General features: G+C 39.3%; 1 protein-coding gene across 2 annotated transcripts; it reads right to left on the reverse strand.

Moving 5' to 3' along the window:
* Nucleotides 1–46,822: 46,822 nt before the first annotated feature.
* Atp6v1h (ATPase H+ transporting V1 subunit H) lies at nt 46,823–118,194 on the reverse strand. 2 transcript variants are annotated; one of them, XM_052175996.1, is made up of 14 exons: nt 118,002–118,194; nt 116,680–116,827; nt 112,460–112,562; nt 108,037–108,126; nt 105,676–105,789; nt 102,494–102,598; nt 99,696–99,749; nt 87,570–87,667; nt 81,695–81,887; nt 73,154–73,332; nt 70,400–70,525; nt 60,668–60,769; nt 55,455–55,568; nt 46,823–47,164 (listed from the first exon to the last, which is right to left on the reverse strand). In XM_052175996.1, exons 2-14 carry the CDS (start codon nt 116,790–116,792, stop codon nt 47,104–47,106), a joined length of 1,452 nt encoding a protein of 483 aa, XP_052031956.1. In that variant the 5' UTR covers nt 116,793–116,827; nt 118,002–118,194; the 3' UTR covers nt 46,823–47,103. The 2 variants fall into 2 exon arrangements, with proteins under 2 accessions (XP_052031956.1, XP_052031957.1); XM_052175997.1 differs by lacking the exon at nt 118,002–118,194 and adding an exon at nt 117,647–117,860.
* Between the last annotated feature and the right edge of the window lie 4,404 nt (nt 118,195–122,598).

Consider the following 122,598-nt stretch of genomic DNA (forward strand, 5'->3'; position numbering starts at 1 on the left):
GATTGCTGGCAGTATGTATTAAGATCCCTTAAAACAATTGGATCTAGAGTGCCATTAGGTGGCCATTTGGAATTATTGTCTAACTTATATTGAGTCCAGACCTTACTGCAGAGGTGTATTAGTTTTGACCACCTCAAATTGGGTGTTAGTTTCAGAGAATTGAGATTTTCCAGAAGACATCCCAGTGAGGTGCCTGGAGGTACAGCTGAAGACAATTTATTGCCCATCGGGTGGGTGGGAAGAAAAAAAAAGATATATTTCAGCATCCTGAAAGAAATTAGCAATGCAATGTAGCTAGGCGAAAGGACCTAGGCCGTCACGAAGGCCTTTAGGAGATGAAACGTTCTCAGAATGTCAGAGGAAGTGCCCCACCTGTGCCAGGACTTTGTCGGCAGCTGTAAAAGCTAAGGGGGGATTTTAGGGTCACTTCCTAGTGGGGGTACACCCAGGGGCTTAAATGTACTATCACAAATGTTAGCTGGAAAGCTAGCGTGTGGGTTGGGCCTAAGAGGCAAATCTTAGCAATAGAAAAGGTTGGCCAGATCCCTTCTGGGGCTAAGATTCCGTCCAGCTAACTGAAGTGCCTTACAGATAAGCCGATGCGTGTTTTAAAGATGTGCAATCAGATAGCCGGGAGTGTGGAACTGTTTGGTCATGTGGCCCAGAGACAACCCACGTGGCAAGCTGTAGCACACAGCTCACGTGATGAAGCCCGTGAGTCTCAGGCTGCAAAGTCCACTAGCAGTGGTGATGATGGCGGCGGTGGCGTAGCAGAAGCAGTGGCGGGGGCAGCAGTAGTAGTGGTAATGGCGGTGGGTATCTGCAGTCCTGTCCATAGCAGCTTCAGGCAGAATCTCCTGGCTGAGCTCGCCAAAATGCTGGTTTTTCCACGCAGGTCATCTGCCTATGCCGCAGCACAACACTTACTACACTATATTACATCCATAATTCTTTCAAATAACAATATGAAAGTGTCCTAAACCCGTGTATAGATCATATAAATCACATTAACACAGGAATCTTTTGATTAAAAAAATTTCAAGTTTATTCTAGAAAACTCTCCCCCACTCCACCCACACACACACAATGTCAAGGGGAAAAGAATATTAAGTGTTAAAATAAATTATAAATACCAACAATTAAGCCAGTATGTACCTAAGTGGAGGCATACGGTACATTCATGTGCTTGTTTTGTGTTTTTTCTAAATATTTGAGAAATATAGCAAAACAAAGAATAATATTGCATCACAGCACCTCAGCACATACATCAGAAAGACTAATGAAATATCTAGACTAGATCTCAACTACTGGACACTGAAGGACCCTCCACAGCAGCCCAGTCACCGCTTGGAGGCCAAAGACCTGTGGACATTGTTGTTGGAAGTCACTGTTGTATTTATTCAGGGAGACATGGGGACTGAAGTGGTAGGGCACAGATGCCACCTTTTAGGCCACCTGGGGAGAGAGGACAAGTATATTTTCACAATTACCAAAATATCTCCAGAACCAGTAGCAATGAAAGAGCTATGGTAACCAAACCTAGCTGCAAAACACATTAACAAGGATATAAGGCTACATAGGTGGCCTAGAAGGACTGTGAGCTCTTTCTACTTAGACTTCTTTAAGTCCCTTACCTTCAACACAAGCATGACCTTCCTTCTGCATGTGAGCCATGTCTGGTACTCCCCAGGCGAGCTTGCCCTTCTTCCATTTTGGAGACTCAGCTGCAGCACTTGCTGACCCCCCCCACCCCGGCCCCCCAGGGTGGGTCCAGACCACACAAGGGCGCCCTTTTCTTTCTTCATGTTTCAGGCTCCTTTAGGTGGACCCAGACAGTGAGAATGTGTAAAATCAGCCTGCTGTGGCTAATCCTGGGCTTGTATTTCGAGGCTAATTCCACTCCTGGGATGGGCTGCCTATGAGATGTGAACCAAGTATACAAGTGCCTTGTGAACCTTTTCCCCACCTTAACTTTTCAAATAAAGGCTGGAGTCAATGACTGGGCAGGAGGAAGGAGGAGGAGCTGAGAGTTGGAGAGAGGGGAAAAGAATCGACAGGGGGCCGGGGAAGTGGGAGGAGCTATGGAGGATCACTGGAGAGGCTGGAGAGAAGCTCCTGGCCTGTTGAAACCCCAAGTTATATGGGATAATATAGATGGGAATAGAGTAGTGTAGTGGGAGATCTGCCCAATCTAGGCTTGTAGCTTGCATTGTTACTGATTGTGTTGAGATTTCTTTTACCGGGTGATTGGGTTGGAAAAATATAGCAACATCTGCCCACAAAGGCAGGGGTACAAGAGAAGGCCTCTGCAGAAGCAGCTAGCCATGAATCGGAGCCCATGGAGCTGTGATTGATTCTCAGCAGCTGTGGTGTTGTGAACATGCTGCAGGCTGTCCACCAGGCTTGTTGGTTTGATTCCCGTGTATCCCTCTGCTGTTCCCATGAGTGTCGTGTAGCTTGTCTCCCCTTCTGCTTCTCTCTGTGGATTACTGCTTGAACTTTTTCTGCCTTTCTCTCAGTGGATCTCTTGTGTCTCCTCTTCTTATATGAGTCTCACTGCCTACCACTTTCAGCTAAGTCTCACAAACCAGTGTCTGGGAGGAAAGTGCTGATTAAGCTGTGATTCTCAACTGCACGCATCCCTGACGTGGTAGTTCTGTTTGTGGGCTGTCAGGCTTCAACCAGGATCCATCTAGAGGAGCCAGTACATGGGGTCACTGGGTCACTGGGTCACTGGGCAGCAATGGCATTGTCTCAGCACAGTCTTACAAGGCCACTCTTAGGCACTGCAGGGTGGTCTTCACATCTCTTGTTTAAAGCCATCTCATGGAGTCCTGCTTAAAGTCTACTTCTGAAATAATTTCACCAAAAAAAAAAAAAAACCTCAGGAGAAGCATCACTGCCCACACGGTTTGACTGACAGCATGAGACATACAGCTTTGTCTCACCTTTATATGTCCAAAGATGACGTAAACATTTTAGCACCTAAATAGAAACATTTCAAATGACAAAAACAAAATCATAATAAATGTTTAAGAAGAAAGCAGAGACATTAAATTAAAACTTTTTCTATTTTATTCCAAAGATAGATTCGAGCCCCAAACTGAAAAATCATAAAAAACTGATACACGCTCCAAGCAATGAGCTTTCTAAGCAGAACTGTTTACAATAAATAATATGCCTGCCACTGCTGTGTGTCAGCGAGAAGATATGGCTCCTGTCACAGTGCAGGGGATAGCCACAGTACCCACGGCTTCTAAAAGTTTCAGTCTACTTGCAATCTCTTAAGACATGCTAACTTTAATTCTTCCAAATCTAGAGTCTAAGCATTGTTAGAATGTTTAATCATCTTTCCAACTCTGCATCCATGTCCTCTGATGTATCTCCCTCCTCTTTCCTAAATTTTCACTAGGCCTATCCTTACCTAGATCTAGTATGACAACATTAATTAAAATTTTCACCTTTGAGACTCAGCTGGACCTACATGTGAACACACACGCTTGTTTCTGCTGCTCTAAAACTCCTCTTGGAAAACTTGAAAGAGTCCAGTAGACACATAACAATAAGCACAAAAACAAAGACTGCAGAAGTGTTTGCACATGCTATCAGCCCAAGAGTTCATGGGCAACAGTGGCAGACAGGTTTCCTTCTGCTTTTCCACTCTGTTAGGAGTCTGAAAAAAAGGAGGTGGAATTTTAAATCTCAGCACTCGAGATCAGTGGCAATCCCAGTTCTTGAGAGCTGAAGGGATGAGCTGTGGAGATGGATTGCCCTGTGACACAGCCAGTCCGAGGTGTGGGAGGGAGGCCTGGCCCTCACGCTTCTGCCACCACTGTTCTCTCTCTCTTTTCTTTTTTCCAATATTGGGTATCGAACCTAGGGCCTTGTTTCTGCTAGACAAGTGCTCTGCCACTGAGCTACATCCCCAGCACTGTCACTACTGTTACTGTGGGAGTTAGATCTACATTCTTGATTTCATTTACGTCTTGTCATTTCTGGTCTTGGCCTGAAGTTGTTTCACTATTCCTCCCTGTTACTCCTAGAGGCTCCCAGGTTCTAGTTCATCGTGCTAATGATGGATTTAATAATTAAGTATGCACCCTAAACCCCCTGCAGTTTACTTTGTTGTAATGTTATTCCAGTTCAGGTAAAACGTAAGACAGTGGTCACTCTTTTTTGTTATTTTTTACTTTTTTTAATTGGATATTTTATTGATTTATATCTCAAATGTTATCCCCTTTCCCGGTTACCACTCTGCAAGCCCCCAATCCTATCCCCCCCTTACCCTACTTCTATGAAGATGCTCCCCCACCCACCTGTCCACTCCCCCCTTACCACCCGAGCTTTCCTTTACACTGGGGTATCAAGCTTTCACAGGACCAAGGGCCTCCCCTCCCACTGATGTCAGATAAGGCCCCTTCAGCTCCTTCAGTCCTTCCCCTAACTCCTCCACTGGGATCCCTGTGCTCAGTCTGATGGTTGGCTGTGAGCATCTGCATCTGTATTGGTCAGGATCTGGCAGAGCCTCTCAGGAGACATCTATATTAGACTCCTGTCATCAAGTACTTTTTGGCATCAGCAATAGTGTCTCAGTTTGGTGCCTGCATGTGGGATGAATCCTCAGGTAGGGCAGTCTCTGGATGGCCTTTCCTTTAGTCTCTGCTCCACTCTTTGTCTCTGTATTTCCTTTAAACAGGAGAAATTCTGGGTTAAAATTTTGGAGATGGGTGAGTGGCCCTATCCATCAACAGGGATAGGGGGCATGCCTAATTTCTGGATATGGTCTCACTAGGTTCTCCCTCCCCTTTGTGGGGTATTTCAGCTAATGTCATCCCTGTGCAGTCCTGGAAGGCTCTTGCTTTTCTGACATCTGGGACTTTCTGGTTGCTATGCCCAGTTCCCCATCCCCCATTGCTACACACCTCTGTTCAATTTCCTGACCCTCTGTATATCGCCTCCATCTCCTGCCATACCTGATTCTTCCCTTCTCTTTCCTGTCCCCTCCTTTCTTCCTCCCAAGTCCCCCCTACACTCTCTTTTGCTTGATTATGTTGATTTCCTCCACCACCTCCCATGGAAAGTTTTGTAAGTGGGTTGGTGTTCCATTCCTCCACTGGGCAGTCCTGCCTGACTGCTGGAGGTGGTCTTTTCAGCTTCCATATCCCCACTGCTGGACATTTCAGCTAAGGTCACCCAAAATGAGTCCTGGGAGCCTCTCATATCCAATGTCTCTGGGACTTTCTAGTGGTTTTTCACTCCCAGACTCCCATTCACCACCCTCTGCAGCTACATATTTCCATTCCTTCTACTGGCCCTCCTGGCTTCTGCCATACCTGATGCTGCCCTCCATTTTCCCCTCCCCTCTCCCTCTCAGATCCCTCCTTCTCTCCTTCTTCCATGATTATTTTGTTTCCTCTTCTCAATGGGATTGAAGCATCCTCACTTGGGCCTTCCTTCTTGTTTAACTTCTTAGGGTCTGTAGGGTGTATCATAGGTATTCTGTGCTTTTTGGCTAATATCCACTTATGAGTATATCCCATGTATGTCCTTTTGGGCCCTTTTGGATAACTTTTGGGTTACCTCACTCATGATGATATTTTCTAGTTCCAGCCATTTGCCTATAAAATTCATGTTGTCCCTGATTTTAATAGCTGAACAGTATTCCAATGTGTAAATGAACCACATTTTCTTTATCTATTCTTCAGTTGAGGGCCAGCTGTCTGGATTGCTTCCAGTTTGTGGATATTATGAATAAGGCTTCTATGAACATAGTGGAGCACATATCCTTGTGATATGGTGGAGCATCTTTTGGGTATATTCTCAGGAGCAGTATGGCTGGGTCTTCATGTAGCACTAGTTCCATTTTTCTGAGGAATGGCCAGAGTAGTTGTACAAGTTTGCAATCCCACCAGTAACAGGAGTGTCCCGCCTTTCTCTACATCCTTGACAGTTTGTGCTATCACTTGAGTTTTTTTATCTTAGCCATTCTGACTGATATAGAATCTCATGATGGTTTTGATTTGCATTTCCCTGATGACTAAGAACGCTTAGTGCTTCTCAGCCATTCAAAAGTCCTCTGTTGAGAAGTCTCTGTTTAGCTCTGTACTCCATTTTTTAATTGGGTTATTTGGTGTTTTAGAGACTAACTTCTTGAGTTCTTTATATATTTTGCATATTAGCCCTCTATCAGATGTAGGGTAAATGAAGACTTTTCCCAATCTATAGGTTGCTGTTTTGTCCTATTGACAGTGTCCTTTACCTTACAAAATCTTTCTAGTTTTAAGAGGCCCTATTTATCAATTGTAATCTTAGAGCCTGAGCCATTGGTGTTCTGTTCAGGAAAGTTTTCTCCAGTGCCAATGAATTCTCAGCTATTTCTCACTGTCTCTTCTATTAGATTCAGTGTACGTGGTTTATGTTGAGGTCCTTGATCTACTTGGACTTGACCTTTGTACAAGGTGATAAATATATATCAATTTCTATTATTCTACAAGCAGACTGCCAGTTAGACCAGCAACATTGCTTGGAAAGTTGAAGATACTTTCTTTTTTCTACTGTATAGTTTTGGCTTCTTTGTCAAAGATCAAATGTGCATAGGTGTGCTGGTTTATTTCTGGATCTTTAATTCTATTCCATTGATGGACCTGTCTCTGTACGAATACCATGTAATTTTATCACTATTGCCTTAGATAAGGAATGGGGATTCCTACAGAAGGACTTTTGTTGTTCAGAATTGTTTTGCTATCCTGGGTTTTTTGTTTTTTCATATGAAGTTGAGAATTGCTATTTCAATGTCAGTAAAAAATTATGTTGAAATTTTAATGGAAATTACATTAAATCTGTAAATTGCTTTTCGTAAGATGGCCATTTTTACTAATTAATTCTACCAACAATGAGCATGGGAGCTCTTTCCATCTTCTGAAGTCTTTAATTTCTTTCTTCGGGGACTTGAAGTTCTTTCACTTGCTGAGTTAGAATTACACCAATATATTTTATATTATTTGTGGTTATTGTGAAGGGTGTTGTTTCCCTAATTTCTTTCTCATCCCATTTATCATTTATATAAAGGAAGGGTACTGATTTGTTTGAGTTAATTCTGTTTGCAGCCATTTTGCTGAAGTTGTTTTTCAGCTATTGGAGTTCTCTCCAAGTTTGGGGGTCACTTTATTCTTACTCTTAATGAATCTCTTCTCCAAGTTTTCAGGAGAAGCCTCGCCTTTTCTTTAGGCTTTGTTACCTCAAAGCCTTTCTTCTAATAAACCTAATTTCTGATGGGTTATTATGTGACAACTTACTTTCACTGAATATCCAAACCGTGGGTCTTTTTCTCTTTTTTCTATAACAACTTGACATCTAATTTAAGAATCTTATGAGAAAACAAAGCCATAGACTGTCCCCCCCCTCCTCTATCTTTGTATCATGCTACAAATATATTAGTTCTACAAGTTACCTTGTTGCAATTAAGTGCTCCTTGGACACTGATTCAGCCAAGAGACTGGACATTCCTTCTTCCTCAGAGTAGAGGCATGATTGTAAAGTACAACAGTTTGAACAGTTATTGCTTCCAACCAAGAAGGGATTTTTCTCCTCACTGTATGTGATAGGGTGCAGTAAAAAAACATGAACAAGACCACTCCATTATTAGGGGAAAGGTTTTTATTATGAACAAGGGAGAGAAAATGCCCAAAAGCATCTGGAAGAGTCGAAGACAGGAAAAAAAAAAAGTAGATTGGAAATGGCCAGAGCTAGGAAATTGTGAGAGTCAGAGAGAATCATGGAGGTAGCTATCTCCATCTTACTGTAAGGGATAGATAGAGATGGGTTCTATGGAGGATAAGTAGCTGGGAGGGAAGCAAGGACTAAGTACTTGTGAATAGGAACTGTGGGAGCCTGGAGGCCTGCATGGACTGTGATCTGCTGAAAGGGGTCCCTGCATATCCCATATGTGCCTTCTACCAGAGATAAGAGAAATGATTCTTTTGAGCAGATGGAAATCATTTTCACAAGTTCCTGAGGGATGCTGACATTGATCTAACTGCCAGAAATCTTCCTATAGATCAGCTTGAACTCATTTCTGGGTATACACTGCCTGAGACCTAACATTCACTTTTATCCTGTTTTTGAAAGAATAATCAACATTCTTTGAAGTGCCGGAAAACAATGTGTACCTGTTATAATATTTGCATACAATGTTAAGAAACACAAAAGGATTCAGAGCTCTTTCATTTTTCCAACTGACTTTGCCTGAGGCAGCTGGTTCAGAAGTTAAAGAAGACCTCTTAATCAGAACAGAACATCCTATGCAGCAAAATAAGAGAAATTTCAAACTGAAAAGATTAGGTCACAGAGTTCAAGCAACTTTGCCACCTACTAATAGTGATTTCAAATTTTAGTCTCAGATATTCTCCATTACCAAAAGCAAATAATGAGAACAGAGAAAATTTTAAGTAATTTTCACACAGATCAAAAGCATTAATAATTGGCACTATGCTTTCCAATTTTTGACAGCTGGAGGTTATAAAATTATTGAGATTTTAATTATATGAGAGTTAACACCAATAACTCAGAAGCAGATAAATAGGAAGAAGAGGAGATGATTCTAAGTGGAGACCCTCTGTAATCTGATATTCATGATGTCCAGGTACCGTGTGGGGGTGGAAAGACAGCTGCAGGTATCCTTTAACATACGAAAGCCTATGTTAAAAAAAAGTCTTGGCCCCAGCAGGGCCAAGGAAGGAAGCAAGACTGATTTCACTTTACCTCTTGTGTAAATGTTTATCTCTTAAACTTTAAATTCCAAAGTTGTCTTTCTGGAAAATAACTGTGAATGCTTGCTCAGGGAAATGTCATTATAAGTGATGGGTGACATTTTAAAAACTGGCTTGTCTTGAGTTTCCTGTCAGACTTTAGAGAATCTATTATGCTATCAACAGGAAACAATAAAATGCCTACATTCTTGTCTGTATGTGGAGTATGTGTACAAAGGCCAGACGTTGACTTAAAGCATCTTCCTGTTGAGTGAAATATTAAAAAAGTAAAATCGGCCTGTTCCACGTTTGTGCCTCTGCCCTGGCAGCCTGGTCAGCCATACGTTGGCGGGCAATGACTGACCTGTTTTTATCTCATGGAGATTCTGACTCTGAACTCCACAATCTCCCCACCCAGATCATTAGGTTCCCACTGGCAAGTCGATACCATGCCAATCCCTTGTTTCCAATCCCCTATAGCCTTCGGACAAACCCATGTTTGGCCATTGAAACTTTCTCTCTTAACCCAGACAAGCCATTGCATGAAGGAAAATGCAACACGAACTTAGTTCATAAACGATGGTAACTCAATCTCTGGGTGCAACAACTAAAACCTAATCTTGAAAGCCTTATTAAAATCTGATCCCAGCTACATCTCAACACTCTGCTGTCCTTGTTCCAAAGAAGACTAACTCTCTCCTGTTTCCTCTCCCCTTAGGTCCAACCTGGAAGTCCCGCCTACTTGTACAGTGATTGGCTCCTTTATTCATTAGGGTGCTGTTCACAAGAACAGCACCAAGCCCATCTACAATATCCACCTCTATCACTGTACATCTTATTTTTACATCGTTTTATTATAATGACCTCTAGCTTATTTTTAAGGCGGGGTCTCCCTACTCAACATGAGGCTCACTGCTTCATCTAGGTAGCCAACAAGTTCAGAAACCAACAACTCCCCTTGTCATCCCTACCTTGCTCCCAAAGCTCCTGGAATTACATAGGCCAGGTAGTGTACTGTTTCTGCATAGATGTTGGAGACAGAAATTCAAGCCCTTCTGCACAGAAAATACTTTACCCACTCAACTATCTGTTTAGCCTTCAAATACTAAATTCTATACTTGTTTTTTTTTAATCCAGTAGAGACTGGTGGTCAGAAACACAAAAGGATTACTCTCCTAGTAAGGAAGGCATGCAGCACCTAATCCAGAGCAAAATGATGGATTATGCCCAATTATTTGAAAAATCTCATGAAATACTAGGTTGCAAGGAGACGGGAGAGTTAGGTTCTGATTAGAGCCCAACTATAAAGCAGGAATTTTAAAATGCAGTTGTAAAAGCCAGAAATTGGAAAGCTCAGGGGGCAAAACAGTGTCTTCTGGATATAACCAGACTGTTACACTCATGATCTCACAGCACCTGTGGATGTCTGCACAAAACCAAGCCAATCAACCTTCTAGCACTGATGAGGTCACACAAGTCCCTACCTGTAGTTGAGCAGCTAGTGGCACTAGATGATTGTCACTACAGGAAAGACAGTTTTGATTAAGATGTAGCCCAGGTAAGATTAACCATACTCCAGTATATAGCTCCGCATTATGTATATATGGGTAGTATTAATTGGATTGTTTTTTGTGGTTGCTTGTGTCTTGAAGAGATTGCCTGCCAAGATGGAGGAGAGTCACATGATTGCTATTTAAGTGGTTGCTATTTAGGTACTTAAATAGCTATATATATATATATATATATACACACATATATATTTAAACAATTTAGCACCATATGAATGAAAAAATAAATAAGGAAGGAAAAGAAATGGAACATGACTGCTCCTAAGTATAGTGAAGGAAAAGTTTATTAAAGATAGGTAGGAAAATGGAGCTAGAGAACATCATACTAAGTGAGGTAACCCAGACTCAAAAGGTGAATCATGGTATGCACTCAGTAATACGTGGATATTAACCTAGAAAACTGGAATACCCAAAACATAATCCACACATCAAATGAAGTACAAGAAGAAAGTAGGAGTGGCCCCTTGTTCTGGAAAGACTCAGTGAAGCAGTATTTGGCAAAACCAGAAGGGGGAAGTGGGAAGGGGTAGGTGGGAGGACAGGGGGAGAGAAGGGGGCTTACGGAATTTCGGGGAGTGGGGGCTAGAAAAGGGGAAATCATTTGAAATGTAAATAAAAAATTATATCGAATAATAAAAAAAATAGGTAGGAAAACATAGACAGAGGGAGACACATCTGTGAGAATTCAGATTGGACATGAGCAGGAGCTGTGTCATATTGGGAGAAGGGGAAAATAGAGAAGAGAAACAGGGGAACCAAGTGCAGCAGCTAGGAGGACCAAAGGTACAAAGAAAACGTAACCAAAATGGTTGGATTATACAGACAAAGGCACCGCAGCCCCTGGGCTAGAGTTCCGGGTTGGGGGGAGCGGGGTGTCTTAGTCAGGGTTTCGATTTCTGCATAAAACATCATGACCAAGAAATAAGTTGGGGAGGAAAGGATTTATTCAGTTTACACTTTCACATTGCTGTTCATCACCAAAGGAAGTCAGGACTGGAACTTAAGCAGGTCAGGAAGCAGGAGCTGATGCAGAGGCCATGGAGGGATGTTACTTACTGGCTTGCTTCCCCTAACTTACTCAGCTTGCTTTCTTACAGAACCAGCCCAGGAATGGCACTACCCACAGTGAGCCACAATAATCTTTGATCTTTGATCACTAATTGAGAAAATGTCTTATAGCTGGATTTCATGGAGTTATTTCCTCAAGGGAGGCTGGCTCCTTTCTCTGTGATAACTCCAGCTTGTGTCAAGTTGACACACAAACCAACCAGTACACAGGGTGTGCCAGCCAGAAGGTCCCTGTAGCAGGTAGGACTGAGGGATCCCAGGAGAGCATGGTGGCTGGGTCCTCTTTGATATGTTAAATAAGACCCTCAGCAATTTGTTCCAGGTTTGGAACTTTGCAAATATGATCAAAATATATTGTCTTCATATATCAAATTTTAATCTCAATTTACAAACAAAAGAAAAATGTCTCGCCACAGGAAGGTCAGTGGTTGGATTGTCATATGTTTATGGTTTACTCAACAGAGGTCAGCCTCAGGCATTCAACCTGTTTTATGATTCTCAAAGACTTGAGCTAACCAAAATATCAGGTGCCTGTTTCTCCTGGCTAGATGCATATTCATGAAATGTCTTGGAAACATAGACATGAATCTACTGCTCCACAGGAACTGATAGAATTAAACATTCTTGCTTGGGAGGTAAGAAGCTGCTAAGTTCAATGTTAGTTACTTCAAATAGACTCTCCAAAAAGAACCAGAAATAACCAGTTTAAATTAGATGAAACTACTCAGACTCTACTTATATAATGCTAAATTATTATCCAGGAAGCATAGTTTTTGCAAAAGTTTTACTTTTATTTATGTGTATCTGTGTACAGCGCCAATCTGGTGGTTGTGACATCCTGAAAAAAATGCTAGGACCCTAACTTGGTTCCTCTGGAAAAAAATGTCAAGTTCTCTTAACTGCTGAGCTATCCTCTCCCCAGGGGAGTTCAAGTCTATCATTCCTGAACTTGCGATGAAGCATACCATATCATGATCTACAATTGTATGTGTGGGAACATGCCCCTGTACATGTAATGACAAGTCTCTAGAACAAGAGTATGTGGTAATACAATATTTATGAAAACATCTCTTACTTTCTAAGAGATTAGAACTTTTCCTGGACCCCACAGCCAGAGTTAATCATATACCTGAGATTGCTATCCTACTGTGTACTTAAGATGTTTGTTTAACCTTCCTTTAACATAACAATATAACAATCAAGCTTGCTTTCCTTGGATTTCCAGTGTAATCAGCCTTTACAAAACTAAGCTAGTGCATAACTGTGATCTTAAATTACTCTTCTACGCCACTGATCTGATTATTAATTGTAAAATTTATAAGCACAGTGAAGACATAAAGAAGTTTAAGATGCAGATAAGGAGAACCTTAGGATTGTCACAGTTCATAAATGAGACAAGGAAGTTTTACTAGGATAGACTCATAGTTACCATTAATGAATCAGTGTCACATTAAAGGATTAAGTCACTGACTTCAACTGATCCCAGCTGATTCAGATAACATAGTTTGCTATCCAGTATTCATAAGTGCCGCTTTCACTGGGATAAACACAACTTATACAAAACAAACATTACTGAATTGTTTCATTTTCAGTGAAATAACCATAGTATTAGACAGAATTTGCTCTGCTACTCAAGTACCTAATTAGGTAAACAAGCATACACTAAGTGCAGTGCACCCAAATTTAATTGAAATGGAAAAATAAAAATGTAAAGGTTAGAAGAAGGGAAAAAGTGCCTTTAGAGTTAATCTTGATTTTTAGGTCAGTTTGAGCATATAGAACAATACCTCTAGCACAGAGGTGTTGGTTCTCAGTTACAGTTCAAATGATCTCTACCAGGGCAACTAGCACGGATTTCTAATTCAGAACTCTAGGCTGTGAAGAATGAAACTAAAACTTGTGACAAACAGAAGCTTCACGCATAGAGCCTCACCAACATAGCTGCCTAAGAACAACACCAGTAGGCATGCTAAAATGGATGGAGAAAGTGTTGTGATCATAAAGAGAGAAAGGTTTAGAGAATATGGTCTACAGCGGTGTGGGGTGCCCCAGCGGGCCCTTGCTGAGGCATCCCCTCCTCCGAAGGACCAGACACACACCAGCATAGTATAGGATAGAGTTTATTTAAGGCAGGGGATGGGAGCTAATGGGATAGTGGAGGCAGAGAAAGGCAGAGAGAAGGAGAGAGTAGAGGAGGCCGGCCATGACCACATGGAGGGGGGGGAGGGGAGGAGAGCCCAGGAGGGACAGAGAGAAGCAGAGAGTCAGAGAGGTGAGAGTAAGAGGGAGCAAGAGAGTAAGAGAAGTAAAGAGGGAGGAGGGGCCGAGCAGCCCTTTAGAGTAGGCCAGGCCTACCTGGCTGCTGCCAAGTAATGGTGGGCTGGAGCTTGGACAGAATCCTAACAGAAAGATGAAGAGGCCTCAACTCATCAGGCAACGAAGGAATGCTGACTGAGACTAGATCTTCTTCAAGGAAGAGCAGACCAGTTAGTTATTCACTACCATACAATCATCCCTGAAAACAAACATGCAATAGCACTGTACAGACTGAGCATAATATATATACATGTGATTATAATTAATGAAAAATAAACCATGAATTTGAAAGACAGCAGAGAGTAATTATTTGGACGAATTTGGAGGGAGAAAAGGGAACAAATTATAATCTCAAAAAAAGCACAAAAATCCCAAAGCCCTGGGACAAAGAATCTGCATGTTCTGATATCCCAAAGCCTGGAGTCATCATCAGAGACATTGTGTGTTTAAAAACCCTCGTAAATGCAATAACATGAAAACTGATCTATTGCCATATAGAACTGGATACTGCTGTGAAAACCTAAGTTATTTTAATAATTTTAAGGTTTTAAACATATTGATTTGATGAGAATACTGGCATTCTAGCAAATAGAGAGAGATCCCTTTAAGATAAATCATGAATGACACAAACATACAGGACCTCAGTGTTGAAAATGGGAAAAAAATGATTCTTAAGCAGGAGGTACTAATGAAGAAGACAAAACTTAGTTATAAATCTATGTATTAGGCACAGCAATGTTCTCAACTTTTAGCATGTTATCATTCCTTCAAGGCTCTGCTGAACAGTTACCTAGCAACAGACAGGTAGGCCTGATGATATAAAAAGGGCTGTTTGGTCTCTTTGCTCTCTCTGATCTCACTCCTCTCTCTCTCTCTCTCTCTCTCTCTCTCTCTCTCTCTCTTCCCCTCCCCCACCCCAGTTTCTATTTCCTTCTCAACCCCCTTTACCATGTCCCCAAGTAAACTTCATTCTATGCCTGGTACCTCAGTGGGGAGGGATGCCTCAGTATGGGCTCGCTGAGGTACCACCTCCCACTGCACCATACGGCACTTTACACAACATAGCGTCAACAACACAACTCACTGAGGGGAAAAGATGAATTTAAAAAAAATTATGCATTCTACTGGTGAGATCCAGTGATCCCTGGTGAGAATAAAAACTGGAAGGTTGGGTCTGGAGAGAAGGCTCAGAGGTTAAGAGCACCAACTGTTGTTCCAAAGGTCCTGATTTCAATCCCCAGAAACCACATGGTGGCTCACAACCATCTGTAACAGGATCTGATGCCCTCTTCTGGAGTGTCTGAAGACAGATGCAGTGTACTCATATACATAAAATAAATAAAATATTTAAAAAACTGAAAGGTTCAGAGCTGGTAATGGTGAGGCACATGATTTTCCTTGATTTTGAAGGCAACCTTACCTATACAGAAATTCACAGGTCAGCCAGAACTACATAAACAACCTGCATAAACATTACTGAATTGTTTCATTTTCAACTACATTTCAAAGTACATAAACTACCCTGTCTCAAAAAAGAAAAAAGTTTCAAATTTTAGAGGGAAGAATGTGTGTCTGAGACATATATATGCATCTAGAGACTTAACTCCAGAAACAAAGGAGAAGGGCAAAATAAAATAGCTACTCACAAAGTGTTTTAGTACATTTGTACTAAAAATTAAAGATGAAAACATAGGAAACCAATGAAAAAACACTAATCTAAAGATAGGTTGTTTTAATTGCGTATAGCAAGGGAGTCTTTCTGGATATAGGATGTTAAAAGCACATACTACAATGCATTGGAAAATATAAAAGAGATGAATCATTTTTTCATTATGTACCACTTACTAAACTTAAATCAAAATCAGATAAAACAGTTTATTTTTTCAATAAACTAAAGTTTTTATTCTATAGAGCATCTGTATAAATTACATAAATATTATCTCCACTAGTATTCTTAGCTATGTGTCATCTTTTCAAAATTCTTTGCTCAAAAAAAGCAAATCAGCTATCTAGTTTGCCTTTCTTTAAGTTAGTGAATAGTTCATCTGTTTAAAATTCATTTCTCATAATTGTTCATTTATGTCCTCTTTCCATGTTTCTATTGGCTTTCTGAAAAATCCATCGTTCAGTATTTAAATATGCTTCCATGTTTCTACTTTGAGGCCGATGACCAAAAGGAGTATCAAAAAGGACTAAAGTAGTGAGCAGTGATGTATGGTCTTATCCATGTCCCTACTAAAATTAATATAAAGATTTAGGTGAGGTCAAATGTCTCTTCTCCTATATCACCTAACCATGTAACTAGGTTATGAGACATGCTAGGGCAAACATGTTGCTCACTAAGTAGATCACTAAGAACATGTGACATATGTAAAATTAACCTCTGCAATTACATGTAATATACTATCATTGTAAATGTCGATCTTGTTGGCACCAATTCTTTTTTTTTTTTATTGGATATATTCTTTACTTAATTTTCAAATGTTTCGTAGTTTCCCCCCTTCCTGGATAGCCCCTATCCCATCCTGCCTCCCCCTCCTTCTATGAGGGTGTTCTGCCCACCCCACTCCCACCTCCCCACCCTCAATGCCCCTACATGGGGCATCTATCGAGCCTTCATAGGACCAAGGACCTCTCCTCCCATTGATGCCTGACAAGGCCATCCTCTGCTACATATGCAGCTGAAGTCATGTGTATCCCTTGGTTGATGGCATAGTCACTGGGAGCTCTGGGGGGTTTGGTTCGTTTTTCCTATGAGGTTGCAAACTCCTTCAGCTCCTATAGTCCTTTCTCTAACTCCTCCATTGGCTGTGAGCATCTGCCCCTGTATTTGTAAGGCTCTGTCAGAGCCTCTCAGGAGACAGCCATATTAGGCCCCTTTCAGCAAGCATTTCTTGGCATCCACAATAGTGTCGGGGTTTGTTGGCTGTATATGTGGTGAATCCCCAGGTGGGGCAATCTCTGGATGGCGTTTCCTTAAGTCTCTGCTGTTCACTTTATCTACATATTTGCTCCTGTGAGTATTTTGTTCCCCTTCTCAGAAGGCCAGAATCACCTACACATTGGTCTTCCTTCTTGAGCTTCATGTGGTTTGTAAATTATATCTTGGGTAATCAGAGCTTTTGGGTTAATATCCACTTTTCAGTGAGTGCATACCATGTGTGTTCCTATGTGACTGGATTATCTCACTCAAGATGACACCCTCTAGTTCCATCCATTTGCCTAAGAATTTCATGAATTCATCACTCTTAATAGCTGAATAGCTATTGTGCTATTGGAGCTATAGCTCCATTGTGTATATATACCACATTTTCTGTATCCATTCCTTTGTTGAAGGACATCTGGGTTCTTTCCAGCTTCTGGCTATTATAAATAGGTCTGCTGATATTCTCTTCAGTGATTGAGAAGGTAGGTACAACCAGGAGCACAGGGAACACAGGAGTGGCAGAGCAGCTGGGACAGGGTCCGTCCAGCTCCACCTGCACCCAGGAGCTGGGCAGTCCCACACCAGTCTGGGCCAGGGGAGAGCCGGTCACCCAGGGGTGCTGAGACAGGCTTGAAGACACACAGGAGGGACAAGCTCTAGCCAGAAACAGCAGGACCAACTAACACCAGAGATAACACAGATGGCGAGAAGCAAATGTAGGGACATTACCAACAGAAATCAATGCAACACTGCACCATCCGAACCCAATTATCCCAAAACAGCAAGTCCTGGATACCACAACACACTGGAAAAGCAAGATTTGGATTTAAAATCACAGATCATGATGCTGATAGAGGGCTTCAGGAAGGACCTACATAATTCCCTTAAAGAAATACAAAAGAACACAGGTAAACATATAGAAGCCCTTAAAGAATTACAGATAAGCACAACCAAACAGGTGAAAGAATTGAACAAAACCACCCAGGATCTAAAATTCCCTGATTTTAGTGGGATTGCTTCAAGCTTCTGTCCATTTAGTTTGATGTTGACTACTGGTTTGCTGCATATTGCTTTTACTATGTTTAGGTATGAGCCTTGAATTCCTGATCTTTCCAAGACTTAACATGAAGGGATGCTGAATATAGTCAAATGCTTTTTCAGCTTCTAATGAGTTCATTATGTGGTTTTTTTCTTTGAGTTTGATTATGTAGTGGATTATGTTGATGTATTTCCATATATATATAAAGAACCATCCCTGGAATGAAGCCTACTTGATTTTGGTGAATGATTGTTTTGATGTGTTCTTGGATTCAGTTGGCAAGAATTTTATTGAGTATTTTTGAATCAATGTTTATAAGGGAAATTGTTCTGAAGTTCTCTTTCTTTGTAGGTTTAGATATATGTGTAATTGTGGCTTCATAGAATGGATTGGGTAATGTTCTGTTTGTTTCTATTTTGTGGAATAATTGGAAGAGTATTGGTATTAGGCCTTCTTTGGAGGTCTGATAGAATTTTCCACTAAATCCATCTGGTCCTGAGCCTTTTTTTTTTTTTTTTTTTTTTTTTTTTTTTTTTTTTTGGTTAAGAGACTATTAATGACAGCTTCTAATTCTTCAGGGGTTATGAGAGTGTTTAGGTGCTTCATCTGATCATGTTTTAACTTTGACTCCTGATATGTGTCTAGAAAATTATTCATTTCATCAAGGTTTTCCAATTTTGTTCAGTATAGGCTTTTGTAGTAAGATCTGAAGATTTTTTGAATTTCCACAGTTTCCATTGTTATGTCTTCCTTTTCATTTCTTATTAATTTGGGTAGTGCCTCTGTGCTCCCTGGTTAGTCTGGCTAAGGGTTTGTCTATCTTGTTGATTTTGTCAAAAAAAACCAGCTCCTGGTTTTGTTGATTCTTTGTATGTTTTTCTTTGTTTGTTTGTTTCTATTTGGTTGATTTCAGCCCTGAGTTTGATTGTTTCCTGCCATCTACTCCTCTTGGGTGTATTTGCTTCTTTTTGTTCTAGAGCTTTCAGGTGTGCTGTTAAGTGGCTAGTGTATGCTCACTCCACTTTCTATTTGGAGGCACTTAAAGCTATGAGTTTTCCTCTTAGTACTGCTTTCATCGTGTCCCATAAATTTGGGTATGTTGTGCCTTCATTTTCATTAAATTCTAAAAAGTCTTTGATTTCTTTCCTTATTTCTTTTTTGACCAAGTTATCATTGAGTAGGTATTTGTTCAGCTTCCATGTGTATGTGTGCTTTCCGTTGTTTTTGTTGTTATTGAAGACCAGCCTTAGTCCATGGTGATCTGATAAGGTGCATGGGATTATTTCAATTTTCTTGTATCTGTTGAGGCCTGTTTTGTGACCAAGTATATGGTCAGTTTTGGAGACAGTACCGTGGAGTGCTACTTATAAGTGGCTGCCAGATGAGGGGCTTGGCAGAATGGGTAGCCTGATTTCTAATACCATAGAGAAAGTGTCAATGGAAGAAAGGATGAATATTCTGTTTCAGGATGTCAGTAAAAAGTTTATTACAGCTGCTGCCACTGTATCCACACCACTCCCACTTTGCTCCCAGAGGGAATTTTCTATTTCTTCTCCTCCTCTTCCATCTTCTTATACTCAGTCACAAAAAAAGGTTGGGAGAATGGCTGAGCAATTGGAAAAGTTGCAAATGGGTATAGAGGGATCTGAGAAAGAAAAATGGCTGAAATGAGAAAACCAGAAGGGTCATTCTATCCTCTCATGTTTTAAAGGGTTGCACAATTGGCTGTGCAGCTGGAAAGGTTGCTAGCAGAGGGAGAAGTGCTTGGAAAGCAAATAGTGCCAGAAAAGGGAGAACAAAAGGACTCAGAGCCTGTGATTGAGAGCAGAAGTTTCCTGAAGGATGAAAAGGGGAAGTAAACTTGGCTAGAAGGCAAACCAGGGCCCTGGCAGGCACCACATACTTTTGAAATCAGGTGTGTAGCCAGGGGTGGGAAGGTGGAGGTGGGGGCGTCCAGGGAGACAGGTTCAAAGAAAAGCTGAAAGAGCCTGCTTTGAGAGAAGGAATCAATCTTGAACCAACTGTTTCATGCCAAGAAGTGTTAGTGAATCCCAAAAGACCACCAAGGAACCCATTCCAATGCAGTCACACTAGGGTCTCTTCATTCAAGCTCAAGCTTAGGCCACACCACCAACTCAGAACAGGAGGGTACAGTCCAGAGGAGAATTTTAAGCTGATATTTATAGAGGCAAGAAGGAGATTATCTAGCCTGGTACACGTCTGATTGGGGGGCCATTATGGCCTTTAACATAATTGGCTGGTGCTGAGAGCCAAACTACTCTGCTTTCCTCTTAATTGGTGGTTGTTAGGAAGTGAAGTATCAGTAGCAGGCTTGTAGCCTGGAGGTGCAGATTTGTTGGGGAGTGTCTTAGTCAGAGTTTTTATTCCTGCACAAATATCATGACCAAGAAGCAAGTTGGGGATGAAAGGGTTTTTTGAGCTTACACTTCCAAGTTGCAGTTCATCACTAAAGGAAGTCAGGACTGGAACTCAAGCAGGTCAGGAAACAGGAGCTGATGCAAAGGCCATGGAGGGATGTTTCTTACTGGCTTGCTTCCCCTGGCTTGCTCAGCCTGCGCTTTTTTTTTTAAATTTATTTATATATTTATTTACATTTCAAATGATTTCCCCTTTTCTGGACCCCCACTCCCCGAAAGTCCCATCAGTCCCCTTCCCTCCCCCTGTTCTCCCACCCAACCCTTCCCACTTCCCTGTTCTGATTTTGCTTTATACTGCTTCACTGAGTCTTTTCAGAACAAGGGGCCACTCCTCCGTTCTACTTGTACCTCATTTGATGTGTGGATTATGTTTTGGGTATTCCAGTTTTCTAGGTTAATATCCACTTATTAGTGAGTGCATACCATGATTCACCTTTTGAGTCTGGGTTACCTCACTTAGTATGATGTTCTCTAGCTCCATCCATTTGCCTAAGAATTTCATGAATTCATTGTTTCTAATGGCTGAATAGTACTCCATTGTGTAGATATACCACATTTTTTGCATCCACTCTTCTGTTGAGGGATACCTGGGTTCTTTCCAGCATCTGGCAATTATAAATAGGGCTGCTATGAACATAGTAGAGCATGTATCCTTATTACATGGTGGGGAATCCTCTGGGTATATGCCCAGGAGTGGTATAGCAGGATCTTCTGGAAGTGAGGTGCCCAGTTTTCGGAGGAACTGCCAGACTGCTTTCCAGAGTGGTTGTACCAATTTGCAACCCCACCAGCAGTGGAGGAGTGTTCACTCTTATAGAACCTAAGAGCACCAGCCCAAAGGTAGTACCACCCACTAGGGGCCCTCCCGACTTGATCACTAATTGAGAAAATGCACCACAGCTGGATCTCATGGAAGCACTTCCCCAACTGAAGCTCCTTTCTCTGTGATAACTCCAGCCTGTGTCAAGTTGACACACAAAACTAGCCAGTACAATTGACCCCTTGTCAACTTGACACACAAACACATCACTATTAAGCCTCGACCTTTACTTTCTTATTCATCCCCAAGATCTAAATTACTTTAAAAGTCCCAGTCTTTACATATTAAAAGTTCAATTACCTTAAAATGTCCAATATCTTTAAAATTCAAAGTCTTTTAAAAATTCAAAGTCTTTTAACTGTGGGCTTCACTAAAATACTTTCTTCCTTCAAGAGGGAAACATATCAGGGCACAGTCACAACCAAAAGCAAAACTCAAACTCCAATAGTTTAATGTCTGGGATCCAACTCACAATCTTCAGGGCTCTTTCAAGGGTATGGGTCACTTCTCCAGCTCTGCCCTTTGTAGCACACAGCTTGTCTTCTAGGCTCCAGCTGCCCATACTCCACTGCTGCTGCTGTTCTTGGTGGTCATCTCATGGCACTGGCATCTCCAAAACACTGCTGACTTCTACTGTAATTAGGCTTCACCAATAGCTTCTCACAGGCTCTCTTCATGGTGACAAGCCTCTGCTCCTATGCATGACCCCTTCAAGTCCTGGGCCATCAATTGCAACTGAGGCTGCACCTTCACCAATGGCCTTCCGTGGCCTCTCACTGTGCCAAGAGCCTTAGATGCTCTTCATGACCCCTTCATGCCTTCAACACCAGTACCATATGGATGACTCTTACACAGTACCAAGTCCAGCCACAGCACAAAATACAACTGTGGCTATCTCTGGAACACACTCTGTGCTCTCAGAAAACACTTCCAAGAAGATTTCATCTCAGTGATGCTGGTCTCTTCTTAATCGCTAATTTCTTAGCTCCAGCTAACCAGCATCAATAGTCCCAGTAACACAAAGGTTTGCTTTAGTGGTTCTGGTACCTTGTTACTCACAGCTGATTCTTCAACCCCAGCTAACCAAAACCACAGAATCTTCACAATCAAAACATGGTCACTCTAAGAGTCTTTAATCGTCCCTCTGAAATTTCACAAGCCAGGCCTCCATCTTTTGCACTGTTCCTAACATTGTCTTCCAAGCTCCTACAGAACTTTCCACAGAGCTCTTAATATTCTAATGGCTTTTGTAGCTCAAAGTTCCAAAGTCCATCTACAGTCCTCCCCAAAACATGGTCAGGTTGTCACAGGAATACCCCACTCCTGGTACCAATTTGTCTTAGTCAGGGTTTCTATTCCTGCACAAACATCATGACCAAGAAGCAAGTTGGGGAGGAAAGGGTTTTTTGAGCTTACACTTCCACGTTGCAGTTCATCACTAAAGGAAGTCAGGACTGGAACTCAAGCAGGTCAGGAAGCAGGAGCTGATGCAGAGGCCATGGAGGGATGTTTCTTACTGGCTTGCTTCCCCTGGCTTGCCCAGCTTGCTCTCTTATAGAACCCAAGAACACCAGCCCAGGGATGGCACCACCCATAAGGGGCCTTCCCCCCTTGATCACTAATTGAGAAAATGCCCCACAGCTAGATCTCATGGAGGCACTTCCCCAACTGAAGCTTCTTTCTCTGTGATAACTCCAGCCTGTGTCAAGTTGACACACAAAACTAGCCAGTACAGGGAGTAATGTGGAAAATGGTGCTAAGTGCCAGTTTGTTAGTTAACTCAACTTCAACCTTAGGTCACATTATCTAAAATGGAGTCTAAACCCAAAAGATCTGGTCTCTCAACTGTACTGCCCAAGGGGCAGCCTGAGATTACAAGGTTTCCACCATTAACATTCCCATTACTTGCAGAAGGTATTTTAGTTGCATTGAATTCACCATAAACAAAGAAATTCTGTCCAGGCTGCTAAAAGCCTCAGACGTTAAAATGTACAGTGCAATACCCGTGAGAAAATGTCTAGTGTGTTAACAATGAGAAATCCAGTACTTTCTGCGAGAAATGTGAACAAGCCCTTTCTGACTGAAAAGGGTTTTCAAAAAGAATACCTAGGCTCCCCAGGGTTTGCAGGTGCTGTGCCAAGAGATATTATTGGATCAGTGGTTTTAGAGGGACGTCCAAGGAAATTTCTTGCCAACAGGAAATAAAAGAGGGGGCCCAGATTGAGGTAAAAGTAACTTTTATTCACCAGATGTAATTCTCATCTCAGAGGCTTCCAGCTTCCATCTACTATCCTAGGCCTAGTTCTGGATGCTTCTAGCCTCCATATAATCTTGTCTAGGCCTAAAATGTTTTCAGCCTCTGAGAGTGTTGAATAATCTCACCCCTTCCTGGTCTTTCTGATCTCTGGCTTGCTGGTCAAGTCAGCTGTCCCAGCTCAAACTCCTCTGTAAGCAGATTGATTAAATCTGGCTCCTCTCAGATTCTCCTGAATTATTCTGCTTGGCCTCATACTAACAAACTTTCTCAATATGGTTCTAAACTTCTGGCTCCTTCTCCTTCTCTAGCTTATTGTCCTTACCTGTGTCTCACTTGTTCTCTCCCTCTCTCTCTGCAACCTGTCTCTGTACAACAGTTCGAGTAAAACTGCCCTCTCTCCTTTTCTGCATTGCTTTCTCTTAAGTCAACTCTTTCCTATTTGTTCTTGTGAGAATTGGGCATATCCTATTCTGTCAGCTCTTTCTCTGATACGTCACTTTGTCTGCCACTCAATCAGATATCACTTTTAAACATGGGTACATCCTTCTACAAACTAACTTTACCTTTATTGTTTGGAATTAAAGATGTATACTAAGGACATGTTTGTATTCCATTCAGAGGGATTACAGGTGTGCTAAGGCTGAGCCACATGACAACTAGAAACAGGATTTTCCAGTAAACAACCCAATCTCAAGGTTCACAGTATGATCAAACATTCTGCAACAGCTTGAGTATACGAAACAAAAAATACAAACAATTTCAGACAAGAACAGACAAGAATCACTAGGTTATAGAAAAAGCTACTGATCCAAAAAGCATGTGTTTCATTATAATGTCTGGTTTTTTTTTTTACATTTTTTTCTTTATTGATATATTTTTTTATTTACATTTCAAATGATTTCCCCTTTCCTGGGTCCCCACTCCCCGCAAGTCCCATAAGCCCTCTTCGCTCCCCCTGTTCCTCCATCTACCACTTCCCACTTCCCTGTTCTGGTATTCCCCTATACTGTTGCATTGAGTCTTTCCAGAACCAGGGGCCACTCCTCCATTCTTTTTGGACATCATTTAATATGTGGATTATGTCTTGAGTATTCAAAGTTTCTAGGCTAATATCCACTTATCAGTGAGTGCATACCATGACTGATCTTTTGAGACTGTGTTACCTCACTTACTATGATGTTCTCCAGCTCCATCCATTTGTCTAAGAATTTCATGAATTCATTGTTTCTAATGGCTGAATAGTGCTCCATTGTGTAAATATACCACATTTTTTGTATCCATTCCTCCATTGAGGGACACCTGGGTTCTTTCCAGCTTCTGGCTACTACAAATAGGGCTGCTATGAACAAAGTGCAGCATGTGTCCTTATTACATGCTGAAGAATTCTCTGGATATATGCCCAGGAGTGGTATAGCAGGGTCCTCAGGAAGTGTCATGACCAGTTTTCTGAGGAACCGCCAGACTGATTTCCAAAGTGGTTGTACCATCTTGCAATCCCACCAGCAGTGGAAGAGTGTTCCTCTTTCTCCACATCCTCACCAACACCTGCTGTCTCCTGAGTTTTTGACCTTAGTCATTCTGACTGCTGTTAGGTGAAATCTCAAGATTGTTTTGATTTGCATTTCCCTAATGATTAATGATGTTGAACATTTCTTAAGGTGTTTCTCAGCCCTCAGAAGTTCTTCATGTGAAAATTCTTTGTTTAGCTCCATACCCCACTTTTTAATTGGGTTATTTGGTTCTCTGGGTTCGACCTTCTTGAGTTCTTTGTATATATTAGATATTAGCCCTCTGTCAGATTTAGGGTTGGTGAAGATCCTTTCCCAATCTGTTGGTTGACGTTTTGTCCTTTTGACAGTGTCCTTTACCTTACAGAAACTTTGTAGTTTTATGAGGTCCCATTTGTCAATTCTTGATCTTAGAGCGTAAGCTATTGGTGTTCTTTTCAGGAACTTTTGCACTGTGCCCATGTCCTCAAGGGTCTTCCCCAGTTTCTTTTCTATTAGTTTCAGTGTGTCAGGTTTTATGTGGAGGTCCTTGATCCATTTGGAGTTGAGCTTGGTACAAGGAGATAAGAATGGATCGATTCACATTCTTCTGCATGCTGACCTCCAATTGAACCAGCACCATTTGTTAAAAAGACTATCTTTTTTCCACTGGATGCTTTCAGCTCCATTGTCGAAGATCAAGTGACCATAGGTGTGTTGATTCATTTCTGGGTCTTCAATCCTATTCCATTGATCTGCTTGCCTGACATTGTACCAATACCATAAAGTTTTTATCATATTGCTCTGTAGTAAAGTTTGAGGTCTGGGATACTGAATCCCCCTGAAGTTCTTTTACTGTTGAGAATAGTTTTAGCTATCCTGTGTTTTTTGTTATTCCAGATGAATTTGAGAATTGCTCTTTCTAGCTCTATGAAGAACTGGATTTTTATGGGGATAGCATTGAATCTGTAGATTGCCTTTGGCAAAATGGCCATTTTAACTATATTAATCCTGCCAATCCATGAACATGGAAGATTTTTGCATTTTCTGAGATCTTCTTCAATTTCCTTCTTCAGAGATCTGAAGTTCTTGTCATATAGGCCTTTCACTTGTTTGGTTAGAGTCACCCCAAAATACTTTATGTTGTTTGTGGCTATTGTGAAGGGTGTCATTTCCCTAATTTCTTTCTCAGTCTGCTTATCCTTTGAGTATATAAAGGCTACTGATTTGCTTGCATTGATTTTGTAGCCAGCCACTTTGCTGAAGTTGTTTATCAGCTGTAGGAGTTCTCTATTAGAGTTTTTGGGGTCACTTAAGTATACTATCATATCATCTGCAAATAGTGATACTTTGACTTCTTCCTTTCCAATTTATATCCATTTGACCTCCTTATGTTGTCTAATTGCTCTAGCTAGAATTTCAAGAACTATATTGAAAATATATGGAGAGAGAGGGCAGCTTTGTCTAGTCCCTGATTTTAGTGGGATTGCTTCAAGTTTCTCTCCATTTAGTTTGATGTTGGCTACCGGTTTGCTGTATATTGCTTTTACTATGTTTAGATATGGGCCTTGAATTCCTGTCCTTTCCAAGACTTTTAGCATGAAAGGGTGCTAAACTTTGTCAAATGCTTTTTCAGCATCTAATTAAATGATCATGTGGTTTTTTTTCTTTGAGTTTGTTTATGTAGTGGATAGCATTTATGGATTTCCTTATATTGAACCATCCCCTGCATCCCTGGGATGAAGCCTACTTGATCATGGTGGATGATCGTTTTGATGTGTTCTTGGATTCAGTGGGCAAGAATTTTATTGAGAATTTTTGCATCGATATTCATAAGGGAAATTGGCCTGAAATTCTATTTCTTAGTTGGATCTTTGTGTGGTTTTGGTATCAGCATAATAGTGGCTTCATAGAAGGAGTTGGGTAGTGTTCCTTCTGTTTCTATTTGGTGGAATAGTTTGAAGAGTATTGGTGTTAAGTCTTCTTTGAAGGTCTGATAGAATTCTGCACTGAAACCATCTGGTCCTGTGCCTTTTTTGGTCGGAAGGCTATCTATGACCCCTTCTATTTCTTTAGGGGTTATGGTTCTGTTTAGATAGTCTATTTGATCCTGGTTTAATTTTGGTAATTGGTATCTGTCTAAGAAAATGCCCATTTCCTCCAGATTCTCCAGTTGTGTTGAGTACAGGTTTTTGTAGTAGGATCTGATGATTTTTTGAATTTCCTCAGTTTCTGTTGTAATATCTCCCTTTTCATTTCTAATTTTGTTAATTTGGATACTTTCTCTGTGCCCTTTGGTTAGTCTGGCTAAGGGTTTATCTGTCTTGTTGATTTTTTCAAAGAACCAGCTTTTGGTTTTGTTGATTCTTTGTATGGTTCTCTTGGTTTCTACTTGATTGATTTCACTCCTGAGTTTGATGATTTCCTGTCTTCTTCTCCTCCTGGGTGAATTAGCTTCTTTTTGTTCCAGGGCTTTCAATTGTTCCGTTAATCTTCTAGTGTATGCTCTCTCGAATTTCTTTTTGGAGGCACTCAAAGCTATGAGTTTTCCTCATTGTGTCCCATAGATTTGTGTATGTTGTGCCTTCATTTTTGTTAAATTCTAACAAATCTTTGATTTCTTTATTTCTTCCTTGACCAAGGTATCATTGAGTAGAGAGAGTATTGTTGAGTTTCCATGTGTATATGGGCTTTCTATTGTTTTTATTGTTATAAAAGACCACTTTTACTCCATAGTGATCTGATAGGAGGCATGGGATTATTTCAATCTTCTTATATTTGTTGAGGTCTTCTTGTGACTTACTACATGATCGATTTTGGAGAAGGTACCATGAGGTGCTGAGAAAAGGGTATATTTTTTTGCTCTGGGATGAAAAGTTTTATATATATATGTTAAATCCAATTGGTCCAAAGCTTCAATTTCACTGTCTCCCTGTTTAGTTTCTGTTTTCCTGATCGGTCCATTGATGAGAGTGGAGTATTGTAGTCACCCACAATTATTGTGTTAGGTGCAATGTGTGCTTTGAGCTTTAGTAAAGTTTCTTTTATGAATGAGGGTGCCCTTGTATTTGGAGCATAGATGTTCAAGATTGAGAGTTCTTCTTGTTGGATTTTTCCTTTGACCAGCAAGAAGTGACCTTCCATGTCTCTTTTCATGACATTAGGTTGAAAGTCAATTTTATCTGAAATTAGAATGGCAACTCCACCAAACAAGTGAAAGATCTATATGACAAGAACTTCAGGTCTCTGAAGAAAGAAATCGAAGAAGACCTCAGAAAATGGAAAAATCTGCCATGCTCGTGGATCGGCAGGATTAATATAGTTAAAATGGCCATCTTGCCAAAAGCAATCTATTCAATGCAATCCCCATCAAAATCCCAACTCAGTTCTTCACAGAGTTAGAAAAAGCAATTTTCAAATTCATCTGGAATAACAAAAAACCCAGGATAGCTAAAACTCTTCTCAACAACAAAAGAAATTCTGGGGGAATCAGTATCCCTGACTTCAAGCAATACTACAGAACAATAGTATTAAAAACTGCATGGTATTGGTACAATGAGAGACAAGTAGACCAATGGAATAGAATTGAAGATCCATAAATGAATCCACACACCTATGGTCACGTGATCTTCAACAAGGAGCCAAAAACATCCAGTGGAAAAAAGATAGCCTTTTCAACAAATGGTGCTGGTTCAATTGGACGTCAGCATGCAGAAGAATGTGAATTGATCCATTCTTATCTCCATGTACTAAACTTCACTCCAAGTGGATCAAGGGCCTCCATGTAAAACCAGACACACTGAAACTAATAGAAAAGAAACTGGGGAAGACCCTAGAGGACATATGCACAGGGGAAAAGTTCCTGAACAGATCACCAATAGCTTATGCTCTAAGATCAAAAATTGACAAATGGGACCTCATAAAATTACAAAGTTTCTGTAAGGCAAAGGACACTGTTAAAAGGACAAAATGGCAATCATCAAATTAGGAAAGGATATTCACCAACTCTACATCTGATAGAGGGCTAATATCCAATATATACAAAGAACTCAAGAAGTTAGACCCCAGAGAACCAAATAACCCTATTAAAAAAATGGAGTACAGATCTAAACAAAGAATTTTCACCTGAAGAAATTCGGATGGCCGAGAGGCACCTTAAGAAGTGTTCAACATCATTAGTCATTAGGGAAATGCAAATCAAAACAACCCTGAGATTTCACCTTACACCAGTCAGAATGGCTAAGGTCAAAAACTCAGGAGACAGCAGGTGTTGGTGAGGATGTGGAGAAAGAGGAACACTCCTCCACTGCTGGTGGGGCTGTAAGATGGTACAACCACTTTGGAAATCAGTCTGGCAGTTCCTCAGAAAACTGGACATGACACTTCTGGAGGACCCTGCTATACCTCTCCTGGGCATATACCCAAAGGATTCCCCGGCATGCAATAAAGACACATGCTCCATTATGTTCATAACAGCCTTATTTATAATAGCCATAAGATGGAAAGAACCGAGATGCCCCTCAAAGGAGGAATGGATACAGAAAATGTGGTATATTTACACAATGGAATACTACTCAGCAATTAGAAACAATGAATTCACAGAATTTTTAGGCAAATGGTTTGATCCGGAAAATATCATCCTAAGTGAGGTAACCCAGTCACAAAAGAATATACATGGAATGCAATCTCTGATAAGTGGATATTAATTAGCCCAGAAGCCCTGAATACCCAAGGCACAAATCGCATAACAAATGACTCCCATGAAGAAGTATGGAGAAGGTCCTGATCCTGGAAAGGATTGATCTAGCATTGGAGGGGAATATAAGGACAGAAAAAAAGGAGGGAGGTGATTGGATGGAGAGAAGGTTTATGGGATATATGGGGAGGGGAGATCCAGGAAAGGAGAAATCATTTGGAATGTAAACAAAGAATATAGAAAATAAAAATATTAAAAAAAAAAAAAAGAACGGCAACTCCACCTTGTTTCCTGGGACCATTTGCTTGTAGAATTGTCTTCCAGCCTTTTACTCTAAGGTAGTTCTTGTCTTTGACACTGAGGTGTGTTTCCTGTATGCAGAAAAATGTAGGGTCCTGTTTATGTAACCAGTCTGTTCGTCTATGTCTTTTTATTGGGGAATTGAGTCCATTGATGTTAAGAGATATTAAGGAGTAGTGGTTATTGCTTCCTATCATTTTTGATTTTAATTTTATACGTGTGGTTATCTTCTTTTGGGTTTGATGAAAGAAGCTTAATATCCTGCTTTTTCCAGGGTATAGTTTCCCTCATTGTAATGGTGTTTTCCCCCTATTATCCTTTGTAGGGCTGGGTTTGTGGAAAGATATTGTGTAAATTTGGTTTTGTCATGGAATATCTTGGTTTCTCCATCTATAGTAATTGAGAGTTTCGCTGGGTATAGTGGTCTTGGCTGGCATTTGTGTTCTCTTAGAGTCTGCATGAGCTCCGCCCAGGATCTTCTAGCTTTCATGGTCTCTGGTGAGAAGTTTGGTGTAATTCTGATAGGCCTTCCTTTATATTTTACTTGCCCTTTTTCTCTTACTGCCCTAAGTATTCTCTCTTTGTTTAGTACATTTGGGGTTTTGATTATTATGTGACAGGAGGTATTTCTGTTCTTGTCCAGTCTGTTTGGAGTTCTGTAGGCTTCTTGTATATTCATGGGCATCTCTCTCTTTAGGTTAGGGAAGTTTTCTTCCATAATTTTGTTGAAGATATTTGCTGGCCCTTTAAGTTGTACATCATCACTCTCATCAATGCCTATAATCCTTAGATTTGGCTTTCTCATTGTGTCCTGAATTTCCTGGATGTTTTGGGTTACAAGCTTTTTGCATTTTGCATTTTCTTTAACTGTTGAGTCCATGGTTTCAATGGTATCTTCGGCATCTGAGATTCTTTCTTCTATCTCTTGTATTCTGTTGTTGATATTTGCGTCTATGGTCCCTGATTTCTTCCCAAGGTTTTCTATATCCAAAGTTGTCTCCCTTTGTGCTTTCTTAGTTATATCTACTTCTGTTTTTAGATCCTGGAAGTTTTTGCTCAGTTCTATCATTTGCTTGTTTGTGTTTTCCTCTAATTCTTTAAGAGATTTTTGTGTTTCCTCTTTCATGACTTCTGCCTGTTGATCAAACTTCTCCTGTATTTTTTTAAGTGATTTTTGCATTTCCTCCTTATTGGCTACTAACTTCTGACCCATATTCTCCTGAATTTCTTTAAGTCATTTTTGTGTTTCCCTTGTAAGGGTTTCTAGATTTTGATCATTTTTCTCCTGAATTTCTTTAAGAGATTTATTTATGTCCTTCATGTGTTCCTCTATCAGCATCCTTACCAGTGCTTTTAAATCGAACTCTTGTTTTTCTGGTGTGTTGGGGTATCCAGGTCTTGCTATTGTTGGAGAATTGGGCTCAGATGCTGCCATAATGCCTTGGTTTCTGTTAGTAACGTTCCTACATTTGCCTTTAGCCATCTAGTTCTCCCTGGTGTTAGATGGTCTTATTGTCACTGGCTGGTCCTCCAACCTACTGTGGATCTTTAAGGTTATTTCTGCAACACTGGATGACTGGGTTTCCTCTGGCACAGATTACTGATATGCTGCCTTCCTCTTTTGTGTTTTGGGCCCTGCTCAGTCTTGCCTCAAGCAATGTTATACTTAGGTTGTCAAGGTCAACCAGGTGTTCTCTGACTGCTCTGTTATGGAGCGAAGATCTTGTGGTGGGGGTCATTCCCTCTGTTGGTTCTCACATAGGACACAGGTCCCATGACGGACCGGCTTGCAGATGAACAAGCTTAACAACCTATGTGCTAAGTTCCTGAGTGCAGGCAGACCCCTGGAGATTTGCACCCCTAGAGATCTAAAGCTCAGGGTGATCCGTACCTAGTGATGCTTTTCTGTCCTGGCAGGGAGCAACTATGGCCTCAGGGAATCTCTTCCTCTGCTGCTCTCTGGGCAGGACACAGGTCCCACGCCCAGCGGGCTGATGGACAAACCACCTATGTGCTCAGTTCTTTGGCGCAGGCAGACCCCTGGTGGTTTGCACCACCTGAGTTCTAAAGCTCAGGGTGATACAGTACCTCATGACCCTTTTCGGTCCCAGCAGGGAGCGACTAGGGCCATGGGGCTTCTCTCCTTCTGCTGCTCTCTGGGCAGGATACAGGCCCCATGCCCAGCAGACTAACAGACAAACCGCCTATGTGCTCAGTTCTTTGACGGGGGCAAACCCCTGGCGGTTTGCACCACCAGCGATCTAAAGCTCAGGTTGATACAGTACCTAGTGACCCTTTTCTGTCCTGGCAGGGAGCGACTATGGCCGCGGGGCTTCTCTCCTTCTGCTGCTCTCTGCACAGGACACAGGCCCCATGCCCAGTGGGCTGGCAAACAAACCGTCTATGTGTTCAGTTCTTTGGCGCAGGCAGACCCCTGGCAGTTTGCACCAGCAGAGATTTAAAGCTCAGGGTGATACAATACCTAGTGACCCTTTTCTGTCGCTGCAGGCAGCGAATATGGCTGCAGGGCTTCTCTCCTTCTGATAATGTCTGTTTATAATTGCTCACTGAACACAGTACAATTAATGGCATAAAACAGAAAGGGGAAATGTAGTGAGAATTTTTGTTTTTTTAAAAAATCCATTTATGTGAATATGTTTTTGTTTTAAGCTCAGGTGTGGGGTATTGGTCTGCTTCAGAGTGTCTACAGCAGCTAACTATGATATTGAAGAGGTCAGCTCAGAAACTTTGGAAAATGCCACCAGAACTCTCCCCTCCTAAAAGAGAAAGGTCATAAAGAACATATGCACCCCTCTCCTATGGAAGGGAGGGGCTAATTACAGGGAGGAGGGACCGACCACTGGCCACCTGCAGGTAGGGGAGGCCCAGACACATCAAGCTTTAGGGAGCTTTAATGAACAATCAGTTTAAAAGTCACTGTTCTGACAATCACATTGTGCCTAATGGCTGCTGCTTTGAGGACTATATAAAGGCTCGCTGGACAGGCTGTGCAGGGTCATTCTCTCTCTTCATGTGCAGGGTGACCCCAACATGTTGGAACAATAAGTCCCTCTTGCTTTTTGCGTTGATTCCCAACTCCACATTGTTCACTCAGGGGGTCCTTGGTAAGCTAAGGCTCACCATAATCTTACAATATGACTCATGGTTTGGCACAGGCATGATACTGACAATTAAAGATAAATTTATGTTCAGGATTCTAGGGATGAGAGACCAAATTGGGGAGGCGGGGTTCAAACTCCATCTTAGAAAACCTGACTTAAGTTGAAACTCAAACTAACAAGCCTGTATCTAGCTCCAGTTTCCAGGTTATCCCCAACAAATCCTGAGCCTAGCTCCAGTTTCCAGGCTACCCATAACAAGACCTGTGTCTCCAGGTTATTCTCCTCCAACAGATCCAGCTACTAGCACTGGTTACCCAGAATAATCCCCAACAAAACTGCACTTCCAGGTTACAAGGCTGCCCCTGTCTAACAACTAACAGTTAGGAGGAAAACTAAGTTAAGGTTATGGTTTGGCTTCCAGCACCAGCCATTTATGTTAAAGACCACAGTAACACCCCAATTAGATACTAGAAACACTCATCCTCCACTTGTCCTTTCTTATAAAACCTTGTCCAAATGAGTGTTTGGGGCTTTTATCCAGCAGAACCATCCTGTGGGTTGGCAGGTGAGTTAGACCCCAGGTTCGAGCTTGTGAATAAAGACCCTGGTATGATTGCATTGTATCAGCTCCTGATTGGTCTTTTGGGTTACACAAACACTTCCTTGGTACTAAAGTGACTCTTGAGGGTGTATGAAAAGACTAGAGCCCTGAGAGAGAAGAGGCAGTAGAAGGGATTAGGGTGGTGAAGGGTGGTAGACAAAAGAACCCAATAAAGTAGCCAAAAACCACAGTTGCAAGTCCAGGACCAGATAGTTCTAACACAGAATTCTAACAGGTTTTCAAAGAAGACTTAATGCCAATACTCAAATTATTTTACAAAACAGACACAGAAGAAAATTTTCCAAATTTATTTTATAAGTTTACAGTTACCCTGATACCTAAATCACATAAATACCTAAAAAATATTACAGACCAATTTCCCTTATAACATAGACATAAAAATACTCACTAAAATACTGGCAACCTGAATCCAAGAACACATAAAAAAATATGAAGGCTTCATCCCTGAGATGAAGGGATGATTCAATATATGAAAATCAATAAATGTAATCCACCATATAAATAAAATGACAAAAATCATGTGATAATCTTATTAGATGCAGAAAGGATTTTGACAAAATCAACATCCCTTCATGATAAAAATCATAAAGAGATTAGAAAGATAAGGGACATATCTAAACATAATAAAGCCAGTTTACAGCAAGCCCATACATAGCTAACATCAAGTTAAATGGAGAAAAACTCAAAACAATTCCTCTAAGATCAGAAATAAGACAAGGTTGTCCACTTTCTCCACGTCTACTCAATATACTACTTGAAGTCTTAACTAGAGCAGTGAGTAAAGAAAATCAATAGAATACAAATTTAAAAAGAAGTCAAAGTATCTTTATTTGCAGATGATAATTAGTATACATAAATGATCCTAAAAATTTCACTGAGGAACACCTACAGCTTACAGACATTTCCAGCAAAGTGGCTAAATACAAAATTAGTTCATGAAAAGAAAAAAGAAAAAAAATGCCCCCACCATTTACAAATGGCAAATGGACTGATGTAGAAACCAGGGAAATGTCATCTTTTACAATAACCTCAATAATATAAAATATTATGGGGTAACTCTAAGCAAACAAGTGAAAGACTTATATGATGAAAACTTCAAATCTTTCAAGAAATAAACTGAACAAGATATCAGAAGATGGGATGATCTCCCATGTTTGTGAATTGGTAAGATTAAACATAATAAAAATAGCCAACCTGCCAAAAGCAATCTATAGATCCAATATAATATTCAACAAAATTCTAACATAATTCTTCATTGATCTTAAAATGACAATTCTCAACTTAATATGGAAATACAAAACAACCAGGAGAGCTAAAAAACAATCTTGCATAATAAAAGAATCACATCACCATTCCTGATCTTAAGTTATATAAAACTATAGCAATACAAATTTTGGTATTGGCAAAAAACAGGCATATTGATCAATGAAATAGAACTGGCAGAGCAGATGTAAATTCACACTCCTATGGACACATGATTTTTGATAAAGAAGCCAGAAGTATACACTGGATAAAAAAAGCATCTTCAACAAATGGATCTGGCAAAACTGGCTAAATGTAGAAGAATGAAAATAGAGCCATACTTATTGCCCTGCACAAAATCAATTCCAAATGGGTCAAAGACCTCAACATTGAAAAAAACTCTGAACAGAACATCATTACCATTTGACACTAAGACAAATTAATAGGGCTTCCAGTTCCCACCTGTGTCAGGAGCTCTGGATCCAAGCCCACACAGTTCACACCCCAGTAACTGGACTCCCCAGGATATTTTGACACATCCACAATCACAGGCTCATAGGATGAACACATTCCAGTCAGAGAAAGGAAGGCCAGATAATACCAGAGATAACCAAATGACAAGAGGCAAGCATAAGAACATAAGCAACAGAAACCAATTTGACTTTGCAACATCAGAACCCAGTTCTCCCACCACAGCAAGTCCTGAATATCCCAACACACCAATAAAGCAAGATTCATACCTAAATTCTCATTTCATGAAGCTTATAGAAGACTTTAAAGAGGACATAAAAAGCTCCCTTAAAGAAACAGGAGAACACAAGCAAACAAGTAGAAGCCCTTAGAGAGGAAACACATAAATCTCTTAAAGAAATACAGGGGAATACAATCAAACAGGTGAAGGAATTGAACAAAACCACCCAGGATCTAAAAATGGAAATAGAAACATTAAAGAAAACACAAAGGAAGACATCCCTAAAGATGAAAAACCTAGGAAAGAGAACAGGAGTCACAGATGCAAGCATCACCAACAGACTACACAAGATGGTAGAGATAATCTCAGCAGTAGAAGATACCATAGAAAACATCAACACAACAGTCAAGGAAAATACAAATGGCAAAAAGCTCCTATCTCAAAACATTCAAGAAACCCAGGACACAAGGAGAGAGCTGATCTCTGAGCAGCACTTTCATTTCTGGGCACAGAGGTGAGATCTCTACTTACTTTCCAATAACTGTCCAGAGGGGAATGGCTAATAGCAGACAGGGCATAAGATCAGTGGAGCAGCTGGGACAGGATCCTTCTGCTTGCTATCTACATCCCCCAGGAGTCAGGCAGCTCCACAGCCCTCTGTGCACTGCCTGCCAGGAGAGAGCTGATCTCCCAGGAGTGCTGACACAGGCTTACAGACCCACAGGAGGGACAGCAAGAGACAGCAAGACCAACTAATACCAGAGATAACCAGATTGTGAGGAGCCGCCCGTTGCTCCTGCAAACTCCATTACAAGATGGCGTTTGCATCCAGCTAAAATGTATCATTAACCGGCGAACAAATCAGTGCGCGTGCCTGAAGTGATTTAACGTCCTTCGGTCTCTGCCTACCTCGTGGCATAATATGGGCTGATGAGCTGCAACCAATTAGGAAGTGCCACGTCCTAGGCGGGCTTACCAGCCTATATAAGGGACGGGTTTTCAGACCGTTGGAGTCTCCGCTTTGTAAGCTTATGCTCTCCCTCTCAAGATGCATTAAAGCTTTCTACAGAAGGATCTTGAGTGTGCCGCGTCGTTTTGCTGGCGAGACGGTAGCGCGGGACACCAGATGACAAAGGTAAGTGCAAGAGCCCTACCAATAGATATAGATGCTACAGTCCTGCATTGAGAGGGGAACAGGAAGATCGTGGGAGATGGAGGCAGAGGGGTACCTGGGAGGGAGAGAGGAGGAGGAAAAAAGAGGGGAAATATCAGGAACTGGAGATGTGAGAGGGGTACAGAGGGTCAGGAAATCAAACAAAAATATGAAGCAGGTGGGATGAGGAGCTGGGGATAGCCACTGGATGGTCCCAGACACCAGGGAAATGTGAGGCTCTCAGGACCCAGTGGGAATGATTTTAGCTGAAATGCACAGAGAAGGGAGAGATAGAGCCTGCTGAGACTACCTCCAGTAGACAGGTATGGCCTCTGGTGGGGGGATGGGGCCACCCACCCATCTCAAAGTTTTTAACCCAGAAATGTTCCTGTCCAAAGGAAGAACAGGGACAAAAAATGGAACAGAGACTGAAGGAAGGGTCACCCAAGGACTGCCCCACCTGGGGATCCATCATGTCTGTAGACACCAAATCCAACACTGTTACAGTGGTCAAAAGGCACTCACTGACAGGAACTTAGTGTGGTGGATTCCTTGGGAGGTCCTTCTGGCAACTGACCAATGTAGTGGGTGATTCAAGCCAACCATCAGACTGAGGGAACCTGGTGGAGGAACTGGTGAAGAACTGGAGGAGTAGAGGGGGATTGCAACCCCACTGGAAGAACAATATAGGCTGGCCTGACCACCCAGTTCCCCAATCTACACCATCAACCAAGGAGTGTACCTGGAGGAATCCATGGCTCCAGATACTTATGTAGCAGAGGATGGCCTTGCCTGAGAGCAATGGAAGGGGAGGCCCTAGTTTCTGGGGAGGTTTGATGCCCCAGCATAATGGGATGCTGGAATAGTGATGGGGCAGCAGAGTATGGGTGGGTGGGGGACCTTCATAGAGGCAAAGGAGAGGGGGAGGGCAGAAAAAGGGGGGTTGGTGGAGGGGTAACTGGGAAATGGGAATATCATTTAAGATATAAACGAATGGAATGATTAATAAATAAAATACATTTTAAAAAGAACAAAAGAATAAAATACATTTTAAAAAGAATAAAAGGATGAAAAGGACCTCATGAAACTAAAAAGCTTCTGTATGACAAAAGACTGTGGTTGTTTGAATATGTTTGGTCTAGGGAGTGGCACTATTACAAAGTGTTACCTTGTTAAAGTGGGTGTGGTCTTGTTGGAAGAAGTATCACTGTGGAGGTGGGCTTGAAGACCCTTCACCTAGCCACTCAGCAACCAGTCTTCTGTTTGTCTTCAGAACAAAATGTAGAACTCTCAGCTCCTGCTGCATCAGGCCTGCCTGGATGCTGCCACGTTCTCACCTGGATGATAATGGACTGAACCTCTGAACCTGTAAGCCAGCCCCAATTAAATGTTGTCCTTGATAAGAGTTACCTTGGTCATGGCGTTTGTTCAGAGCAGTAAAACCCTAATTAAGACAAACACTACCATTTGGATAAAGCAGCAGCCTACAGAAATGGGAAAAAGTTTTTACCCATGCCACATCTGATAGTAAAATAATATCTAAAATATATAAAGAATGTTTATAACTAAATAATCCAATTAAAAAGTACGGTACAGATCTAAACAGAATTCTCTATAGAGGAAACTCAAATGGCAGAGAGACTTTTATGTTCCTTAGCCACCAGAGAAATGAAAATCAAAACTACTTTGAGGTTTCATCTTATACCTGTCAGAATGCCTAAGATCAATAACACAAGTGACAGCTCCTGCTGGCAAAGATGCAGAATAAGGGGAAAACTCCTTTATTGTTAGTAGGAGTAAAGACCTGTATAGTCTCTATGGAAATCAGTATAGTGGATCAGAAAGTAAGAATTCAGTCTACCTCATGATCTAGGTATACTTCTCTTGGGCATATACCTAAAGGAGGCTCCATCAGACACAGACACTTGCTCAACCATGTTCTTTGCTACTCTATTGATAACAGCCAGAAAATTGGAAACAAGATCTGTGCTCCAGTAACTGTGTAGAGGGGCAGAATGGTAGGCAGGGATCACCAGAGTAGACGATCACCTGGGACACACCCTGCCAGGACTCCTTCTGCACCCAGGAGCTCTGCAGTGCCACACACTGGCCAGCCAGCTGGGTACCTACCCTTCTGGGGGTCATCTGTCCTGTAGGGAGGTGATTGGAGGGAGTCCCTCACTTAGAGGTGAGACACCCATCTTTACTTCAACAATTGGTAGGCAGGTGTTGGGTATCTGTGAGCTTAGCTCAACGCCCCCTGCTGAGCTGTTTGCACAGGAAACATCCTGCAGCTTAATTTGATTCCTGTTTCCCTCCCCCCAGTGTGCTAGGGACCTCCCAGGTGCCTGACCTATGGCTATAATTGTTTTTTCCTGTTGTTCTTCCTGGCCTCTAGTATATATTGCTGGCCCCTCAGTAAAGCTCTAACATTCTCCTTACTGAATGACCCGAGTCTATGTCTTCTGTTAATCCCCCAGGCCTACGCCCAATACTTGGTACTGTGGCAGCAAAGGCACTGTCAGGCAGGGATCACCAGAGTAGAGGATCACTTGGGGCACGCCCTGCCAGGACTCCATCTGCACCCAGGAGCTCAACAACAACACAACCAGCCAGCTGGGCACCTACCCTGCCTGGAGTCATCTGCCCTGCGGGGAGGCAGGTAGAGGGAGTCCTGCACTTGGAGGTGAGTTCCCCCCCCCCAACATCTGTGCTCCTGTATCTGTGTAGAGGGGCAGAATAGTAGGCAGGGATCACTACAGTAGAGGATTGCTTGGGACACACGCCACCAGGACTCCACCTGCACCCAGAAACTCAGCAGCACCACAGCAATTTGTGCCAGGGGAAAGCAGGTCACCCAGGGTTGCTAAGATAGGCCTGCAGACACACAGGAGGGGCAAGCACCAGCCAGTGACAGCAGGACCAACTAACACCAGAGATAACCAGATGGCAAAAGACAAACATAGGAACATTGCTAACAGAAATCAAGGCAATGTGGCACCATCCGAACCGAATTCTCCCACAATAGCAAGTCCTGGATACCCCAACACACCAGAAAAGCAAGATTTGGATTTAAAATCACAGGTCATGATGTTGTTGGAGGGCTTTAAGAAGGACATAAATAACTACCTTAAAGAAATACAGGAGAACACAAGTAAATAGGGAGAAGCCCTTGAAGAACTAAGGGAAAACACAACAAAACAGGTGAAGGAATAGAACAAAGCTATCCAGGATCTAAAGATGGAGGTAGAAAAAATAAATCACAAAGGGAAACAACTCAAGACATAGAAAACCTAAGAAAAAAGTCAGGAGTCATGGACTTAAGCATCAACAACAGAATACAAGAGATAGAAGAGAGAATCTCAGATGCAGAAGATACCATAGAGAACATTGATACAACAATCAAAGAAAATGAAAAATGCAAAAAGATCCTGACCCAAAATATCCAGGAAATTCAGGACAAAATGAGAAGACCAAACCTAAGGATTATAGGTATAGAAGAGAGTGAAGATTTCCAACTTAAAGGGCCAGTAAATGTCTTCAACAAAATTATAGAAGAAAACTTCCCTAACCTAAAGAAAGAGATGCCCATGAACATCCAAGAAGCCTACAGAACTCCAAATAGATTGGACCAGAAAAGGAATTCCTCCCATTACATAATAATTAAAACACCAAATAAACTAAACATAGAGAGTACTAAAAGCAGTACGGGAAAAAGGTCAAGTAACATATAAAGGTAGACCTATCAGAATTACACCGAACTTCTCACCAGAGACAATGAAAGCCAGAAGAGCCTGGGCAGATGTCATACAGACCCTAAGGAAAACAAATGCCAACCCATACTGCTATATGTAGCAAATCTCTCAATTACCACAGATGGAGAAACCAAGGTATTTCATAATAAAAACAAATTTACACAGTATCTTTCCACAAATCCAGCCCTTCAAAGGATAATGAATGGAAAACACCAACAAAAGGAGGGAAACTACACACTAGAAAAAGCAAGAAATTAATCTCTTTTCAACAAACCCAAAAGAAGATAACCACACAAACATAAAAATTGAATCAAAAATAGCAGGAAGCAACAATCACTATTCCTTCATATCTCTTAACATCAATGGACTCAATTCCCCAATAAAAAGACAGACTAAGAGATTGGATAAGTAAACAAGACCCAACATTTTGTTGCATACAGGAAACGCATCTCAGTGTCAAAGACAAAAACTACCTATGACTAAAAGGCTGGAAAATAGTTTTCCAAGCAAATGTTCCCAGGAAATAAGCTGAGGTAGGCATTCTAATATCCAATAAAATACACTTTCAACCAAAATTCATCAAAAAAGACAGAGAAGGACACTTTACTCATCAAAGGAAAAATCTACCAGCAAGAACTCTCAATTCTGAACATCTATGCTCCAAATACAAGGGCACCCTCATTTGTAAAGAAAAGTTTACTAAAGCTTAAAGCACACATCGCACCCCACACAATAACTGTGGGTGACTTCAACACCCCACTCTCCTCAATAGACAGATCAGAGAAACACAAACTAAACAGAGACACAGTGAAACTAATAGAAGTTTAGGACCAAATGGATTTAAGAGATATCTGTAGAACATTTTATCCTAAGTCAAAAGAATATACTTTCTTCTCAGCACCTCACTTCTCCAAAATAGACCATATATCTGATCATAAACAGACCTAAACAGATATAAGAAGATTGAACTAATCCCATGCCTCCTATCAGATCACTATGGAGTTAAGGGTCATTTTCAATAGCAACAAAAACAACAGAAAGCCCACATACACGTGGAAGCTGAAAAATGCTCTACTCAACGATGTCTTGGTCAAGGAAGAAATAAGAAAAGAACTCAAAACTTTTTTAGAATTTTATGAAAACAAAGGCACAACATACCCAAATTTATTGGACACAATGAAAGCAGTGCTAAGAGGAAAACTCTGCTCTGAGTGCCTCCAAAAAAGAAACTGGAGAGAGCATACACTAGCAGCTTAACAGCACACCAGAAAGCTTTAGAACAGAAAGAAGCTAATACACCCAAGAGAAGTAGAAGACAGGAAATCATCAAACTCAGGGCTGAAATCAACCAAGTAGAAACAAAAAGAACTATACAAAGAATCAACAAAACCTGGAGCTGGTTCTTAGAGAAAATCAACAAGATAGACAAACCTTTAGCTAGATTAACGAGAGGGCACAGAGACATTATCCAAATTAACAAAATCAGAAATGAAAAGGGAGAAATAACAACAGAAACTGAGGAAATTAAAAATTATCATGCCCTACTACAAAGGCCTATACTCAACACAACTGGAAAATCTGGAGGAAATGGACAACTTTCTAGACAGGTACTAAATACCAAAGTTTAATCACGTTCAATTAGACCATCTAGCGGTCCCATAACCCCTAAAGAAATAGAACTGGTCATTGACAGTCTCCCAAACAAAAAAAGCACAGGACCAGATGGTTTTAGTGCAGAATTCTATCAGACCTTCAAAGAAGACCAAACACACCAATATTCTCCAAACTATTCTACAAAATAGAAACAGAAGGAACACTACCCAACTTGTTCTACAAAGCCACAATTATGCTGAAAATCACACAAAGATGCGACAAAGAGAACTTTAGACTAATTTCCCTTATGAATACCAATGCAAAAATACTCAACAAAATTCTTGCCAACCAAATCCAAGAACACATCAAAACAATCATTCACCATGATCAAGTAGGTTTCATCCCAGGGATGCAGGGATGGTTCAATATATGGAAACCCATCAATGTAATCCACTACACATAAACAAACTCAAAGAAAAAAACCGCATGGTCATTTCATTAAATGCTGAAAAAGCATTTGACAAAATTCATCATTCTTTCATGTTAAAGGTCTTGGAAAGAACAAGAATTCAAGGCCCATACCTAAACATAATAAAAACAATATACAGCAAACCAGTAGCCAACATCAAACTAAATGGAGAGAAACTTGAAGCAATCCCACTAAAATCAGGGAATACACAAGGCTGCCCTCTCTCTCCATATTTATTCAATATAGTACTTGAAGTTCTAGCTAGAACAATTAGACAACAAAAGGGAGTCAGAGGGATACAAATTAGAAAGTAGAAGACAAACTATCACTATTTGCAGATGATTTGATAGTATACTTAAGCAACCCAAAAAACTCCACCAGAGAACCCCTACAGTTGATAAACAACTACAGCATTGTGGCTGGTTACAAAATCAACTCAAGCAAATCAGTAGCCTTCCTATACTCAAAGGATAAACATGCTGAGAAAGAAATTAGGGAAATGACACCCTTCACAATAGTCACAAACAATATAAAGTATCTTGGTGTGACTCTAACCAAACAAGTGAAAGATCTGTATGACAGAAACTTCAAGTCTTTGAAGAAAGAAATCCAAGAAGACCTCAGAAGATGGAAAAATCTTCCATGCTCTTGGATTGGCAGGATTAATGTAGTAAAAATGGCCATCTTGACAAGAGCAATACACAGATTCAATGCAATCCCCATCAAAATCCCAACTCAATTAATTCTTCATAGAGTTAGAAAGAGCAATTCTCAAATTCATCTGGAATAACAAAAAACCCAGGATAGCTAAAACTATCCTCAACAGTAAAAGAACTTCTAAGGGAATCAGTATCCCCAACCTCAAGCAATAGTGTTAAAAGATAGCCTTTTCAACAAATGGTGCTGGTTCAACTGGAGGTCAGCATGCAGAAGAATGCAAATCGATCCATTCTTTTCTCTTGTACTAAGCTCAAGTACAAGTGGATCAAGAACCTCCACATAAAACCAGACATACTGCAACTAATAGAAAAGAAACTGGGAAGAGCCTTGAGCACATGGGCACAGGGGAAATTTTCCTCAATAGAATACCAATAGCTTATGCTCTAAGATCAAGCTGACAATGGGACGTCATAAAATTACAAAGTTTCTGTAAGGCAAAGGACACTGTCAAAAGGACAAAACGGCAACCAACAAATTGGGAAAAGATCATTACCAACCCTGCATCCAACAGAGGGCTAATATCCAAGATATACTAAGAACTCAAGAAGGTAGACTCCAGAGAGCCAAATAGCCCTATTAAAAAATGGAATACAGAGCTAAACAAAGAATTTTCAACTGAGCAATATCGAATGGCTGAGAAACACCTAAAGAAATGTTCAACATCCTTAGTCATCAGGGAAATGTAAATCAAAGCAACCCTGAGATTTCACCACACAGTAGTCAGAATGGCTAAGATCAAAAACTGAGGAGAAAACAGGTGCTGGCAAGGATGTGGAGAAAGAGGAACACTCCTCCACTGCTGGTGGGGTTGTAAGCTGGTACAACCATTCTGGAAATCAGTCTGACAGTTCCTCAGAAAATTGGGCGTGATACTACTGGAAGACCCCAATATACCACTCCTAGGCATATACCCAGAGGATTCCCCAGCATGTAATAAGGATACATGCTCCACTATGTTCATAGCAGACTTATTTATAATAGCTAGAAGCTGTAAAGAACCCAGATATCCCTCAACAAAGAAACAGATACAAAAAAAAAAAAAAATGTGGTATATATGCACAATGGAATACTTACTACTCAGCTATTAAAAACAATGAATTCATGAAATTCTTAGGCAAGTGGGTAGAACTGGAGAATGTCATCCTGCATGAGGGGACCCAATCACAAAAGAACACACATGCTATGTACATATATTAACAGATATTAACAGATAACAGATAAACAGATATTAGCCCAGAAACTCAGAATACCCAAGAAACAATTCACATATCAAATGATGCCCAAGAAGAAGGAAGGAGAGCCCCCTGGTCCTGGAAAGGCACAGTGCAGCAGTGTAGGGGAATACCAGGACAGGGAAGTGGGAAGGGGTTGACTGGGGAAGGGGATGGGGGGTGGGAGGGGGAAGAAGGCTTATAGGACTTTCGGGAAGTGGGGATCCAGGAAAGGGGAAATCATTAGAAATGTAAATAAAGAATATATTGAATAAAAAAATAAAATAAAAGAGAAAAAATTTGGAAACAAGTAATTATCCCTCAACAGAATCAAAAAACAATGCAGTACATTTACACATTCGAGTATTATTCAGCTGTTAAAGAAAAAAATGGTATGAAATTTACAGAGAAACTGGTATATTTAGAAAAAATAAATCATCCCGAGTATGGTAACCCAGACCCAGAAAGATATGATATATATTCACATTACCCAGTAAGCAAATAATAACCAAGCACAAAACAGACCCAGAGAGGTTAGGTACAGAGGAAGGGTCTGGGACAAATTATATACCTCACTGCAAGGTGAAAATAATTTATGGATAGATTAGGGGCAGAGGAAACTGGGAGAACTGGAGGTTGGGGGAGGGGAACAGGTAGAATGGAGGGATATTTCCCAGGTGCTATGGAAACTGAAGGCAGTGATCCTAATGAAAATCTTCAAAAACTCAGGAGACAGAGTCCTAGCTGGCTGTCTCTTATCACAAAAGAAAGTTTCCAATTGTGTAAATAACACAATTTAGTTATTGGCCAAAGGGTACCATGGAAATCCAAATACAATCCAGGCTGTTGTCAAGATAACAGTTTGTTTTCCACAAACTGACAGCAAGGTCCCATTGCTTAAGACTACACTCATACAACTCATTGAATATGAAGAAGTCAATCTGATGCCTACATAGAACTTTCATCTCTTTGTTCCAGTGTCTTTGATACGGGAAAGTACTCAGCAGGCTGCCAAGAGAAACTTAAGTCTACAGCTCTGATCTACTATGCTGTCCAGCTTACAGAATATGCCAGGGTAATGGTGGCAAAAAGCTTGTGTGTAATCAACCAACATTTAATTTGGCTTAAGGCACACAGATGGAACTCATTCCCAACACTGCTTGGATGTCAACTATAGTCCAGAGACCTAGGGTAAAACCAACTACTACTACCAAAAGAAAAGCATGCTAAACCGACTCCTAATGATATTCTATTCAGCTATCCTCATGTATCATCATGTATACAGCCACCATCAATGAAGCTTCCTCCTGCAGCAGACGGATACAAGCACAAAGATCACAACTAGACATTACAAAGGGAGTGAGAGATAGAACACTCAGCCCTAAATGAGATATCTCCATCAAATCCCTACCCTCAGAGCTCAGACAATCCTGAGGAAGAGATGGCAGAAAGAGTGTAAGACTCAGAGGGGACAGACGACACCAGGAGAACAAGGGTTTCTAATCAACTGAGTACAGATCATATAAACTCAGAGACCAAAGCAGCATAAGGCCTGCACGTGTCTGCACCAGGCCCTTCGTGTATATATTACAGCTTTCAGTTTTAGTGTTTTTATGGGGGTCCCAAGTGGTCGAATAAGTGGTCTCTGAGCTTTTTGATTCCTTTGGGGCTCTTTTCCTTCTTTTAGTTTGCCTTGTCCAACTTTAGTGTGATGTTTCTGTTTTAAATTATTAAATTTAAGTTTCATAAAAAATAGATCTTTTTAAAATCTAAAAGAAATAAAATATACAAAGTCTAACAAAATTCATTCAAGATTTAGATTTTTTTAATTCCATAGACATTCATTTATAACAGACTGCATATACCATGATAATGCCATAAAAATCACAATGGTACAAAATGTCCTAAACACAGCAGTGTTGTCAATGTCTTGATACTGGAGCACTTGGTCTTGCTCACCTGTGTGGTGCTGCTGAAAATGAGAGTGAAGTGCTGACTCATAGTAGTGTAAGAATACAACACAGAACTATGTACAGTGGACTATACTGGGTAGTGGTAATAAACAACAATGGTGTCTATTTACTTACTTTTTTTACTATATTAAGGTGTACTCCTACTTATCAAAAAAAGTTTACTGTGAAATAGTCTCCCATATTTTGCCATATTTTGCCAGCAGCAGCCTTATCCACCTTTTACTGTCTTCAATGCATCAAGAGACTAAATCAAGAGCAGGTTTATGTACCTATATTCTGTAATGTTTGCAAAGTGACTCAATTGCCCCAAAAATATATTTCTAAGGACATCCCTATTATTAAGTAATGTGATGTCTTGAAGGTATAGAATGTGTGTGTGTACATATCTGTGTCCATATGAGTGAAAAAGCAAGAGAAACAGAGAAACAGAGAAACAGAGAGAGAGAGAGAGAGAGAGAGAGAGAGAGAGAGAGAGAGAGCAGTAATCATTTCAAAACATTTACTTCCCATCATCACCTGGGAACAGTTCTCCCGATTTTTATTTGAAATAGTGCAATAAATGATGTTTATTCAAATCCACATTAGGAATAAGCAAAATTTAAGAGCATGTTTGGAGTGAGAATCCTTTAATTATATTCATTTCCAGAGAACAATAAATACAAAAACATAAAGAATATAAGTAACAGTAATATTTCTCTAAATACAGACACCTACTTTTATACAACTTAACAAGCAAACACTTTTATTCCCCCAGGAATTACCATTGGTAAAAGCTATACAACAGAAAAAGAAGTAACCATTAAATTAAAAACTATTTGCTTTTGACCCTAAAGACTGAGATTCTCACTCCAGTGGTCCATCGGAGGTGCAGAAAGGCTGAAGAGGTCAGCTCAGCTCCGAGCAGCAGCAGTCTGAGGCTGCTCTGACTGTAGCTGTTTACCAAGATATTCCCTAGACAACAAGAACATGGCAAATTAGGATTTCAATACAGAGAATCGCTGTCAAGACTCAAAACTTATTAATAAAATAATCTCTAGAAACTACACATTTCCAACTTTCAAAAGCTCCAGTGCTGCAAGAATGCTGTCTATTTCTACACACAAACCAGTCATGGCCCACGAGATGGTAGGTCTTCATGCAGTGCCATTTGGGGAGTTGACTTCCCTGTTTACATGAAGGACTTACTAAAACATCTGCAGTCTTGAGTTTAGCAACCAACTTATGATTCAAACGGGTTTCTTTATACCATGGAAAACATATTTCTTAGTGTTAAAAAATGTATGCATGTATAGCCTGGGGCAAACACAAGGCAATGAAAATAAATCACTGACAATAACAGCAAAATTCAGGTCTCTAACCGGAGCTACTCTTGTGGCCCACAAAGACCATAGTATTGCATGCATAGCTATCACAGAAGCTAAGGAGTTTTCTCATTCTACATATGGAGTAAATGACTTAAAGTGATGGTCTCAAACTGTCTAGATCCTTCAGGAAATAAAACTGACAGCAGGTTAGAGGTAACAGTCCTATAATCACAGCACTCAGTAGGCAGAGGCAGGAAGATTGTGAGTTCAAAACCAGCTTAAATTACATAGTCAAGTACGAGTTTTAGGTTACATGTGAGAAAAGAAATAAAACCTGTCCCTACAATATGCGTCTCTTTAGCTTAAAGTCACATATAGGACCCACTGAGACAGAGGGAATGGGTATGTTCTTTACTCTTCCTGCCCCCTCTTCCCACCCCATGAATTGCCCAAACTTTTTTTCACAATAAGGAAAAGAAACTATTTTTAAAGACTTCTAAATTGTCATTCCCTCCAGGAAAAAAGAAAAGAGCTTTAGTTTGGAATCAGGAAATGTGTTTGCACTTGAGCCCCTTCCTACTACATCATTCTGAGACTGGAGGGCACATCTTCCTGCAATGACTAACTAACACAGACATTGTGTGGGAGGCACATGGCCCGACAAGGAAGCAGCATACCCAAGATCAAGGACATCTTCCCCACCTCCTACTGCATCAATTAGTCACTCAACCACTCCTTGGGTGAGCACCACCAGGAAACAATCTTTGGGTGTCACCAAAAAAGTGCTTTATTACCATTTTTCCCCCAATTTAATGTTCTTAAAATTGACTTTGAATGTTAAAGCATGTATTATTCTTGCGGTCTGAGGAACTACTCTGACATATATATATATATATATATATATATATATATATATACACACACACACACACACACACAATGAGGTTTATTATTTCCAACAAAAGGTAGTTAGTCATGCACTACTACTAATAAAGACAGAGTCACAGGAATGACTTTGAAAGAGCTTATGCTGAGGTCTTCATGACCCCAAATGTCAATGGAATCTACACAGTCCTAAAATCAGGTCAGAGGGAAAGTACATGCCCTGAGAGCCCAGTGGGAGTCTATTGTGATTGGTACACACAAGGGACCATGTCACAAAAAGTGAATAGCCTTTCATTTATTTGCTCAAAGGTCTTCTCTGGTTGATACAAAACATTCTTTTTAGTGGGAATTTGATCACTTTGGGAGTGATACCTTTCTGAGTGCTCAATAATTCTCTCAAGTGACCTTTTGTTTGCTTTTGATCTCTTTAGAGCTTAGCAACTGATTTGACGTGATATGAAAAAAGGGTGCTACTGCAGCAGAAGTCGCTGGAAAATTCTGTAACACAGCCAGGTAGTTGTCTAGCAATGGCAGAAACAACTAAGGAAAGCAGAAGTAAAAAGAAGGCAAGAGATGATGAAAGTTGACGCTAAAGAGCAAAAGACAAAAAATGAAAAACTCTGGAAGTTGGTAAAGTTCTAGAGAGCTGCTGGGCATTACAAGTCAAGGATTTCAGACTATGGCCCAGGAGCTGTAACACTAGTCATTGTCAGGGGATAGGGACTCCCACTTCCTTGACCTGCACAAGAGTTTAACACCACCATGGTTCCCACAACCCAATTCAAACCTGCAAAGCTGAGTGTCACATGTTGCTATTTACAGCTATTTTTGGTTGTCACCAACTGCTGCCAGAAACCAAGGGTAACAAGAGCTTGTTCTCACCTGCACCCTATGCCCATATGGAGAGAGTAAAGGACCCCAGCTAGTTTATAACAAAGTTAACAGAGTACTAAAGTACAGCAAAGTACATTAGCTTGGTGAAATTTTGCCCCAGGTTCACCATGCCCTTTTTCTGTTATCTCCTTGAACACAGGGTTAAGCTCCAGTCTACTTACTGGTGCCCTTTTAATAACTGAACCATGCACTTTTCCTTTCTCAGCTTGCTTTTCATTAAAATGCTCTTCATGAGACATAACCAAAGAACAAAGATTCTGCTTAGCATTTTTAAGACTTTGTCAGTGCAATTAATCGGAGTCTCTTCACCTTAGCCTCAGCCAGACTCTTCAGACAAGGGAAAAAAAGCAGCCACATTCTTCACCAAAATACCACTAGAACAGTCTCTCTGTCACTTATTAAAATTTTTCACCTTTGAAACCATTAGAGCCAGGCTTCCTTAGCTCAAATCACCCCCAGAAATGTCTTCCATAATCCTACTAGGATGGCTCATTAAGCCTCACTTAAAACATTCCATAGCTTTCCAAATCCAAAATCCCCAAATCCACATTCTTCCTAACAAAATCATGGTGAGGCCTATTACATCAATACCCCACTCCTGGTATCAACTTCTGTCTTAGAGTTTTACGGCTCTTACGAGACACCATGACCAAGACAAGTCTTATAAAAACAGCATTTAATTGGAGCTGGCTTACATGTTCAGAGCTTCAGTTCATTATCATCAAGGCAGAAGCATGGCAGTATCCAAGCAGGCATGGTGTAGGAGCAGTCAGAGTTCTACATCTTCATCTGAAGGCAGCTATAAGACTGGCTTCCAGAGATCTAGGATGAGGGTCTTAAAGGCTATGGCCACAATGATACACTTCCTCTAAAAAGGTCATACCTCCTAATAGTGCCACTCCCTGGGCTACCATATTCAAACCACCATGAATGACTTGACTTGACTTTGATACCATCTCTAACATGCTGCAATCATGATTGCCAAGGGCCCTGGTCTGGGTCACCAGCAGCATTCATGCTTCCACGGACCTCCCTTTCATGTTTTTTCTGCTTCGGTTTAACACTACTCACCTCAAAAAATCTTTCTTCAAATATACTTTTTCAAACTAATACCATGGTACTAGTTTTACTCCAAATTTCAAGTTTACTGCTCTTCCTGTGTAATACTGTCCTAGTTGGTTTGCCAACTTGGCACAAGCCAGACTTATCTAAGGAACAATTGAGAAAGTGCCTCTATAAGACTGACCTATGCACAAGTCTGTAGGGGAATTTTCTTGAGTAATGATTGATATGGGAGGGCGGGCCCAGCCCAGCCCAGCCCAGCCCAGCCCAGCCCAGCCCAATGTGGGTGGTACCTCCCTTGGGCAGGTAGTCCTGAGTTGTGTAAGAAAGCGGCAAGTCACAGAGAACAACAATCAGTAAGCAGCCTTCCTCCTGGCCTCTGGTTTAGTTCCTGCCTTCAGATTCCTTCCCTGACTTCCCTCAATCATGGAGTATAAATGACCTGAGATTTATAAGATAAAATAAACCATTTTTTCCCAAAGTTGCTTTTAGTCATGTTGTTTTATCACAGCAATAGAAAACCTGACTAAAATAGAAGTTGGCACAAGAGTTAGGGTACCACTATGACAGACTTGACCATGCTGTTTGGGAGGATAGTTGAAAGATGTTGAAATTATGAGTGCCCCTCACCATAAAAACCATTAACTGAGTATTCAGAGCTTAATGAACTGTTGTGAGAATTTGGGATTTGAGAGCCATGCAGATGATGGAGCTTATGAAGTTTTGGGGGAGTCTGATAGTTGTGGGGCTGTCCAACATTTTGAAATAAATTGTGGCTCTGGTCAGCTGGGGCTGAAAATTCGGCTGTAATTAACAAGAAGTCACAACCAAGCCTTTATCTGGTTAGTTAGTGCTTAAGTTCAGCTGTGATTAAGAACAGGTAAGCACCAATGTGGCAAAAACTTTTGAGAAGTGTTTCCCCAAGGTCAACACACAGAAACTATGGTCCAGAAGTGGCCAACAGTGCACTTTATCTGAGGAGCTAAACTGCATATAAAGTACTCATGGAGAGCAGCTGAAGCTTTGATACGGTGAGAAAGCCAAGAAAAACTACTAATAAAGGTCCACTGAAGTAGAAGCCCAGGACCAAAGACTTCATGGAGAGAGGATGAGGCGTGGTACCATGTGACAGAATGAGAGTCTCTGAAGAGAGCCCAGAAGAGGATACTGGTTGAAGTACAGCCCAGTTGCAGTGAAGACCCCAGTGGAAACACCAGCTCTATAGGATGATCACCAAAAATAGCAGCAGCTATGGAGTGTAATGGAGCCAACCTAAGCCTACTAGACACATTATGTGTACTATATACAATACAGCCAGTGAGGGAGAGCAGCTCAAGTCTTTTGTAACCCAAAAAGATCATGAGTCCAAGAAGTGTGATACTGAGCTTTTACAGTTTTGGACTATGCCCCAATTCTTGCTTCTTGAAAGTATGTAACTATTTATTTTACAGAATCCAGTTAAGAAACTGGATATTTTAGAGGTAAATTTTAAGTTTTATAATGTTTTCAAATGCCAATATGTGACCCTGTGGATAAACAAGAAAAGAAAGATTACAGTTAATTACTGATAAGCTAGAGTGTTGAGTTGACAAGGGATGGATTGTTCTGGCTAAGCAGCTTGTGTTCTCATGCTAATTATGTTACCCAAAAAACAGCTTGCAGTGTTCTGCAAGTAAAACTAAAGGAAGCCTGTCCCCAGTTAGTTTCTGGCTGGTCAATAAAGTTACCAGTGGCCAATGGCTGGGCAGGAAGATAGAGGCGGGACTCCCAGGAAGGGAAAGGAGGAGGAAGAAGGGATTCTGCCATGAAAATGGCATAGGAGACAGACCTGGACAGTCGGAAAGGTGCAGGAAGGACAGACATGTAGGTGCAGGGGGATAGCAGCCTCAGGAGGGCTGCCCAGCAGGGTCCAGGGTTTGCAAAGGAAACATATAGATTTAGTAAATATTAACTCGGGAATATCAGAGGGGAGTGAGTGTTAGCCACATGGAGTTAGGGAGTGGCCCAACCATTGAGCTGTTTAAGGTATTTAAAATATAAGGCTGTATATGTCTGCCTTTCTTAAGGGAATCCAGAACACTGAGGAGGTAGAGAGAAGTGCACACCAGACAGGAAGTTTAGCACGGATTAATATACTACCACAGCACAAGCCAGTAAGCAGCATTACTTCATGGCTTCCATTTCACTTCTGCTTTCAAGTTTCTCCCTTGAGTTCCATCTTTAAGTTCCCTCATGATGGACTATAACTAAGCTGAAATAACCCTTTTTCTCCGAGTTGGTTTTGGCCATGGTCTTATCACAGCAACAGACACCCTAACTAAGACAAATACCCAATCTTCTATCTGACCTTTACATGTTTTTATTTTTATCTAATAGTTGTATTAACCTTTTGTAGATTACACATTCCTCTTAGAAAATATGAGAAAAAGCATGGCTCCTTTCCTCCTTGCAGACAATTTCAGGAAATGCATCCCCACACCTCCCAGGTAATAATTTCGCTCTATACAGTCAATTTTACTGCCACCAGGTTTTCAGGTCTCACTTTACTAGTTCCTAATTTTGTTCTCAACTTCAAACCTGCATGTCTACCTCTACAATTTCTCATTGCATGTAAACCAAGTTTAGTATGTCTCCAGAAATGAACACAATTGATACTCAAATTCTATTCTTCATACAAATTCCTACAATAGTAATGCAACACCTAACTCCAAATCAGAATTGTCATTCTGGATTTGGGTCACTCACCAGCCAATCCATTCAACAATCAACTTCAGTTACTTTTTACTTCTCTCTCTTAAACCTTTACTTCTCTCTCTCCAATTAGTATTTTATCTTCTGTCTGTCATCACCGTTACTGTTCAGGCATAATACAAGCATCTCTTGATCACTCCAGCTGATTTCCAATTTTACGCCATGTCAGACAGGTGACACTGGAGTGCAGACTTCTTTGCATGGCAGTCTTTTATGTAAAGTTCTCAGGAAAAAGTGCCAAGAAAGGCTCCCCACCACACCATTCTTACCTCTTCCCACCTTCCCTTCTGTTTCCCCTGAAAACATCCCCTCTAGAAAGGAGGGGGAGGAGACACATGATGGTAAACAAGCCCTGTATGGAAAAGCAGAAACTTCCAAGATTCTTGAAGGCCCCTCCCTAGTTTCTAAGAAGTAACCAACTGCAGGAAGAGATTCTAACCTGCCCACCCTTTTGAGGAAACCTGGAACCTATCCAGATGCTTGGAAGTTCTGCAGAGCTCTAGGGATGCAGCTTTCATCAGTCACCATGTTACAGTGGACATCTGCTGATACAACAGCTTGAGTCATCTCCGTTCCTAGAAAGTAGTCCCTCAGCCATATTCCTGTTAAATACTACCCCTGTTGTGCTTAGTTTTTATTTCTACTTGACACAAGCCAGTGTCATCTGAGAGAGGAGGGCATCTCAGTTGAGAAAACTCCTCCATGAAATCAGGTGTAATTGAAAGCTCACTGTCGGTGGTGCCACCTCTAGGACAGTTGGCCTACGTTCTTTAAGAAAGCAAGTTGAGCTAACTATGAGGAGGAAGCCAGTAAGTCTCCAAGTTCCTGCCCTGACATCCTTCTATGAGGAATAGTGATGTGGAAGCTTAAGTCAAACAAACCTTCTCCTTCCCAAGATGCATTTTGCCATGGTGTTTCATCACAGCAAAAGAAACCCTAAGACAAACTTTCTCCCACCGAAAAAAAAAAAAAAAAAAAAAAAAAACAAAACAAAAAAAAAACCTCACTAGTTTACCAAGGTAGACACCATCATTGCTTGATCTAATCATAGGTTCAGTTTCTGGAGTGAGTGGACCCCTTTGCAGGAGAGATACACTGTTACAACGTTTGATTTTAAAACTGCTATTAGTATTATTGTTGTTATAATTATTATTTAAATGGAATGTTTAATTAATACTAATTAATAAATAATTAATATTATTAATTATTTAAATGGCATATGTCTAAAACATAATTTCCAACAGTTCCTGAAATGGTCCTAAACATATACATCAGCCATTTTGTTTATGTATTTATGTAATATAGTAATCTCAGCACTGATGCTTATAAAACCAAAAACTCATCAATTCTGAAAATGCTGAACAATCTTCATTCCCCACAGTACCAAATATTCAGCCTTAATATTTGCAAGATGGTACAACCACTCTGGAAATCAGTCTGGCAGTTCTTCAGAAAATTCTACATAGTACATTTATGCAGTGAAATACTACTCAGTTATTAAAACCAATGACTTCATGAAATTCTTAGGCAAATGGATGGAATTAGAAAATATCATCCTGAGTGAGGTAACCCAGTCACAAAAGAACACACATGGTATGCACTCACTGATAAATGGATATTAGCCCAGAAGTTTGGAATACCCAAGATACAATTCACAGACCACATGAAGCTCAAGCAGAGGATGGCCTTGTTGGTCATCAAAGGGAGGGAGGAGAAAGTCCTGAGAAGGCTGGATGCCCCAGTGTAAGGGAATGCCAGGACAGGGAAGGGGGAGGGAGGTGCTGGTGAGTAGTGGGAGGGGAGTACTAAACAGGGTGGTTTGGGAGGGGAAACCAGGAAATGGGATAACATTTGAAATATAAAGAAAATATCTAATAAAAAATAAAAAGCAAAAGGACAGAAAAAAAGTATGACTCTGGTTACTTCAAAAGCAAAACACTGTCATTAAGGAAGCATGACCATGGAATTTGAGTAAAGTAACAAGCTTCCAGTGTCTTCCTGTGAACTGGTAGGATGCAGTCTGGTAAACTTTACACACCTTGCAGGCCAGGAGAGGCATCTGAAGTCCAGCCCTGTCCACACAACTCCAAGGAGTCTACATTTGTTTTGTCACACAGGTCTATTCAGGTACAGTTGAAGTAATTTTTGGTATTGGAAATCTGTACCATTCCTAAGACCATTAATGCAGCTCATTTCTTCAAAATTAAGTCTTTGCTCTATATTAGCAATATGTGTGTAGACTTTTTTTTTTTTTGTTAAATCACTGATAACTCACTGAAGTATTTATTTCCTCATAGGATAAGCATGTAAAAGTTCACAGAGCAATGTGATATACTAAGACATACCAGTTGTGCACCATGAGTTTCTGAACAGCCAGAAGGGCATTGTAGCGGACCTGTTGGTCTTCATGGTGCATGTGGTTCATCACCAGCTGCTTGCCGCCGAGCTGCTCAATAACCCTGCACAACACAAAAGACTTGCAGCTGTCACATCTTTTAAATTGATACAGGTTACAAGTGAAAAATTCAAATACCAAATGCCCAAAGGATTTCTAAACAAAAGTTACAAGTAACTGAAGTAAGCATTACATCTTACATCACTCTAAATGAATTACAGACTGGTGGCTGAATGAGAATAGACTACACAGATTCATGAATCCACAGCTGATGAAACTATCTGGGAAAGATAGGTTTCCCAAGGGAAACTATCACTAGGGGATAGGATCAAGGTTTCGGGAGACTTGTGTCATTCCTACCATGCTCTCTGCCTCCAGTCCTGAACAGAAAGGAGAAAGCACAATGCAAACACTGAGTGCCTACAATGTCAGCCACTGTAATTTGACATGTTAGTCAGACATATCACATTTATCAGGTAACTTACAGTAACTGCCAAATACAGAGTGTATAAATCCATTACAGTATCGTTGGTGATGATCCAAAGATAACACAGCCCATGTTCTTTGGTGTGGCCATCTCTGCTGCTTGGCTAATAATGGCAGGGGCTGTTCCTGCTCAATCCTCTCTCCGCTCTGTCATCAGAACAATCTTTGCAAAACCCTGAATATCATTTTCCCCATTTAAAGTTCAGTGACTCGGCTCTTTAACAGAGGTACCAAAATCCTTAACATTGCCTTATCAAATACTTTGAGCTCCTATTTGGCTTCAGAGAAAAGGGCCTTATACCCCTATCCCGTGGTCTTGCTCTGGGCCCTGGGCTCATAACCAATGGGAAGTACTATTACTCTGGCCTGAAACCGGCTTACCGGATACATGCATTTTCTCCAAGTGTCATAGCCTCTTGAACTTGGAAACCTACACAGCACTTCAGCACCATACTCATGAGCCATTTTAAACAGCAAAATTAAAAAAGAAAGAAAGAGTGAAAGAAAGAAAGAAAGAAAGAAAGAAAGAAAGAAAGAAAGAAAGAAAGAAAGAAAGAAAGAAAGAAAGGAAGGAAGGAAGGAAGGAAGGAAGGAAGGAAGGAAGGAAGGAAGGAAGGAAGGAAGGAAAGAAAAGAAAAGAAATGAAAAAAAGGAAAAAAAGGAGACAGAAGATCTAAGCATGGCAACAAACAGACCATGTAAATAGCACTTGTTTGTGGTAGAGAACACATGAAGGCAGAACTCAGTCTTGTTCTACCCCAGCTGGGAATGTGTCCATCATGGATTCAATGTTTTCCATGGCTTTACACACGTTCATGAATTACTGCAGAAGTGACATATTTATATGAACCTTAAAATGATGCAATTTTAGTGAGTAAGCAAATTGACTAGTTTGGCATCCATGAACAACGAAAATCAGCAATATACTTCAGAGAGCTGTCATATTACATTGTAAGTATAATGAGCATATGAGGAGGTACTGTGCTAACCTCCGAAGTAGAAGAAAGCACTTCATGTAGGGTTCTGTGAAGAGCTCAGAGCCCAGGACAAAACCAACACTCAGCAGAGTGCCCATTACTTAACATACTTCACTATTATTCACTATGTGTGATAAAAATCATAAAGGATAATTAAATGTATGTATAATTTAATATAATTGTAATGTTTGATGTATTGCAAACAGCAAGCTTTAACAGTGTTTATTTTAAATGTAACAATGGATTCCTAAACTATGCTAAATATAAGTTAAAGACATAAGATGCTATGCTTTCCTTCCTACAAGATTAAAAAGAAACAGTAGCACTTCCTGATGCTGCTGAAAGAAGATCATGAAAATCAAATTCTCACATACTAGTGGCTGAGAGTCTGAATTCATCTGTGTCATAATAATGTTTTTAAAACCTCATAAATATATACTTTATCTCCTTTTGTCTACTTCAGGAGATGGCAGAAAGTAATCAAAATGTACACCAGTCCATTCTGTTTTCATAACAGTGAAAACTCAGAAGCCAAGCAAATGTCAGCTTAACAAAAAAAAAAAAAGTAAAGTGAAAGAAAGTGACAAAGTGTGAGCTATGACGTGGCCAGTTTCCAAAGGACAGAGAGACAATCTGAGAAGTCACTGTCTGTGACTGTGGTGCTAAAGGCCCTGCCTCTCTTCATACTTTCTACAATTAGCATCTGTAATGGTCAGAACTTTAATTTTTAGGTTTGCTATATAAAAAGTGTGTGCCACTATAAAAATAATTGATTTGCATGTGCTATGCTAAGCTTTGCATACGGAAGACCCATGTACCTGATGTAAAAATTTTTATTGTAAGAGAGCAAGCATGACTTCTCTGGGTAACTCTCTCCAGACTGATTATGCCCTGCTGAATGCTGAATGCTGAATACTTTTCCTCAACAGATAATCATTTTCAGAAGAAAGAACACAATCAGGTCATCACTGTTATAAAGTTATAAAGAAATATAACAAAGACTTGGACATTAGTGTTTTAGTTTCAGACAGTATATAGTGATTTATCAGCTTTCAAAAAATAATTTTATACACCCATCAGTATTTCTACTCACAACTTACAGAAACTTGAGTCTGATTTAGCAGCCAAAGAACTGACAGAAAGGCAGGAGCAGTTTGGATGCTGGAGAAGCATCTTTGAAAGCTGTCAGGATTAAACTACTACTTCAGACAGCCATGATGGCAAGTGCTGCTCTAGTTCCTGCCCAGACCTGACCTGCTTCTGTTTCCTTCCGCACCCACTCCTATGGAAGACTTAAGCAGGAACATCAACATCCCTGATAAGCTCATCATGGGAGCGAGCAGACCTAAGATTATGGATTCAGGAAAGGGAGCACTGCCATCTTGACCAACTACAGTGACGGTACAAAATATATGCTTTTGAAAGTGATTTCTTCAACTAGATGAGTTTTGGTACTGAATTGTTTTTTTTAAAAACAGTAAAACTAAAAGTTCATTATGGCATTCCATGTTTTGCAGCTACACTAGCCCCTTGTAAAGAGCTTTAAAGGGTGTTCAAATTGCCGGTGCACTGTTGTATTTAATGGATAATACTAATTATGTAAGATATAAGTAGAGGACTAGTTATGTCCAGCAATTAATGCTATGTGGATGAAGGGATTCCTAGTATTGAAACTGTCACAAGTATAAATATGACCAACCTACTATTTGAAATTACTGAGGACATTTTGTAGGGGGTGAGTGCTAGAGATGGAAACCTTATATGTGAGGCACATGCTCTGTCACTAAACCCCATAGTCCAATGACAATTATTAAATTTGTAATATGGAAGTAGAACTGTCTGTTATGTTTTCTATCAGAATTCACAAAACAGACTACTGATTCAAAAGTGTACCTTCTAACCACAAAAGCAACTATGAAAATAACATATAAAATACCAAGAATACTAAGAAAACAAGGCCCTCTAAATCAACATGATCATAGATCATATAAACTCACACAGACTAAGGCACAATGCACATGACCTACATGGGTCCACATCAGGTGCTTTGTGTATATATTATGGCTTAGTTTTTCTTTTATAGGATTCCTAAGTGTGCCAATGAGTGGGTTTCTGTTTCTGCACATTCTCTTGGGTTCTTTTTCTTCTGTTTGCTTGTTTTATCCAATTGCAACGTGTTAGTTTTTGTTTTATCTTACTACATTTTATTATTATCTCTTAGCAGCCTGTTAGTTTTCTAATAGGAGAAAGGGAGTGGATATGGATGGAAGGGAAGGTGTAGAGCAACTGGGAGGAAGAGAGAGAGGAAATTATAATCAGGACATTACATGAGAAAAAAATCTATTTTCAATAAAAGGAAAAAATAAAAATCAAACAAACGAACATCTAAAACAGAAATAAACAGCAATCCAGATTGGCCCCTGTTAGAAAACAGTGAATGCTGTTTGAAGGTTGGAAGGTATAAAACTGGACTTTTCCAATCAAGACATGCAAATGACTCCCTCTCTCTCTCCTTCCCTTGATTTCTTCTGAATTTGATCCCTCAAAAGTTCAAGGTTTTTGCTGAGATTCTTTTCACTGAACCAGAAGAAAATGTCCACTACTTGGTTTTTGGCTATCTAATAAACGAGGCAACTATTTTTTGATAATGATTATTAAATGAATCCTGGCATTTTATGAAGGCATATCTTAGCAGCTGTGATTACCTTAATAAGTTTAGCCCATCATCCAAATATTATCATCAAATGTGAGATACCAAAGCAATTTTCTAAAATCGTAGTGAAATGGATATAACATGAAAGATTATTCTGCATCTTAGAAGATAATTTGCAAGAAAAAGAATGAGAACAACAAAAAAGGAGGCGGGGCTGCATTGGACATAAGGAAATGCTTGTATTTCTGAATACAAACAGAAAGCTAGACAACTTTCTGCTGGCGTTCTACACCAAGGGACATCCCATGTTTCTGCTTCTGTTGGGAACATACTAGTCAACTGAGTGCCTAATAAGGTACTCAAAGTCTTCAGACTCTGCTTTGCCAAATAAACATATCTTTGTTTTGTTCTCGGTATATCTAAGTACATTTAATTATATAACCACACCTCAATATTTTGAAATGCATGATTATATTACTATGCATTTACTATAACTTTTTCTTACACACTCTGTATTTAATTCTATAGTTTATAATTGCAGTCAATAACAACCTCTCATCCATGTCCATACCTATGAGTAGTGTTCACAAAGTGGCTATGGAAAAAGTTTGCAAACAAAGGAAATTTTTAGTGAGAAACTTCTAATAATCTCTATTGACAATTACACAAAAGTATTAATGCAAGTGTATTTATATTTTTATAGTACTCATTTTAACTGAGTTCATTTTCTTAATTAGTTTCTCTGCTGAATTATTTTTAATTGGTAAAGAACAGCCAGGTGGTGGTGGTACACGCCTGTAATCCCAGCACTCTGGGAGGCAGAGGCAGGCAGATTTCTGAGTTCAAGGCCAGCCTGTTCTACAGAGTGAGCTGCAGGACAGCCAGGGCTATACAGAGAAACCCTGTCTCAGAAAAAACCAAAAATCCTAAAAAAAAAAAAGAAAAGAAAGAAAGAAAGAAAGAAAAGAAAAAGAAAAAGAAAAAGAACATTACTTTGGATTGTTTCAAGAAACCAAAATGAAACATAGCTTTGTCTTTGTCTTTTACCGTTTGCCCCGGGGATAATGCCGGACATATTCTCCAACATCATGAGCAGCAACAGCTAAGACTTGTGGATCATCTGATACCTCCAGAAGTTTTGTCAAGATTCTGAAATAAATTTAATCAAGACATATGAAACTGTTTATTTTTCTACAGGATAAAATTAATATAGGTATAATATAAACATCTTACTCAAAGCAGAACTTTCTAAGGATTTCACCATTATACCCATTTTAGCACTGTTCAAACCTTTGTATGTATATACAGGCTACCCCAAGCTTTATAAGCAGTTACATTTCTATACAATTGCAAAAACATAACCTAAGACTAGATTAAGTCACAGGTCTAGGAGAAAACCTATTACTATTATTCTGCTAAAGATATATGGCAATAAAATGACTCCTGATGAAAGGATAGAAAATAATACAGCCTAACTCTAATGACCTCAAGAAGTCAGAAGTTTAAACCGCTATCTCACTTTGTTAGAAACTAGGTAAAAGGTCACATTCCAGAGCCCGCCCTTGGTTTAGAGCTAGCAGAAAGGCCTTGAATAGGTGATCCTGGCCCCACAAGGTAACTGGAAATGGGCTAAGCTTATCTTGCTTCTGTAAATTGCTTACGCCATTATCCCTTTGCAGGAGGAGTTCACACAGCTATAGACATTCAAGAAAATAAACTGATTGGCCTAAAAACTAAGGAGTGGTACAAATCATTTGGCTCGCATTTCGTAGGCTCTCCATGCTAAGAAATGATTGGTTTGAGATTCACGGGCTTTGTCGTAAACTTATAAAAGCTGTCGCGATTGGCTCGCATTTAAGGGCTCTCCATGCTAAGAAATGATTGGTTTGTGATTCGGGCTTTGTCGTAAACTTATAAAAGCAGTCACAATTCAGCACTCGTGATCCACAGTCCTCTAACCCTGCATGGTGTACAGCTGTGGAACCCAAAATTCTGGAATAAAGAAATCCTCATGTTATTGTATCAAGACTGTTTCTAGCGAGTGATTTGGGTGTCGCCTTCCGGGGCATGGGGTGCTGGGGAACCCTCGGTTTTGGGGGGGTCTTACACTGATAGCATAATACTATACTCATAAGTCAGTGCCTTGCTCAACTCACATCAGAGAAGCTTCTCTTAGCAGTAGATAGAAATACATAGAGATCCATAACTGCACAATGTATAGAGTGAGAGACTTTGGAGCACTAAATCCTAAGTGTATTCATCAAACACTTTTCATCAAGGCTCAAGGATCTATGAGTAGGAGACAGAAACACTAAGAGAAACAGAGGTGATGTATGACTCCAAGGAAAACAGCATCTTCCTGATACAGCAGGACAGATATACATATGAGATCAGAGACTGTAGCAACACACGTAAGATCCGCACAGATTCAAACCAGACAAGATGCCTTCAATGAGAGTTGGGAACTAATCAAAAAGCTATTTGTAATTAATGTCTGCTGGCAGAGGGAAAAATTTACTTCCAACATGTTTTAGGTCACGGTCTGATTTTATCACAGGGATAGAAACTTAACTAAGACAGACATAGTCATAGACACACACACACATTTTTTTTAAAAGTCATCTAACTTTTCTAAGATACTCAAGAATTACTGTCCCTTAAAAATTGCTACTTAAAGGAGTAGCAATTGCAACTTAAAGGAGGGCTCAAGAGATGACTCAATGGAAGAGGTGGCCCTCCCCTGAAAAAAAAATACAACAGTTGGTTGTCCAATGACAATCAGCTCTACAAATAAACCTGCAAGTAACATTATAAGGACTGAAGAGACTATATTTAGGACTATTTATCTATATGCATATGCATGAATAGCAACTTAGAAAAAAAGAAGCTATAGAATTTGAAGGAGAGCAGGGAGGAATAGTGGGGAGATTTAGAGGAAGGAGTAGGGGATGTAATTCTACCATAAGCTCAAAAGCAAGTGCATTTCTTTGGAGATGGCTCAGTGGTTGAGAGCACTTAACTGCTTTTGCCGAGGACTGAGGTTTAGTTCCAAGCACCACTCACACAGTGGCTCACAACTGTCTGGACCTCTTAAGTTCAGGGGATCTGACACCTACCCTTCACAGGCTTCTGCGTGCACATGGCTAAACATGTAGGCACACGTAGCACACAAATATAAAGATGAAATTAATATTAAATAGAAAACAATTAAAGCCATTTAGTTTGTTAACATATGATCACAAAATATGAGCCTTCTAAAATGATTTACTAGGTTTACTAGGAAGCAACTTAAGTCACACTATCTTTGCTTATGTTACCATAATAAAAGATTAAGTTTTCTAAATTTTTCTGTCACTCTAAACTGGATGTAATGCTCCATCTCTATAATCCTATCACTGGAAGGAAGAAGCCAAGACTAGGAATCCAAGAGTTCTAAGTCAAAAAATAAAAATAATCCCAAATATGTTCAAATCTACAAAAGCTGCTTAGTTTCTAAATCCCATTTATCTGCTATTTGCTAATACTTGCTGCAGTGGCCCCAGTAAAACCTGTAAAACAAAATTTTACAGGCTGAGGTGAGAAATGTCTCCTGGGATTTTGCAGAACACCTCTATTTAGAAGCCAAAAAATCTCACTTGACAATTTACTATACTTCTGAAATTCTCCTCCTTCCTAGTACCCTGAACTAAGAAAAACCAAGCAAATTAAGATGTAAAAGAATCCATCTTGTAGCCAAAAAATTCTGCAACGCTTTTCTCCAATCGTTTATGTAATTACATTTACCTCCCAACAGAATATATATATGTAGTATGGCTCCAAATATGGTAGAAAAAAGCATTTTTAGCAGGCAGTAAAATTTTCCAGGAATCCTAAAATCCCAGGTTCCTTTTGTTATTTGACTCTCTAAGTCCTAGCTGAACAGGTGGGTGTTGGACAAATTAGAAAGAATTTACATTTGAGTTGGTGCAAAGCTCAAAGCTACCTCCCCCATCCCAGAGGTCAGGCTTTCGGTCTTTTGCATCTGAATTGGATACCTCAGGGACATCAGCAGACAAGCTAATCCTGTTCCACCTTTAACTCTTGACCTCTTGTTAAGCAGACAGGTAGTCTCTACCCAGGCTCACCAGAATAGAAAGATCCAGGGTCTGTTAAAGACACTTGCAGACCCCACCTAGGGAATCTTTAGCCAAACAACATTCTTAACTTATCTAGGTGTGATAGGCCTCAAAGGAAGCTTGTGAGGAACTGCTTTTGTTTTGCAGACCCCACCAAGGGAGTCTTTGACCAAAACAGCCAAATCCAGGTGTGATTCAGGACACAGTTCACACTTAATACTCATGAAGACTCATTTTAGACTCAGGGAGTTTGACACTGGGACTCACTGGTTAGTTCACTGGGCTGGAACTAGGGGCTGCAGCTGGAGCTAACTGCTGGGCACCTAGGGCAGCCCTGGGCATGGCACAAAGAAGAACGCATCAGGCAGACTAGGCGGAGGTGCTCTTGGAGGATTGCGAGCGCAATGCCGCCATCATCACCCAGATGCTAGGGCGGAAGCCGTCCTTCCCTAGCTCCCGGGCTAGCACGACAGCAGGGCAAATGATGAAGAAGCAGTTTAACCGCATGAACCCTGGACGATGGGTAAATACCATGTACAGCCTGAGAAAACTGAAGCTTTGGCAGATGAATGCAATGCTTAATTTGAGATGTTAACTTGACTGGACTAGGGGATACCCAGAAAAATACATTCAAATTCAAGCTGCCTCTGTGGTTGTGTCTGTTTGTCACTCACCAGGAACCTGTTCCTTTCTTAATATCCAAAATTCCCCCTTGGATCTGATAGTTTCCGGCTGGGACCATCTGTGACAAATACTAAAACTTAAAAATCTATCCATAGAACTTCTGCAACCACCTCAATGTGTCATCTACCTGAAATCTCTAAGTGATAGAGTACAAGTGAAGACACTGTCAATCAGAGGATCATTTTGTTATGTAATTACCTTCTATCTTCTGGATTAACTGAGAAATCTGGATTCCCAAATTATCAGGAAAAAGAAAAGCATGATAGTAATACATATTCCTTTTCATACTGATGTGTATATATTCTTCACAAACCATTTTTGATGAAATTAAACTCAGAAGTTAATATGTCTCAGGATATAACAAAGTGTTGAAAATGAATCAAATTATCTGCTGCCTGTCTATCCATATTCTACATACAACAACACATTGACAATAACTCTTTCAATGTAAGCACATGAAAATCTAGAAGATAAAAACAAAATATGCATTCAGCTTTCCAAATATTTATTTATATTTTTGAATACTCTAAATTGTGTATGTTCTTCTTTAAATTATTCTATTTTCTTCTCAATTTATGTGTATGGATGTTTTACCTGAATATACCTGTACGTACATGTGCATTATGCAATGCCCGTGGAAACCAGAAGAAAGAGGCAGAACTGCTCCCCCCCGCCAACACCCCCAGAGCTGGAGTTTAAGAAAGCTGTGAGCTGCTAACCAAAAGGAGAATTCCATGATACAGTTTCCATGAGATCATCATCAATGATGGGGTAGGCTTCACAATGATGAGTTGTTTCAGAGTTACCCACACTCCTGGAAGCAACCTCTCTTCCTATAATCTATAGGATTCTAGAGATGGAGCATTAGCCCATGATGTATAAGCCAACTAAATGAACTCATCAGTTCACTGAACTAGACTTTGGTGGAATGGTACTCTGGTCTGTCACTAGAGCACTATTTGGGGTGAGAAAATAATTGTGTCTCACCAGGAAAGTTAGCACAATGATACCCTGAACACAGGGTGTGATAAAACTAAAGGTAACTTTGGGAGGAGCCATTGTACCGCCCTTGGTTTGGATGCAGATCCGAGGGTAGGCCATCCATGAAGGCAGTGCTTCTCTCTCCCTGTGTGGAACATGGTATCTTGCTGCTATGGCAGAATTACATGGGCTTCCTATGGGGTGTAAGACAGATAACTAACACTAAGCCATCTGAAGTTGGAGTGTCTATTGCAGGAGCCTTAGATGGCTGTCTTTTATGTAATATCTGGTAGTGTCCCTGCTTGATGAGTAGCATCTGTTCTGTGAGTATGGGAATATGCTAACAGTTGTTCAAGGTCTAGAGTATATGCTACAGTCTTTGAAATTAGCACATACAGGACAAAACTGCCAGCAAGCAGTAGTAACCCATGGCAGCTGCAAGCTGCGACTATGTATAATAAAACATACAACTGAACTTGGTATGGCTACGCAGCAGAAGCTCCCTTATAAGGAAGGAATTCCAATGGAGAAAAGACATATGGCTATCACCCTCCACTTCAGCCACTGATTTGATGGGTAAGTTGTATAAAGGAGAGGATGAGATAAAGGTACTAGCTTGACATTTTCTATAGCTGAAGATTTCTGATGGACCAAAAAGGAAAGGATACACATCAGATCTGTGTTCAAGAACACTCAGGCTATGATGTGGAACCCACTGGAAGAACTGAATAAAGAAGGGAAGAAAGAAAAGTAGAAGTGACAGAAGAGAATCTTCAACTTTTAATATAGAAAAGGAAAAAATACATGATTCTTTGTACAGGTAAAAACCTTAATGTGCAAATGCAGGAAATCATGATAATTAGAGAGAAGATTTTTGCCTCTGAACTGCTTAATTTGGCAAAGTCTGTGATGCAAGAATGGACAGAACCACTCAGAGCCAGACTAGTGAGACTGTGGGACGTACAAACGAATGATAGCTTTTATCTATATACTATGAAAGCAGAAAACTTTAGCACTGTGACTACTTACCATTCCCTAAGACAAAGGTTCACTGACTGTAATGAATGTACCACACTAATGCAATACAGGAAATTAACAGGGTAAGGTGGCACATACCTGTAATTCTAGCATTTGTGAGGCCAAGGGGAGAGACTCTTAAGTTCAAGGCTAGTCAGAATTATACAGCAAGACCCTGTGTTAAAAATACAAAACATGCTAGCAGAAACTGTATGCTTAGGGTGAAGAGAATATATGAGGATATTCTTTGTGCTCAATTTTTGTAACTTAAAGCTGTCCTAAAGTTTAAGTCAATTTTAAAAGTATATGTATTATATGACACTGGGTGTGTATGTGTGTGTGTGTGTGTGTGTGTGTGTGTGTGTACATGTGTAGAGGAGAGAAGAAATAAAAGGAAAAAGAGAAATTCTTGGGAACATTTTCAAAACCTGAGTTTGACAATAGATCCTTTGTGATGATACCAATAGTAAAAGCAACCAATACAAGTAAAAAGTAGACTTTAAATTTTTTGCCCTTCAAAGGGCACTTCAAGAAATAAGAAGGCAACATACAAAATTAGGCAAATATTTCCAATCAAATATGATGGGGATTTGCAGCCACGAAGTTCAGATGTCCCCCTCCCCAAAAAACTTACAAGGATCAACTCATCATTTGAGCTCTAATTTATAGCCTTTGTCAGACTATCAGCATGGACTATGATGCTCTCCTATAAAATGGGGCAGACAGAGAACCACAACTTTCTATGATCATAAGGGTAAACAACAGTGCACTGTGTTACTAAAGCTATGATGCCTGATGGTTAAGAGTTTAAATAAATTTTCAACATACAATGAAGTTTCTTAATATGCAACCCCATTATAAGTTAAGGAGCATCTATATAAAGAACCCTTACAACAAAATACTAAAAGGCAACCCAATTTAAAAAAAAAAAAATAGAAGCCAAGATCAAAATAGGTGCTTTTCCTTAGAAGATAGACAAAAGGTCAGTAAGTATAAGAAAAGATGCTTGAGATAATTAACCACCAGGAAATAAATCCCAAGGAGGGGGCAGTGGCAGTGAAATATAACTACATATCCTAAATACTTAAAATATAAGGCCCATATCCAAATAACTGTAAGTCTCAATGTTCAGTAGTAGTACAGAGCTTGCCTAGTATGAATGAAGCTCTGGTTCAATCCCCAATTTTGGTTAAAAGGTACAGAAACCAGAATCTATTTTTTTTTTAATATTTATTTATTTAATGTATGCAAGTACACTGTAGCTGTCTTCAGACACACCAGAAGAGGGCATCCCATTACAGATGGTTGTGAGTCAACATATGGTTGCTGGGATTTGAACTCAGGACCTCCGGAAGAACAGTCAGTGCTCTTAACCAGTGAGCCATCTTTCCAGCCCAGAAACCAGAATCCTTATATAATGATGGTAGGAATATAAAGCTGTACAGTCACTTTAGAAATTACTTTGTCAATTCTACAAAGAGTCAAACATAGTTACCATAAGACTCAGATCCCACTATTAGGCTGGAATTCTGGATTGCATAGAAAAGGGAAAAGCAGGCTGCTCACACAATTCATCCCTTTCTGCTTTTTTTTTTTTAATTGTGTTCAGGTATTTTGTCTACGTGTACACCCAGTGCCTGCAGACACCAGAAGAGAGCAGTCAATCCTCTGGAACTGGAGTTACAGACGGTATGAGCCATTATGTGGATGTTGGGAATCAAATCTAGGTCCCCTGGAAGAGCAGCACGTGCTCTTAACCATTCAGCCATCTCTCCAAGCTCCCAGCCTTCGTCTTCCTTCTTGACTGCAAATGCAGTATGACTAGCTGCCTCAAGCTACACATATGAAAATGTGTGCTCCCACATCAACCTATACGGTAAGTACTACTAGTGGGTCACTATTCACAGTCTACAGCAGAAGGGACTCTACGGGCCAGGAGCTTATGCATTAATAATCAATGGCCCTGTATAGACACTGAAGTACATTCCTCCATATGAAAAGAATAAGTACTTGTAAGCACTTCATCGTAGATGAACCATGAATACGCGGTTAAATGAAAGATATCAGTGTCAAAAGGACAAAAAGGGCATGATGGAGAGACAGGGATTTGTACAAAGGAGATAGGTGAGTTAGAGATGAAATGGAAAAAAAGACAGGGTGAGGGTAAGAGCAATCAAAATGCACTAAGTATGTACAAAGTTTGTCAGAAATCTAATAGATTTTAAAGACAAATAGATTATTAAATTTACATATAAGATTTCTGTAATAAGCAAATTCATAGAAACATAAAACAGATGAAGACAAATGAGTTGTGTAGAGAGGTAATAGCTAAGGGGCATTGAAATTTCTTTTTGAAGTGATAAAAATGTTTCAAAACAGAGTACTAGGAGTCCTACACTACTGTAAATATACTAAAAAATCATTAAATTATATTTTTAAATAAATTATATGGTATATAAATTTTCACTTCAAAGGAAGAAGCATACATTTAGTCATGTTATCATGACAAGAACAGAGCTACAGAACCCAAAGGGAAATGCAATTTTGGTCTTTTAATTGTGTGTGTGTGTGCATGCCCAGAGACCAGAGATAGCCATGTGGGCATCTTTCACTTACCACTCTCTGCCTTATTCCCTTGACAATCTTGCATTGAACATAGACTTGCCATGTTTTTGTTTTGTTTTGTTTTGTGGCTAGATTGGTTGCTGTTAAATTCTGGGGATCTTCCTGTCTCTGTCCACCCTGCCACCCCTGATCACACTACAATGGAGGTTACAGGTGCATAAGACCACAGTCAGCTTTTTATGTATGTGCTAGGGATACTAATGACTGTGTAGCAAGCACCACTCTTAACCACTGACTCTTAGTCACATCCCTAACCTAGGAAGTACAATTTTCAATTAGATACGCATAAAGGGTAAATTTTGATACCTACTTCACAACCATGATTCCTGACCATAACTTTGGATAGACTGAAGATCAAAATATAAGGTCAAATAACGAAGCTTCTATGAATAAAATAGCATAAGACAATATCTTCATAGTGTAAATAACAATTAACAGGTTGTTCAATGTAGAAACTGTTACATACTTGAGATTTATTAATTGCCATAGCCAACCTTAGAAAACCTCTCTCCAAAAGAGAGAGAAGAACAAGCAAGCAGAGATCAATCGGTAACACACACCTGAAATCCCAGTATGTGGGAGGCTGAGTCAGGAGGATTGTCATGAGTTCCAGGTCAGGCCTAGGTTACAGGACAAAAAGGGACATTGCAGAAGAGGGGGAAAGGAAAGAAAGAAGAAAGAGAAAAACTTTCTTTAAAAAACAAGATGGAATATAGCCTAGTGAGTAGGAACTTACCTGGTAATGCTCTAGGTCCTAAGGTTAGTCCCAGTACCAGAGAAAAGATCAAAATAAGAATACAGGGATATCTCTGTGCCCTTGGTAGGCAAAATTTTAACCAAGACACAGAAAAGCACTAATAGAAATATTAGGAGATTGAATCTCTTAAAATCAATAGCTTGTGTTTATCAAGATCACAGGTAAACAGTAACATGGCATGAAACAAAAGGTAAAATAGCATCAATGAATACATGACAAAAAAAAAAAAAGTTCAGAATATCAAATTTCCATTAAAAAAAAAAAAAGGTTAGGACAGGCAGTGGTGGTACACACACACACACACACTTGGGAGGCAGAGGCAGGCGGATTTCTGAGTTCGAGGCCAGCCTGGACTATAGAGTAAGTTCCAGGACGACCAGGATTAAACAGAGAAACCCTGTCTCGAAGAAAAAAAAAAAAAGTTTATCAAATTGGCAGGCACTTCTCTTGGAGAAGTTAACACCAAACTGATAAAAAGCATAAAAATCATTCAACACATTACTTAACAAGAAAACTTAAATTAAAACTACAGAGCACCTAATAACAAAGCTAAATGTTGACCTGTATAATTATAGAGCAGAACATGGGATCCAAACTTACTTCAAAAGTTCATAGTTCTTCTCATTTAACCTCACAGCATTTTCTCTCCAAAATTTCTCGGACTTGTGTACAGGGCTCCATTCCAACCTTCCAGATTTAAGTTCTGAACTGTATTCATCAAATGAGCTATAAAATTGTTTAAAAATTCCAGTTATAAGAATCTAAGGGCTACTAAAAAATTAAGCAAATTAAAATATGACTTAGTTACAAAGACCGAGTTGGGGCTTTATACACACTTAAAATCCCAGCACTCAAGAAGGAGAAGCAGGTAGACCTTGGTTAGTTTAAGGCCACGTTCTACGTCAGATAAGGCTACATAGTAAGACCCTTTCTCAAAAAATAACAAGAATAACAACTACAAAGACTCACTGCCTTTAATCCCAGCACTTGAGAGGTAGAGGCAGGTGGATTTCTGAGTTCGAGGCCAGCCTGGTCTACAGAATGAGTTCCGGGACAGTCAGGGCTATACAGAGAAACCCTGTCTCGGAAAACTAATTATTTATATATGTGTGTGTGTGTATGTATGTATATGTATATATACATATATATGTATGTATGTATATGTATATATAAGAATATGTATTAGTTTATATTAGAAAAAGGATAATTTGTACCCTGAGAGTCAAAGCAGTGTAATTTGCCAAGTCAGTAGATATTGTAAACGTATGTTAAAAGCAGATAATCTTAAAATAAATGTTAAAATGCACTATTATATCACAAAAACAGTATCACACATATATTCATATAAATAGTAAGTATGACTCTTAATATAACATGATTTGTTGAAATAATCTTTCAAAAATAAAAGCAAAAATTTGATATGTTAACAAACTCAATACATTGTAATTCAAAAATTTGTACCTAAATGTATGTAAGCAACCTGGTAGTTTTTAAGTGTGATTTATTGACTGAGAGCAGATTTGTCAACTTGTTGACATCTAGAATACATGAGTCGTACCTTAGGCCACAAGTAAGGGGCTTATCTTAATTAGGTTAATTGAGGTTTCTGGTTTGAACTGAAATGGCCCATTTAGTCTCATCTTTAACCCTTGGTCCCTAGGGGGGAGTGCTGTTTAGCAGTATCTTTAGAAGGTAGAGTCTTGGAAGAAGTAAGTTACAGAGGATGAACCTTGAGGCTTTTCAGATTCAAATTTCCTGTTTACAGTCTGCTTTCAGAATGCAGATGTATTGTGACCAACCAAAAGCCTGTGGGGCTTTCCCAAGTCTTTCTCATCAGAGACTTTCTTATTCCCTTGACAACTGTAAGCTAGCATAAATACTTTCTTCCTTAAATTGCTTTTGTTGGAGTATTTTATTACTTTATCACAGCAACAAGAAAGCAAAGGCACAAAGGCTTGTGCATTTTGAAATGGCTCTCATCCCATGCTGGGGTCCTGGACTGCATAAGAAGGAGAAAGTAACCTGAGCACAACCATTCATCCCTTCCTATTTCCTGACTGCAGATACAATATGATCAGCTGTCACAAGCTTCTGCCACCATGACTTCTACACCAGAAAAGAAGGCAAACACTCTGGAACTGAGTCAAAATAAATAAACCTTTCTCCTTTGTCAGGAAATTTTATTACAGGAATTGATGGACCAGGCTGACTCCATATTAAGGGTGGACGCCATTTTTGATATAAGATTAGAATAAGTTCGTTTCTTTTTACTACAAAATCCAAGTTGACTGTGCTTTAGCCTGTTGCTGGATGTGACATGATCCCCACCCTATGGAGTTTGATTTGTAACTTGAATGTACCCAGATGATAAGACATTCTGCCAAATCATTTTGCAATGTTCAGCCAAGCTCTGGTGTAATCAAAATCCCTCTGGAAATCTCCCAACCCCTGAAAACTCCCTAGCCTTCTAGTTTTTTAGACAACATAAAGCCTACTTTCCCTATGTTAAATGCTATTTCTTTTTCAAACCCTGCTTTAGGGAATTAGCCATGCCTGACAGAAAATAAAGCTTGCTTAATTTGACCAAAGATTTTGGGTAATGGTCTTTACTCTCATTTGGTATGATTAACACTACTCTCATTCAGTGTTAAGTAGCAAAATGAGAAAAATAGCTAATAGAGCCACTAAATCAACTGTATCAAGACATGTATAAAGTACAGTTTTAAAAGATGGAACCACTATTGTTAAGAGATTAATTCAGCATAACCAGGATAGAGTACATTGACAAGAATGTCCTGTTTGAATAGTTACTTAATGCAAACAAGTGAGTATATGTAAACTAGCATTTTTAAATAATCATATCCAAAGCCTAATAATGAAAATAGATATAAGCCAACTATATACATATCACTCAACTAGTGTTCTGTAAAGAAAATGATGGAAATCTCTCCAAGTAAGAATAACCAAATGTTCTAAGCTACAGTTAACAATGTAGAATGTTTCAGCAGAAAACAGCATATTGTAGGGAAATATGATTCTTATACTTTGCAATCAATTCAAAAATTTTTTAAAAGTAATATAACTAACCATACACACCAACAGAGTCCAACCACTGGAGAGACTGAGGCAGGATCACTTCTGTCTGGGAGTTCAAGGTTAAACAAATCTCAACCACTTAGTATATGACAATTTTAAAAACCATGTTAATGCCAGGACAGGTGGTACACACCTTTAGCCCAGCAGAGGTGGCAGATCTGAGTTCCAGGTCTACATAGTGAGTTCCTGGACAGCCAGGGCTACATAATGAGACTCTATCTCAAATAATTATGTGACAATGATGAAGATGTAACACACCTAAGGTCCTGGACACTCTCACCAAGTTTTTCCAAAAGAAATTTGATGTCTTCACTGATATCTTCATCATCATACTTTTGCTGCTCCAAATTCTCCAACTGTTTCAGGACTTTGCATTGAATCATAGCCAGAGCATACTCTTGGCGAGTTTCTCTTTCCGTTGACTTTTCTAAGAAATTCTGAGTTAGACAAAGAGACATGAAGAAAGCACATGAAGATCCATACTTTACACCTTCCTTTGAGTTCCCATTTAACCAGTACTTTTAAAAGGTGACTATTTACAATCATAAAATCAGAAGCCTACTTCTGAATATGAAATACCTCTACTTTAAATCTGAAAAATCCTCCAAAGGTTACTATTATAAAAGTTTAGCTACCAGACTATAGTATTTTTGTGACATGGAAGAATTTTAAAGAGATGCAATCTCCTTGAAAGAAGTCAGATCAGTCACTGTCTCCCAAGTTCCCGCGTCTTCCTCCAGGTTTTCCCTGGTGAATCCCCTTACCTCCCCATGCATGCCTTTCCCTCAATGAGCTAGAGATAACTGAGTCCAACAACCTGTGTGCCAGGCTAGTCTGATGTCCCCAGTCTATGCCACAGCCTTCCTCATAGGCTTCCTCCAGGACGTACCCTCCTGTAGCCATTTACACCACCCAACTCAGAATCCAAATGTTTCACATCCTCAAGCCCACCTCCCTTGCCTGCACAACAAAGGAGTTCTAGGCTTCAGCCAAGATCCTTTCTATCTAATTCAAGCCACAGAACATGCAGCCAACATTTCTATACAGCAAGATCTACCTCTCCACACTCAAGCCTTCAAACACGGAGCACATTCCCTACACCAGACCAGTACCTTCTGTCACCTGACTTCATTCCACCCAGTTCACTTCTGCCCTCCAGACACAACCCATCAGAATATCCACTCTTCTGGCCACAACCTGCTCAGAACTAAGAAACTAAGAAACTCAAAACTAACAAAAGAGGTTCACATGCCTAGAGTCAATTCTAAAAGTACCAGAAATATGAAAGAGCAACCAAATATCTTCTCTCTAAAATCTACCAGTCCTGTAGAAATCAATGTTTATCAATGATAATTACTTAGGGGAACTCCAGGACACAGAATTAAAAGATTAAAACCTCCTCAAAGAATTCAGAGTTTAAAGAAGACACAAAGAACCAACTCAATGAAATCAAGGAGAAAGAACTTGAAAATAAAGGCCTGAGTGATGCCCAAGAAAACACAAACATAAGTTTGAGAATTGGAAAAGACTAATCAAAGACTTGAGAACTGAATCCAGTCAACAGATAAAACCACTGAAGATGGCTAAAGCTGAAATGGAGATGGAACTGAAAAACTCAACAGTTCAACTAGAAAATTCAAAGGAAAGCCTTATAAGTAAAATGAATCAAACAGAAGATAGAGGATCAGGACTAAAAGAAAAAAGAAGAGATTTAGAGAAAATAAATAAGAAATATTAAAAAAATATTTTAAAAATATTTTAAAAAATCTAAAAACACAGGAAAGGACAGACAGGAAATGTGAGGCACCAGGAAAAAGAAAGCAACCCTCTGAATTATAGACATTGATGAGGGAGAAAAAGCCCAAGTCAGTGGCATAAATCTAAAAGAAATGCATAAAATTAAACTAAGAACAAGTTCAATTCAATAGACCCACAATATATGAGGAGACTGAAAAAAAATAAATAAAAGCCTCTTCTAGCTCAAAAAAAAAAGTTCAGAGTTAAATGATTTCACATCAAACTTCTATCAGATGTTCAAAGAAGGTCTACAATAAATCCTTCTTAAACTCTTCAAATACTAAAAACAGAAGGAGCATGCCCAATCTCCTTCAACAAAGTCAGCATCAACCTAATAACCAAACCATGCAAAGATACAACAACAAAAAAAGAAAGCTACAGGCCATTGTCCCTGATGAACACAATCAAAACATACTGTGAAAATGACCATTCTCCAAAAGCTATTTACAGATTTAATGCAATCCCAATCAAAAGTCCCATCTCATTCTTCTAGAAATAGAAAAACTCCTATCCTAAAACTCATATGGAATCACAATATCCTAAGGAAAAAGGAGTGATTACCATTCCAGGACTTAGCATTTGTCCTGACATAGAATTATTCATAAGGCACTACATATATCCTTGCAAGTACCTACAGAAGTTAGGATGATTCGAAAAGACACTTCTATTGCATTATTGCAATTATAAATATAGACAATACTTATACTTCTTTTGCAATAATAGCATTTTAAGTATAGACAAACATGAAGGCTTCCTGGGTGAGTCACACCTCCAAAGGCAGCCTTTACCCTTTCAAAGCCAATACTGGTACTGTTTTTGCATGAGTTCTTTACAACTATCTGCATTCAGTTTCCATAGGGACCTTGGGCCTTAGGGCTCTTAGACCTCAACTATGGCCAGTCTTACATCTCTCAGTCTGGTCTATCTTGGCCCTTAAGACTTTGACATCTCCTAGGAATTTCTTTGGTGACCATGGCCTTCAAGTTCTCTTCTTTGACTTCCTTTGGAAGGGCCCCTGGGCAAGTAGTCCTGAGTAGAATAAAAAAGCAAGCTAAAACTAGCAAGACAACACACCTTTAATCTCAGCACTTGAGAGGCAGAGGCAGTTCTAGACCATCCATGGATACAGAGACCCTATGTCAACTTGGCCCTAAAATAAACAAGTTGAAAAGCCAGGAGCAAGCCAGTTAGTAGCACTCTTCCATGCCCTCTGCTTCAGTTCCTGCCACCAGGTTCCTACATTGGCTGAAACCCTGACTTCTCTTAGAGTGTGTGACCTGACAGCTGTAAGCCGAAATAAATCCCAACACTGCTTTTGGTCATTGTGTTTGCACAGTAATAGAAATCTTAACAAAGGTTAAGTCCTTCTACAAGAACAAATCACTAACAACTGCAGAAAGTTCTTTTTTCACTTAATATTTAGCAACCTCTCCTAGTTTTGAACTTCTCAACAATTATTCATCCTTCAAAGGTCTTCAAACTCTCCATTTTTTTCTGTAACTTTCACTCTTGCATACTACTTATCACTGTATGACACCAATATTAATTTACATCATTTGTCTTCATACTATGTAACTATTAAGACCTTCAATGGCAAACTACATTTCATCTGTATTCTCCAACAATTATCAAAGTGTCTAACACAAAAACAACTCAAAGAAAGTCATTATTTTAAGATAAAGGAGACTAAAGAAGACTACTTCAGGAATTTTTCATCTTTTCTAAACAATAAAAAATGTAGAAAATGAACCCTTAAGAAAAACAAGAACATCCAATAATTTGAATTATTGCAAAGTAATGCCTCATTAATACAAGTTATTTGAGTTTAAGAATGATCTGGACCGCACTTAAAATTGTACCTTGACACTCTCTTGCTCTTTTACTATCTCTTGCTATTGCTTTCCCTTCCCTCCCCCTCCCACTCCCTTCTCCCTTCTCTCTCCACATGCTGGGTGCTGGCCTCTATTCCTCTTCTCTTCTCTTCTCTTCTCTTCTCTTCTCTTCTCTTCTCTTCTCTTCTCTTCCTCTTCCTCTTCCTCTTCTCTTCTCTTCTCTCTCCCTCCCTCCCTCCCTCCCTCCCTCCGCCTTTCTCTGCCTCTACTATCCTCTTAACTGCACTCCCCATGCCATTAATAAACTCTATTCTATACACACAAAAAAAGTGCCTTGACAACTCATGTACACAGAATTTGCTAGACTCATAAATGTTAGCTACCCTGTGAGTGAGAGAAAGAAGAAAGCACAGTACTTGCTTAATTGCTTTTAAATTTTATTTTACTAATTACTGCTCCACACTCATGATTATGTGTGTACTTTGGGTATATGCATGCTGCACTGGCACCATGATGTATGAAACAATCAGGGGACAACTTGAAAGAATTGATGGTGATCAAAGTCAGGTCATGTCCAGACACCTTTACCTACTGAGCCATCTCACCAGGCTGTTTGCCTAAATTTCTGATGAAGCTTCTTAAGGGTAATAGAACAATTCTTATATTTAAAAGGGTATAACTTTTTGTAGCCACAGTAACAAAATATGTCTAATGCTCAGAACATTTGATCGAGAGTTATTAGCATTATAGATCTTCAGCAGGTCACCATTAGGTTTCATTGTCCACCTCTCCAACAGTAAATATTACAGTGAAAGTCCCTCCTCACATGCCTTCAATTTTCCTTAGACAGCTTGGAAAGGCACTGGATTTAACACCGCTTATGAGCATGATAAGCAAAGAAATTGTCCTTTCATGTGAAAGAAACCAAAAGACAAAAAGAGAATGAGATGGTAAACTAGATAAGAAGGCTTTATATAAACACAAAGGCATAACCCTTAAGTAAAATTCATATCAAACTATTTTTTAAATAAATAATAGGGGTAACACATGAAAATGACTCAAAATAAAAAAACACTATGCTTGGTATAGCAGTTAAGTGTATGAATCATTCTGAGTTGAATCCCTGCTCTCTTCTTCCAAGATACTTTGGCAAATCAATTAACTTACAATAGAGTTCATAAATGTGTTATAGTTAAAGTGATTAGGTCAGTACCTGATACAGAATAAATTCTAAAATAAAATGTATTATTAACTCCAGACTTCTGAGGAAGGAATTCCTAAACCAAGTTTTAAAATTTTAACACTAGCAAATACTATAAATGGATAATATAAGACTGACAGACTGACAGATAGACAGACAGACAGACAGACAGACAGACAGACAGTGAATATTAACAGATATCCAGCCTCTTTTCTTCCTGTACCCTCACCACCTACCCGATGGCCATGTGTGCAGTGGCTGCCTTCTTGCATCCCTTCTGAACCTTCTGTTAAGGTAGGGAAACCATCCTTGATTCACTTAACCTTATTCATCCATGCTAGTGCCCTTGCCACCCGTCTGTATGCAGAGAGCCGAGCATATATTCACTCCCACCAACCCCACCCATCCCTCCCTTGCACTCCTCTCCAATTAGAAATACTAGACTTGCTTTGCCAACTCGACCTATCCTAAGGACCACTCCACTATAAAGAGGGACACTAGACCTAGACCCACAGCTGTACCTCCACAGAACCCCAAAATGTGTGCAGGGATCAAAAGTCCCAGGATCTGCCTTCTGCCTCATCCCCAACCCTTCTTCAGGGAAGGATCCTAGAGTTACATCACTAATACTATTAGTACATGTTGGACATTCCCCACATTTCTGAAAATTAGCTGTGGAATTTTCTAACCTTAGAGAAGGCCTTCTATTGGTATTAGAAACCTCACTCGATTCTTGATTCTCCATTCCAACTTTAACACTGAACTGCCCCCAAAACTGAACTCTAGTCCTCCAGAACTTGGCAATAAAACCTCATTCCTGAACATACTGCATACTTTAAATTATATAACACAGAAAAATCAAGCTGGTATAGTCTTGAAGTTTTATCCCTACTGGCTAGCTTTCATAGTGCTGGAAGGTGATGGGGATTGAATTCAAACTTTAGATTGCTTTCAACAAGATGGCCATTTTTACTATATTAATCCTACCAACCTATGAGCATGGGAGATTGTTCTATCTTCTGAGATCTTCTTCAATTTCTTTCTTGAGAGACTTGAAGTTCTCGTCATACAGATCTTTTACTTGTTTGGTTAGACTCACATGAAGGTAATTTATATTATGTGTGACTATTGTGAAAGGTGCCATTTCCCTAATTTCTTTCTCAACCTGTTTATCCTTTGAGTATAAGAAGGCTACTGATCTGAGTTAATTTTATATACAGCCACTTTGCTGAAGATGTTTATCAGGTTTAGGAGTTCTCTTGTGGAATTTTTTGGAATTTAAGTATACTATCTTATCATCTGCAAATAGTGATATTTTGACTTTTTCATTTCCAATTTGTATCCCTTGACTTCCTTTTGTTGTCTAATTGCTCTAGCCAGAAGTTCGAGTACTATATTGGATAGGGAGAAAGTGGACAGCCTTGTCTAGTCCCTAATTTTAATGGGACTGCTTCACGTTTCTCTCCATTTAATTTCATGTTGGCTACTGGTTTGCTGCATATTGCTTTTACTCTGTTTAGTTATGGGCCTTTTGGACCTTGAATTCCTGATCTTTCCAAGACTTTTAACATGAAGGGATGTTGAATTTTTCCAGATTCTTTTTTCAGGATCTAATGAGATGATCATATGGTTTGAGTTTGTTTATATAGTGGATTACGTTGATGGATTTTCGTATATTAAACCATCTGTTCATCCCTGGGATGAAGTCTACTTGATCGTGGTGAATGATCATTCTGATGTGTCATTCTCCAACATATAATAAGGACACATGCTCCACTTTGTATATAGCAGCCTTATTTATAATAGCCAGAAGCTGGAAAGAATCCAGATGTCCCTCAGCAGAGGAATGGATACAGAAAATGTGTTACATTTACACAATGGAGTACTACTCAGCTATTAAAAACAATGAACTCATGAAATTCTTAGGCAAATGGATGGAACTAGAAAATTATCATCCTGAGTGAGGTAACCCAGTCACAAAAGAACACACACAGTATGTACTCACTGATAAGCAGCGGATACTAGCCCAAAAGAATAGACAAGATAAAATTCACAAACCACATGAAGCTCAAGAAGGAAGACCAGAGTGTGGGTGCTTCTGTCCTTCTTAGGAAGGGAAACAAAATACTCATGGGAGCAAATGGGGAGACAAAGTGTGGTGCAGAGACTGAAGGAAAGGCCATCCAGAGACTGTCCCACCTGGGGATCCATCACCAAACCCAGACACTGTAGTAGATGCCAAGAAGTACATGCTGACAGGATCCTGATATAGCTGCCTCCTGAGAGGCTCTGGCAGAGCCTGACAAATACAGAGGCTGATGTTCACATAGAGTCCCCAATGTGGTCCCTTTTGGAGGAGTTAGAAAAAGGACTGAAGGAGTTGAAGGGGTTTGCAATCCCATAGAAAGAACAATTAAATCAACCATCTAGACCCCTAAGAGCTCCCAGGAACTAAACCGCCAACCAAAGTTTACACATGGAGGGACCCATGGCTCCAGCCGCATATGTAGCCTTGTTGGGCATCAATCGGAGGAGAGGTCCTGTGAAGGCTCAATACCCCAGTGAAAGGGAATTCAAAAGCAGGGAGGCCGGAGTGGGTGGGTGGGGGAAACACTCTCATAGAAGCAGGGGCAGGGAGAATGAGATAAGCGGCTTCCAGGGGGGTGGGAGGGGAGAGGGGGACCAGGATACGGGACAACAATTGAAATGTAAATAAAGAAAATATCCAATAAAAAAAAGAGTAGGAAAAAAAAGAATAAAGTTGCAGAGGCTACAGATATGACTCAGAGGTTAAGAGCATTTGCTGCTTTTCTAGAGAACAGGCCCAGGTTCAGTTCCCAGCACTGTCACTGGACAGCCTGTAACTCTAGCCCCAGGGGATTCAATGTACACTTCTGGCCACCTACACTTGTACAACCCCTCTCACATATACACATCATTAATATTTTTTTAATTTAAAAAATCTGCATGTCCCCATAATATGCCATCTTTATGTCTAAGTGTAAATCAAAAGCATATACTTAATTTATGTATTTATCAGTACATGACTAGAAATGTCTAAAAGATATTAGTGACTATTATTTGACAAATCTGATAGCAATACTTCTTATATTTTTAAAACCCAACAATACCTCATTTTGTTTTTGACCTCCTGTTTTTTTATTTCAAGTAAACAAACAAACAAAAAAAACCCCAAATGGTTCGAAGCAAAGATTCTGAAGCAAACCACTTGCTTTTGCAAACTGGATACCTACTAGAAATGCCATATCTATCTAGCATTCCCATTTGCAAAGACTAACCCAAATACCAAATTCTCAATAATAATAACATTATAATAGGGTAAGCACTAGTTAACAAATAAAATCCCTGAGAAGGATACCTGCCACCAAGTAATAAGCAGCACATGACACATGTTCAGTAATATTACTTGGGTAGATAGATATCTCCCAGAAACCCATCTGAATCCTAAGGCAACCAACAAAATGATTAAGCAGACAGACAACTGATTCACAGAACATAATGGCTTGGGGAAACACTTAACAATACCTTACATGATATAACAAAGCTCCTTTCTTGTCCTCATGCTTCATCATCTTTTGTTCATTTTTATAACTGACAAAATTCTAGTATCCTAACAACATAATTGTAATGTTTATAATAATTGGAAGTCTCGGCTGTTGACTCAAAAACATGTTGCTAGCCAGGAAACCCAAGATCTGTAACACAACTACAAACTAAAATATGGGCCCTGAGAGAAAAACTCCAATAATAGTCCTATAGCAGGCACTGTAACAAAAAGGGACTTTCTCCATCTGAATATAACCAAAGTACATGTTTTCACAAGTATACTACAATTCACACATTTCATTCACTTACATTACTTCCCACCTTTCAAAGATAGTTTACAGCAAAAAAATCCTACACACACACCAGGAACAACAATAACAATATCCCTCACTGAGTACTTACACGGAATGCTGCAAGAATGATTCTTGTTACTTTCTCTTTGACAGATTCTTGAAGGATGTCTGACAGAACAGGAATGATATTATATCGACGAAGGTGTTCACACATTTGAGGACTGAATGCCAGGAGCCATATTGAAAAAATCATTTGATATTGAAGTTGAAAACCACACTTGTTACTCAAAACGCCCATTATACTGAAAAAGAACAGAGAAAACATTTCACACAACAGCACAACAAAACACAAAATGAGAGTATATTAAAAGAGCAAGTCTCTATCCTATGGCTTCAATTTCTTTTCTACCTACCCATGGCACTCACATAGCACTCAGCTAACTCAAAGCTAGATTACAATTCACTAGGATTATAAACCTTTCTCTGGAAGGCATGGAAACTTGGGAAGACGAAGGACTGCGACAAGGAAACAATGAGAAACGAGAAACAGAACCAAGATTGGAAGAAAGGGTGTTACAAGGAATGTAACAATTAAAATCAACCGGGAGTGGTGACAAAAATGAACATACATCTTCCTTGTAGTTTTTATATTAAGGTTTTGAGTTTAGACAACCAAGGGAAGAATTTTTAAATAGTTAAGCAATCCAGAAAACTGAGGCAGTAACTTTGGGAAAATATAGCCTGCCAAAGAATTTGAGTATCAGAAAAATGTCAAAAACTTCTAGAAAACTAGGAAACTGACAACATTCCCCTGAAATGAAAGGGGCTGTCCCATTATTGTGATGGAGAAAATATATAAAAGAAACGAGAAAAAAAAAAAACACCTAAAGAAATATCCCTGAGGAATGTCTACATTCCACAAAGAGCAGAAATCACTAGGCAAATAAAATGACCACTGGAACTAAAGAAGTATAAAATCCATAGAATTTCCAACACACTGCCCCCATATAAACTATAGCTTTTAGCAAATATATCAATACTGATTCGTCAGTTTGAAAAAGTGAATCATATTAACCCAAGATTTCAAAATTGGAAAATGGTGAGGAAGGAAAGTCATTTGTACTTTGATTATTTTTTCTTTTAATCTAATGTTCTAATATAATTCTCAAGTTTTTAAAATCTAACAATTATTAACTTAGTTGACGGTATATATCTGTGACAATTCCATATTTTTGTGATTTGTATATAGTTCTGAGTTTATTGGACTATTCCTAAGTTTCTTATGCATTGTTTCTTCTGCCTAGAGAAGCTCTTTTCAGTTGAATCTGTTACATTAAAAAAAAAATTGCTTATATTTAAATACTATCAGTATTTCAACTGCTGCAAAATTTTGTTCTTATACCTGCCTGGTTCCTTTGCTCTCTTCTAGTGACTAATTCAAGATTCCTACACTTTGCTTTTCTGATGCCCTAGGTACCAGCTAATTAGAATCTAGGTTCTAGGACCGAGAGCTCGATGCTGACTAATGGTACTCACAGTAGCATCACCCTAGCAAATACTTCCTCACAAAGTAGCCATCTTTCCCACAGCAGTACCCAATTCGGATGCAGTGTTCCAGGTCTAACAGACTAAGTCACAGACTCAGAGGCAACATCACTAGCCATGTGTGCCCCTACTCAAGAGAACTGGGTCCCTGCATAAGGTTCTTCCTCAGAAATCAGACACCAGTATCAGAAGAGCATTACTCGGTCCTCCAAGCGTGGGAGTTTCTGTGATCCTAAGCCCAGACCTAGAGATGGTACTATCTTTTGTTTCAGAAAAGAAAGTTAGAAAATGTATATCTAGTTAATTCTTCACATCCAATTAACTTCTAAGAAAAATCTGTCATCACTGGAGTTGTGGGGAGCACTGAGAAATGACACAGCTGCCAAAACCAAAGTACAACAAAAGTGTCCAAGGAGCTAGGCATCAACAATGATGAATCCTTTAGGAGTTGGAGAGAGGTTAAAATTAAAAAAAAAAAAAAAAATCAGTGCTAACCTTCAGATGGCTAGTCCAGTCAATACATAACACAGTGAAAAAGATAGTTCTTATAAATATTCAGAAAATACTATATCGTGCATGCGATAGGTTTATAACCAGAAAATTTAATATGCTGATTAAAATGTAGAGTAGTATTAGTAATCAGTGACCAGCTCTTTGAACAGACAACACTTAAATTTTTTTCTCCTCACATCTTTCCTGGTTATAATTTGAAAAGCATCAAAAAGAAACAGAAACTTGCATTGCAAAAGAAAAATTATAAAGTACATTTCCTTTCTGAGAATAAAAAAGCAGACACTTAATATTGTCAACTGTCCTTCAAAGTTGTTTACTACTACTAATGATGATATCAAGATTTCATCTACCTCTATATACCAAAGGGACACAAGGCAACAGCTTCTGTATTGGGGATGGGGGAGGTGGAATAAGAAAAAAAATACTGTCTGAAGACAGGTTGATATTTTGTAACTTTAATTCATTTTTATAGGAATAAAGGTATCTTCTTTTAGCTTAGTAAAATAAAATTCACCATATCTTGCAATAATCATATGGGCTAAACTAGACATTTTATAAACCTATAGCATACTATGAAATTATAGTGACATTGTGCTACTTTATCTTAATAGATATTATTTCACTAATTATATTAATATCTTATTAATTATAACTCTGCAATTATAAAAAATGAAACCTACAGTCATATAAAATTTTTTACAAAGATAGTGTAATAACATCATTATCTTTTCTAATTTTACTGCCTCAAATACTGCAGCATCTTTTAGGAATGTAAAAGATGGGCAGTGCTGGCGCACACCTTTAATCCCGGCACTTGGGAGGCAGAGGTAGGTAGATTTCTGAGTTAGAGGTTAGCCTGCAAAGTGAGTTCTAGGACAGCTATGGCTACAGAGAGAACCTGTCTCGAAAAACAAAACAAAACAAGCAAAAAAAGGAATATAAAAGATGAAATAACATCTTTGGTTTCTGTACAGAAAAGAGCATCACACCCGAGACTGCCAGTCTTATATAACATAGCTCATGGTACCTATTCAGTTTGCACAAACCATATGGTTTATGCTTGACAGCTCAACTATGGTTTGAAAGTCTGTGTCCCTCCCAAATTCATAAATTACAATCCTAGTCCCCAGATTGACAGTATGGTGGCACAGAGCTTTGGGGAAATTAGGTCACACAGGGAGCATAAGGATCAAATAAATGAGCTTAAGAGAGACCCTTTGCCCTTCTATTATAAGAAATTACAGCTCGCCACACACTGAATCTCAGAGCCTTCATCTTGGAATTCCAAGCCTCCAAAACCATGTGAAACGAACTTCCCTTGTTTGAAGTCACTTAGCCCTCAGCACTTTGGCTTAAGTAAGGGCTTTCCAGTTAGAAGCCTGAAATGTTTCCTGGGCTGTGATTGAATACTTTGTTCTCAGTATCTATTTGGGAAGGATTAAGAGGTGGGCCCTATTGGAGGAGGTCTATCACTCTGGGCATATTTTAGGGTTTTAGAAGTCTCTTAAGATCTCTAGAGCCTCTACTTCCTGCTTGTAGTTCCTGGTGTGTATTTTCAACTGCAGCTACAGTACTGCCATGCTGCCTACCTTTGAAGGAGATGGACTCATCCCTCTGAACTGTAAACCCAGATACCCCATTTCTCCTATAAGATATCTTGATCATGGTGTTTTATCACAGCAGTAAAAGTAACTAAAAAATATGCTATCAGTCCAGAGTACCTACGCTACCAAACTCTGGTGGAACCCTGAGGATCTAGTTTGTAATAATCTTCCTGAACAGAATTACAAATGTTCACTGTTGAGGAAGATGTAATCCAAGAGGTCTCATAGAAGAGAGAGAACATGAGGAGGACTACAGATGGATTCCTCAAAACTCAGCCCTGCCTTTGTGCTTCATGATCCAGCAGTGTATTTTTAGCAATCTCTATAATAAGTCTTAGCTATGCATACCAATACCATTCTAATATATCCCCCAACACAGTATAACCATACCTGAGAACTCAGACTCTTTTACTTTCCATCCGCAATAGCAACTAACAGAAAGCATTTCACTGAGTGAAGAGAAGAAAAAAGCAAAAGAGTAATGCTATCTTATTCTCTAACGATGATGGAACTGGCTTTTTAAGCACACCCTTGAAACTATGAGAATGATTTAACATAAAAATGTTAAAATTGAGCTATCTGATGGGCAGTGGTGGTGCACACCTTTAATCCAAGCACCTAGGAGGCAGAGGCAGGCGGATTTCTGAGTTTGACACCAGCCTAGTAGTAGTAGTAGTAGTAGTAGTAGTAATAGTAATAGGAGGAAGAGGAGGAGGAGGAGGAAGAGGAGGAGGAGGAAGACGAGGAGGAGGAGGAGGAGGAGGAGGAGGAGGAGGAGGAGGAAGAAGAAGAAGAAGAAGAAGAAGAAGAAGAAGAAGAAGAAGAAGAAGAAGAAGAAGAAGAAGAAGAAGAAGAAGCAGCAGCAGCAGCAGCAGAAGCAGAAGCAGCAGCAGCAGCAGCAGCAGCAGCAATCCTGAGTTCAATCCCCAGAAGAACCAATTCTTATAGGTTATCCTCTACACTCTGTACTTGCTCTTTGGAACACATGTGAAACACCCAATACATACATGCATGCATGCATACATACACAATTAAGTTCAAATATAATAAAACTGTAAGTAATATTTTCATTAATTCCTTGAGACATTCATACGCTGTTGCTTTGATCATATTCATACTCCCAACTTGTCCCGGATGTCCTCTCAGCTAACCCACCTAACTTTAGAGTTTCCTTAAAAAACAAAAAACAAAAAAAATAAAAATCACCTCTAATTTGTTTGCCCAACTATTATTGGGAATAGGGCCTGCCCTGTAGTGTGGTCGATCTACAGGGATCACATCACTGAAGAAAGCTGACTCTATATCTCCCACTAGCTATAACATGCCAATAGTGCCTCAGTTACTGTGAGACTTTAGACCCACATCCCCAATTCATGCTGAGATTATGTCTCTCTTGAGCTAGAACAGGTCTTTGTACATGCTTTCATAATTTCTGTGAATTAATAATACAACTACTTTTTTCTAGAAAACACTGTTTCCTTGAAGTTATTCATTACCTCTGGTCTGTCTATTATTTAGACAGAAGGCTAAATAATAATAAATAGTAAAAAAAATTGAAATGGTATTACTGTAGCTGTAGCTGGCCTTTAGGGCTCTGCCGTCTCTGCCTACTGAGTGCTGAGATCAGTGTATAACACCATACAAGATCAACAGATTGAAAATTTATGAATTAAAACAGCAATAACTACTGTAATTTATTAAGTCAATCAATAAAGATTGAATAATTTGTGAAAGTAACACTCTAAGAAACTGTATGCACCGGTCTGCTGAGGGGATTTAGAGTAACAGTATGATGACCATCACTCAATCAACTCTCACTTTACTTCCTCACCAAACTCTATTATTGATTCTGAGCATCCTATTAGATTTTACAAGAGAAACAATGCCCTTTTCCTAACTTAACAGTACCTGTTTTAAATGCACTTAGACCCTCATTAAGTATGAAATTAAATGACTTTCAAATGGTGACATACAATGTCCATTATTTGGATATTTTATTTTCCTTATTGATTTCTGCCTGCATTTGCCACAAAATCCTTTTATAATTATCTTATAATCTCAGTGCCAGAGTTTATTTTGTCCAGCATTAGGTTCTTAAAAGCTAGCATAACCTCTTATTATAAAACAGGCCAAGCACAGAATGGGGAGAGATATTCAGTTTGATAGATATTGATGTCTTAAAAGCTAATATAATCCATTGTTATACATGAAGGCAATAAAATCCTTCTTTAAAATGATTAAATATATTAACTTATTTTAGAAATGTCAAGGAGAAATGTTTGTAAATGTCATTCTACAATGAAAGTCAAGACACTCACTCACCAGTTCACGCCGTCCGCTTCCACCCACGCAAAGCGGTACTCGTTGACCCGGAGCATCAGCTGCAGACAGCCAGCAACGCACTGCACATACTGCGAGCTCTGCACAGGAAAGGAGTGCATGCAGGTTAGACTAAAAAGCATCCTAAGTCATGAGATCAAGCACACACATTTCTATAGGAAGAGTTTATACTATAATTTTTACTATAATTTGTTAGATTTAGAGCATCCAAAGTCTAATATCTTTTCAAAGGTCAATACTTATATCTGTTTTTATCTTTGCCTCTTAGAAATTAAGGTGATTGTTGTTTCCCAAAATAAATCTACACATTCAGGATGACATAAAATATAAGTAATGGTACCTCTGATATTGTTTAATATCACCTTGTCATTTACAAATCTTGAAGAGAGAATCTACAAACAGAAAATGCTGCTCTATGCAATTATAAAATATAAAAAAATCAAAACAATAAAAGGAAGACAGGCCTATACTTAGTAATTTTCAGCACACTATAAACCTTTACTGTAGGCCTCAGTTTTTCACTCCTGTGAGGACCCCTATCAAGACACTGCCAGGGTTGAAGGCAGTATTCCATTCCGCACACAACTAGAAATATGAAGAAGCTTGGGCTTTAGATGTAATAGAAAAAATATCTAATTAAAACTGAGCATGGTGGTGCACTAAGGAAACTAAGGCCAGCCTACTCTACAGAACAAATTTCAGGACAGCCAGGGCTATACAGAGAAACCCATCTTGGAAAAAAAAAATCTAACATTGGTTAAAAAACAACATATATTTTTAAAACTTAGTTCAATAGCTGTATTTCATAAAACTGTATTTAAATCTATAAATTGAAATAAGCTAAAACTGTATCTCCTAGACACCATAAGCCCTTCCATTTTACCACAGCTAGTACGAATTTCTGGTCCAAACTCTTGTCTAAATATTTAGCATGAGATTTATGTCTTTAAAAAGTAGAGACACAAAAGAATATTTAAGCTCTAGCCTTCATAACTGAACAAATAAAAATCTTTATTAATTTTACTCTATTTCTTTGAATACAAAAATGTTTTGGATCACCCAAGTCGTTTTTGTGCCTGTTGATCATGCTATGTGCTAAAATAGGTAGTGCACACAGTACACACAGACGGCATGGGCTCAGCAATGTCAGTTACAACTTGACTTACATATACAGCATGAGCATATTAAGGCACTGGCCCTACAGGTTACAGGACTCTTTCATACACTATGCTCAGACCATGTCACTGAGGACAGACAGTATACAAATGACCAAACTCTTTTGTTCTGAGACAGGGTCACTCTGTGCAGCCATGGCTATCCTAGAACTCACTCTATAGACTAAGCTGGCCTTAATCTACCTCCCAAATGCTGGCAGATACCACTACACCCAGCTGAACTCTTGCCTTCAATGAAAATGAAAAGCATCTTCTCCGTTACTTTTCATTAAATTACTTTTTAGTTTCTTGTATAAATAATTTAAAGATTTTTTTTTAAAGAAAATAATAAGCCTTAGTTAAATGAACCCAACCAGTCTTACTTTTAATCCTACAAAAAGACTCTGGATGATAATGGTGCATGTCTATAATCCTTGCATTCAGGAGGCAGAAACAGGCGGATCTCTGTGAATTAAAGGAGGTCAGCCTGGTCTACAAAGCTAGTTCCAGGAGAACCAGGGCTACAAAAAGAAACCCTATCTCAAAAAAAAAAAAAAAAAAAAAAAAAAAAAAAAACAAATCCTACAGAAGGCAATTCAATAAATACTACTAGAGAAAAATCACACAACCATAAAAAACCAGAGACTTCTCCTTAGAGATGCACTCCACTTCAAATATCTCACCACCATGCTCAAGCTGATCCACATTGTAGCCATTCTTCTCTGTCCTTTCCCTAAAAGAAAAGCTTTGGCATGATAACTGTCTCTGTCTCTATATGTCTGTCTCTTGTTCTCTGTCTCTCTCTGTCTCTCTCTCTCTCTCTCTCTCTCTCTCTCTCTCTCTCTCACACACACACACACACACACACACACACACACACTTTTTCCCCCATTTTGCTCCACCAGAGTCCTTTCCGACAGACTTACCCTCTCCCTCCTCATACTTAAGGAAACTAAGCCTCTGCATGCGATCATTCACTCATCGTACCCTGGCAAAGGCCTACGCCTATCCTTTTACGGCAGTGCTACAAGAGGGCAGTGTCTGACAAAGTGAGGCTGGCCCCACGACAAGCTGCAAACTGGCAGTTTGGGAGGCTAGAACTGTTCCCCAGAACTGAAAGAGTCCAAAGCGAGTCACTTCAAGGAAAACCACCCCTCACGGGCAGCAAACCGGACAGCTGCCCCACCACCTAGCCTGAGCCAACCTCACGGGCACCCAGTCAGGAGCTATAGGAGCTGCCCCATCACCTAGTTTGAGCCAAGTGTAATTGTCAGTAGCCATTAAGGAGAAGCTAAAAACTACCAGGTGATCTTCCTTAGATGGTTCTGCCATGGACTGTTAAAGTTAATGATAGATTTGCTTCTCTAACCAAGGCCAAAAATATTTCATCTGAGGAAAGATTCCTGCTATTAATATGCTTTTCCTGTTATTATTATATATATATAACAATCACTAGGTATTAGCCCACCCTTTTGAGTAGATCTCTGCAGAACAAAGATGCACTGCCTTGTAATGATGCTATATAGACAAACTGATGATTTCTTAATTCTTAATGATTATCCTATGAGAATTATTATATTAGTAATTATTAAGCTCTTTTATAACAGACTGCTAGTAAGACTTTTCTGATGTTAAAACTGCAATGAGAACTCTGCCAGTCTTTAGTGTCATGAGTCAATTACTTCTGAAATAGTAGGCAGGCACCTACAACTTAGAGCACATTCTAAGAAGTTGTAAAACCATTAACAAAAGGTCATAAAAAGGAAACTAAGGATTTACTACAGGTGCAAGGACCGAAGATAAAATATTGACTGGGTCTATCTATGAAACTTCACTAACTTAGTCACAAAAATTTTTTAACTCTTCATGAACCTGTAGAGCTAGTAACAAATAATGAATGTTTAGCCAGATTACTCTTAATGGGTATGCATCTAAACAGTCTCTCTTGTATACTTCATATTCAATTTATGACTTGAATTTATGTTTGAACTTCTAGTGAACTCCTGTTAAAAAGGGGGGGGGGAATACTTGGAAAAACAATGTGATCTCTTCTCCTGGAAAAGGTACAAAAGACTAGAAAAGATTTCATTGGCAGGCATAGCATTGGGAACATAGTATTGGGAATAAAGACATTAGGAGTAAAGGCTTTGGGAGCAAGGGCATTGTTACATCAGAGCAGGAAGAGAGAGCAAGATCAGAAGGAGAATGAAGAGTGGAATAATTTAGAATTATAAGAAAACTATTACGAGAGCTATATGCATAATGCAGAGGGAAAAGAGGAAAAAAAGGAGCTACAGAGATAGCTTTGGGACAGAATGGGTCTTTTCTTAACAGCAAGGCAGGCTTTGTCTTACTGAAGAGTACAAAACTTTCTTCTTATAGACTTGAGTTTAATTCATTTAGCAATAAATGGGTAGAAGCTTTTTCTTTCTCTATGCAATAATGATTGAAATTCATTTTTCATCCAGAATGAGTGAGTTGTTTGAATGGTGCTTGGTCTTTTGCTCCATATACAGTTAAGTATGTAGCTGGGCCCAACTCATTTGAATGGAGATATATGAACATGTAAGCATGAATTTGTCTATGAATTTATGTGTGTTTATATTTGCTTGTGTAAAAGTTTTCCTTCTGCAAGTGTGACTCTCTTCTCCTGGTACAACAGAAGTTTACTGCTCCAAACTCCCCACTAGCCCGACAAGCAAGAGGCATCTGGACAAGAGGGAAAGGCTCTGGCAACCAATTCCTTAGTTATTTATTTAGCTTCTATCAGATAGACATTCACTTAAAAATTACAGAGAAGCCAGCTGTTATAGTGTACGTTTATAATCCCACCATTTGGGAGGATGAACAAAAAGTTCTCAAGTTTTAGGCCAACAAGGCCTGTCACAAAACAAAATATAATAAGCCAAACAGCAACAACAACAAAGGCCCAGGAGATGTCAGCAGGAAAATAGAACAAATGGAATTCTTGTACCTTGTTGTAGAATCATAAAGTGACTTAGAAAACTGACTGGCAATTCACTGTAAATTACATAACCCCATTACTTAAAATTCCACTTTGGACATAGATGAAGTAGAAACCTAACAGTTTTTGGAAAGTTAGTCGGATGGTGTTTTGCTGGAGCTAACACATGAAGGAACATTTCATTAAAGTGGACACAGATATGAAAAGCTAAGGCAGACTCATGAAGGAACATTTTGCTGAAGCAGACACAGGAGAGAGGATGTTCTGCTAAAGCAAGCAGATGAAAGGACACGTGATGAAATATTCTTGGCTAACAACTCACATGTATTGGTCTGCCTTTCATTGCGTAGTTGAGCTGCATTTGTCAGGACTCCATAGAGAGAAATGCATCAAAAAACTTCTGGTGGTGTATTGCAGTCTCTTGCCACTTCTGCAGACTCAGGCTAATTGGATGCACATGCTGAGGCAAGGCACATTGAGGACATGTAATGTTTGGAGGGTATAAATCGGAGTCAACCGAATGACAGAGACAGAGCTTGGCTTGCTGGTACAGCTAGCTGTGCAATGCTTATTAATCTCCCATCTTTGCTGATCTTCACTTCCCTGAGAGGCACAGCTGAGAATGTAGCTGGTTCCCTCCTGCTGATTTGAGCGGAGGCTGAGGCCTGGCTGTCTTTGCCAGGTCGGGTCACTGCTGCTGCTAACCCAACTCTACTGAACTAGATTGCTGGTGTGCCCGTGAAGTGTTTGTGATTGGATTGAGCTGCTGCTACCTGCTAACCAGTGAAATGAACTGTCAATTTCCAGACAACTCAGCCAGAAGTTGCTCTAAATAACCTTTCTAAGCAGGTCCACTTCCCTCGTATCCTTTCTTCCCACTACCTCTGATAGGTGGTGGGCTACAAGGGATGTTAAAGTGTTTAAGAACCATCACTAAAAATAAGGTTTAGGGCTGGAGAGATGGCTTGATGGTTAAGAGCACTGACTGCTCTGCCAGAGGTCCTGAGCTCAATTCCCAGCAACCACATGGTGGCTCACAACCATGAGTAATGGAATCTGATGCACTCTTCTAGTGTGTGTCTGAAGACAGCTACAGTGTACTCATATAAATAAAAAAAAAAATCTTTAAAAATAAAATAAAAACTAAGGTTTTAAAAAAATTAATGTTATATAGGTACAACAGATATAATACATATAATGTAACAAAAGACATGTATAGACTGTTCACAGCCAAATTATTCACAATAATCAAAAACATAAAGTAACCCAATAACTATCAATAACAGATTATTAAGGCAATCAATCACTACATAGCAAATATAAGGCATATTGATAAATTCGACATGATACAATGCAGGGCTAGTGAATTCAGACCCCTTCACATGCAGCTTAAGATCAGTCCAGACCAAATCTACACGAACAGATCTCACAGTAATCACCTTTGGAGGAGGTATGGTGAAAAGACCACAGTAGGGAAAACCAAGATGTATAAACTCGTCTCTGGGGAGAAAGGGTGGCAGTGTAGTTACAGACTACTTGCTTAGCAAACATGAGACTCTGGCTTTATCCCCAACACAAGATGGGGGAGGAGAATAAATACTAGAACAGGAATGAGAATCTTTAGCTTGCTTTCTTGAGGAATTCACTTCCTCAAAATTGTTTTATTATCAATAAAGGAAAATAGTGACAGCTATATCAAAATTAAAAATCTATTCACTATAATCAATTTCTATAAAACATTAAATAATTTTAAGGTATACTATTATTGCAGTAGATATTCACAGACTAAAATGCATATAGCCAAGAATTTTTTAAAATAGAGTTAATAAAAATAAATTCCTTAGTCAATGTCCAAAAAATATCAATATCAGACTTCCAGCCAGGTGAAGGTGGTGGCACACGCCTTTGACCCCAGCACTCACAAGGCAGAAGCAGGCAGACATCTGAGTTAGAAGGCAGCCTAGTCTACTAGTGAGTTCCAGGACAGCCAAGGCTATACTGAGAAACTGTCTCAAAAAACAAAATCAAAATACAGCACTTCACTATTATTCACAACTTTAAAACCTTCAACTATTACTAAGAAAAACATATTATTGCTACCACTAAGCAAGCATGGTTTGCTTTATAAATCAATGTTTTACATACAAGTCCAAAAGCATATTTAGCACATAGTAATAGGTTACCTTATTGTTGCTATCCTTTCAAAGACACATTAAAAGTCGTGTACTACTCAAATATCTGATTTCATGTTCTTTTATATATCCCAATATAACCCCAGGCAACCCTTCCAAAATCCTGATCAGAAAAACAACAGTTGATTATTCTATCTGTACTTTTACACACACACACACACACATACATTTCAATGATCCCAATTCTTAAAAGTGTTAACTTTGTGATAATAATTTAAAAGAATGAAAAACCATGAATAATTGCCCTGGGTAAGAACAATATTTTTTAAGCCTATTAAGGCAAGTATAATGGTCCCCATTCCACCATGCTCCCTGACAGATCCCGAGATGAAAAAGCACTGAATCCTATGATGTCAGTTTTATTTCCTCCTATACATAGATGCCTATGATAATTTATCATTCAGACATAGTAAGCAGTTAACACAAATAAAAGAGCAATTATAACACAATAAAATATTAGTTATTTAAAACTTATAAGTTTTTTATTTCTGTTGTTATCATTTGATATGTTTAGACTATAGTCATGTCCTAATAACTACTGACTGTAAGCTAGCTCTGGGTTCCAGCCAGGGTAGCCCACAGGCCTGAGCTATATGAATAACATAGGCAGCACTTCTGATGGGACCACAGCATTCAATAAAAAAAAAGCCAAAGCAGCAAAATCAATCCCCACTAGGAAGGACATCAGAGCTGCCATGGAAATCACTGAAGAAATGTGGCTAAAAACCAAGGACACTAGACTTCCTAGGTTTATCTGTTTCTTATTCTAAAATGCTGCATGCTCAAACATTCATGCTAGGTGATGAGAGTCTGTCAGACAAAAACCAAGGCACAGAGTTTTATTCACATTACAATCTACAAGAGGTGAATCCAGATCTAGAAATTAGATTAGGGTTGAAAGAAGAGACCAAAAAATAGTTCATATGTACAATGTAGTTTTTAAGTTTCTGGATTGCTGAAAATAGTATAAATTGTCGGGCAGTGGTAGTGCGCACCTGTAATCCCAGCACTCTGGAAGGCAGAGGCAGGCAGATTTCTGAGTTCAAGGCCAGCCTGGTCTACAGAGTGAGCTCCAGGACAACCAAAGCTACACAGAGGACACTGTCTCGAAAAAACTAAAAACCAAAAACAAAAAATAATAGTATAAATTTAGATTGTAGTAATGGCTGCACAGTTCGATAAATATAAAACACTGAACTACAAATGCATGAGTTTCAGAATACAGGAAATACATATCAGGACAGTCTCCTCAATCACACTAGTCATATGTGGCAAGGGGCTACCTCCATGGACAGGCCAGATGCACAGAAGACTTACATTACAGAAGTCCTGTTAGAGAGAACCACTCCAGAGTGCTGAGAATCAAGTCAGAACAAGCAGGAGGGAAACCTAGCCACTCTACCCATGAAACGACATCTTGGAACTAATGGGGATGAGGCACAACAAAGACACCAGAGACCAAGACACATCAAAAACTGCTGTGAGACGCCATTTCCTCCTGCACTCAGGTAACAGTGAAAAGAGGACATGGAAAAGGAAACGAGAAGGAAGTAAACAGAAATTTCCAGTCATTCTCAGTCTTCCTGAGAAAGAGATCACAGCTTGGAGATCACAGCACTTGGAGAGATGGCAGCACTCCTTGATCAGGGCCTCAGCCCAGAAGTTCATTTCCAAGGTAATACTGCTCCTCAGTAGACATAATCTATAATTTGCATTAAAACCAGTAAAGAACTTAACTGACAAGGTAGAGAAACAGAATCAGATGCTTCCAGTAACTGTGTGAAAACCATATCAACACATTTTAAGCGAACTTCACTACGTATTATTAAGTGAGAAAATGTCTGCAACAATCAACCCTTCACTTACTGGTGAAAGCCTCTGAAAGACTGAGTCATGGAGCTATCACTTTGCGGTGTCCACTGCTGCTTTATACTGCCCTCAAGTGGCAATATTGCATAATGCAGCCTAACAAACTTTTCACACTAACAATTTTAAAGCTATCCAAGGCATATTACAGATAAGTCATAATACTTTAACAAAAGTCATAGTATGCAATGGGTTGGAGCAATGCCTAAACATTCAATTCCAGCTCAGGTGCCTCTAGAAACAATTTTCTCAATACTCAATGTACTGCATTAGTTCTGACCCTCATTAACTATATGATGTTCAGCAAGATTAGGTGCTTTCTTGCCCAGCCTCAACGCTTTTGCATAAGCTGTAAGTAACATTATAACCTACACTAAAAAACATATAAAGCTATATAAGACAATGCAATATAAAATTATTAACATGGTAGTTATACAGTAAGTGCTCAATAAATACTAGCTAAGATTTGCCCTTTAAAATACGATCAAAGAAAAGGCTGTCAATATTCTCAAATTGAGGTCTGCTTTTGAAATCAGTACCTAACTAAAAAAGAAAAGAACTCAGGAAAAAGAGTCTACCCATGACTGAGGGAAATTAAAGATAAGGTATGAAATCTTAAAATTACTAATTAGTGTGTGCATATAAACCATTTACACAAAGCCAATACCAGCTCAACCAATTCTGCCTAATACAATGAATAAAAAAATTCAAACTGAGAATCTTACACACTCAGCTTACCTCTCCTTTTATAGGGTTTAATGTATTACAAACACTCAAATAAGTTTATAAAACAAATTATTCTAAAAATACCTATCAACATTTCTGAACTTCACAGTAATAGGAACTCCACAAGAAATAAAAATGTCAGTGAAGGGTGGTAAATAACTCAGGAGTTAAGAGTCCTGGCTATTCTTTCAGAATACTGGGGAATTCCAAACACCAACATGGCAGCTAACAAGGGTCTGTCAATCCAGTCCCAGGGAGTCCAAGTCACTCTTCTGGCCTCCACTTTGTAGATAGGGTATATAGGCATATATGCAAACAAAACTGCTACACACATAATAAAATTTTTATTACAGAGAAATAAAGATGTCAATTTACATATTTGTTTAACAACTAAACCTTCAAGGGGTGGTGGCACTCACCTTTAATCCCAGCACTCAAGGCAGAGGCTGGTGGATCTTAAGTGCAGGACCAGCCTGTTACAAACTGAGTTCTAGGACAGCCAGGACTACACAGAGAAGCACTGCCATGAAAAAAATAAAAAACGAACAAGCAAACAAACAGAAACCAACTAAACCATCTCCCTGTTCACTGTTTTCTCTCCTTACTCTGGGCCCAGTGTGTTCATCTAACTCTATACCTTGTTCTGATTACACTTCAAACTCCCTTCTCTGGTTTCACACAATATTCATCACATCTTTCAATTTATGCCCCAAAGGGAAGCTTGTCTGCTAGCTTTCAATGTAGATTCTGAGACTATTTCCATTCTTAGACAAACATGCTAGAATATTCCATTCAGATAACTGTAAGTTACAATAATCAATACAGCTGTTATATGGTTTAGACAAAGCTTCTTTTACATCTACCTTTGTCAACCTTCTAACCTCCCCTAGGTATTTCCATCACATATAGCTGTATCTACCTCCTGTTTCTCTCCTTTGTCCTAAAGGTTTTGTTATGGTCAGTCTCTAAGCTACTCAAATACAGCAAAGTTAAACCATTCCCAAATAAGAAAGATGATGTTAGCTACGATGGAAGCTATGGTACATAATTAGTATTAACACTTAACCACTTACAAGTGGGAAGAAACTGGTTGAAGAAGGGGTGAGGAGGTACATGCTGGGCCACCACAGTCTACAAAGGCTTGAGCACAACAGTGGTTTGTCATCAGTCAGCTGATGTATCGTTTATACCCAGGTCAGACAGATACCAGACAAACTACTGAATTGTAACACAAATGACAAGATTAATCTCTTGTGCAGTATACTACAATTCTAACTCTTGTATTGATTTGGATATCTAAAGTAGGATGTCCTGCAAAGAGAGCAATAAGGAAGGACAGGATTTGTATCTCCCAGAAAAAAAGGCAATAGAATTAACTTCACTGTAGGAGGTGACACATCAGATCCAAGGATTTACATTTGGAGAACTAGTAAAAAGTCTTCACATTTTTAAATGCCTGTGAGTCAAAACAATTTATTTTCAAGGTGTTAAGAAACCAGTCAATTCGCATTCTTCTGCATGCTGATCTCCAGTTGAACTAGCACCATTTGTTGAAAAGGCTATCTTTTTTCCATTGGATGTTTTCAGCCTCTTTGTCGAGGATCAAGTGGCCATAGGTGTGTGGGTTCATTTCTGGATCTTCAATCCTGTTCCATTGATCCTCCTGCCTGTCACTGTACCAATACCATGCAGTTTTTAACACTATTGCTCTGTAGTATTGCTTGAGGTCAGGGATACTGATTCCCCCAGATTTTCTTTTGTTGCTGAGAATAGTTTTAGCTATCCTGGGTTTTTTGTTGTTCCAGATGAATTTGATAATTGCTCTTTCTAACTCTGTGAAGAATTGAGTTGGGATTTTGATGGGTATTGCATTGAATCTGTATATTGCTTTTGGCAAAATGGCCATTTTAACTATATTGATTCTACCGATCCATGAGCATGGGATTGTCTCCTTGTACTAAGCTCAAATCCAAATGGATCAAGGACCTCCACATAAAGCCAGACACTCTGAAGCTAATAGAAAAGAAACTGGGGAAGACCCTTGAGGACATCGGTACAGGGAGAAAGTTTCTGAACAGAACACCAATAGCGTATGCTCTAAGAGCAAGAATTGACAAATGGGACCTCATAAAATTACAAAGTTTCTGTAAGGCAAAGGACACCATCAAGAGGACAAATTGGCACCAACAAATTGGGAAAAGATCTTCACCAATCCTACATCAGATAGAGGGCTAATATCCAATATATATAAAGAACTCAAGAAGTTAGACTCCAGAAAACCGAACAACCCTATTAAAAAATGGGGTACAGAGTTAAACAAAGAATTCTCACCTGAAGAACTTCGGATGGCGGAGAAGCATCTTAAAAAATGCTCAACTTCATTAGCCATTAGGGAAATGCAAATCAAAACAACCCTGAGATTTCATCTTACACCAGTCAGAATGGCTAAGATTAAAAATTCAGGAGACAGCAGGTGTTGGAGAGGGTGTGGAGAAAGAGGAACACTCCTCCACTGCTGGTGGAGTTGCAAATTGGTACAACCACTCTGGAAATCAGTCTGACGGTTCCTCCGAAAACTGGGCACCTCACTTCCAGAAGATCCTGCTATACCACTCCTGGGCATATACCCAGAGGATTCCCCACCATGTAATAAGGATACATGCTCTACTACGTTCATAGCAGCCCTATTTATAATTGCCAGAGGCTGGAAAGAACCCAGGTATCCCTCAACAGAAGAGTGGATGCAAAAAATGTGGTATATCTACACAATGGAGTGCTATTCAGCCATTAGAAACAATGAATTCATGAAATTCTTAGGCAAATGGATGGAGCTAGAGAACATCATACTAAGTGAGGTAACCCAGACTCAAAAGGTGAATCATGGTATGCACTCACTAATAAGTGGATATTAACCTAGAAAACTGGAATACCCAAAACATAATCCACATATCAAATGAGGTACACGAAGAAAGGAGGAGTGGCCCGTGGTTCTGGAAAGACTCAGTGAAGCAGTATTCGGCAAAACCAGAACGGGGAAGTGGGAAGGGGTGGGTGGGAGGACAGGGAAGAGAAGGGGGCTTACGGGACTTTCGGGGAGTGGGGGGCTAGAAAAGGGGAAATCATTTGAAATGTAAATAAATTATATCGAATTAAAAAAAATTAAAAAAAAAAAAAGAAACCAGTCAATTGGAAGGCACATACTTACATCACTTGAAGAGATTGTTCCTGTTTCAACAGCAACACTGCTACCACGAAGTTTCTATTACAAAATAAATGACTTATTACTTAGTTTTGTTTTTTATTTTATCCTAACCTAGCTTATAAAATGAGTTGGATCAATTTTATTATTTTCCCTAATCCTACTTTAAAAGACCATGAAGATGATATAAGTTATTATCCTCCACCAGATAATAAACAGACTACTACAAGCTGAACAGCAGTCTAATAAACACAAGAGAAGTTTCAAAGATGAAGCTTGTAAAAGTTCTGCTTCAGTATTTACTAAAGAATTGTGTGTTCAATCAGACAACTGCCTACCCTACTACTCTCAACATTTTTGATAAAACTTTTTTAAATAGATGCTTAATAATAGGAAGATAAAGCAATGCTATGAATTAATCTCAGTATTCACTATCACAATTGTTATAAAGAAATTACCAAACAGAATGGCATGTAACAAGTCAAGAGAAAACTAATAATGAATCTTGGGGGAGCTGCTTTTTCTTTATCCATACCTATTAAGTATAAGGTGAAAAAAAAATTGCTGTCGTTAAAAAAAAAAAATTCAATTGCAAGCAACTAACTTGGGCATTTATTTTCACTAGAATCATGAAATTATGAATCTTTTTATGAAAGAATAAATACTTCTGGCGAGGAAAAAGACTTTTTACATACTTTAAAAACATTTGAGTAAGATAGCAAATAAAATTTCAAATAATCCTACCTTTCTTTAACCAACACATTTATAAATTATTCCTGATAAAAGGCTATGGAAGAATTTTCTGCCAGTAGCAAGAAAGCCAGTATGATCAGAACCAAGCAGAGGCAGTGCCCAGACTCTGAGAAGCAAAGCCAGGCTGAGCTTGGGACCTTCAGTAGGTGCCCTATAGCAGAAGGACTCGCAGAGGATAGGCATCAAGCCACGTCAGAAAGCCAAAAGATGATGGCAGAGACAGAGCACTGGAAAGATACAGAAAGATCTTAAAGAGCATCCACTCAACACAAAGAAGCCCAACTCTGAGGAAAACTTTTCTGGCCTCTGAAATACTTCATCCACTAGTGAGGAGAGACTTCCCCATGTTGCAAGACACATTTACAACTGTGCAAGCATTAAATGAGTGTTAATCATTTCAGGAGTGTCAATTCATCTCTGGGATGCAATAGAAATGGTCCTACTCTGAACAAATGTCAAAGGTAAACTGCCCATGAAGTATACAGTAGTATGTAGTTCTTGCATACCATGTTTCACTTTGTAAAGTCAGGTACATCTGAATCTTACAAGAAAGCTAGCATTAAAGCAGAATGAGATCATTTAAAAGGACACTTAATTTTTAAACCTTTTTTTTATAAAGGGAGAGAGGAAGTGTTTCCTGTCTTCCAAATGTAGTATTCTGATTCCAAATGATCTACATTTAGAAACTTAAATTTTCATCTTCATGCGTCCAATTTCATGTTTTAAATACATTTGAAGTATCTTACAAACTCAGTAAAACCTACAGCTTGATGATGTTGTAAAGAATTTCATTCAAAACATTATCTAACTACAAATTAATTTCTCCAATGTAGTAAGAGAAAAACATTTAAGCAGAACATCAGGTGTCTCTCACTCCTTAAGTTAAAACTTACCAGGTAACATTTATTTTTAACTTAAAGTTGACAATACAGTAACTGTCAATATTATTTTCCCTGGGTTAGCTCCTCCACATGACCCACCCTTACACCGAGTTCTGGCTTTTGTTCTCCAGAACACTCTTCCCCAGGCCAACCTTATTTCTTTCCTTTTACGAGCATCAGTCCTACCGACCATCTAATAGTCACTGGAAGCCTAAAAGAAACATTTCAAAAAGCCATCAGAAATATCCTATGTTTGTCCCATTCTAAAGACACACAAAGATAGCCAACATTTTCCCAGTTATTATATCAGCAAGCTCTCTTCTCCTTGGAGACATGGAGCTTGAAAAACCTGAAGGCAACCCAGATGATCAGTAAGCAGGATGTCCCAATCGTACCTAAGTATTGAATCCCAAAACTTCATGATATTGTGGGAATGAACCACTGTGTAAGACATAATTGTACAACAATTGGATCTGGCAGCCCCAGACTTCCCAAAGAGTATCTGGAAGACTGGTACAAACTCTTACCCTAGGTAAGGACAAGCAGACTGACTAATGGTCTATAATGTGTAACCTGCAGTTTAAAACCCCTTGGCAGTGTGCAAGACCAGTTTGTTTTTTGTGTAACCACTTAAACAAGATATTCTAGTTATGCAATCAATAGGGTATAAAAGACCCCTAGAAAATCTCTAGAGTTCTCTCCCCCAACTAAGATTTCTCATATAAATGCTGGCGGTTCAAACACCTAGGCCAAGGCTCCACCTGGAGGTCTCTGACCCCAGAGCCTGTCCACATGTGGTCTACTGATGAACCATTTGTTTTCCTACCTGGAAACTCTCTGTGAGCACTCACTAAATTGCTTCCTTTAGGTTCTGACAGTTCTATAAACTGTGTAATCCTGTTAGCTGCCTAGAAGGTCCATAAGTCCCTGAGCAAGGAGAGAAAACCACAAGCGGCAGAGAAAACAGAAGGTTTGAGTTGTAGCCAGTAAAAGAACAAACAGTTAAGATGGCCTTCACATCAGCAGTAGCTGGGCTTATCTAACAAAGTCAAAGCACAATTACTTTAATAATGCATCTTTTGTAATTTAGCACATTTACCATAAACAACATATAAAAACATAGATTCTAATACCACATTTCTTTTGGATAATAAAGGAAATTTCTGTTACCTGTGAACTCAGCTGAGTTTTTATCCAATTGAAATAGTAATTTAAGTCACTGCCTTCCATCAGTTCTTTCCCCCAAGCTGCTAACTTGGCAATAATTCTTGCTGCCTAAAAATAAATAAGAAATTCATCTGAATGCCAATCACATCTTATACCTCACATACTATACCTTAAAAGACAGCTCTTGTAAATCACTTTGTTAAATGGTTTTCAAAACACTCAATTCCTGGAGGTTAGGGGGTTGGGAGGATGGGATGGATATATGATTTGTTTCTTAAAACTATTTTAAAACATATCTGTGCTCTAAGAAATTACATACCATTCCCTAGATTATCTTGCATTTCAAAATAAGATTTAGAGTCATAGTGGTGACATACATCTATAATCCCAGTACTTCAGGACTGGGGAATCATGAGACCAGAATGGGCTACATGGTGAGAAACTATCATAAAAAGGAAAAAAAAATAAGATTGAGAATTAATCTTAATATCAATATAAATTACCCAAAACATAGCTAAAGGCTGGCAAGACATCTCAGAAGGCAATGGTGCTTACTTACAAGCCATAAAATCTGAATTCCATCCCAGGACTCCTGGGGCACAAGAGGAAACAACTGCCAGAAGTTATCCTCTACCCTTCCTTTGCACTAGGGCACACAGGCCATGAAATAAGTAAGTAAAGTAGTAGTCAAGTGATTTAAAAGGATTCCTATTTGGAAATACATTCCTAGCTGAAAATACATTAGCAGCATATGCAGAAGCAAAAGGAAATGACTAGGAATGACAGTGACATCTATACTCTGGCATAAGCTACAGGCAATCACAGTAACAAATACTCCAACAACAAGCTGACTGCACCTCCATTTGAAAACTTAACCAAGAGCAATTTCAATTAAGAAGATTATTTAGGGACCCACAGGATATAGTTCAGAGGAAAAAGTATTTGCCTAGCATTCAGGAAGCCCTGGGTCTGGCATCATAAAATGGGTATGGAAGCAGACTTGGGGTCTGGAGAGATGGGAGCAGGAGGATTAGTCGTTCAAGATCATTTGCAGCTATTTAGATAGTTGGAGACAGCCTGGGTTATCTGTAGTCTGGAAACTAGCTCAGTGGAAGTGTACTTGCAAACATGTACAGGCTCCAGCAACACAACATCAAAAGCTGACTAGCTATGTCTTCACTTTTAGTAATGATGCTCTAATAGAGCTACATCAAGTTATGAATGTATGAACATGTTTAAACTACACCAGACAATGGAAACAAACCTCTACAACTTGAAGGGGAAAAAGAAAATATATTATTGGTTTTTAAGACATTACTCCTAAAAATGTAGCTTTCTTATGACTCTTTTGTTTGTTTTGAGGTTTTTATTGTTTATCTTTTTTTTGGAAAATAAGAGTAGACAAACATATAAATCTAGGTGCATACACAAGAACACACATGTGGGTAGGCAAGGAACACATTTGCACAGAGAGGTTTCACTGACAGTGGTCCTGAACTTAGAATGGAAGATATTTACTAAGGCTCCTGAATCCCACTCTACAGTGGACACACGAGGCTTGCTTGGGTCCAGACCAATTCTCTCCGCCTTTTTTCTTATGTTTTCCCTGACACTCTTCGGTGTTGAAGTTCTAACTATAGTTCTTTTTTTTTTAATGGATATTACTTTTTTATTTGATAATAGAATATTTTTTTATTTGATATATTCTTTTTTTTTTAATTCGATATATTCTTTATTTACATTTCAAATGATTTCCCCTTTTTTGGCTCCCCACTCCCCGAAAGTCACATAAGCCCTCTTCCCTTCCCCTGTTCCCCCATCTACCCCTTCCTACTTCCCTGTTCTGGAATTCCCCTATACTGCTGCACTGAGTCTATCCAGAACCAGGGGCCTCAGTTCTTCTTGGACATCATTTAATATGTGGATTATGTCCTGGGTATTCAAAGTTTCTAGGCTAATATCCACTTATCAGTGAGTACATACCATGACTGATCTTTTGAGACTGGGTTAACTCACTTAGTATGATGTTCTCCAGCTCCATCCATTTGTCTAAGAATTTCATGAATTCATTGTTTCTAATGGCTGAATAGTACTCCATTGTGTAAATATACCACATTTTTTGCATCCATGCCTCCATTGAGGGACACCTGGGTTCTTTCCAGCTTCTGGATACAACAAGTATGGCTGCTATGAACATAGTGGAGCATGTGTCCTTACTGCATGCTGGGGAATCCTCTGGGTATATGCCCAGGAGTGGTATAGCAGGGTCCTCTGGAAGTGTCATGCCCAGTTTTCTGAGGAACCGCCAGACTGATTTCCAAAGTGGTTGTACCATCTTGCAATCCCACCAGCAGTGGAGGAGTGTTCCTCTTTTTCCACATCCTCGCCAGCACCTGCTGTCTCCTGAGTTTTTGACCTTAGCCATTTTGACTGGTATGAGGTGAAATCTCAGGGTTGTTTTGATTAGCATTTCCCTGATGATTAATGATGTTGAACATTTAAGTTTAAAGCAAGAGGTTCAAGATATTAAGAATAACAAATTAAAGTAAAACACTAGTTATTTCAAAATATTTAATTTCTACATAATAAAATGTGATTCTTACTGTAGGCAATCTTGAGCTATCTGCACATGTAAACTCACTATGTACCATGACATAATGAATGCATTCATCTCGTAAACTTTATAACTGAATCAGACCAACACACGCTCGATCAGACCCTCTTTACTCATTAAGAAAATGCTCACTCCTCTGGGAACAGGTAAGTTATCAAGTCACAACCAACCTAGGTTTATTTCTTATGTTTGCCTGTTTAAAAAAAGAAACTACCTTCTTATATGGTATATGCATAGTTTGACTATGACATGTCATAGGAGCCTCCTATGTTGAGCACCTGGTCCCCGGCTATATGTACTGTTTTTGGAAGTTCTAAAACCTTTAGGAAAGGGAGTCTCACTGAAGGAAATAAGTCACTGAGGGTAGGGCTTCAAGTTTTATAACCTGGTCCTAATACCGCTTCCTAGTTCCACAGAGCCATTTACCTTGACCACTATGATGGGTTATAATTCCTTAAAATACTGAGATGAAATAAACCTCTTCTTCCTGATTCTGCTTCTTTTCAGTCATTTTGCCACAGTAAAAGAATAAACTATAAAAGGAAAAGAATGTGATCAATTCAGACTTTACCATATGAACAGTAAAGGGGTCCTGGCGGTTCAGCATTGGCAGAAAGTATGGCCAGGCAGTGCTCTTGCTTCGTTTCGCATAGTCAAAGAAAATGCTGACACGCTGGTGATTTTCCTAAAAGAAAACCAAGCACATAATGATTACGTACTGCTTTTTACCTGCTACTGTATATTCCATTAATATGTAGGAAATACATACATAAAGCTATGTATGGATTTTTCTACTGTACAGAAATAATTTGTCTGTCATTACTAGATAACAGAGGCAAGAACTTGAAAAAACTGGTCACATATCTAGAGTCAAGAGACAAGAGAATAAATTAAAGTGTGCGTGTTAGTGTTGAACTCACTTTGTTCACTCAAAAAGGTCAGGTTCCCTACCTAGGTATGATACCAACCCCAGTGGGCAGGTCTTCCTGGCTCAACTTACATAACCTAGGTAATCCCCCACAAACATGTGCATATGCAAAAATGATCTAGATAATCCCTCATTGAGAATACCTTCCCAGGTGATTATAGAATGTATCAAGTTGACGATTAAAACTAACCTAAATAAATAAATAATAAAAAATTTTTAAAAAACAACCATCACAATAACATCAAGACGGTATACTGTATATATATCAAACTTCATACATAAACAACTACAGAACACTAACAAAGAAAACATTAATAAATTTCATAAAGGAATGTATTTTTAAAATATGAAAATTAACTGGCGAGATGGCTCAGTGGGTAAGAGCATGTGCCAGATGGTGGATATGACTGTGCCATAGACAGGGGCTCAATTCCCAGCACTAGCTTGGAAGTTCATAACTCCAGTCCCAGAAAATGCAATACTCTCTTCTGGCCTCCACTGGTACCAGGCACCACACAGTACACAGACATACATGCAAGCAAAATAAAACAAATAAATATTTTATGTATATATGTGTGTGTATTATGTGTGTGTGTGTGTGTGTATACACACACACATATATATATGAATGATAATTACATATGATAATTACATATATTGCTGAGGTTTGCTCCCCCATTTTGTTCCACGCCCGCCAGCTATTTCATAGTGTTGCTATAACATGCCTGCCGGTCACTGACACAGAACAATAAGTGGACAGAGGAAGATCGATCGTGCCAATCACAGGGATAAAGAGAGGGGAGTCGGAAGGGGGAAAGGATAAAGTGAAGAGGAAGGGAAGAAGAACGGAGTGGAAAGGGGGAAGGACAGAGACAGACAGGCTAATGTTAGGCTGGCTAAGATAGCACACACTTTTCATCACAGCATTCAGCAGATCCGGGCAGGACCATCTAGAATTTGAAGCTACCCTGGGCTACAAAGCAAGATCCTGCCTCAATTAAAATAAAAAGTAACCAACTAGACTAAGATCCAGGTATGTCTGACTCAGTCCTGTGATCTTATACTTGGAATGCTGAGCAGAGGGCTGCCATGGATTCACAGATACATAGTGAAATCTCAGACCAGATACAAAAGAGCCCTGCCTCAAAAAGCCAAGGAATAATAACAAAAGTAGACACAAAATAACTTTTACCATGCAAAAAACGTAAGCATAGACAAAATTAAAATACAAACAGGAAAAAACTATACTATATATATAAAAGTATACTTCTCAAGGGTTCATAATGAACTCTGCAAATTTACTGAAAAAGTAAACAACTTAGACCTAAAGAGATGGCTGCTAATAATCTACAGAACAAGTCCACTTGTACTGATTCAAACACCCTGTTCTGGCCTCTGCAGTCATATAAGTGATGCACCAACAAACATACAAGCAAAACACCCATATATATAAAATAAAAATAAAATAGTACCTCAACCAGATACAAATATAAAATAGACAAAGTCAAATAATTCAAAAATGGTATTTAAAAAGTTCCCTCTAAAAATTTCAGAAAATAAGAGGCAGGCAGATTTCTGAGTTTGAGGCCAACCTGGTCTACAGAGTGAGTTCCAGGACAGGCAGGGCTACACAGAGAAACCCTGTCTCAAAAAAAAAAAATTTTTTTTTCAGAAAATATTCAACTTCATGTATTATTTCAAGTAAGGAAAAATGAAAGCATCTGGCAATGCCCTCTGCCAGCAAGGCTGTAGAGAAACACTATTCTCATATACTGCTGGTGAAAATTAAAAAGTAGAACACTGGGCCATCTCTTAATACAGATAGAAATGCAGTTATCCTTCACCCAGCAGTGAAACTTCTCAAAATTGTACCTATAAACAAGAATTTGAACAAATACTTGTACAGGGTTACTCTTTGCCTCATTACACCTGAAAATGAAGCCTTTTTGAACTGTTGTTACTATAAAATATAAAACAGCAAAGTCCCCAAAGGAATATACTTACCTGCAGCATATCATCAACCATCGTTAGTATATACTGCACTGTCTGTTCTTTGGAGATGTGTGTCATCAGATTTATAAATGTTTTAGCACACTGTAAAACATCAAATTAATGTTATTATTCTCTTTTGTTTAAATTTTGAAACAGTGTCTCACTATGTAGCCCTGCAGTCCTAGTCCTCACTATGCAGAACAGGCTAGTCACAAGCTCACAGATTCCCTTGCCTTTGCCTCCCAAGTACCGAAATTAAAAGCATCACTACACCAACACATTATTTTCACTTTTTTTACAATTTTAATGGCACTATAAAATATTATTTGTTTCCTAGAACAAGACATAAATGCTATTAGATAGCCAATTATAGAAAATGTGTACTTTTTACACACATTACGATAATACCTGAGGACTTCACCATGACTTGATTTTTGACTGTTTATAATGATAAGCTTTAATAGTTGCTGTTTGTAAGGATACCCACCTAGCCATTATGACTCTTGATTACTCAGGACAGCACTCCAGCATAACATCTCATAGATATTAAAGTCTAAAACTGATTCTAAAATATACTCACTCATTATTTTTGAGACTAACTTGAAAGCAGAACACTCAATAGTGCTGGAGATTGCAATCAGAAAGCCATGGTCTACTATACCCTACAGCATTATCAACAATATGGGTCTCTCTGGAACACAACGAAAAATTAAACCAAAATCAGGATATCTAACTATTTTCCTAAGACCATTATAATAGTCTGAACTGTACTTGGACTCTCACCCAAGCATAGCTCTGCTTCAGAAAATGTGATACACAGTACAATAGCATCTTATTTGGACACTAGGTTCTAAATTCAGCATGTAAGTCAAATAAAGCACAATTAAAACTGTTTCATATAAGTCTTTTAAATCATCCCAAAAAGTATGACTTTGCATAAGTAACACAATTCAATAACAAGTTTGGAGACACAGTTTGAAAAATCTTTGCTTACTCTAAGGCAGTACAGATTGACAAGATTCTGTTCAGTACCCTCTCATTCAGTAAATCCTCCATATAGGAAGCAACAAGAAAATGATACCTTATCAAAGTCATACTCTTCCAGAACTTACTGTATCTACTGTGTGTGTGTGTGTGTGTGTGTGTGTGGTATGTTTGCGATATACACATGCATATATATGTACATACATATACACATATATACATCTATACTATCTGTCCACGGAATGAATGAATGAATATATATATATGTGTATATATATCATCCACATACTATATGGGACAGAATTTTTAAATTACGTAGCATGAAGTAGAAATTAATTACGTAGCATGAAGTGGAAATTTCTGGTTTCTTTGGAAACTCGGTTGTGTCATGTGATTTTTTTTTTTTTTCTGGAAACTATCTTGTGAGAGGTCTCGTGATGTTTTTCCTAGAAGCTGTCTTTTAAGAGGATATTTTGCTGAAGCAGACACATGAGAGGGCATATCATACTTTGCTGGATCAGGTGCTTAGAAAGAACATAAATATAGCCCCACAGACAGTGAGAGGACGCGCTTGCACTGCTACACTTTGCAACACTTCACTGGTCTTCACTAGCTTCACTGGTTTTCGTTAGTTGTGCAACACTCTGCTGGTCTTCACTGGTCTTCATTATAGAGAGAAATTTACCAAAGAATATCTCATAGTGTTCTAACTGATTCTTGCTACTTCCACTGTCTCAATTCAGTGGAACTTTGCAGTTTCTGCTAGATAAAGCTGCTGCTACTGATATGTGTTTGGTGTTTGCTATTGGACTGGACTGTCACTATTGATTTGTGTTTGGGGTTTGCTATTAGACTGGACTGCTGGTATCCTGACAACAAAGAGTGGAATCGCCCTAAAAGAACTACTTCTAAACAGGTCCATAACCCCCTTTTCCTATAAGCCTTCTTTTGCCCCTACCTCTGGTTGGTGAGCTAGAAGGGAGGTTGAAGTGTTCTAGAACCCTAAATAAAAGTAGGTTTAGAAAAATCTAAGCATACAATAGCATTTCTAAAATAACCTTAATAATATTGTCAGTTAAAAGTAAAAATACGTAGATAATTTAGTCAAACACTAAACTGTAATCTCTTAACAAAAAATAAATTCCACATATAATCCTAAACATAATTTTTTAATATACTGCCTGACATTTTGTTTGATTAACAGCAGGTGTTAATTTCATGGCATTAACATAAAATGCCCACCACACCAAATACTGGAACCCAAAAGACCTAGTGTACTCCTTTAATGAGGCTCTTCATATACTAAGGCCCACTCTTCTAGTGATTCACACAGTGATTCACACAGTGATTCACGTAGTGCTGGCAGGCATGAAACCTTGGGAGTCAATCAAGAGGGAATCTTTATAATGTATATCAAAAGCCTTATAAATGTTTAAATTATATGGTCAACAATCATGTTTATAGAACTTAAAATCAGGCAATTAATATTGTTCACCTCAAAACTCCTTGTTACAGGAAAAAATAGAAATTATATGATTCATCCACTTAATAGATAACTCCAGATTTTTGTTTGTTTTGAGTCAGAACTTCTTCCAAGGAGAAAACAGAGCTTCTCCTCAGAACTTTTCATTTCAAACCTTTAAATAAATTTACAATCTTCAGCAGAGCTATGTAGCTCCAGCTGTCCTGGAACTCACTATGTAGATAAGGCTGGCCTCACACTCAGAGATCTGCCTAAATGTGCCACCTGATTCCTGACAATTAAGGAAGTGCCACTGTGCCCAGCTCAGAATTACTTTTAAAAGCCATTATTTACATTAGCAAAAGTGTAGGCTGAAAGAAATGTCTGGAGACTGAAGTGAAAGCACTAAGTGATAATACAAGTCTCTTGAACAGAAGAACTATCAGGTTGAATAATGCTTTTGTTCTTATAGTTGTTTAGTAATATAAATTACAAAAGCATATTAACTACATAAGTATTTTAAATTATCATACATGAAAAGTTCTAAGACAATTTAAAAAGAAACAATGAATAGAAACTCATCTTTGATATAAATATGGCAAATTATCAATGGATGTATCTAGACAGAGACGGTTGAGGGGACCATGAGTACAGCTCAGAGGCAGAACAAGAGCTTAGCATACATGGCACCCTAGGCTCAATGCCAGCACCCCACCTCTTTAAGAAAAAAAAAATTGTTTTTAAGGTGTGTATATATGTAAGTATAAGTGTGAGGGGGTGAGAGGGAAAGAAAGTTAGGGAAGAAGAGGGGGCAACACCAAAATATTTTAGATTAAAATACAGGGGACTTAAAAATACTCAGAATAGTTATCAATACTTAATGAGTAGGTCCCACATAATCAAAGTAATGGGGTGCCCCCCTTTCAGCTACAAATTCAAATATTTTACTTGTATTAGGCATTTCAAATATTACTGATAATGTAATGTAAAAAAGAATTTACCTAGCAAGTTGAAAACTGCATATATTTTAAAAAGTGACTTCCACTCCACAAACTTGGAAGGTATTCATCTGGGCTTAGTTGTACAAGCACATAATCACAACCACACAAGAAACTAAGCCAGAAGGATTGTAGGTTCAAGAGGAGCCTGGACTACAGAGTGACTTCAAGGTTAGCCTCAGCAACTTAGTAAAATCTTATCTCCAAAAAGAAAATAAAATTTTGAAATAAAAGAAGGAAGGGGCTAAAAGAGACTGGAAAGAGGGCTCAGAAGTTAAGAGCATTTGTTGCTCTTGAAGAAGACCAAGTTCCATTCCCTGGACCCACACAGCAGCTCAACTGTAACTTAGGGGATCCAGCATCCACATCTGGGCTCCATGGGAACGCATATATGTACTGCATTGTACTTACATGCAGGCATAACACTCATACGCATAAAATAAATAAATAAATCTTTTTTTTTAAGATTTAAAAAGAGGCCTAGAATATAGTGTGATTATAGAAAACTTGCATGGGCATGTTTAATCCTCAGTACTGCAAAAAGTAAAGAAAAAAGAAGGAATTCAAAACTGTAATGAAGAAATTGCTATAATAGCATAGCACCGCAGTTCCAGGTATTCTGGAAGGCCAAACTGGAGGCCAGCCAAGCACAATTTAACAGAATCTTGCCTCCTAATAATAAAGGCTGGGATATAGCTCACTGGTAGAGCATTTGCCTAAGCAAGCAAAAAACCAATGGGTTTTATCCCTACCATGGCAAAAAGTAATTAGCACTAATGTTAATAACATGCATTCAGTATACTACTACATAGTCATTAAACGTTTTCTAGCATTTTAATTTCTATGTTGCAGTGTGAGACTGGAAGTTGAATCCATGGTCTTTCCTATACATGCTAACTAGGTACTCTAACACGTGAGCTACACCAGGCCTTTCCAGACTTTATAATGATAGGGAAATAAGTGTTCATTATAAAATAAAAGTAAGGATCACCTGGCTGCCTTCAGTTTGAAGCATCTCTTGCTTCTCCTCAGAACTTCTTTTCATTTCAAACCTTTGAATAAATTCACAATCTTCAGCAGAAATCATCTGGCCCCTAGAAAGTAAGAATGAATTATTCTGTTCAGTTAAGTCCTGAGCAGTCAGGCAACTGTTTTGTACTAAGTTCCTGTATTGGTCCCCACAGAACTAAATAGTCTAACATAACCAGAAAAGATAGCAGACTAATTTCCCAAACCATGTAGTGTCAATGGGCACAGTAAGGAGCATCCTGTGCTTAAAGCCTAACCAAAAAACAACCCCTGACTAACCTAACCATAACCAATTCTACTATTCTGGCTCTCCATCCCACCTCAGGACAGTAACTTAGACATAAGGAATGAATTTTCTGATCCTAACGCTCTCCTTACCCCTTGAACTAGCCTCCTGTGGTCAGTCCATCAGAAAACACTCCATTTGATGGAACAGTGCTCCCTGACTGTAGAAACACAAAGGAAACTAGTAAACATCTTCTAACGCATTGAAATTTGTCTTTTGATAGTTATAAGGGGGCAAGTGCTGACTAAGAGCCTTGTCATTATCCAAAAGTTTAGCTCTACCACTTAGTGACTGACTCCATGTAGTCTGGATTAATTTACCTAAGCAAATGAACAAGAACCACATGACTTTTAAAGGTCTTGTATAAAGAACAGAACTACATAATCAAGACACAATATAGCATCTGGCCCACTGCAAGGATTCAATAAAATGTCACCCCTTTTACTCAAAGTCTCACCCTTAATTTCTCCCTATCCCAAGGCCAACATATTTGCTTGACTTTCAAACTCATTACACCCAAAGCCACTTTGTAGTCAAGTTCTACAGTCATTTCCTGACTTTTTTCTCCTCCAGTTAAGAATACAGTCATCTTCCTTCTCTTTGAAAAATACCCTCTCCTTAGCCAGGCACAATGGCTCCTGCCTTTAATCCCACCCAGCACTGGAAGGCAGAGGCAGAGACAGCCTGGTCTATATAATATGTTTCAGGACAACCAGAGCTGCATAGTGAGACCCTGTCTTTTTTTTTTTTTTAAGGGAAAAAAAAAAGAAAAGGGAAGAAAAATAACCTCTCCATTCTGAACTCTGTCCTCTCCAAAATCATCCTAGATCCCATTTTCCTCCCACTAGAGCTCCTTTACCATTAGCTTTTTGTTCTTCACAGTTTGTATCCAAATGTTAACCCTTAAAACTTCACTTTTCTTCCTTTCTAGAGATTCAAGAGAATCCAATCTTCCTCTCTCCATCAAATCATCTCCAGCCATCTCTTATTTCCAAGGAAAAATCAGCAGCATCACCACTGAACCTGTCATCTCCAATTCCAAGACAGCTTAACCCTTCTAGCTGCTCTAGTCATCAGGCACTCGGGTATGTCATAATAACCACCACCACCACCCCAAATACTAAGGTCTAAATCCAGGCCCTCCTTGATAAGACATGACAGCAGAACAACCCTGCAAGTCACCATATGACTCACTTCAAGACACATACTTCCCCTAAAGAAACTGAACCACAATAAGCTGCTTGAAGCCCTCAGTCACTACACGCTCAAGCCTGAGGTAGCCAAGGCTCCCAGCACTGCAGTCCCCATTCCTTCTGCTAAGATTACTACTGTGAGGCTCTTCATGTGGTCTGTGAAGACTTCCACTATAACTCCTACAAGGATATTTATTCCTTCCTTATCACGTATCTCCTTTTGCTTTATTTCTATGTATCTGTGCATATGTCAGATTTCTTCATTTAATACTCAGCATAGTTTTATTTAATTTGTAAGGGTCTCTTAGTGTATTGTGATTCTTCTATCTCAACATATGCTTTTGCTGAATTCCTGTTTGACAAACACAAACCCATCCCCACTTGTATTTTGATACTGCCTAGTTAAGTAAAAGTTTAATCAAATACAAATACATTTTATTAAATAGATAAACATTCTTTTTTTGTTAAAGATTTATTTGTTTTATGTAAGCACATTGTCACTGTCTTCAGGCACACCAAAAGAGGGCATCAGATCCCAAACAGATGGTTATGACCCACTATGTGGTTGCTGGGAATTGAACTCAAGACCTCTGGAAAAGCAGTCAGTGTTCTTAACCACTCAGCTGTTTCTCCAGCCCACAAATACATTGTGATTTTTATAGCATATTAACTTATGAGGGCAAAAGCATATTGGACTTTGGCATAAGACAACTCCCCTACAGGTTTTATATTTTCCATAGGTGTCGTGGTACAAGATCCACTGATGATGTATGTCTTATGTAGCATGTAATTGTGCTTTCAGGGTATTTCATACCCACTAGTGTCCCCATATCAGAAGGCTCAAGAACAAACATTTGGCTATATTTGAGGAACATTTGCACATAAACATACAGAGCAGAGGGGGCTTACAAATGGAATCAATAACTCAGACAACAAAATAAAGGTCAAAACTAGTAAAAAAGAAAGTAAGATGTATTTAGGACCAAAGCCTAGGGACTGGAAAAGTACACAACTGAAAATCATTCCAAAAGCAAGGCAGAAGTTCTGCTGCCCTGCTAGTGTTTTATGATCAACACTCTTCTGTTTACATCACAAACAGTCAGGCTCTACAAGCATGTAACTCCTTGTCCTCTAATCTAAAAGCTTTCCAGACTAAAGAAATCAGGAGTTCACAGGATTTAAATAATTACACATTGACTAATGGGGAAAATTGTGTATGCAGTCCTTTAGTGGCTGGCCCTACAATATACCAGGTCCTTTAAAACGGGGATTTGGATGTCATCCTAGACATCTTTTACCCATACATGTCAGATTGAGCACTGTCATTCTCAAATCTGTGCAGCTCTAACAACCTTAATGGTATCACTACAACTTCTCCCTATGACTCAGCTAGTTCCCAAAAACCTACCTCTTACACTGAACGCAAACAATCCATCAAGCAGTGGGTGGGTCATCTACTCCCAGGTAAGCAGCCTTAGCAGTGACTTTTAGGAGACTTGGCATTTAGGTTCTTGTAGAGGTACAGTACATCCCACATTGACACTCATTGTACAAGCATTCTACAGCTAGGCTCCTCAAAGCTACCCCATGAAGAAAGACTGTTTTGAAAAGGCAACTCTAGGATATGAACTGCCAGCTATAACTATCACTTTTACATGTTGTGCATGTTGACCTTCTTAGACTTCAATTACATTGTGGGTTTCATAATCTTGAAAAGCACCAAGTGAGAGGAACATTCCCCAACTCCTCCCAAGGGTACCCAAGTACCCAGAATATCACCACCATCTCCTGCCTTGCTGTGAGCTTCAGCTCTCACCACTACTACCTCCAAACTATAAATAACTTCCAGCGCGTGACGGGCTCTGTTGCATTTGGACAGATCCTCTTTTCTGCCACATGGTTAAATAGCACTCATCCTTGAAAACTCAACTGAAGGATCACTGCATCAGGTAACTTGTGATGGTGGATCACCCTTTTTGTACACTCATAAGCCTATTTCCCTATCCTCACAGATAACATGAAGTAAATGTCTGTTTTGATGCTCTGAGTTCCTTTTGAAATGTTACTCTATATAACCTTTGTGTAAGTAAAAAAATAAGCAACAGATTTCTTAATTGATTTTTCAATGTGCATATTCAAATCTGACCCTCAGTAACTGTTATAAATATGCCAAAATAAACTCCTATGAAATAAAATGATGAAATATTATGAAGAATAAATGAGGGCTGACAAAATGGCTGGGGGCATGGAGGAGGGAGTAACACACCTGCCACTCAAGCCTGGCAACCTCAGTTTGATCCCCAGTACCAGAGAACCAGTTCTCCCACAGGTTATCCTCTGATGTGCAAAGGCATGGCATGCAAAACACACAAGGTGTGTTTCAATCATCTATAACTCCAGGTCCAGGTTATGAGACCCTCTTCTAAGCTCTGAGGGGACTAGCATGCATGTGGCACACATACATACATGCAGTCAAATACAGGCATACACACATAATAAAATAAAATAACTACCGTGAACTGTTCTATTACCAAGCTGTTCCTACCATACCAGACAGACAAAGGCGGCTAGCTATGGGGAGGAGGAAATGTTAAAATTAATTTATTAGTATTTTTCCAGTATTTCTCTCATAGAAGCATGACCATGAAAAAGCCTGATACAAAAGCACATGACATCCATGACTCACAACAAACCAGTACGCACTGAAGATAAGACTGCCAGTTCACTTTGTTGGCACGGACTTCAGCAGCCTTGGCTGCAATGATGTTAGTTGGGACAGCAGCATCCACGGCACCTCGAATGTCCATCTTGGTCATCTAAGCCTTATGATTTTGAATGTTTATCCACAGACCTTCAAGATAAAAAAAAGATATAGCAGGCATTTTTTTGAACTCCTAGTATTAATACAACCATATCAATTTCACTTAGCTTGAATATTAAATATCCTAGGTCTGAAAAGCATTAACATATGTCATATTTTGTCTACCACCCCATAAAAGGGCTTTCTATTGGCTTGTTCTTTTCCAGGGAAGAGTTTTTAATTATTAGCCTCAATATATATTGAAACTTTTAAAGTGACCACTTAAGAGACTGACTGCAAAATCAGGACTAAACAGATTAAACAGAACCCTTTGACCACCTTAGTGCATACTCAGTGCTTAGAATATGCTCAAAATTAACCCAGAAGTTCACTACTTTAAATCTATTCAATCACGTTCCAATCTCTTCTACAAAAAAAAAAAAAAATACAAAAAAGGGGCCAATTTATGGTATTTATTGGCATCTATTATGCTTCGATTTGCAAAGACACCATATTAATTCCTCTCTTTAAATTACTGACTCAAAATAACATATACCAAGAGGTGTGGTATACCAGTGCCTTCTTTTCAAACAGAAATTGACAAGCATTTTCAAAATCAATATTGAAAGAAATGTCTGAAACAACTTAGTTCCAGCCAACAATGCTGGAGGTGGGGGGAGGGTCTATTCTGACAAAAAAAAAAAGTACAATAATGAGCTACCAAAAAAAAAAAAGAAAGAAAAATCCCCAGTCCTCTACTTAATAGATAAGTTACACCTCATTTTACTACGATGCAAAAACCTAACTTTCCATTCCCAAAACTTACGGTCTTGCCTACGAGCAAAAGGAGGTTAAAGAAAAAAATCATACCCAAATTCTATCCGCGTTCCTAATGTGCTTAGTCAGTGTGGAACTCAAATCTCTCTTTGCGGGGACTTGCTGCCTAAACAAGCAAGGTCGGCGCAGACGGCGGGTCCCAGGTAGAACCGGCTCCATCCGGGAAAGGCTGGAACCCAAGGGCACAGCGCAGCCTTCCCGGGGAGGCCCCGGATGGACGCCCGCGGCTCTACCGCCCTACCGAAGCCGGGGCCCGGCCTGTCACCCCCGCGCGCCCCCCGCCTCCCTCTCGGAGGAAGGCCTGCGGCTCCGCAGACCCCGGCGCGGCCAGCCGTGAAACCGGTCGGCTCTCGGGAGCCGGGGAGGGAGGGGCCCCATGCGGCCTCACCTGGATGGCCTCGGGGATGGCGGGCCGCACGGCGGGCAGGCGGGCAGGCGAGCAGGCGCCGGTCGAGCTCCGAGGCTTCAGTGGCCACGGGAGACGCAGAGCAAAACGAAGGCGACTCCGTGGGAGACGTTAAGAGCCTCACACAGAGGAAGCCGGAACAGCTGCAAAGTGACAGCAGCGTCTGGCACGTGAGCAGCGGCACGTGACCGCAGCGGAGGGCGGAAGCCGAGAGGGCCCAAAACTGCTCGACCGACCGCGCACTAGGCAGCCGTGCCCAGGCCACTTACTTGGGTACTTTAAGCTGGCAGAGCTCGCCATCCTGCAGGCCACCCGTACCAAAAAACCAAATCTTCTGACACCAGTCTTTGGAGAAGCTTGACTGATGACCTTTAGGTGGTTTTGGTTTGCTTGAATTATACATCTCAACGGGCCAGGCATTTATACTCAGATTTTAAGCATAAAACTCAGGCTGAGAAATGAGTCATAGACCCACGGTTGCAAGCTTAACCAGTAAAATAAGTCTCAGAAAAACGTTATCCGTTGTTTACCTAATTTCATTTTCTCTCGGCTTATATGTTTATCTCATAACCTATTTTAAACCCGAAGGCCTGAGCTGTCCTTTATCTTCTGATTACACCAAAATCTATATAATAGTGTCTGGAGGCGTATAAAAAAAGCACACAAAGGATTATATTAAAAAATAACCAGTATATTGTTACTTTTAAAAGATTTTTTGAGGTCACGTTTCAAAAACCATCATGATCTATAAAAGAAAAAAGCGTAGAAGATGATGTTGATTTTCTATCACTACTGCAACAAAATATCACAATTATAGTAGTTTAAATAAGCATTAATTCATTGTCTTACGGTGTGTGGGTCAGAAGTCCAGTAAAATAGGTCTCTCCCATCTGAACAGCTTTAGGCTGGAATGACTTTCTGCTAGAGGCTCAGAAGAATCTGTTCTCCTACCCTCTGTGTCCTAAGACACCGTGGTCACGTCGGCCGTCTCTGACCACACCTCAAAGAGGTCTCACCTGGATAACCCAAGCTACTCTTCTGATCCTTAACCTACTCGTTTCTTCAGCCTTTGGTTGCACTTTGCCAAGCAAGTTGATAATTTCACCGGTGGTTTGGTTAGGATATGGGCCCATTATTCTGTCAGAAATTAGGTAGAAGGATACACCCTAATTTCATGTAAGTTGCTGTATAAAGATACAAAAGGGCAAGTTGCTAATACAAAAGGGCCTATATCTTATACCTTCCATAATATGCCTTGTTTTTCTGAAGGAAAACTTTTTTAGTCAGATTGGGGATTGGAGATAGGGCATCCTTGAGTGAGGCAAGCACTCCACAAACTGCTATATCCCAAACTCGAAGAGGAACCATGTTACCTTGTTAAAACTGAGTAGTTCAGCTCCACAGAAACGCTCTCCTGGTAAACAATGTCATTGGCACCAACCCCAACTGTTGAGTTCACTTGTCAGACCCACAAGACGGAAGGTGGCAACGGGCTCTCTGAAAGTTGTCTACTGGCCATGAACATGCCCACAGTCATACACAGTAAGTTCATAAATAAAATTTTAATGTAAGTTTTTAACTGAGGGGTGTAGCCTGGTGTGGTAGTGCATGCCTGTAACCATGGAACTGGGGCAGAAAGAGGGAATCTGGCTGATGGAGGCAGTGTGAGCATCACTCCATGAGCCATGAGACAAACACGTGTTTGTCTCAAAGAAACTAATACCAAGTAATTATAAAATAATCCTTGGGGACTGGAGAGATGGCTCAGCGGTTAAGAGCACTGACTGCTCTTTCAGAGATCCTGAGTTCAATTCTCAACAGCCACATGGTGGTTTACAAGCATCTATAATGGGTCTGGTGCCCTCTTCTGGTGTGTCTGAAGAGAGCAATGGTGATGTACTCATGCATAAAATAAATAAATAAATCTTTTAAAAAATAAAAAAAAAGATAATCCTCATGCTGCATACTTGAAGTTTTTCTTTCAAAATGACTGATACTATGAATTAAGTCCCTTTGGGGAGGGGGTTGTCCAGAGATTGAAACAATGCCAAACATACATTCTCCCATTGAGCTATACCCCAACCCAAAGGAACTACAAAAACTGTACCCTAAATTGAAGATTTGTTTACTAAGAAAACACTAGAACTGACCCAATAACCATGTAGTAAAATAACTCATTTATAACAAATGTACAGGTTTCAAGGCTGTTTGCACTGACTGTCTTACAAATGTAGTGCGTGTTTTATAGGTTCCAGAAGAGGCTCTTAAGGTTGAAACCGGGTCTATGAGGGTTACTAGAGCATGACAGAGGGAGACTGATTTTTGGCTCCCAAAAACAACTGATGATAACTGGAAGGATGTCAGTAGCACCCCATGTACAAGATGACTCCTGGCTTCAAATGTCAGCAATAAGCCTGGGGGAAAAGCAACTCGGTAACTCTTGATCAACCATTACAAATAGAGGAAAGTAAGTTCTAGGCTGTGCAGGGGACCTGGCCTTGCTGTTACTAGAGGGCATGAAGTTGTGGCTATTGTACCCCTATTATTTGATGACTCCATGTAGAAACTTCTCTGTTTCATGAAGTCCCATTAATCAATTGTTGATCTTAGTGCCTGTGCTATTAATGTTCTGTTTGGGAAATTTCTCCTGTGCCAATGTGTTCCAGGCTAATCCCCACTTTCTCCTCTATTGGATTTCATGTATCTGGCCTTATGTTGAGGTTTTTGATCCATTTGGAGTTGAGTTTTATGTAGAGTAATAAGTATAGTTCTATTTGCATTCAAATAGCACCATTTGTTGAAGATACTGTATTTTTTCCAGTGTATATTTCTGGCTTATCAAAAAAAAATCACATGTCCAAGGATATTTGGGTTTAATATATGGGTCTTCAATTCAATTTCATGGTCAAAGTGTCCACTTTGATGGTAATACCATTCTCTTTTTATTACGATAGCTCTGTAGTACAGATTAGAGATGGTGATACGTCCAGCAGCTCTTTTATTATTCAGGATTTTTGTAGCTATACTGATTGTGTGTGTGTGTGTGTGTGTGTGTGTGTGTGAGTGTGTTTCCATATGAAGCTAAAATTGTCCTTTCGATTTCTGTGAGGAAATGTATAGGATTTTGATGGAGATTGCATTTGATCTGTAGACTGCTTTAACTAGAATAGTCATGTTCACTATATATATATTTTATAATAGCAAAGCAAAACATAGGAAACAAACTACAATAGTAACCTTGAGTTGTCATGGCAAAATATAGTAAACTAGGCAAACTAATCAACAAGCAAAAATGAGTTTCTAAAGCTAGCCTAGAGTGCATACCTGCAATCCCAGTACTGGGGGGGGGGGGGTACTGAGGGAGGAGGATTTCCAATCTCAGACTATCCTAATCTACACAGTGAGATCCTGACTTATGTTTTGCTTTGTTTTGTTTTTGGTTTTGTTTATGATTTAAAGGGAGAGGTGGAAATGTGTTAATTTCTTAAAGATCTAGAAACCAGAGTCCGAAATTAAATTGAATTCCTGAGTTCTGACTTCTCTCTGTGCCCTGCAGGGTGAAGAGAAGGCAGCTCCCTCTTGTCTTTTATGATGAGAGTTAGTTATTGTATGGGATCAAGCCTTAGCCTCTTTAACATCCTTTAAACTTAATTACATTCATAAAGGCCCAAATGTACTCACATTAGGGGTTGGGATTTCAACACATAGACTAAGGAAGGAAGAAAACAATACAATATCATGTATCAACAGCCAACAGTAGGTGCTCAAAGCAAATTTAGATACCACTGAAGTTGGACATAGAAGCCAGGTATGCTGTATTAAATGAGTGAACCAGGCACAGTCACTAAGTCTATAATCACATAGCTTTTTGTTTAGATGTTTATATATGGGTATTTATATGTGCACACTGCTATAAAATGTAGAATGATATCCATTAGAATGTTCTATTTTTACTTCTTTTTACATTGCTAGACTTTGAAAAGGTAGAGCCACAGCTGACCTATATCCCCAGCCATTTGGGGTGTTTCTTCACATGCTTAACCCTGGAGAATACAATATGATCTGCTCTTTTTCACTGTTTAACAAACTTTATAAAACTCCATGTATTTTCATCACCAATGACTACTTTCATTTTTCTATGGTTTTTATTTATTCTTCTATGCATTTATGTTTTCATCATATTTATCCCCAATTCCACCTTCTCATTCCCTTTTTACAACCTTAAGAAGGCTTTTCCCCCGACATACCCAACCTAATTTGTGTCCTTTTACACAAACTATACCCTATTAAGCTTTTATTCTTTCATCTTTTTAAAATGTATTAATTTTTTATTAAAATATGACTGTATAATTTCTCCCCCTCCTTCCCATGTTCCTCAGCTTCCTCTTACATTCATAGGCTCTTCCTCTTTAATTATTAGTTAGATATATTTATGTTAACATATATTCCTCTATGTGATAATCATTATATAAATACAACCTGTTAGATTCACATAGTATTGTTTATGTGTGTATGCTTTGGGGGCTGAGCACTTGGTATTGAATTATCAATTAGGAAGCTCATCCCTGGTGAATTCCCA

This window comes from Apodemus sylvaticus, chromosome 3, assembly GCF_947179515.1.
Source record: "Apodemus sylvaticus chromosome 3, mApoSyl1.1, whole genome shotgun sequence".
Taxonomy (NCBI): domain Eukaryota; kingdom Metazoa; phylum Chordata; class Mammalia; order Rodentia; family Muridae; genus Apodemus; species Apodemus sylvaticus.

Coding starts and splice junctions, on each gene's coding strand:
- Atp6v1h (XM_052175996.1), bottom strand. CDS start 116,792: ATGACCAAGATGGACATTCGAGGTGCCGTGGATGCTGCTGTCCCAACT. Junction 105,790..108,036: donor TGGTTGATGATATGCTGCAG/GTAAGTATATTC, acceptor GTTTTCTTTTAG/GAAAATCACCAGCGTGTCAG. Junction 60,770..70,399: donor AAGAACTATGAACTTTTGAA/GTAAGTTTGGAT, acceptor AATTTATTTCAG/AATCTTGACAAAACTTCTGG.